General features: G+C 45.0%; 2 protein-coding genes and 1 long non-coding RNA gene across 15 annotated transcripts in view; 2 read left to right on the top strand and 1 right to left on the bottom strand.

Moving 5' to 3' along the window:
• The first annotated feature begins 16,160 nt into the window (after positions 1–16,160).
• Positions 16,161–84,668, top strand: SEC22A (SEC22 homolog A, vesicle trafficking protein). Of its 5 annotated transcripts, none has more exons than XM_035709868.2 (8): positions 16,161–16,289; positions 17,106–17,239; positions 24,014–24,214; positions 35,317–35,480; positions 36,601–36,795; positions 56,973–57,088; positions 71,474–71,539; positions 76,291–81,885. In XM_035709868.2, exons 2-8 carry the CDS (start codon positions 17,226–17,228, stop codon positions 76,519–76,521), a joined length of 987 nt encoding a protein of 328 aa, XP_035565761.1. In that variant the 5' UTR covers positions 16,161–16,289; positions 17,106–17,225; the 3' UTR covers positions 76,522–81,885. The 5 variants fall into 5 exon arrangements, with proteins under 5 accessions (XP_035565761.1, XP_025330857.1, XP_048961359.1 ...); XM_025475072.3 differs by lacking the exon at positions 76,291–81,885 and adding an exon at positions 82,372–84,668 and having other exon boundaries at positions 16,162–16,289; XM_035709869.2 differs by lacking the exon at positions 16,161–16,289 and adding an exon at positions 16,354–16,485.
• A 10,311-nt stretch (positions 84,669–94,979) lies between these two features.
• ADCY5 (adenylate cyclase 5) overlaps positions 94,980–143,636 on the bottom strand; it is a 145,743-nt gene continuing 97,086 nt past the window's right edge. The window contains exons 4-22 of one of the 9 annotated variants that reach the window (XM_035709871.2): positions 137,870–137,981; positions 136,127–136,254; positions 134,135–134,293; positions 133,168–133,309; positions 131,130–131,270; positions 126,784–126,806; positions 125,882–126,026; positions 124,682–124,779; positions 121,413–121,500; positions 108,843–108,959; positions 108,490–108,654; positions 105,457–105,632; positions 103,661–103,693; positions 102,712–102,844; positions 101,450–101,656; positions 99,210–99,473; positions 98,218–98,422; positions 97,152–97,276; positions 94,980–95,751 (exon numbers count right to left, since the gene is read on the bottom strand). In XM_035709871.2, coding sequence (XP_035565764.2) covers positions 95,623–95,751; positions 97,152–97,276; positions 98,218–98,422; positions 99,210–99,473; positions 101,450–101,656; positions 102,712–102,844; positions 103,661–103,693; positions 105,457–105,632; positions 108,490–108,654; positions 108,843–108,959; positions 121,413–121,500; positions 124,682–124,779; positions 125,882–126,026; positions 126,784–126,806; positions 131,130–131,270; positions 133,168–133,309; positions 134,135–134,293; positions 136,127–136,254; positions 137,870–137,981 — 2,590 coding nt within the window. In that variant the 3' untranslated portion in view covers positions 94,980–95,622. Of the gene's footprint in view, positions 95,752–97,151; positions 97,277–98,217; positions 98,423–99,209; positions 99,474–100,011; positions 100,166–101,449; positions 101,657–102,711; positions 102,845–103,660; positions 103,694–104,558; positions 104,686–105,456; positions 105,633–108,489; positions 108,655–108,842; positions 108,960–121,412; positions 121,501–124,681; positions 124,780–125,881; positions 126,027–126,783; positions 126,807–131,129; positions 131,271–133,167; positions 133,310–134,134; positions 134,294–136,126; positions 136,255–137,869; positions 137,982–143,636 lie in introns of those variants that run through there. The other 8 variants (XM_035709873.2, XM_025475052.3, XM_049105398.1 and 5 more) reach the window with 8 other exon arrangements.
• On the top strand, positions 98,412–102,712 carry LOC118353156 (uncharacterized). Its single transcript, XR_004811531.2, has 3 exons — positions 98,412–98,663; positions 98,894–101,181; positions 101,339–102,712. It is a non-coding gene; the product is annotated as an uncharacterized LOC118353156 (long non-coding RNA).

Here is a 143,636-nt window from a genome sequence, read left to right on the forward strand (position 1 = left end):
CTGCAGGGATGCAGAAATGCCCTCCACCACAAGGAGTGTTGTTACCATGTCTTACAGAGTGCTTGCTGGTGATTTGAAGCTCAGATTTGAAATGAAGCCACAGAACCAGTCCCAGGTCTGCCCTTTGGTGAGGCACTTTGGCTTCTCCAGTCTCTCTGGCCAGAGTGCGCCCAGGGGGGACGTGGCAGTTTTCCAGGGGCTGGGCGCCCTTATGGAGGCCAAAAGATGCTGCCTGGGACAATGGGAACACTGGTCTCTGAGCCGCTGGCCCCAGTGAAGAGCCCGGGTAAGTATTTCTCCCCAGTGGAAAAGAGAGGCCTCTAAGAGATCTAATACAGAAGAGCAAGGAGGACAGCAGGAGGAATTAGGGACTTCCAAAGCCGGAGGGAACAGCCAAGCTGTTTGGGTCAGAACAGAGACTCTTATAGACAAGACCCCCCGACTCCTGGCACAGAATGAAAAGAAGATTGGGAGAAATGATGAGGCACCTTTTACAGAGGCTTTTCCAGGAAAAAAAGACAAGGGGCAAGAAGATGCCTTTCCAAAAGCCAAGTCAGTGTCGACTTCTACAGAGTCAGGCCCGTTAGAAACTAGACTGTCTTCAAGGGCAGTGGGGGTGCTCCGGAGCTCAGGAACACCTGACAGTCATGGGTCTGATGCTGGAGAAGAACCTGGAGCTTAGGCGTGGACTTCACACACGGGAGGAAGGTTAGGACAAGAAGGAAGCATGTTCCTTGCAGAACCTGGAGACGGGCATGCCTGCGACACAAGGTTCCCTTTGTCCCAGAGCAAAGGAAAGTGATGAGCACCCCACCCTATGGCAATCAAGCAGGCTTTGAGGGGCAGAGCTGTCCCAGCAGTCGCAAGTCCTAAGTCACCAGTAATAAGACATGTCGCTATCATGTGCCCCTCCGCGTGTGGTGCACCGAGGAAGATACAACATGACTTCTGCGATATTCTTGCCAAACGTGCATAAGCTCAATCGAATCAAGAAAATACCAGTCAAACCCAAATTGAGGGACATTTTATAAGTTAGCAGTACTTTTCAAAAGTATTGGGTACATGAAAAATAAGAAAAGACCAAGGAAATGTCACAAATTGGGGGAGAATATGGAGTTATGATAACTAAATGCATTAGGAAGGGGGGGTTCTGGATCAAACCCCAAAGACATTTGCAGGAGAACTAGTAAAATTCTCGAAATCTGTAGTGTTTAGTTTTAACACCAATATTAATTTCTGGGTTTTGATTATTGTACTGTAATGATGTAAATTGCTAGTAGTAGGAGAATTATACAAGAACTCTGCAATATTTTTGCAACTTCTCTGTAAGTCTAACATTATTTCAAGCTTAGTAAAAAGAAAATTTTTTTTTTTTAAATCTGGGTCTGATACCTTTTGGCAGGGGGCAATTTTTGGTCATAAGTCATTATCTTCATTAGCTATGGGTCTGTCTAGGTTTTCTATTCCTTCTCTAGACATCTTTAAATTTTCTCCAGAGTTTTCCATTTCAACTATGCTTTCAGAATCATTGGCATAATATTCATTTATATTATTCTCCAATACGTTTTGAAATTTGTTGGGGTTATAGTTCTAGCCCCTTTTTCTTTTCTTTTCTTTTTTTAATTCAGAGGTTTTATTCTGTAAAGCACATATGCACATATTTCAAACACAGAAAATTAATCTGGGAGTGAATGCCACAACAGATCAGCTACTGACCATCATGCAGCAAGGTAAGTGAGGTGGGTCCACTGGCCCTCGTAACCCCACAGTGCCTGCAGGAGGGTTGAAAACCAGGATGCTGAATCCCTACATACTGCCAAAGAAAATGCAACCGAAACGCAGGCGCCTAGTAATGAGAAAAACTTACAAATAGAATCAAAACTGATTCAAGTCATACAGTGAAAGGACAAAAGGAAAACGGAAAGAGATCAATATGATTTGAAACAACCATTTAATAGTAAGTTGCTAACCTTTAATTGGACCTCCAGTCCAAGTTGCCTGAGGACGCGCCAGGAGTCCTGTGCAGGGTCACTCGGAATGGCACATGGGCCCCGGATGGGACGCGTTTCTTATCCTGAGGTCCCCCAGCAGGATGTGGTGGAGGACTGGGCCTTGTCTGCAAGTGCCCAGATATGAACAGGACTCTGGACTTCCTGAGATTCCACGGGAGTCTCTTCAGTTCCTAGACCTCTTCACCCATGTCCATGGCCACCATCCTTTATACACCTGCCTGACTCTGGGTTTCCATAAAGATCTTTGAGAATTACCTGGATAGCCCTTTTCATTAACGCTATTATGTACTTATGCTTTCCCTTACTGTTGTCCCCTTTGATCGGATTGGGACTGCAAGGGGCTTGTCTTTTTATTAGCCTTTCAAAGAATCTGTTTTGGTTTTGTTAGCCATTCTTTGTTTTCTATTTTCAGTAATTTCTAGTTTAATTTCACATTTTTTCCTTCTTTTTTGTGTGTTCACTCTATGATTTTCTTTTTTTTTAGATTTTATTTATTTATTCATGAGAGACACAGAGAGAGAGGCAGAGACATAGGCAGAAGGAGAAACAGGCTTGCCATGGGGAGCCGGATGCAGGAACTCAGATCCCAGGACCACACCCTGAGCCACCCAAGCATCCTCATTCTATGATTCTTTTTCTAACTTCTTGAACACTTTGCTCATGAGTTTCCCACCCTTCTTATTTATATTGTAAACAGTCATTAGGGCATAGTCATTGCTTCTAGTTCTATTTTTATCACTTATGTTTTCATCTGTAGTGTATTCATCATTGTACAATTTTAACAGTCATAACTTCTGTTCTAGTTTTTCCTTTAATTGATGGGTTATTCATAAATATGCCTTTTTTTCATAAATATGCCTTTTATTTCAAGATACACGGGATATATTTTTATATAATTTCAAAATGCAATTTATTTTTTTGTATATAGTTCAACAGGATTTGTATAATTTTTCACCATAACTTTTTATTATTAAGCATTTTATTTTACTAAAACATGGACATTCTTATAGTCTAAATAATATCATTGCCATTTGGCATAAGGTTCACAATACAATTTTAATAAAAACTGTCCATCTGCTCTTCACTCTTCCCACCAAAACAGTTATTGGTTGCCTGAAATGAGGAAAGTGTTTCAAAATAGAATGTGTCATTGACTGAATGATCTAAGGCTTCAGGTTTGACTCACCACCCCTGTACCTTTCCAATGATTTTGTATACTAATGAAGAGTATTGACGCACACCTTGAGCTTGATTTGTGATTCAGTTCACCATCTTCAAACAAATTACAGCCAATAAAAGTTTTTAAATTAACATCTCTCTGGCAGTTGCAGGTATCAATGACATTTGTGTGTGAATAGAGGTTACGGAGATTTGTGATTATGCCGAAGAATATAGGTCCAGAATCACTACTTATTATTGCTAGTGTTAAAGTATGACAAGTAATATTCTGGTGAATTTATATATTCCCACTATTTGAAACACTGAGGGAAGCTGGAATCTGGAGACAAGGTCAGGAAAGTCACTCTCTAAAATGGAATCTAATGGGATTTAATATACAAGGGAGGGGAGTTTTTATACCATATTCTGTTTTGTGGTTTTGTGTGTTTTCCTATGAACCCAAAATGCCCTAGGAATAATGGCCCTAACTTATCCACAGTAAAAAGAGAATCTAATATTAATTATCTATCATTGCGTGTATTAGGGGTGTCCACAGATGCAGAACCAATAGGATGTGTGTGTGCCCGCACACAGTGTGAGAGAGGGGTGGGGGGACAGAGAGAGAGAGAGAGAGAGAGAGAGAGAGAGAGATTTTAAGGACTTGGCTTACATGATTATAGAGACTGGCAAGTCCCAAACCTGCAGGGTGGGCCAGCAGACTGGAGACCGGGGGAAGAGTCAATGCTACAGTTCAGATCTGAAGGCCGTCTGCTGCTAGGACTCCTTTTTGCTTTGGAGAGGTCAGTCTTTTTCTATTCAAGCCTTGTACTATGTGGATGAGTCTCACTCACATTATGCAGGACAAGTTGCTTTTTCTCAAAGTCCACAGATTTAAATGAAATCTTGTCTAAAAAAAAAAAAAACATCTCAAAAACATTCAGAATAATGATTGACCAACCACCAAACACTGGCCCAGCCAAGTGGACAAATAATATTAACCATTGCAGTGCCCATGGAGGATGGGATTGTAATGGATAGCTGTTACTATTTTAGTCTTTAGAAGACAGGCTGCCCACAAGGAAAAGCAGCCTTTGATTAGCAACTGTATTTTTTCTTAGTTTTGTGGCCTTGACCGGTTTAGTTAACCTCTTGCAGCTTCAGATTCTTTCTATAACTAAATAATAAGGTTGTGAGAATTAAATGATATTATTCTGTGTAACATCCAAGGGTCCCTTTGTAGGTGCTCAAAGATTGCTCATATCCCTCTGCGTCTCCAGGAAGGAACATTCTCCAGCTGCTGCCTCGTCTAAGCCAAACTTCTTATGAGATGAGTCAACATTCTGGGCTCTGGCATCCTGATCACAAAGCCACATCGGATTATTAATTCTATTTTCCATGTATGCAGACATAAAATTCTTGTTAGAAAGGATTGTCCCATTGTTCATGAAGACAATGGCATTCTTTTCTTTAAAAAAATAGAATTATGTCGAGGCGTCTAGGTGGCTCAGTCAGTTAAGTGGCTGACCTTGATTTCAGCTCAGGTCATGATCTCAGGGTCCTGGGATTGAGCTCCGTCTTGGGAGGGGGGTTCCATGCTCAGTAGGGAGTCTGCTTGAGGATTCTCTCTCCCTCTGCCCCTCCCCCCTCTCTAAAATAAGTCTCTCATAAAAAAAATAGAATTATGTCCTCCATGCATGCAGTGTGTGCGCATGTGTGTGTAGTTATTTTCTTCATTAAAAACCTTGATACACAGTGTTACATTAGTTTCAGGTGTACAACATAACTATTCGACAAGCTTATCTTATGCTATGCTCACCACAAGTGTAGCCACCATCTGTCACCTTACAACACTATTACACCATTGACTGTATTCCCTATGCTGGACCACAATGTTATTCTTATTCATAAATCAACGTCTCAGTCAGAAATTGTTGGTAAGAAACTCACTCTAAGAAACTCATAAAAAAATTGGTTGTTGTTGTTTTTTTACTCAGGACTGAGGGGAACCTCACAGAGATTTAATTACAGGAAATCACCTATCCTCATTGGAAACCAGAAAATGAGTTACCTGCCTCCATCTCTAGCCTGGGAACACATAGGCTTGTTCATTTCTCTTGGTCTTCCTTACTATGTTCTAAATATTTGCTCCCCTGTAATTTAGGCTTTGTGTGGCACTTCATAGTTTTGCTGGCCTACCCTCCACATGGCCTTCAGCTCCATGCACATGGCATTTGACCAACTCACTATGTTTCTTAGATCAACTTTGGAGTCTGGCTGGTTGCTAACCAGCTCCTATGGTCAGATGGTTCCACTGGCTGTGCTAAGAAGGAATGGATTGTGTAACTGATAGACTGATCCTTTCAGGACTATAAGTCAGAAACTTAGGCTGGAAAGGTAAGTTGGGTACGCTGGGCAAAGTAACCTACAACTTAATTCTATATGGCTACCTCGATGGGTCCGTTGATGTACCTCAAAAAGCTGTGCCTGCCCTCTACTCCTGCAGCCCGAGCCTATAGTTTGCCTTTAACTCAAAGCTAGCTTCCAGATTTGCACAGTCTGATTTCTCCCCAAGTGAGAGAAGCCAAAGCTCCTACAGGCCTTTCTAACCCCTGGCTGCTATTTGTCCCACCAGGGGAGAACTTGGACCACATCATAATGTGGCTCTCAATAGACTACTATGATCTTTGGCATGGACTGGACATCTCTTCTTGTCTTCTCTTGCTTTTGTATCTCTGTCTGCAATCTCGGTGGCCTTCCTGGTTTTTGTCTCCTCTTCCCTCCACAGACCTGTGGATTTTGCCTGTATTCACATTCTCCTAGTGTCCAGCTGGATCTTCTCATTCCTGATGCTCGTGGCCCAGTACTTTACTCCACTCCAGTATGAACCAGCTTAGAATGCTGGCTTTCTGAACTTGCACAGCTGATGGGAAAACCCAGATGTGGCTGCATCCCTGTGACATGTGAAATGTCCTGAGAGGACAAGCCTATAATAGCCAGCCTGCCAGCACCCCTATAGACCCACCAACTGCAAGTGGCAGCAAAGCTTCACAGTGAGAAGAACCAGCATGTGAGTCAGCAGGCCTGGATTTGAATCCTAGACCTTCTATTCACCAACTGCGGGAACATGGCCAAGTTTTCTGAGGCTTAGTCCTATAAAATAATAATAATTGTAATAGTTAAGGCACACAGTTGCTAGAAAAACTAAATGAGATGAGTGCAAAGTAATTAACACATAATAAACAAATGGTAATAGTTCTTTTAAATCATTTTTATCAGTGTTAATAGCAACATTTCCTAGTCCCCAGGAAATGGTTAAAGAGGAGGTATTGTTAATACCACACAGTCAACTCCTCATTTCTGAAATAGGTTTTTCTCTTTACTCCATCTATCCTACAAGGTCATTGCTGTATGCGGGTGGAGAAGAAATGATGAGTGTATTTATAGCATTTAGGGAAACTGTATTTTGGATGTGGAGAACTCCCCCACCTAAAACCCTCTTCTATAATAAAAGTTTAAAATCCTTTCCTTGCAGCTTACCTTATTTTTTTCCCCCTTAAACCACAGCAGCAATGTCACATTGAGGTTTCTCTGTGCGAGCACCACCATACTAACACATATATCTTAACTGAATTTTGGTTAGAGGGAAAACTATTTATAAGTAATTTTTCCTATAGCCAAGAAGTAGACAGTAATTAACACATTATTTGTAAACAGGAACAAGAAATAATTTATAGCTAATGTGTGGTCGTTCCATTCTTTCATGAACTCACAAATTTATGTGTTGAATAAAACCTATGAATACTAACTGGCTCTTTATTCCAGTAAATGAGACTGGTGGGGAGTGAATTGGAAAAGGAAAGTGTGGGACAGATAATTGAAAAATAAGGTGGAATGATGGATTTGAGATGCATGTCTGCTTCTGAATCATTTTGTGACTCTAAATAAAGACAACATTTTCGGGCTCTGGTTCTCCACCTGGAAGATTATGATAATATAACTATCTGGAAAGTATGGCATGAGAGTCAATTTTTTAAAGAGGGAGAACATCAAAAAGATTTTTGGATTTTTGGATCCAAACAGACAAACATTAAAACCAAGAGTCTGGGAAACATTTTATCCTTGGTTAACAGATTTTGTAATATTTGAAGAAGCTATTTTACATCTACGGTTTCATTAAATTAATAGTTACTCATACATTGTTTTGCCAAAGAGACAAATGAATGGGCAGTTTACAAAAGTTGAAACACATTTGCCCAAGGAACATATAAAACAATTGCCATCCTCACTAATAATATCAACATCGCAAGCTTAGCTATGAAGTAACTTTTTTTCCCACTATTCAAATTGGGAAAAAAATCAAAGTTTGATGGTACAAATACAGCTTTGGTTGAAGGTATGGGGAAATGTGCACATTGGTGATGGTATAAGATACTAAAGGATTTTTGAGAGCAATCTGGTAATAGCTCTAAAAATTTTAAACCAGCATGCCTTTGGACCAGGAAATTCTACTTTGAAGGATCTATCCTATCTAAAGACAGAGATATACATATGACGGTGTTTGTGACAGCGATGTCTGTAATGACATGAAACGAGAACCTGATCATCCATTAATAGAAAGTGATTCAATAATTTACCGTACATCCATATTACCATCTGCCACTGTGAAAAGGAATGAAGCAAATCCACAGATACTGACAGATGGGGTATGAAGAGGGATTGTCCATGAAATGTTGTCATAAAGACAAGTTGCAGAACAATATATAGAATATGATATCATAAAAAAGAATATGATATCATTTAAAAAAGTTCATGTGGAAGATACCCACTAAAATAGTAAGAGGAAGATTATTTTAAAAAGATTAAATGATGACTTTCTCATTTTTTATTTATATTATGTCTCAGAAATGAAAATTTTAGATGTTTTTTGTAAATGGGTAGCTAGCTCTAAAGATATGATAGATTCAAGCTAAACTTTTTTTTTTTAAGATTTTATTTATTTATTCATGAGAGGCACAGAGACATAGGCAGAGGGAGAAGCAGAGAGAGACGTAGGCTCCACTGCAGGACCCTGAGATCATGACCTGAGCCAAAGTCAGGTGTTCAACCGCTGAGCCACCCAGGTGCTCCCAATCTAAACATTTTTTTTAAATTTTTATTTATTTATGATAGTCACACAACAGAGAGAGAGAGAGAGACAGAGACACAGGCAGAGGGAGAAGCAGGCTCCATGCACCGAGAGCCTGACGTGGGATTCGATCCCGGGTCTCCAGGATCGCGCCCTGGGCCAAAGGCAGGCACCAAACCTCTGTGCCACCCAGGGATCCCCTCTAACATTTTTTTTGGAAAGAATCCATCACAGGTGATGTGTACTTCTTACTGCATCACACCAGGGGACTGAGAAACAGCATCTTACAGCCAGTGAGGGATGTTCAGATTGACCCGTGGAGTAGAGTGGCAGCAACCTTTTGCCTTCATTGTACTGGTGGGTATACCTGTGTGGTGTGTTTTGGTGTCAAAAGAATATCCTTGGGGATCCTTGGGTGGCTCAGCGGTTTAATGCCTGCCTTCAGGCCAGGGTGTGATCCTGGAGACCAGGGATCGAGTCCCACGTTGGGCTCCCTGTAGGGAGCCTGCTTCTCCTTCTGTCTGTGTCTCTGCCTCTCTCTCTTGTGTCTCTCATGAATAAATAAATAAAGTCTTTAAAAAAAAAAAGAATATCCTCTGTCCATCCACCATTTACCTACTGACTTTACCACCAAGTTAATTTCTACCTAAATTAGTGTTTTCATTTGAGTTGAAAATAATGAGTTTATAACTCCACCATCCCTTCTGTTATATCTATTTTCATTATATTATTAAGCAAAGTTTTCTCTCATTAACTGGGACTACTTATTTCCTCTGAAATACAGCTCCTACTAGAAAAGTAGGAAATTTTTCACTTTATTTATTTATTTATTTATTTATTTATTTATTTATTTATTATTTTTTCACTTTAATTAGCATTTAAATATTTGTTGGGCACTGATAGTTCTTTTGTGAATTATCTTTTTTGTGCCTGTTTGCCATGGGTATGTTCCTAATTCTCTTATTGATATGCTGACTTTTCTTTTTTTGTCATATGTGGTATATATGTCACTTGGTTTGTTGTCTGGTTTTTCATTTATTTATTTTCATGTATAGACACTTTAATGTGGTCTAGTAAACTTTCTCTTTGTGGTTTCTTCGTTGCTTTTGTACATAGAAATGCTTCTTTTTTTTTAATTTTTATTTATTTATGATAGTCACAGAGAGAGAGAGAGAGAGAGGCAGAGACACAGGCAGAGGGAGAAGCAGGCTCCATGCACCGGGAGCCTGACGTGGGATTCGATCCCGGGTCTCCAGGATCGCGCCCTGGGCCAAAGGCAGGCGCTAAACCACTGCGCCACCCAGGGATCCCTAGAAATGCTTCTTTATCCCAAAGTCAAATCCATTTTTATTTTCTTACAGCTATTTTATAGTTGAACTTTCTTTTTATGATTATAGAATGTTTATTTTAAAAACATTGTATCTTTCTCTTTGTTCTTTTCATTTAAAAAATATATGTATTTATTATTCCTCTGTCTAAAATCTTTCTCTGCCTTCCTATTGCCTGTCTGATTAAAGTCAAACTTGGTAGTTTGGCATATCAGCTCTTTGGAATCTAATCTTTTTTTTCTGCTTCATTTCCATCCATATCCTAGCACTAAGAGACCACTTGCAGTTCCCTGAATTGTTAATACTTTTCCACAGATCTATGTCTTTCCATATATATATATATATATATATCCCACCACAGTTTGCCTGGTAAACTTTTCTTCTTCCTGTAAGTCTCCTCAAACATCACTTCCTTTTTTTTCTCTCCAGCTCAGTTTGTCACCCCTTTGTGATCTTCCCAGAGCCTTTGGTTAGATTTTTTTTTTTCATTAACTTTTAGCTTATTTCATTAGCATTGTCATTACCATTTTATGTCAGCCTTCTTCACTGTAAAGTTCCTGGTGTTTTCTTTATTTAAGAGGCAATTTGGGAAGACATTTTGAGAATATATAAATATCTTCATTAAACTTTGGACTACTAGTGTTGGCATTGGCATCTACTAATGGTTTTCTAACTCCATCATTCCTTTTGTATTTACTACTTGGCATCCTACCATAAGGAAAAGCTTTCTTTTCTTACTTTTTAATTAATTAATTTATTATTTAAATTATTGTGCATGGACTATGAATCCGTAGTTTGTTTAACTGATTACTTTTATTCCAGTCGATGGGCTATAAAACATTACAATCACTGTTTGATTTGATGTTCATATTGTCCCAGATTAATCTGTGGGAATTCCCTCAAGCTGGCTCCAATGTCCTGTCACTCTTTGGTACTTCTTCACTTTCTGATACAGGTTTGTCCAGATTCATATTCTTCTTTCTGTGCCCAGGCCGGAGATTAACTTTTCCCCCAAGATCTCTGGTTCCTTTTAGTGGAAATGGCATTATGTTCCCTTATTTTTAGGTAACTCCTTTATTTTCAAGTTACTCCCTTTTTTAAAGTAAGTCCCTTATTTTTAGATAACTCCCTTATTTTTAACTACCTTCCCTGTCATGAGAAACTGGCTTCCATGATCCTCAATGTATTTAGTCATTTGCTTAAGCCTAGAAAATACAGAAAATCATTTCAGAATTGCTAATTAGACTTCAATATATGTATGCTATTTGTTACTTTTGAGGTAAAATTTACATACAATGAAATGCAAAAATCTCAAGTGTACCATTTAATGAGTTCTGAAAAATGCACACACCTGTGCAACCCAAACCTCTATCAAGATATAGAACATTATCACCGACCCCAGAAAATTCCCTCATGCCCTTTTCTAGTCAACCCAACCACTAGAGGCAACCATTTTATGATTTTCTTTTTCATTACAGGTTAGTTGTATTTGTGTAGAACTTCATTTAAATGGAAAAATACAGAATGTACTTTTAGTGTCTGGTTTTTTTGCTTTACATAATCGTTTTTTAAAAATTATTTTTATGGCCCAACATATGGTCTGTCTTGGTGAAGATTGCATGTGCACTAGGAAAGAATGTGTATTCTGCTGTTGTTTGGTGGAATATTCTATAATTGTCAGTTGTGTCAAGTTGGTTGCCAGTTCGTGTGTTCTATTACCTTATTGACTTTTTGTCTACTCTTCCTATAACTTTTTAAAAAATATTTTATTTATTTTATTTATTTATTCATGAGAGACACAGAGAGAGAGAGAGTTAGAGACATAAGCAGAGGGAGAAGCAGGCTCCCTGGGAGGAGCCCAATGTGGGACTCGATCCTGGATTACAGGATCATGCCCTGAGCCAAAGGCAGATGTTCAACCACTGAGCCACCCAGGCGTCCCTTCCTATCACTTTCTAAGAGAAAGTGTTGAAATCTTCAACTATAATTGTGGATTTGTGTATTTCTCCTTTCAGTTCTATCCATTTTTGCTTTGTGGACTTTGAAACTGTTATTAGATACATTTCTATTAGAATGTATGCCTGTTTTGATGAAATCATTCTTTTGTCATTATGAAATATCCCTCTTTAGCCTTGATAATATTCCTTGTTCTGAAGTTCACTTTGTCTGATATTAATACAACTACTTCACCTTTTTTGATTAGTGATTGGGCTTTTCTTTGTTCATCTTTTCACTTTTAACTTATCTATGTCATTATATTTAAAGTGAATTTCTTGTAGATAGCATATAGTTGGGTCTTGACTAATTTTTCAAATCCAGTATGACAATTTGCCTTTTAAAGCAGAGTTTAGACCATTTGCATTTATTTTTTTTTAAAGATTTTATTTATTTATTCATGAGAGACAGAGAGAGAGAGAAAAAGGCAGAGACACAGGTAGAGGGAGAAGCAGGCTGCCCTGCAGGGAGCCCAATGTGGGACTCCATCCCATGACCCCGGGATCACGACCTGAGCCGAAGGCAGACGCTCAACCACTGAGCCACCCAGGCATCCCATAGACCATTTCCATTTAATGTGACTATCAATATGTGTTTTGTGTGAATTAGTCATACTGGATTTCTTGCTGTTTATCCTTATTTGGGCTGGCTTTCTTTCTTGGACCTATGGGTTTATATTTTTTATTAATCTTAGAAAACTTTTGGTTATTATTTTTTTGTATTTTTAAAAATCTCCTTTCCTGTCTTTCTGTATTTCTGTTTGCACATGTGTTAGATAACTATTGTCCTACAGGTTACAAGGCTCTGCTCATTTTATTTTTAACTTTATTTCTCCCTGCACTTTGGTGTAGTTCATTCTTTTTTTTTTTTTTTTTTTTTTTAAGATTTCATTTATTTATTTGAGAGAGAAAGAGCACAAGTGGAGGGCGGGCAGAGGGAGAAGGTCAACAAGACTTCCTGTTGAGTGAGGAGCCCTAAGGAGGACTTGATCTCAGCACCCTGAGATTATGACCTAAGCCAAAGTCAGACACTTAACCAACTGAGCTGCCCAGACGCCCATAGCTCATTTTTGTATTGTTTCCTCATTACAGATCTTTTCTTCTGCAGTGTCTAAGTTGCATTCAAACTCATCCAGTGAAATTTTCATTTGGGATATTATATTTTACTACTCTACAAGTTTTACCTAATTCTTTCTATAGTTTCTTTTTATAATACTTTAATTACATTTGTGTTTTTCTTTAAATTCTTGACCACATTTATAGTAGCTGCTTTAAAGTTCCTATCTGCTGGGGCACCTGGGAGGCTCAGTCAATTGAATGTCCAACTCTTGATTTCTACTCTGGTTGTGATCTTGGGGTCATGGGTTGAGACCCATGTTGAGGCCTGTGTGGAGCTCTACAGGGGTTCTGCCCTGGGTGGAGAGTCTACTTGGGGTTCTCTCTCTTCCTTTCTCTCTGTCCCTCTCTGCCATAAGCTCTCTCTTTGTAAAACAAATAAATAAATATTAAAAAAATAAAGTTCTGGAGATGCCTGGGTGGCTCAGCAGTTAAGCATCTACCTTCAGCTCAGGACATGATCCTGGAGTCCTGGGATCGAGTCCCACATTGGGCTCCCTGCATGAGGCCTGCTTCTCCCTCTGCCTATGTCTCTGCCTCTCTCTCTGTGTCTCTCATGAATAAATAAATAAAATCTTTTTTAAAAAATATAGTTCCCATCTATTAATTTTATTATCTTCACCATTTCTGGGTCTACTTCTATTGACTGATTTTTCTCCTGTTCATGGTTCACGTTTTCCTGCTTCTTTGCATATACAGTAATATTTTCATTGGATAATGGACATTGTGGGTAATTCCTGGTTTGGTGCCAGGATTTCGTCTTTATTTACAGATTGTTAAGCTTCATTCAAGCAAGAAGTTAATTATTTGCAGATAAGCTTTCTCAGCTTTGTTTAAGTGGATAGAATAGGCTTTATTTACTCTTGGGTTAGTTTAGCCTTATTTCTAAAATGTGGCCTTTCTGAGGTCTCCCTATTGAATCCTCCAGGTGTTTAGTAAGTTGTCTGCCTTCCAACTGGCCAGAATTTGAATGTTTCTAAACTTTATTCAAGCTCTAGTAGTTGTTCAGCTTATAGTTCCCCCAGTAGTTGTTATTTGACTAGCCTCACGAAATCTATCCGTAAGCCTACACCAGAGATTCATGGAGACCCCCATGCATGTTTCTGGAGTTCCTTTTCTGGTATCCTGCCCTGCAAATTTTACTTGTCTCCTAATTCCAATTTGTCTCTCCTCATTTAGTAAGAGTAATATCTCTTTGGCCTTCTTCTATCCTGTGCTTAGGTACATACCTCCAGAAAGAAACCTGGGGAAACCTTTGGGCTCATCTTATTTGTTTTCCTTTTTTCCAGTATGTCTACTGTCCAATGTCTGAAAACACTTCTTTCATAGATTTGGTCCAGTTTTCTAATGTTTGTGATAGGAAGATTAGTCCGGTGTCAGTAATTTATGGCAGGATCACTCCTAATATTTTTAAAATGTAAACTTTCTGTTGAAAATTTACTGGAAAATTGCATAAATCTTAAGTGTACAGCTTGATGAATTTTCATCAATTGAACACACTGGTGTAATCAACACCCAGATCAGGAACAACAGTATTAGAATTGCAGGAGCCCCCTGGTAGCCCTTTTTAAACATTAATACCACATAAACATAACTGATATCCCAACTTCTACTATTATTTATTATTTTTGTCTATTTTTGAATATTATGTAAGTAGAATCATATAATATATAATTTTTGTGTCTGACTTCTTTCATTCAATTTTAAGACTGTGAAATTTGTGTGTTACTGGTAAGTTGTTTGTTCTCTTTCCTGTGTACTATTCCACTATGTGAATATTCTAAAATTTACTCATCTTAACATTCTTAAACATGTCTTTTGGTGAACATATGAATATATTTCTGTTACATATATACCCGCAAGTGGAACTGCTGGGTTATCCCACTTCAATAAACATCAAATTTATATAGTCTAAACATTTCTTCTTAAGTCCGGCCTTACACCTTCAAATCTGTTTGACACCTCTGTTTACAAGCATCTCAAACTCATATCCAAAACCATTTGCTCCTCTTTTAATGTTCCCCGAATCAGTAAATGGCTTCTTAATCCATCTAGTTACTTAAGGAGTCATTCTTTCTTTCTTTCTTTTTTTTTTAAGATTTTATTTATTCATTCATGAAAGACATAGAGAGAGAGGCAGAGACATAGGCAGAGGGAGAAGCAGGCTCCCTGCAGGGGGCCCAATGTGGGACCCAATCCAGGGACTCCAGGATCACACCCTGAGCCAAAGGCAGATGCTCAACTGCTGAGCCATGCAGGCGTCCCTTAAGGAGTCATTCTTAATGCTCCTCTTTTCTTTACTCTTCCCAGAAAACCAATCCATTATTAAGTCCCTTGGATTCCACCTCTCATTCATACACGTCTTGAAATTATCCAACTCTCACTGTCTCTACTGCCATTATCCTAGTTCAAGCCACTGTCATCTCTGCTTTGACTAATGTAACCACCTCCCACCTGGCCTTTCAGCAACCCCACTTGCCCTCTTCCATACTATTTCCCACAAATAGCCTGAGTGAGCTTTTAAATATGTAAATCAGATCCCGTTTAACGTTCCCTATTAGCTGCCCATTAACCTTAGGATACATTCCAAAATACAGTCTAAAAGCCATTATGTGGCCAGTAAGAGCCTGCTCGGTCTGGCCTCTGTCTCATCTCAGCCGAAGCTTGCTCCCTACATCTCAACCACACTGACTTCCTTTCAGTTCCTAGAACACCCCAAGTTCTTTCATGCCCCAACAACCTAACGATTTTAATGTTCTCTTGGCTTGAACCATTCTTTAAGGCTCTTTCATATGCCTGATACTTAAAAGGCGCTTCTTCAAACACTCTTCCCTGATAGTCCAGAATTAATCCATCATCACACCTACTAATTTTCCTTCATAGTACTGATTGCAATTTATAATTATGTAATGCGTTTTGCTTTAACGTCTCTCGCTCCTGTTGCACTTTAGATTCCCTCCAGTGTTACGTTCATTCCTGTAACCCGGTGCCTGACACCGTGCTTTGCACGTGGTCCACAGTCATTAAGTGCTTATTTAATAATGTATGGCCCATGCAAAAGTTGGAAGGGGCTGCAGGGTCTGCATCTGGCATTTCTCTGCCGAGGTTAGGTGCTTCCTCTTGCGAGGTGATAGATGGGACAAATCCCTTTTTTTTTTCTTAGTTTCCCCCCTGCTCCTTGGATAAGTGTTTGCTGTAGGGCCGCGTGAGAGACAAACTGCCTCTAGATAGAGGCGGCAGCAGGACGGATGAGCTTTATTCCTGAGACAGCATTAGCCGTCAGCTGAGCGCTTTGCAACCTCTCGGCGCAGGTGCGTGAAGAGCTGTCAGTCTTTTCGGGAAGGGGGCGGGGCGACTCCGGGCCCCCAGGAGGGGGCGGGTCAGCGTGGCCTCCCCGCAGAAGCTGATTGGCCTAGGCGAGGGGCCGGGGGCGGGGCCTGGTCCCGTCGGGCGCCAGCCACGTCGGACGCGGGGCCGCCCCGCAGGAAGGCCCCTCCCCGGCCCCACAATGCACTGCGGGCCGCGTCACTCGGAGCGGCGGGTCCCGGCTCGACAGGTACGACCCGGGCGGTCCCGGCGCTCGGTCCTCCGCTCCGAGGGTCGCTGGGACCCCGGCAGGCGGCCCCTGGCTCTGCCTGCCTGCCGCCGCGGCCTTCGCGGCCACAGACCTTCCCCCCGGGCGGGGACCCAGCGCGTGCCGTGGGGGCGGGAGCCGGGTGGTTGGAGCCGCGGCGCTCGGGAGAGGTGGAGAGGTGCGATGCCGGGGGCTTCGTCCCCTGCGACGGGAGGGGGCTGTGGGTCCGCGCGAGCGGCGGCTGCCCCGGGGCTGACCCAGGCAGGGCGCTCCGGGAGGGAGAGTCGCTGTGGGCGCCCCGCGGCGGCGGGGGGCGGGGCGGGGGCCGAGGGGGCGGGGCTGTGGGCGGGGCAACCGGCGTGGCGCAGTCCGGGGGGCGGGGCGGTGGGCGGGGCAACGCGTGTTGTGGCCGAGAGGGGGCGTGGCGGTGGGCGGGGCGTGGCCGGTGGGCGTGGCCCCCAGTTGTTAGAAACACGGTAATCCCTCGAGGCTGCTTAGGTGGCCCAGAGAGCTCGACCTGGCGTTTACTACTTTTTAAAGGCTAGGGTGGGATTTGAACCAGCGGCTTACTTCGCGTCCTGTGGGGATTTAATTTGCATTGAGCCCAGAGATCGGCCGTCGTTGGCCCAAGAGAAACGCCTGCCCTGCCTGCCCCTGGCAACTTTGGGAGAGATGTGGCCTTACAAGGAGACCTGAGCGCTTGGCTGGGCAGGTGGAAGAGGGGCTCGGAAATAGGAGCCCCAGGGACTTGAATCTCTCTGCCCGCAAAAACAGCTTTGGACTTTTTCTCTGCCTTAGTTTCCTGGATCGTCCGCTTGGGGGCAAGTTGGAGAGCTTGAGAAGCAGCCCCTCCTATGCCTAGACAGCCAAGGCAGAGCCCAGGGCTAGAGCGTCAGCCACCAGACGCGAGATGTTGTGATGCCAGCTAACAGGTGGAGCATCCACTTTTCTAAACTCTGAATTTGCTCACGTGCTGAGAGATTATAAGGAGTTGGGCAGTACTGGAAACAGTACCTATGCTTTCCGGTGTTGAAGGTTGTAGTTGAGCACTTGAATCCAACGTAGGTGGCCATGCCCTAAATTAATGGGGCGCCTGGGCATTTCCTGTGTTGAAAACCGTGGTAACAGTTTAGTGATTTGTGTGTGTGTATGTGAATGAATTGATTTTTAAAAATCTACGCATATTTTATGTTGATGTTTATTTTTTAAAGATTTTATTTATTCACGAGAGATACAGAGAGAAGGGCAGAGACACAAGCAGAGGGAGAAGCAGGCTTCATGCAGGAAGCCCGACGTGGGATTCGATCCCGAGACTCGAGGATCAGGCCCCGGGCTGAAGGCAGGCGCTAAACCACTGAGCCCCCCCGGGCTGCCCTATAACGATGTTTAAAAGAAGCACAGGTCTTATCAAAGACTTGGCTCTGACTTTCCATATACTTGAGTAGGAAGCTTGGCTGTGTCGTGAGGCAGTGTTTGGTTGGGTTCACTGTTTGGTTAGAGTTCAGCCTGTATGGAAGTCTGTCACTTACAAACGTTGGACTTGCCTAAATTCTTTTCTTTTTAAATTTTTATTTATTTATGATAGTCACAGAGAGAGAGAGAGAGAGGCAGAGACACAGGCAGAGGGAGAAGCAGGCTCCATGCACCGGGAGCCCGACGTGGGATTCGATCCTGGGTCTCCAGGATCGCGCCCTGGGCCAAAGGCAGGCGCTAAACCGCTGCGCCACCCAGGGATTCCCTAAATTCTTTTCTGAGCTTGAATTTCCTCAAAGGTAAAACAAAACTGATAATACCCATCTCACAGGTTATCAGAAGGCCTAAATGAGGTAGTGTATAAAGTGCCTGGTAAATAGAGAGCAGTTAATTATTAAATAATAATAATATTCTACTTTTAGTCCTACAGGGTGATGTTTCAGGTTCTTTATGTATCCCTATCAGGTAGATACTATTAGTAGCTTTCAAACAATCCTATGAGATACACACTAGTAGTGACCACAATTTACAGGTGAGGCAACTTGAGTGTAGAAAGTCAAAACTTGCTCACGTTTACAGTTAACACATGGTGGAGCCAGTTTTTGAACCCAGACACCTGTTCCAGAGTCCATCATGTTAACTATTATGGAAAATATAAGGTGGTCTTAAGGAAAATATAAGGTGGTCTTTTATTATTCCAAAATTTGTGGCTAGATAGCTTCAATCACTGGGTTCTTGCCCCTTGTGGGTTTTAGGAGACTGACAACGATTTGGAGACACAGAAAACTTAGGTATAAGCACCAGTTTGGCTATATATTTGCAGTGTGACATTGAGAAAGGGACCTTCAATTTCCTCATCTGTCAAATAGAGGTATTATCTCACTCACTGTTTGTAAACTGTAAGGTGCTGCACAACTGTTAGGGATTGACACATTTGTGCCTGTGTTGGGGGCCCTGTTCCTCGTTGTGGGTATAATCTACTCTGGAGCCTGAGGCTAGATGTACTGTGTAGTACAGGCACCTGTAATAGGAGTACTGAAGGCTGCTGGTAAGGTGTGGGGGTGGGTAGGCAAAACTGTAAAATAAATTCTGATTGTCTTTGGTACGCTTTCCCCTTTTCCTCTTCAAGCTCTGTTTTTCAAGTGTCTTTATGTTAACCTGCGGCTGTACAGAGACCTTCCCTTTTCTCTCAATCTTGCTCCCTCCCTGTGTATTATAATTAATATAGCTTTACCCCCAGTAACCCCCACTCCCAAGTCCCACAGATCTCAGCTGGCATTTTCTTTTCTTTTCTTTTCTTTTTTTTTCTTCTCTTCTCTTCTCTTCTCTTCTCTTCTCTTCTCTTCTTTTTTCTTTTCTTTTCTTTTCTTTTCTTTTCTTTTCTTTTCTTTTCTTTCTTTTTTTCTTTTCTCTCCCTTCCCTTCCCTTCCCTTCCCTTCCCTTCCCTTCCCTTCCCTTCCCTTCCCTTCCCTTCCCTTCCCTTCTTTTTCTTTCCTTTTTTTTTTTAAGGGTCAGCTGGCACTTTCAATAAAATATGTACCAAGGTAGTGTTTCCCATGCAGAATACTTTGAGTAATAAGTAGATGAATATTTTCAACAATAATTTCCAAAAAATTTAACACACATTTGGATGAAACAACAACAGGGACTCCTGGGTGGCTCAGTGGTTGAGTGTCTGCCTTGGGCTCAGGGCTGGTCCTGGGGAGTCCCACATTGGGTGCCCTGCAGGGAGCCTGCTTCTCCCTTTACCTGTGTCTCTGCCTTTCTCTGTCTCTCATGAATAAATGAATAACATCTTTAAAAATAAAAAAAGAAACAACAAAAATCTCTAATTAGGAGACAAACCTCAAAATTGATTTCACAGCTATTGCTAAGGATAGTCAATATCAATTGAATAGTCAATAAGTCAATTGAAAGACCTACATTAGGTAAATAATAATACAAGTGAGGTGTAGATGTAAGAATTCTGCAAATGGGGGCACCTGGGTTGCTCAGTCAGTTTAAACAGCTGACTCTTGTTTTGGCTCAGGTCATGATCTCAGGGTTGTGAGATTGAGCTTTGTGTCGGGCTCTATGCTTAGTATGGAGTCTGAGATTCTCTTTCTCCCTCTCCCCTCTGCTCATGTGTGCATGCTGTCTCTCTCTTGCTCTCTCTCAAATAAATCTTAAAAAAAAAAAAAGGAATTCTGAAAATAGTACTTGGATAATTAAAGTTTGGGAAATAGCCAAAATAAGATATGAATGGTTAACCTGATATTAAATGTTTTTATCTCTTATGAAAGCATCTTGCTGGAAAGTAGATATAAAACATACTTTGTATGTTGGGTTTCGTTGATTTTTGAGAAAGTGCCTTCTTGGTGACCCATAGTCATTACCCCATGAGGTTCTGAAGAAGAGGTCAGCATCCTGTTATCCTAGGACTAAACAGTTGCTAACCACTGGCACAGTGGGAGTTTATTTTTCTCAGTTTCTACATCAGTGTTTTCCCAGACCTATCTAGATTCTAATTTGGGCTTTTTCCTTTAGCAGTTGCTGTTGAAGAATGGGTATACAGGTCAGTACTCAGATTCCCTTTGAGTTTTCTGCTGTCTAAAGACATACTTTTTTTTTTTTTTTTTTTTTAGTGTTAATGGTGAGAGAAAATGGATCATGGCCTAAAAATGTATCGGTGGCCCTGATAAAACTATTGCTCCTGAATCTTCCCATGCAGATGTTAACCTCTTGATTTCCTCAGTTCCCATCACTTCTTCATTGGTTTTCCCAACCACCACTGTGCCTTAGACCCTAAGGGTATTCTAACCTAGCTTGGCCCCTATGTGGAGGGATCCCTTTTTCTACTAGCATAGTCCAGATAAGATGGAGGGTTTTCTTTAAGGAACTGCATTAAGAATCCAAGGTAGAAAGAGAAAAGAGGGGAGGTAGTAGTTGATAGAGGAGAGACTGCTTATCCTAAAGTGGTTGAAATCCATCCACAAACCAGGCAAGCCTGACATTGTTCACGGGCAGTCATGACAGTTTCTTTTGCTAGTTTACTGGTTAGCATGTAAGGTCAAATGACTCTGGGAGGAAGAAGTTTAACTTTTTTTCCTCAGAGGAATCATATCTACTGATAGAAGCGATTTTCTGACAACCTTTTAAGAATTTTGACAGGGAGTCTCAGTGCTGTGTTGTGCTTTTGGTTTCAAGCCTACATGTATTGGGAATATCTGAAATGCAAGTTTGTCTAACAGTAGTTTTCCAGTTAAGTGGTGGGTGGCACAACTTGGGTTGTGTTTGCTCTTTTCATCTGAATTCCTTAATTCTGGATTGATGGTTCCTGACGGTAGGAACCAATGTCTGCTGTAGTCCTAGACTATAGAACCTATTCAATAAATGTTTGTTAAATGAATGGAACTTACAGGTTGGTGTTTGTTTCTTAGTATATGTTTTACAAAGTATGAATCATTATCTTTCTGTTTTGAATTCATTAAAAAGAAAAGAGTAATTGAAGACTCCATGAAAATTGGCACTCTATAATAAGTATTATTCCTAATATTTCTGTTGGGATCCTAGAAAGATCAGGCATAAAAGAATGCAGTCTACTTCTAAATACTAAGAATATGGGTGTTTGGAAACTATAGGTCACAACCTTGCCCTCATGCTAATTCCCAGAGTAATTGTGTTGCAGTAAACTTTAGGAAGAAAAAATTTTATATTTTAAATTTTATATTTTAAATTTATATTTAAATAATAAATGCCTAAGGATATGAAGTAAGACATTTTACTACTTCTTATCCTTAGGCTAAATCTCATAATTATGGTTTATTTTATTTATTTATTTATTCATGATAAACAGAGAGAGAGCGCGCATGCGCGAGAGGCAGAGACACAGGCAGAGGGAGAAGCAGGCTCCATGCAGGGAGCCCAATGCGGGACTGAATCCCAGGACCCCAGGATCACGCCCTGGGCTGAAGGCAGGCGCCAAACTGCTGAGCCACCCAGGGATCCCCATAATTATGGTTTAATAATGAAATGAAACATAGAACAATTTTTAAGAGGAGTTTGTAGTTTATGCATTATCTCTTGAAGGATCTCCTCTTTTTCTTTACTGCTTTTAGAAGAGAAAAGAAACTTATTTAATAGGGAAAAAATGATTTGAATATGTCATATTGGAATGTTAGTTAGAAGATCGCATTATGGTTAAGGCTAATTTGATTGATGTGGTTTTTTTTTCTGTTTAAGTGAATGGAGAAGAAAAATATTAAAGGGTAATGACATGTTAATACTTAGCTATTCCTCTCATTTCCTCATGAAAAGAGGAAAAGGGGGAGTAAATTTAACGCATTAACTTTGTTATATGGGTTAATTTTTTGTGTTAAGTCAGTTGCCATTGTAAATGGACAGTGAGGTTTCAATTTCACACGGCAACAAAAATGAGAAATTTTTTATGGTACTAATTTCCAGAGTCAGTACCAGTTGGTTTTCTGTGCCATATTTTGATACATAACTAAGTTTTTCATTTTTGGAATGAAGTAATATTGAGCTGAGAAGGACAAGTGAGGATTAATTTAGTTCTGAGATACAGTATCTTGAAAAAAGTCTATGAAATTGTTACCAAGTTTTTCAATTTTCACCATTTTCCCTACTTGTAGTGAAGCAGTATTTAGTGCGCTGTGCTCTGAAGGCCTCACAAGAAAGAGTTATCACTTAATTTCAGACTGAACATGTTTTAATTTAGTGTTTTTTAAAGTATGATCTGATCTGTAGGCACTAAGCATAGTAATTACCTGGGAATTTGTTAAAAATGGAAGATTCTCAAGCCCTACCTCAACGTCAGTGGATCAGAATTTGGGGATAGGGGGAGGTTCAGAAACCTGCATTTCTAACCAAGCTTCCAGTGGTTTTTATTCAAGCTAAAATTTGAGCAACATTGAATAGTTTTTAGCAAAGTTTCTGTTTACCTAATTTCTTTCAGACCCAGCCTATGAAGTCCTTTTTATCTATCTCCATGAAGCTTGATCATAATATAATAAAAGAGGCCATTATGTTTTATTTTCTGGTAAAGAAATTGAGAATGATATTAAAACCAGTATTCCTTTAGCTTTAAGATTTATTATGAATACAATTTTTTGTTATTTAAAGACTTATTTATTTATTTTAGGGAGAGAGAGTGTGCGTAAGTTGGAGAAGGAGCAGAGGGAGAGAATCCCAAGCAGACTCCCTGCTGAGTGGGGAGCCTAACATAGGTCTTGATCGCAAGATCCTGAGATTATGACCTGAACTGAAGAGTTGGATACTCAATCAACTGAGCCACCCAGGCACCTCAATAAAATTTTTTTCCAGATTATAAAAATAATATATACCCATTGTGGAATATTATGAAAATTTAGGAAATATAACAATCCTCCATAATACTATTTTCTGGGGATAAGCATTATTATAATTTTGGCATGTTTTCTTCTGGTATCTATTTCTCCATTTATCCCTCCCTTCTTCTTTTTGTCTTTATAGAAAACATTTGCGATTTTTATCCTGCGTTTTTTCCTAATTAATGTGTAAGCATTTTACCATATTACTGAACTCTTTTTCACAGACATCTGCATCATATTCCATCATAGGAGTATACTATAATTTATTTAATACTCTGTTATTGTTGAACGTTTAGATTGGTTTTGGTTATTTCTGTGAAAGAATGTCTTTCTGTTTAAAATTTTGTCTGAAACTATTTCCATTAAGGTAGGGCTATATATTTACATTATTATTGTGGTCAAAGGGCATAAGTACTTTTAAACTCTCTTGAATATTGCAAGATTATTTTGAGAAGATATTTATTCCAATATTTACTCCTGCAGATACCTTTAAGAATGCCAGAAAGAAGCAAGTATCATTTTTTTAATTTTTAGAAAAGATTTTATTTATTTGTTTTAGAGAGAGAGCCCATGTACTGGAGGAGGAGTGGTGGGGTAGAAGAGGGACAAGCACTCCAACTTGAGTGCAGAGCCTGACTTAGGACTGGATCTCATGACCCTGAGATCGTGAACTGAGCTGAAATCAAGAGTGGGTAGCTCAACTGACTGAGCCCCCAGGTGCCCCAACAAGTATTATTTTTTAAAAGCTAACTTGTTAAGGAAAATGTAGTATGTTAGTGCTTTAATTAGTGAACATTTAATTATTAGTGAATTGAACATTTTTACACCATTTATCAGGTTTGACTTTAATTTTTTATCTAACTCAAATTGTTCATCTTGTTTTAGGTCTTCTCTGCTGGTTGAAATGTCTATGATTTTATCTGCATCAGTCATTCGCGTCAGAGATGGACTCCCCCTTTCTGCCTCTACTGACTATGAACAAGGCACAGGCGTGCAGGAGTGCAGAAAGTATTTTAAAATGCTCTCAAAGAAACTTGCTCAGCTTCCTGATAGATGTACACTGAAAACTGGACATTATAACATTAAGTAAGACTTGAGTTTGCACCATTAGAATAATTTGCTCAGTGTTTGCCATTTGCATGAAATATAAAAGTGGTTGTAGTAAAAATTAGTGATTGGTTAGTTTAGGAAAAGTGTTCAAATCAAGAATCATGTGGTTCTCAATTTATACTAAACAGTAGTCGTCATATTATTGCCCTTTTTGCAGCTTCTCTGTGTTTATATCTGGCTTTAGAAATTTTTATACTTTTGCAGATCACAGATATTCTAGAAGTTGGTCAATGTGCTCTAAGGGAGAAAGAGTAGAAGCAGAGAGATCATTTAGGGAGACTCTTAAAGAAGTTCAGGTAGAGGTGATGTTTATAACTTGAATGAGAGTGATAATGATGAGAAGTGGTTATATTTGGGCTGTATTTTGGGAGTAGCACCAACAAATCTTCCTAATGGATTCTAGTGGGATGTGAGGGAAAAAGAATAATTGAGTCCCCCCTAGATTTTTGGCCTAGAGGATGCCCATAATTACTTGGCTAATGGGGCTGCAATGAGTAATATTGGAGGATGTGTGTTTCAAAAATCAAGAGTTTTGTTTGAACATATTAAGTCTAAGATGTCCATTAGACATTCAGGAAGATCTGTCAGGTAGGAAGCTGGGTGTATAAGTCTGAAGTTCAGTGAAGAAGGACAAGTATGGAGATTTAGATTTGGGGGTCAGCTTACAGTGTATAATTAAAACTGGGAATAGATAAGACCCCCTTGGAGAGCATCCACATGACACAGAGGACAATAAACTCTTGAGCAGTTTGATACAGAATTTGCATACAGAAGGATATCAGATAAGGACAAGGTCCATTATATCAAGGTCCTTGATATAATTAGCAGAGGGCTTAGTTGTTGAGATGACACATGAGTCATGTCCTGAAGAATTATTAAGATTTGGCCAAGACAGAGAAGAGGGCATTCTAGGTATAGAGAGGAGAGGCGGAATAAGTAAAGAATGACTTAGCCTTAGGGGTGTATTCACCTGTTTGGCCTGGTGTAGTGGATGGTGATTTAGGGATAGTTATGGGAAATGTGAGATAATTAGCGTGGGGCCAGATCCAGGATTTCCTTGCAAGTTCAGACTGAGGGATAGGAAGCTGTTACTGCAGGTTTGAGGGAAGTGACTTGATTAAAACAAAACAAAAAACCCCAAAAAACAAAAGCAATGCTGAGGCAGTGAAATGTAAGGTGAAATGGAAACTCTGAGAAGAGAGAGATTAACCTATAATTAGGGCCTGACCTAGTAAGATGTAAGTGCAAATGAAAAAGAGAATGCCAGTTACAAAGACACTTCAAAAAGAAATGATTAAGCCTCATAAGATGGAGTGCCAGAAAGGAAGAGATGGAATACCAAAGATGACTGAAGCTGTGGAGTTGGACAGAATGAGCTCTTTGGAAAGGGTTGCTTACTCTGAGGGTGAGGAAGAAGAGGAGGGTAACTAAGCACTACTTTTGAGTATTTTACTTGAGGTTTTGACTGGGTAGTCCAGTTAAGATGGGATAGAGATCTTGAAATCGCTCACATGAAGTTGAAAGTGTGAGGGTAGAAACGCCCACTGAGTTTCTGAGAGGCCCAGAATAGAACCTTAGAGAATGTCTATAATTACTTAGATCAATTAGGTAATGGTAAGATAATGAGCTTTTATCTTAAACTGGGTTTTCAAAGGATTTTACTGGAAAGTGTAGTGGTGGTTGATGGTTAAAATATATCTAAAATGATGTCTAATCTATTTCTGTTTTATGGAGAAAAACTTGAAACCTTTTAATATTCTATTTAATAGGCTCTTTTTAGTACCCTTGGTCATTATTCTGAGTTTCAATTGATATTGTATAGGACTATAGACCTATATCAGAGTGATGGAAGATTGTTTGAACATATATTAATTCTGACAAATATCCTAGACTTGAAGAACAACTTTTTTTGAAAATGTTTTTCCTCCTTTATTTTATTCTCTTTTTTTTTTTTTTTAATTTTTTTAATTTATTTATGATAGTCACAGAGAGAGAGAGAGAGGCAGAGACACAGGCAGAGGGAGAAGCAGGCTCATGCACCGGGAGCCCGATGTGGGATTCGATCCCGGGTCTCCAGGATCGCGCCCTGGGCCAAAGGCAGGTGCCAAACCGCTGCGCCACCCAGGGATCCCTATTTTATTCTCTTAAAAGCAGAGTATCATGTAGTAAAATTTTAACACCCCTTCCAATTCTGTTTGTTTTGAATTCTAGATTTTATGTTATTTCTTTGTATTCCTTCTTATTCCACAAAAGATGTGAGGTAGTTTACAAAATAATTCAAGAGCACAGAAGAGAGTATCACATAAAGGGATAAAGATAGGAGAATCATAAACTGAAATAACATTTCCTTCTGGAGATGGAAACTACTTAATCCAGTCATTTGTTGGAAAAGGACTGCAAATATTTCTCTGAGCTTTCTCATGGCCCAAAGGAGGATAATGAATCATTTACAGGATTCAGTGTCCATTGGATAAAAACATTGCTCTTCACGTTCCTGAGACCTGATGTACGTTAAGAGGGACAGCATTTGAATAGCATTTTTCCAGCAGCCATAACGATGAGCTATTTATGATCTTTCTTGTAAAATTCCTTAGTGTAAGCAAATGACACAATTCAAAAAGCAATTTTATGAGAGAGTTTAGGAGTGAGATGAATCAGCAGCAGTCTAATCTGGCCTGACCTAAGAATACAATTTAGAAATGTCTAAAGGAATAAATAGATTACATGGCCTTTAGAACCACACATAGAAAAGCCTCTATGCATGTTATTTTTGTAACCAAGTTTTTAAAAGGGATTGAACGAAGAAATTTTAGTTCTAGTTCCTGACAAGAACCTGGGTTTTATGTTTTCTGTCATTGATTAGAGGACTTGATTATTTTCTAGCTTATAGAGGTTTCCATGCTGTATGACATTACATTTAGACTAATTATAAAGTCACTGTAAAATTGAGAGTTTATATGTTACCTGAGTTACTTAAAGTTCCCTTGTGACACCTCTTTTTCTAACTGCCCATGAGCTTGCCAGATAAAACTCACAGATCTGCAGTTATAACATGGCACAGCCCAGAACTGGCACAGGCTGCCCATCTGCCTTGTCGCCTGGCTTATAGCCTTCTTTTGAATCACCTTCTTCTTGCTACTACTATTTCATTTCTCTCATGATCTCACTCCTTACACAGATTGCCTGTAGAACTTGACTTTTTTTTTAATCATTTATATTTTTCTTATTTTAAATTTATTTTTAAGTTTTTATAATTTTTCTATATAGTTAGATAACTTACAGAGATCATTATCTGTTCTAGCTTATAAATGATTCCTCGTCTTTTAGCATTGTGGCTTTCAAATACGTTTAAAAATTGAGGTTGTCTTTGCGGAATACCAGTGAGAACCAAAACAAAGTTAAGTATGTAATTATATGCTAAATCAAATGGTACCTCATGCTGGAGTCTAGGTGAATAGGTAGAGGAAGACCATAGAATTTGAGGAGAAGAATTAGGGTAACATTTTAAAATTAAGAAAATTCCAGGGCGCCTGGGTGGCTCAGTCAGTTAAGCATCTGCCTCTTGATTTCAGCTCAGGCCATGATCTCATGGGTTGTGGGATCAAGCCCCACATTGTTTGAGTCTCTTCCTCTGCCCCCCACTCATGCTGTCTCCAATAAGTGAATCTTTAAAAAATATTTTTAAAGGTAGAAAAATTTTAAGAAAATTCCTTTAATCCCTCCTCCCCACAGTGTGTTGGGAGAATAATGAGCATCAGATTGTAGTGGCTGAGTAGTGAGTTCAGCTAATGGAGCCCATTCTGTGGAGCTCAGGCTGGCACAATGCCTTGCACATAGGTTACTAACTGCTAAATGAGGGATGATTGTTTTGGGGGTATGGCAATGTTCAGAGTTGCTGTGGAGTTAAGTCTTCACTTTCTCCAAAATACTTCAGTTTGGCTTGTTGATTGGTGGCTGGTTGGGGGATGCATAATCTAGTTTTGTGATTTCTTCTCATTTTACAGTTGAATGCTTGAATGACATGGGTTTGAACTGCACGAATCCATTTATAAGCCAATACTTTTCATAAATACAGTACTGTAAATGTTATTTTTAAATAGCATTTTCCTTTCTCTAGCTTCATTGTATGAATACAGCATATAATATAACAAAATGTGTGTTAATTGTGTTTTGGTGGTAAGGCTTTCAGTCAACAGTAGGGTATTAGTAGTCAAGTTTTTGGGGAGTCTAAAGGTATGCTGATTTTTGACTGTGCAGGATATTGACATCCCTAACCCTAGCATTGTTCAAGGGTCACCTGTACATAGTGATGCTATAGTTCTCTCTGTGTAAAAGTTTAAAGAATTTATCTGTTTCATAAGTTGAAGGACACTTTCCTTAAATTGTCATAAATGTTTAATATATAAACTTATGTCAGAACTTAGGAAACACAGTGGCTAAAGCAATAATTATGAATCATATGAAATTAAGTTATGTCATATGAAATCTTAAAATTTTGAGATTGGTTTTGGAGATTTGGGAATCATAGTGGGACATTTTGAGATCTCTTTAAACATTGAGATACTGATCTTATGAAAATACAAACGTCTTTGGGAAGCCAGTCATACTCTATTGTGAATTTTAATGCAAGAAATAAAATTTCTTAATTTTCCCACTGAATTCTTCTGAAGTCTGATAATGCCTGTGAGCCTTACCGGTTCTCTCTTTACCTTAGTCTCTACTTTCTCCATATTAGTTCACAAACTGCTACCTCTAGCTGGGAATGCTATTTTAGGCTTACCTACTTTTTGTTTTTAGTTTCTGGCAGTGCTTTTCTTTCAGTTTTTGGTGTTATTTTCTGATTACAGGAATAACAACTTCAACAATGACCCGGTCATTAAGTGCCTGCAGTTGCCAGGCACTTTTCCTATATTCAGTTTTGTAACAGTTCTGTGATTGGTTAATAAATAGGGCTCTTTCCCATTGTCAGTGCAGAAACAACTCACACTAGCATAAGCAAAAAAAGGGTATTGTGAAGGAGAGGCAGGCTTCTAAAGTGGCTGGAACCAAGGAACACAGATGTTATCAGGAATCTTGCATTTCTCCACTTTCCTTTTGCAGATAGCTATTCTCCATATATTGGAAAACACTGTACAGGCAGCTGCAGGCTTACTTCATTTTGGCTGAGCAACCCCTCAGGTTAATTATTACTGTCTTAATTTATTAATAGTTTGCTATATACATTGTTATTTAGCATGCTACAAAATGCAGTTTTGTTTCCTAGTTTTGTATATTGGTGTTTTAAGTGCTTTCCCAGCACCATATCATAAGTGCCTGGCAAGCAGAGATTTTGTCTTTGAAGTCAGAGCCTATAGAGTAGAATGCTAGACATAATGCTAGGTGCTTTGTTATTGCTTGGGGAAGATCATTGCTTTCACTAATTGTTTAGTTGTTGTAGCAGGCCACAATTGTCCTAATGTTGTTAGTGTTTAATTGGTGTGTAAAATTTGACAGTTAATAAATAAAATCAGATACCAGAAAATGCTTAATGTTTAAGCATTTTTATTGGATCTTAGAAATCACTTGAGGTATGGCTTGCTTGGATACCTGATAGAATTAGCTTTTTAGGGAAGTGATTTGAAATGGGTAAATACCCCCTATCTGGAGTTTGAATTTCTGTCAGTCTTACCTGTTCAAGACATACTTAGTCCTGGAAGGCTCTGAAGAAGTTCCTAGTGTGTATGCTGGGGGAGGAACCAAAGATGTAATGAAGTTGGATAAATTCCTTGGCCTGAAGACAGAAGCTATAAAGACCAAATCCTATTGGTACCAAGGCCAAGAAGAAAAAGGGAAGTAAAAAAATTGGAGCAAAGTAGGAAGCAAACAATGGCATTGGGATCCCTGGGTGGCGCAGCGGTTTGGCGCCTGCCTTTGGCCCGGGGCACGATCCTGGAGACCCGGGATCGAATCCCACGTCGGGCTCCCAGTGCATGGAGCCTGCTTCTCCCTCTGCCTGTGTCTCTGCCTCTCTCTCTCTCTCTCTCTGTGACTATCATAAATAAATAAAAGTTAAAAAAAAAATTTTAAAAAAAATAAAAATTGTGCTCAAGGTGAGGAAAAGATGTGTGAGGTTAGTAATGTCTGTGATAAAAGGATAGTAGACCTATCTAACATAGTAATTCTACATGGTATCTGAGAACATCTTTGTCTCTAAAGTAGGAGGATGTGGGATCCCTGGGTGGCGCAGCGGTTTGGCGCCTGCCTTTGGCCCAGGGCGCGATCCTGGAGACCCGGGATCGAATCCCACGTCGGGCTCCCTGCATGGAGCCTGCTTCTCCCTCTGCCTATGTCTCTGCCTCTCTCTCTCTCTGTGTGACTGTCATGAATAAATAAATAAAATCTTAAAAAAAAATAAAAATAAAAAAATAAAGTAGGAGGATGTTGAAAACTCACTGACCTGAACCCTAAAGCCTTCTGGAAGAGGAGGTGAAGTTGTATTCCAGTCTGTAAAATTTAGTCAACTATTTATTGAACTTCTTCTTTATGTAGATACTTTGAATAGATAACTGCTGGGCTGTACAATTATATGTGCACAATATACTCAACAAATTAGTGTATAAATGAGTAAATGAATGATGTCATCTTTGTACTCATTCACTAATTTATTGAACTCATTTTGTGTACTAGACCCCAAATATTCTAGTTGCTAAGAATATAGCGGTGAGCTCTATAGAAATGATCTCTGCTCTTATAGAGCATAGATATTAGTGAAAAACATTACAACAAATAAACATAAATATATAATTACAAACTGGATTAGTTACATGAAGAAAAATAACAGCTACTATGGTATAACCCAAGGGGTGGGATCAATTTATTTTTTTTAACGATTATTTATTTGAGAGAGAGAGAGCACGCGTGTGCAAGCCTGAGTAGGGGGAGGAGCAAAGAGAGAGGGTTAGAGGGAATCTCAAGCAGACGCCCCACTGAGCATGGAGCTTGATGTGGGGCTCAATTCCACAATCCATGAGATCATGACTTGACCCAAAATCATGAATCTGATGCTCAGAGAACTGAGCCACCCAGGTGCCCCGTGCCGGGATCAATTTAGATTGTATGCTCTGGGAGGAACTTTTAAGTCCAAGAAGGATGAATAGGATTAACCAGGTCAGAATTGGAGCATGGTAGAGATAGGGTTGGGTTGGGAGCATTGCAGGTGAGGAAGACAATTTGTAAAGTTTCTCAGATTAGACGTTGGGAGGATTGGGAGTAGGTTGGTATCCTTTGGATCTGAAATAATACTTTATGTGGCTAGAACGCAGAGAAGGAGGGGTAGAGTGGCACAAGAAGTAGAGAAGTTGGCAGGGCTTCCTGAATATCCTGATACAAGTTCCTAAATCCTCAAGTTTCATTTATTACTCTTAGAGGAAAAAAAATAGAGATTGATTTATGGCTTGAAAAAGTGAAAAAAAAAAGTTGGTGAATTAAACACATAGTTGGTTTATGTATAACATAGGGAAGTTGGTGTTGTGTTGGAAAAGAAGGAAGGCTTTGGAGTTAGAACTAAGTTTGACCCCGCTCTGCTTCTAAAATGTTGATGTGGCCCTAGTAAGCTACTAAAAATCCCTGAGCCTCTGTTCCATCATCTGTAAAATGGAGATAGTCGTGCCCCTTTACTGTGAGAGTAAAATTAAATAGAATACGTAGCTAAAGCCCTTATTAGCAGGGGGCCTGGTTCAAACTAAAGGGTCAGTAAACTGTACCTGCTGCTGTTACTGTTACTCCTCCTCCTCCTAATGGACAGGCAAATGCATGCACAAACTGGCATATCTATAGTGACTTTAGGCAGTTTCATATGAGGAATTCTCAGAGGATGGGAATCTTTGAGTTTGTCCCCCATGATAATTGCAAAAGCCAGAAATCTTTTGATAAAGAAGGCTTGTATGTATTGTTGAAAAACTGCCTTTGCGTTTCAAAGAAAGACAATAGCATATGACTAAGTTCACTATGAAAAGCCATAATATTATAGAGCTCTTTTTGGCCTTTTCAGAGAGTATCACATAATTATAGTAAAATAAAGGCTTTGGAAAAAAGACTGTGAAAATGCTGACATTTAATCATAAAAACACAAGCTTCCTTTTATTTCACAAATAATTCTCTAGTTAACTAAGTGCAAGCAAGAGAAACTGTTTGGGATAAATTGTCGTGTTTGTGTCTGTGGTTAACTCCCCCCCCCCCCCCCCGTGGTTCACTTTATCATTAATATGGAAATACAGTAAAATTCTACTGTAACACAAAAAAATGAAGTCCAAAAGCTTCAGTCATATTTGTGGAGAATAATGAAACAACTCCTAGGGTAGCTCCTTGAGTGTTGGGAGTGTGTGGAAAGCAATCACCAATTGTGTTTTATCCCAGCTCAAGTTCCTGGGGTGGGGAGGTGTGGGGGGGGTGGGCAGGGCGGAGGTAGGGTATATTTGGATGCTAATGACATGTCAAAGAATTTTTATAATGATGGTGAAGATTTTTTGGAAAGAGAAAATGGCTTGAGAAAAACATACTTTGCCCTTGGTTTATTTATTCATTTCATAGAAAAATGCAATATGCATGGCTAAACTTTTTTGACTATGACTCATAAGAAGATATTTCAGTTTGTGAACATTACCTATAAAATAGGAAACCAAAAAGTTTTATACATTCCAATATTTTCTGTTATGTTCTATTTCAATTTTTAGGAAAATGCTTTATGTAGTTTACTACACTAATTTTATGACCTAATGGGTCACAAGTTGTAGTTTGAAAAACATTTCATCTAATGACTGTGTTAAATGAACTTCAGAAAGGAATTCTAGGTTATTTCAGAAGCTAAAAGTTTCAGAACTTACAGTGTTTCCACACCATTAATAATAATGAATAATAGGTACCAATCCCACACCATTTGGTCTTTTGAGAGAGAGAGAAAGATAGATAAATGCATGAACTCTCACTGAAGGATACATAAGAATTTAATAATAACATGAGTTGGGGTGCCTGGCAGGCTTGATCAGTGGAGTATGTGCTCTTGATCTGGGGGTTGTAGGTTCAAGATCCACATTGGGTGTGGAGATTGCTTAAAAAAAATCCTAAAAAAAAAAAAAAATAACATGAGTTGCTTGAGGAACAGAGAACTGGGTATCTTTGGGTGGAGGTAGTGGTAAGACACTTTTTAAGTACTGAATTTCTTTTTTCATTCTTTTAAAATTTTGAACCATGTGAATATATTCTATGCATTAAATTTAAAATACAAATTCTGCTTCTATATTATTAGAGAAAAAAAGAGGGGGGAGGGGGTCTCCAGTATGGATCAGGGTTTGTTCAGTAAAGATTGCTGTTAGAGATTAGCAGTGTCTTTCAAAGGAGCGGGAGATAATAACCTATATGATATGTTGGCTGTGACTGATCTAGAGGAGCTACATGGACAGTTCTATGAAACAATGTTTAGATGATTCACTAGGGTTAATTTGTGTAACATTCTCTGCTTATTGAGGGGGTTATACACTTTAGATTTCTTTTTCCAGTAGAACATGACCAATTTGAACATTTCAGCGCTTGAAGTTTAAAAAATTTTTAATTTCATATTTAGAAAGAATTTCAAACTTACAGAAAAGTTGTATAAATAAGAATGACAAACATAATACCTATCCCCAATTTCACCTTTTGTTAACATTTTACCCCATTTAGTTTAATATCATTATCTGCCTGTCTTATTTTTGTCTAAATCATTTGAGAGAAACTTAAAATACCATGCCCTTAATTCCTAATTACTTCGAAGTATATTTTCTAAGATTAAGGATACTCTCTTAACTGGTATAGTTATCAGCTCTAGTAATATTGACATCATATTTTAATCTACTTCCTGTTTCCATTTTTGTCAGTTGACCAGGGATGTCCTCTACGGCATTTTTCCCCCTTTGTGGCACAGGATCCAGACTAATGTTAGGTATTGCATTTAGTAATGTCTCTTTAGCTTCCTTTGATCAGAAACATTTACACAGCCTTTATTTCCTTTCTACAGCGTTGAGATTTTTAAAGACTATAGCTCCCCTGCCTTTTAAAATACAGTGTTGATCATTTCGATATTCTTTCATGATTAGATTCAGATTATGCATTCTTGGCTAGAATACTTTATAGCTGATATATCTTTCTGAGGCTATCACAACTGAAGGCACAGAAAATCCATCTACCCCTTATTAGTAACGTTAAGAGTACTCAGTCAAGATGTTGTCTAGTTTCTGCTGTATAATATTTTCTCCTTGCAACAAATAAGCAATCCATGGGAAGATATTTTAAAACCACACAGAATTTCCTGCTCCTCACCAAAAGTTCCACCTAGACTCACCTTTCATTGATTGTCCTTGCTTGACCCAGTCTTTACTATACCGGTTGCAAAATGCTGATTTTTCCAGTTCTAGCGTTATGTACACATTTACCAATTTGTACTCAGCATTCTACTATAAGCAAGAGTTCTCCTTTCTATCCCATTTATTTTATTTGTTCTTGTTAAAAACTCCTAAATTACTCTTACTTCCCAGTGGTTCATAATTCATTATTATATAAAGTATAGGATTTGATTCTGGAGTCAGTGGATGACTTTAAGAGGTCAATGACCAACCTGAAATTGTGAGCCAGATTTTGTGTTGTTTGGACAATTTTCTGAGGAGAGTGTCTGTAACTTTAATCAGAATCTCTAAAGAGTTCTGGATTCAAACAGGATTAAGTTCCACTAGGTTGAATAGTTAAATATTAAGCTATCTGTAACCCTTACATATTTGTATATTTTCCCCTGCTTTCTACCCCAAGTGATAAATAACTTAAGTGTTAGAATTGTACTGTATGTCCATCTGTAGGTACTATTCCATTTTTTTGTCTACTGTTTTTAACTGCAACTGAAAGTAGTATACTTTGGTTTCTTTAATTTCTTTTTTGCTAGAATATATAATAAAATGTTAATATCTTCATTGCCACTGTAGCAGCTGTTTATGGTATATAGAACCAGTCTTTGGAAGCAACGAATTACCTTGATTTAATTTGAAATTTTAAAACCAATGTTTTTTACACTGTAGTTTTATTAGCTCTCTGGGAGTGAGCTACATGATGTTGTGCACTGAAAATTACCCAAATGTTCTGGCCTTCTCTTTCCTGGATGAGCTTCAGAAGGAGTTCATTACTACTTACAACATGATGAAGACAAATACTGCTGTCAGACCATACTGTTTCATTGAATTTGGTAAGGGCCTGATTTTTTTCCGTTTTCATTATCCTGTCTCCATCCAGTCATAAGAGATTTTTTTGCATAATACTGGGGGCCAGGGGAAAAACTCAGAAGATTTTGCTACCTTGCATTTGATAGAACAATTTGACAAATGGTCTATAAATTATGGCAACTTCTTCGTTTAGGTGCCTATTAGAAAAAATTGTGTTTGAGCTGTGGAGGGGATTGTGATTATTGGCACAAAGAATTAATCCCAGAGGACTGTTTCTCAATGAGAAATTTAAAAGAGATTCAGAGTTCTGTGTGTTTATGTGATAATCTTTTATAGTCTGCTTAATGTAGGACGGAGGTTGGCAAACATTTGCTGGAAAGTACCAGATAGTACATATTTTAAGCTTTAAGGACCATATGGTCTCTGTCACAACTACTCAGCCCTGCCATTGTGGCTTGAAAGCAGCCATAGGCAATACATAAAGGAATGAGTATAGTTACATTCCAATAAAACCTTATTTACATAAACAATCAGCAGGCTCAATTTGGCCTTGGGCAGTAGTTTGCTTGACTCCTGGTGTAGGAGAAAAAAGTAAAACCAAGTTATAAATAATGAAAGTAAAATTGGAAGATATTTAGAAATGTCTTTTATTGATTTCATTAAATTTGTTCTTTAAAACATACATTCTAATGATGTAAGCAGTAAATAAGAAAAGACGTTTATAAGAACATGTAATTTATAATATAAATTCTTACGTAATTCAATTGGTAAATACTGACAGACTTAATATTTTATGAGATATGGTTCTCTATAAAAATTAAGACTGGTTTAAAATTAAAGCTGTTTTTCCTTTTTTTTTTGGTAAAAATGTAAAGTAATTATTTGAAGTGAATAATAGAAATAGTCCTACAGTTATGTAGTGTTAAATCTTTATTGTATTTGTAATTATTTCTAGAGTATAATTTCTAGAGTAAAACACTGATGACTCCATGATATATTACACAAATAATATTAGAATATTCTATGGCAAATTAAATAGTTTGAATAACAAACTGTCAGTCTGCAGATTTATTCCATAAATGTCACACTCTCAAATTAATTAACAAATGACTGCAAGGAAATTTATTTTTTTATTTTACATAGATAACTTCATTCAGAGGACAAAGCAGCGATATAATAATCCCAGGTCTCTTTCAACAAAGATAAATCTGTCTGACATGCAGATGGAAATCAAGCTGAGGCCCCCTTATCAAATTTCCATGTGTGAACTGGGGTCTGCCAATGGAGTCACATCTGCATTTTCTATTGACTATAAAGGTGCTGGTAAGATTTCTTCTGGTGAGTTATGGATCTCAATTATTTCATTAAAAAAAAAAACTTTTTTAAGAACTGAGTAATTAATTTCTTTATCCTAATATTTTAAAGCAAGTACATGAGATAATGTAGAAATTAAAGTAATTCTTTGTCCCAGTGTTTTATGTGGTAATCTACCAGATATGTGACTAATCAGAAAAATACTTTTAAATAGTAATCTCAGAGGAACTCTTTGCTAGGGAAACATTTAAGAATTTTTCGTGTTTCTTAAATATTTCTTTATAATTTTTTTCAAGAGATGAATAATACTTTAGTATATTACTAATATACTAATAATAGTATATTCATATACTACTAATAATATACTAATAATAGTTTATTAGTATATTACTAATAAATATATGTACATGTAAAGTGCTTTGCATTATGTCAAAATAGCTATAATCAAGGCCAGGTTTCTTGATTATCACAGAAAATGGGATCATCTACCCAACCCTTCCCTCCCAAACTAGAAACGCCACACTCAGCAGTTGTGACAGATTGAAAACCACGGCTTAAAAATGGAAACCTTATTGTTATAAAAAATAGCATATACCATTTTTGAAGTCCTTGTTTAAAAAAATTCCCTGTAGTACAACTTTTTTGTCTAAGTTCTGTGACTTTTCCAAGCTCTTCAGCCATACCAGGGTAGCACTTCAGAACTTTGAAATTAGCAACTCAGTGTCTTTTCTATCCTATTACTCTAATCGACTTCAGATATAATCAGTTTCCTTAGCTTTTTGTTCTATGATGTTTTGAAACCCCTCCCCATTCTGGAAGCTGCTTCTGTATGTGCTTTAGTTTGTTAGTATTCTTTAAGTGGGGCATTTAGGACTGAACACAACATTTCTTGGTTTAATTAATAGAAATTATGGAAGAAAGAAGGATACAAATTATAGTAAAATAATCCAGTCTGTTAGGAAACAAACACAAAAACAAGGTCAATACCAGTAACAAGCCCCAAGAGAGAGGAGGTAGATCAGTACTCAGAGTTGTTATAATATGTTTTCTAAAATATCCAATTTCTAAGAAAAAGTTACAAGACATGTAGAGGAAGAGGAAAGTATAATCTATATAATAGGGGGAAACAAAGCAGGCAATAGAAACTGCCTTTGAGAGTGATCAGATGTCAGATTTAACAAATAGTTTAAACCATTATAAGTGTTCAGAGAACTAAAGGAAACCATGATTAAGGTATGACAATGATATTGTATCAAATAGACAATATCAATAAAGACATAGAAATTATAAAGAAAAAGAACCAAATGGAACTTCAGGAAGTGAACAATACACCTGAAATAAAAAATTTACTAGTGGGGCTCAAAAGTAGATTTGAACTGACAAAAGAAAGATAGATCAATAGAGATTATGTAATCCAAAGAATAGAGTTAAAAAAAATGAAGGAAAATGAACAGAACCTCAAGAAAATGTGGTGCACCAACATATGCATGGTGGGAGAACCAGAAGGAGAAAAGAGAAAGCAGAAAAAGTATTTGAAGAAATAATGGCTGAAAAGTTTCCAAATTTACTCAAAAACATTACTCCTCCAGGAAGCTCAGTGAGTTCCAAATAACCATGTAAGCAATCCACAAATAGATGAGTCATATTAAACATGCTGAAAGACCAGACAATGAGAAAATCTTGAAGCCAGCAAGAGAAAAACAACTTGTCACTTACAAGATTAACAGCTGACTTATCAACAGAAACAGTAGAGATCAGAAGGCAGTGGGACAATATGTTCAAAATGATCAAAGGAAAAAAAGCAAAACAAAACTGTTGGTCAACAGCAATGACTATATCCAGCAAAGCTGTCTTTCAAAAATAAGGTGAAATAAGGACATTTGCAGATAAGCAGAAGCTGCGAGAATTGTTGCTGGTAGACTCACCTTACAAGAAATACTAAACGAAGTTTTTCAGGCTGAAAAGTGATCCAAACAGTAATTTGAATCTACACCAAAAAAATCAAAGAGCAACAGTAAAGATAATTATACAACAGTCATTTTTCTTCTCTCTTTTTTTTGATTGATGTAAAAAGCAATTGTATAAAACTGATGTATTATTGAACCTATAACATGAATTATAGTGTATATTTTCCATAACAGCACAGAGGAGGTGGGTGGAAGCAAAATTGCATTGTGCTAATGGAAATGATTCCAGGTGGTAATTTGAATTCACAGGAATGAATGAAGAAAGCCAGAGTGATAAGAATTCATATTAATAAAACTTAGAAAAATATAATTACTGTGCTTCTCTTAGCTTCTTTAAGAGATGTAAAATTAAGTAAAGCAATGATTATAACAATGTATTTTGGGGTTTGTAATGTTTATAAATGTAATATGTATACAACAATACCACAAAAAGAGAAGAAAGGGAATAGAGCTACATCGGAATAATGTTTCTATAGCTCATTGGAATTAAGTTAGTATAAATATGAAGCTATTTCTGATTAGATGTTTATGGTAAGTCCTAGAGTAGCCACTAAGCAAATCACTCAAAGTAGTGAATGAAGTTCATTAAGGAAATTAAAATGCTGCAGCATAAAACATTCACATAATGCAATGATAGCAGTAAAGAAGTAGAGCAAAAAAGGACACAAGACATATAGAAATAAAGTAAAATGGCATATGTAAATCTGCTATGTCAATTAATAAGATTGGATTTAAAAATGTGAATGAAACATTCTAGTCAAAAGTTGGAGATTATAAAAGTGGATTAAGAAACTAAAAGGTAGAAATAGATTGAAAGCAAAAGGAATTTAAAACCCATATAATGCAAATAGTAACCAAAAGAGAGGTGGAGTGGGTTTTTGATGTTGGACAAAATGGGTTTTAAGACAAAAATTGCTACTAGAGACAAGACATTTTATAATGATAAAAAGCCAATCCCTTAAAGTATAACAATTTTAAACATAGATGCATTTAACAACAAAGCTCCCAAATGCATGAAGCAAAATCTGCCAGAAATGAAGGAGAAATAGACAATAATGGTTGAAGACTTAATATCCAACTTTCAATAATGGATAGAACTAGGCAGAAGATAAATAGGAAACAAGATTTGAACAACGCCATAAACCAACTAGATCTAACAACTACAGAACACTCTGTTCAACATCAGGAAATGTATTCTTTTTACAAAAAATTTTATTTATTAGAGAGACAGAGTACAAGTGGGTCGGAGAGGGAGAAGCACTCTTTGCTGAGCAAGGAGTTTGACATGGGGCTTGATTCCAGGACCTCACGATCACGACTTGAGCTGAAGGCAGATGCTTAACCAGCTGAGCCACCCAGGCACCCCCTAGAAAATATATTCTTAAGTGCAGATGAAATATTCTCTTCCAGGATAGACTTTATGCTATGCTGTTAAAAACAAAAAACAAAAAACATAAATTTAACAGGCTAAGAATAATACAAAGTAAGTTCTATAACTACACTGGAATGAAATTAGAAATTAATAACAAAAGAATTTGAGAAACTCATAAATACGTGGAAATTAAACAATACACTCTTAAATAACGAATGGGTCAAAGAAGAAATCAAAAGGGGGAATTTATACATGGAGATGAGCAAAGATGGAGATACAATATAACAAAATGTGAGATGCAGCTAAAGTTGTATTTAGAGGAAATTTTATAGCTATAAATACCTATATTTTTAAAAAAGGAACATCTCAGGGACGCCTGGGTGGCTCAGCAATTGGGCATCTGCCTTTGGCCCAGGGCATGATCCCAAAATCTGGGATCGAGTCCTGCATTGGGGTCCTTGCATGGAGCCTGCTTCCCTTGGCCTGTGTCTCTGCCTCTCTGTGTGTTTCTCATGAATAAATAAAATCTTAAAAAAAAAAAAGAAAAGAAACATCTCAGATGAATACTTTAACCATCTGTCTAAAGGTACTAGAAAAAGAAAAGCAAATTAAACCTAAAATAAAGAGGAGGAAGGAAATAAAGATTAGGGCAGAAATGAAAATGAAATAAAAAATAGAAGAATAGAGAAAAATCAATAAAACCAAAAACTAGCTCTTTGAAAAGATTAACAAAATTAACAAACCTTTAGCTAGATTGACCAAGGGAAAAAGAATTTATTAGAATCAGAAATGAAAAGACATTTCTGCTGATCTTACAAAATAAAGGATTTTAAAAGAACACTGTGAACAGTTGTATGCCAATGAATTAGACAACTTTGATGAAATGGGCATATACTTAGAAATACACAAACTACTGAAACCGAGTCAAGAAGAAATAAATAATCTGAATAAACTGTATCCAAGAATAGGGATTAAATTACTAATAAACTGACAGATGCCTAGCTGGCTGAATGGGTGGAGTGTGTGACTCCTGATCTGGTTGTTGGGGTAGAGATTACTTAAAAATAAAATCTTAAGAAGGAGAAGGAAAAGAAAAAAGCAAACTACTGACAAAATCCTAGATTGAAGTGGCCTCACTAGAGAATTTTACCAAACAGTTTAAGAATTAACCAATTCTTTAGAAACTCTTCCAATAAATAGAAGAGGGGGAATGCTTTTCAACCCATTCTTTGAGGCCAGTATTCTCCCATTTCAAAACTAGATAACAACATCACAATAAATTTACAGATTAATAGTATCTCATGAATATGGACAACAGTCCTCAACAAAATGCTAGCAAACCAAATCTTAGCCACATAAAAATTACTATATACCATGACCAAGTGAGATTAATCCAGGAGTGCAAGGTTGGTTTAACATCTGAAAATCAGTGTCATATACAGTATCAATAGAATAGAAACCAAAATCCCCTGATCATCTCGATAGGTGAAAAAAAAGCATGTAACAAAGTCCAACAGTCTTTCATTATAGTACTCAACAAACTAGGAATTGAAAGAAACTTCTTCATCCTGATAAAAGGTATCTACAAAAAACCCACAGCTAAATTCATATGTAATGGTGAAAGACTGATGCTTTCTTCTAAGATTAGAAACAAGTCAAGGATGTCTGCTCTCACTAGTTTTTTTTTTTTTTTTTTTAAGATTTAATTTTTTTTTCTTTTAGATTTATTTGTTTATTTGAGAGAGAGAGCAAGAGCAAGTATCAGGGAGGGGCAGAAGGAGAGAGAAACTCAGACTCCATGCTGAGTGTGGAGCCTGAAACTGGGCTTGATCTCACAACTCTGAAATCAAACCCAAGCTGAAACCAAGAGTCAGATGCTTAACTGACTGTGGTACCCAAGCCCCCCTCGCTAGTTTTTTTTTTTTTTTTTTTTTTGCTAGTTCTATTCAACATGATACTGGAGGTTCTAGACAGGGCAGTTAAGCAAGGAAGAGGGGGGGAAAAGCATCTGATTGGAAAGGGAGAAATAAAATAATTCTTCATATATAAGATGATTTTGAATATAGAAAATCCTAAAGAATCTATTAAAAAACTATTAAAACCAATGACTTTAGCAAGGTTGCAGGATACAAGATCAATATACAAAAATGAGTTCTATTCTATATACCAATATTCAACAATCTGAAAATGAAATTAAGAAAATCCTAGCAACTATTGGCTGAAACAAGACAGATTGTACTTTGTATTGTTTGCAATTTAAAAGAAAGAAAATTCCTTATAATAAGGTAAAGTGTAAAGTTAAGAAGAATATAAAGCCAAGGGCAGAACACTGAAGAATGCCACTATTTAAAGGATAGGTGAAGGAAGAAAGTTTACCAAATAAACTTAGGAATAGGAATACCAAAGGAAAAAAATACAACAGGAGAAAACTGTTTCATGAAAATGAAGGGATAAGAAATTGTTGGGCAGTGCGGGTGGCTCAGTGGTTTAGCGCCGCCTTCAGCCCAGGGTGTGATCCTGGAGACCCGGGATCAAGTCCCACGTCGGGCTCCCTGCATGGAGCCTGCTTCTGTCTCTGCCTGTGTCTCTGCCTCTTTCTCTCTGTGTCTGTCATAAATAAATAAAATCTTAAAAAAAAAAAAAAAAGTCCAATACTTAACTGAATGAGCCATCCAGACACCCCAAGGTTAAAAATTTTGTTTTTCAAAGACACTGTCAATAAATTGAAAAGATAATCCACAGACAAATCATATATTTCCTAAAGGATTTATGTCCAGAAAAATAAGTAACACAACAGTAACAATAAAAAGAAAATCCAATTTTAAAATGAGAAAAGGATTTGAATAGATATTTCTACAAAGAAAATGTGCAACCTTCTAACACATGAAAAGATGTTCCACATTATTAGTCATAGTGAAATTCAAAATTAAAAAGCAAAATGATAAGCCACTAGGATGGCTGTAGTTTTAAAAAATAGTAACAAGTGTCAGTAAGGATATGGATAAATTGGAACTCTCCTATATTGCTAGTCGGGATGCAGAATGGAGAGCTGCTTTGGAAAATACTTTGGAAGTTCCTCAAAAAGGTAAATACAGGAAATGTGTACATGAATATTTATAGCACTATTATGCACAGTAGCCAAAAAGTTGAAATAACCCAAACATCTATCAAGTGATGAATGAATAAACAGATTATGGTGTATACATGCAATAGAATATTAAGGAGTTAAAAATGAATGAAGTATTGATACCTAATAACAGCATGGGTGAACTTTAAAAACATTATGCTAAGTAAAAGAAGCCAGATTCAAAAGGCTAGCTATTTTATTTATTTATTTTTAAAGATTTTATTTATTTATTCATGAGAGAGAGAGAGGCAGAGACACAGACAGAGGGAGAAGCAGGCTCCATGCAGGGAGACCGATGTGGGACTCCATCTAAGGTCTCCAGGAACAGGCCCTGGGCTGAAGGCGGCGCTAAACTGCTGAGCCACCTGGGCTGCCCAAAAGGCCATATATTTATAGTCTCATTTATACTAAATGTCCATAGAGACAAAAAGTAGCTTAATAATTTTTTTTTTTAGCTTAATGATTAACAGGAGTTGGAGAGGTACAGGGAAATAGGCAATGACTACTAATGGTTAGGAGAAATCTATTTGAGGTGATGGAGATTGTGGAACTAGATAATGATTACACAGTTTGTTTTTTTGGTTTTTTTTAATAATTTATTTTTTATTGGTGTTCAATTTGCCATGATTACACAATTTGTAAATATGCTAAAACCTTCTGAGTTATATACTTTTATTTCATTTTGAAAGAGCTGTGCCCATGCGAGTGGGGGGAGCAGAAGAAGGAGAGAGAGAATCTTAAGCAGGCCCCATGCTCAGCACAGAGCCATGTGGTGGGTTGATCTCATGACTCTGATATCATGGCCTGAGTCAAAAAAAATTTTTTTTTTTAAGATTTTATTTATTTATGAGAGACACACACAGAGAGCCTCTCTCTGGCAGGCTCCATACAGGGAGCCCGATGTGGGACTCGATCCCAGGTCTCCAGGATCACGTCCTGGGCCAAAGGCGGCGCTAAACCACTGAGCCACCAGGGCTGCCCTCATGGCCTGAGTCAAAATCAAGAGTTAGACACTTAACCGATTCAGCTGCCCAGGCGCCCCTGAATTATGCACTTCTAAAGGTAAATTATTGTATTCTGATTACATTTCAATTTTTAAAGTCAATAGTAAATGATTGAGTTACTACTTTGAAGACTTCTACTTTCAGTAGTGATGGAGTAGGCAGTTCAGACCAATAGTCCCACAAAATACATGTAGGAAAGTTAAATGGAATGTATATATTATATAGAATAGGTCTTAAAAAAAGAATATGTAGCTCTAATATGATACAGAATTTAAATTAAAATGTAATCTTCCTGAAGTCTTTGGATATCCAACAAGATTACTAAGAATTACTGGGAGACAGAAGAGAGTGGAGACCTAGGGAGATGAGCTTAGTGTTTGGAGCTACTTTTTCTTTTTTTTTTTTTTTTTTCTTTTTTAAGATTTTTAAAATTTATTCATGATAGAGGCAGAGACATAGGCAGAGGGAAAAACAGGCTCCCTGTGGGGCCCACAGGGAGCCTGGTTCGGGGCTTGATCCCAGGACCCCAGGATAATGACCTGAGCCAAAGGCAGATGCTCAACCACTGAGCCGCCCCGGTGCCCTGGAGCTACTTCTTTTGGGGCTTTTATAAATTCTGGAGGGAACAGCTGACAGCCACTCAAGATTAGGAGACAGAGATTAGAAAACAGGGTCCACTAAACTGATGGACCTCATGAACAACCACCCAGCTTTGGACTTTGGATGTTGGCACTCTAGGAATATAGGTAAAAGGAATGTGAAGTAAAATCTTTTATGAGGACTGGAGCTTAGTTTTGAATAATATTGGTCTCTGAAATTGGATTGAGTGGATCCCAGTGCTATGCTCCAAAGATCCTGGTGGAAGCAAGCAAATATCTTTCTTAGAGAAAACAGTCACATAAGTTTCAAATTATATCTACAGCAATACTTTGAAAATAGAATATTTGGTAAACAATAAAGTAACCAGGCATATATCACCAGGCAGTTGGATATACTAGACTACATGGACACAAACCATTACACACACGCATACGTGGCCTTATAGGAGTCATGGAAGCCAGAAGACCACTTAATGATGTCTTCTAAAGGATAAAAGAAACTGCAAATGTGGAATTCTGTGCGTAACAAAAATATACTGAAAGAATGAAATGGCAAGACTGGCTGTCCTTGCAATGTTCCTGATCTTAGCAGGGAAAATATTCAGTCTTTCACAGTTAAAAATGATGTTAACTTAGGGTTTATGTAAATGCCTTTTTATCTAGTTGAGAAAATTCCCTTATGTTCCTGGTTTGATGAGTGGTTGTACCAGAAATTAATGATGTATTGTGTCAAATGCTTTGTCTGCATTTATTTATTGAAATGATCATGATTTTCTTTTTGAAGTCTTTATGTGTAAATTACATTGATTGCTTTTTCTTTTTTTTAAGATTTTATTTATTTATTTTTGAGAGACACACATACAGAGAAAGGCAGAGACACAAGCAGAGGGAAGCAGGCTCCATGCACGGAGCCTGACGTGGGACTCTATTCCGGGTCTCCAGGATCACGCCCTGGGCTGAAGATGGCGCTAAACCGCTGAGCCACCAGGGCTTTTCAAATGCTAAACCAACCTTGGGTTTCTGTGATAAACCCCACTTTGCTAAAATTTTATTTAGATATTTTATATATGTTTTCATGTAGGAATTGGTTTATAGTTTTCCTTTTTTTGTAATGTTTTTGTCTGGTTTTGTTATCAGGATAACATTGGCTTCAGAATAAATTGGGAGGTATTTCCTCTGAATCTTCCAATTTTTTAAGAAATGTTTCTGTAGAATGTTTGTTTCCTTTTTTGGTCAGTTTGGTGAAGTCTTTTTTAGCCTCTGGTTTTCTTTGTGGAAATTTTTTTAACTACAATTTCTTTGGTGGATGTAGAGTTGTTCAAGTTACCTGTTTCTTCTTGAGTGAGTTTAAGTAGTTTGTGTCTTTGAAGGAATCTGTTCTTTTCACCTAAGTTAATGAATTTGGGGGAATAAGTTAATATTCTCGTAACCCTTTAATAATCCGTAGAATTGTAATGATACAACCATTCTCATTTCTGATATTGGAAATTTTTGTCTTTTGAATTTTTCTTCTGATCAATAAAAATGCTAAGCTCTAATAAAAATGATTTTCTTAAAGAACCAGCTTTTGGTTTCATTGACTTTTTATTGTTTTTGTTTCCTTTCATTGATTTATGATCTGGTCTTTATTACTTAATCTTCTGCTTACTTGGGGTTTAATTTGCCCTTTTTCTAGGTTCTTACAGCAGAAGTTGAGGTTATTTTTTTAAAAATTGGTTATATTTTATTTGAGATCTTTTCTAATCGGCATTTAGTAGTATATATTTCCTTCTAAATATTGCTTTAGCTACATTCATAAATTTTGATACATTGTATTTTCACTTTCATATTGTTTAAATGTTTTTTAAATTTCCCTTTTGATTTTTTTTTTATCACCCGTTGGTTATTTAGAAATGTGGTACAGAGTTTTAAATAGAGATTTTTCCGGATAGCTTTCATTTCTTGATTTCTAACTTCATATGGTCAGATACCAAATTTTGTTGATTCCAATCCTTTTAAATTTATTGAGACTTGTTTTTCTCTCCCAGAATATATTCTGCTTTAGCCGTTTTTCTGTGTTCTGTGTTGAAAAGTGTGTATTCTATTATTGTAGTGTGAAGTTCTCTACATGTCATTTAGATCGGGTTGGTTGATAATGTTCATATCTTTCATATCCTTCCTGATTTTCTGTCTACACTCAATTGTTGGTGTTTAAATCTGTGACTGTATTTGTGAATTTATATCTTTCTCCTCTTTGGTCTGCCAGTTTTTATTTTATATATTTTAAAGCTTGTTAAATATTTAGGATTGTTTTTTCTCTTGGTGCATGGATCTAGCAATATTCTTAGTTCAGCAGTCTATTAATATAGCCACTCTAACTTCTTCTTTAAGTAGTATTGCGATGGTTTATCTTTTTCTATCTTTTTTCTTTTAACTTCTCTGTGTCTTTCTATTTATAGTGGTTGCTTTTGGGTATTAATTTAGTTGAGTCTGTTGAGAAACAAAATCCAATTTGACTGTATCTGTCTTTTTATTTAGGTGTTTAGACTGCTTATATTTAATGTGATTATTGATATGGTTGGGTTTTTTTTTAAGATTTTATTTTTAAGCAATCTCTGTACTCATGGGGCTCAAACCTATAACCCCAAGATCAAGAGTCACATGCTCTATTGACTGAGCCAGCAAGGCACCCCAATGTGGTTAGTTTAAACCTACTACCTTGGCTGTTTGTTTTCTTTTTATCCTATTTTTAGTCACCTTTCTCTCTTTTTCTGTCTTCCTTTAAATTATTATTATTATTATTATTATTATTTATTCATTCATGATAGTCATAGAGAGAGGAGAGAGAGGCAGACACAGGCAGAGGGAGAAGCGGGCCCCTTGCCGGGAGCCCGACATGGGACTCAATCCTGGGACTCCGGGATCGCACCCTGGGCCAAAGGCAGGCGCTAAACTGCTGAGCCACCCAGGGACCCTCCCTTTAAATTATTTTTTGATCCATTTTCTGTTCTTTGTTGACTTATCACACCTCTTCATTTCATTTATTTGTTTTTATAGTTGCTTTAGGGTTTATAGTATATACCTGATATTTCATGGAAGGGCCAGTAGTTTTTGCCATGGCCAACAAGCAAGCCAGGTCTTGAAATGAAAACAGTTTTGTTTTGTTTTGCGTAAGGGCCATGTCATTGCTTCAAAGCCCAGGAGCCTCTTTTATGATTCTTCTTTCCAAATGTGCTTCAGACTCAAAAAATATCTCTATCTTCCACAGATATTTTGAACACCATTAGATCCGTGAGGCCTAAGGGCTGGATGGCAAAGTGTCCATTATGTAATGCAGTCTCAGTCTTTCTGTTGCTTTGGCCCTCCTTAGCTATTGTTACTCAGTAAACATGTTGCAGCTACATATCCACCTTTTGTAATGTTGCTTTTGGAATCTAAAGGCATACTCAGCAGATCTTTTCTTAGTGATCTGGGTTGCAAGGTGCAACCTGATGTTTACATTCAACATACTCTAGACTTTTAACCACCAGAAACTTGACTGAGGTGGTAGGCTCCTATAGTTTTTTTTTTTTTTTGTTTGTTTTTTAATTATTTTCCATACTCTGGCATACATGTATCATCCCAGGGTATCTAATCCAAGGCATATACTATCTGTTCTTCAGATCCTGTCAGCATGAGGATATCAACAAAGTGGATCAATATAATGTTCCATGAGGTGTTAAGATATTGGGTCCTTGTAGGCTAAGAGTCAGCAGACTTTTTCTCTAAATGGCCAGATAGCAAATATATTAGCTTTTATAGGCCAAATGGTCTCTGTTGCAACTACTACACTTTGCTGGTATCGTATAAAAATAACCATAGACAATGTGTAAAAGAATAGATAAGACTGTATTGTAATAAAGCTTTACTTACAAAAACAAGTGGTGGACTGGATTTGACCTGTGGGTCATAGTTTGCCCAACCCTGCTATAGACTAATCTCCAGCTTAGAGTTGATATAACCTCGTGGCAATATACTAAATGGACTGCTCTCATTCGCTCTCTCTTCTTCTTCTTCTTCTTCTTTTTTTTTTTTTTGTTTTTTTTTTGACAGCATGTGAGCGAGTGCTGTGGGGAGGGGCAGAGGGAGAGAGAATTCCAAGCTCAGTGGGGTTCAGTCTCACAACCCAGAGATCATGACCTGAGCCAAAGTCAAGAGTCAGGTGCTTAACTGACTAAGCCACTCAGGTACCCCTATGTACTGCTCTCTTTATCAGGTAAAAGCAAAATGCTTCTGATTTTCTCTGTTTATTAGGGTAGAAAAGAAAGTGTTAGCAAATTAGTATCTACATGTCATGGAATTAATTGATTGTTCCATATGGAGATTGTGTTTGGAAAAACACGTGAAATTGGAAGCCACAGTAATCTGTTATCCTCTACGATACTTTCATTTTGGAGCCTTAAACTGGAGAGTTAAATGGGTGTGTAGTAGGAATCAGTATCTGTGCATATTTTAATAAGCCTTGGATGGTGAAACTTATTTCTACATTTACCATAACGATTAATATTTTGATGATGTTTCAGTAGGGGAAGCTCCATGGCTTCCATTGGCCTGTCCTTCTCTAATAGTTGTAGTTTGATAGGTCTGACAGTCAGTGTTGCTGCCAAAATATCTGTCCATTAATGTATACAGTCTAGATCTAGAAAATTAACCTTTAATTTGAGGCAGGGGTCTATCCAACTTGATGTATCAAGAGATGAATTCTGTTAGAAAGTACGTGTATTGTTTGACTTCCATAAATCCCCACTCTGACCTGTAGTCTGTACTGTAATGGTATCCTGGATCACCAGACAGCAGACACTGGGAAAATGGGGGAAAATCTGGGATTGTTTTAAGAAAGATAAAGGGACACCTGGGTGGCTTAGCAGTTGAGCATCTGCCTTCGGCTCAGGGTGTGATCCCGGAGTCCCAGGATTGAGTGCCGCATGGGGCTCCCTGCATGGAGCCTGCTTCTCTTCCCTCTTCCTATGTCTCTGCCTGTCTCTCTGTGTGTCTCTCATGAAAGATTTTATTTATTCATGAGAGACACACAGAGAGACGCAGACATAAGCAGAGGGAGAAGCAGGCTTCTGTGGGGAGCCTGATGTGGGACTTGATCCAACGACTCTGGAATCATGCCCTGAGCCGAAGGCAGATGCTCGACCACTGACCACTCAGGAGTCCCTAAATTTTTCTTTAAATGCAGACCAAGCCTGCATAATATTTTCTGTAGTCTCTGTTGGTTTTCCTTTTTTTTTTTTCCTGAATAAGGTTATTATTATTTTTTTTAATTTATGATAGTCACACAAAGAGAGAGAGAGAGACAGAGGCAGAGACACAGGCAGAGGGAGAAGCAGGCTCCATGCACCGGGAGCCCGATGTGGGATGATTCGATCGCCCTGGGCCAAAGGCAGGCGCCAAACCACTGTGCCACCCAGGGATCCCTAAAGTTACTTTATTTTGGAATCTGGCTAATAGTTATTTGATAGACATTACTTTTCAGGCCCTTTTTTCTGTTACTTTTGGTTTCTTTTCTCTTTCTGACCTTGTGACCCCTTTCCCCACAGTCTAGCATGAATTTTTTCTATAATTTTTGGAAGTCTACAGATGTTCTGCTATCCATCATAGGGTGAATATGTTAAGCTAAACACTGTGTCTTACTTTTACCCTTTTTGTTTTCTTTTTAAAACATTTTATCATGGGGAAATTTTAAATAGCTACAAAGTAAACACAATAGTATAATGAACTCTTATGTACCTGTCACCCAACTATAGTAACTATGTCAACATTTTGCCATTCTTGTTTCATCTGTATCCCCACCCACTATCCACTCACCTACTTGATAATTACCTCTGTGGTTCTTTCTTTAAGGAAAAAAAAATTATTTATTTGAAAGAGACAGAGCATGAACAGGGAGGAGAGGGAGAAGAGGGAGAGGATTCCCAGGTCCTGCTCAATCCTAGGACCCTGGGATCATGACCTGAGCTGAAGGCAGATGTTTAACCCCCTGGACTACCCAGGTACCCTTGTGCTCTTTCTTCTTTAAGGGAAATTTGCACATGTTAAAATGCATGAATCTTTGCTGTGTGGTTTAGACACATGGATACATTTGTATAAACCATTCTGTTTTGAAGTGTAGATTTTATTCAGGTATGGCAAGGCCAACAGATCAGGAGACAGCTGCCACTGAAAAAGTAGTTATACTCAGATCCCAAGAGAAGGGTTCACACTACACCATCCAGGGCCATGTGGGGAAGTACTGGTATTGGTCAGGAGGTAAAGAAGTGAGAGCCAGATGTGAGCAAGAGCCTTTCTTGTGCTTTTGCCAGGAAGGAACTGGAGAGACAGGGTAAGCACGTTTGGCTGGGTTGGGTACTTCTAGCAGTCTCTGGATATAGGGCTGTTCTTAGTTGTGTGATACCTGACCCTGGGGTGATTCAGGCTGGGGGATAATGGCCCTGAGTTTGGGAGCCCCATAGAGAAGGTAAAGTATGGGATTTGGATTAGGGGATTTGCTTCTGAAAAACACTCTTGCAAGTGAGTGGTTTGGTATCTCTAGGAATTTGATAGCCTTGGGAAGGGCCACCCTCTAGGGTCAGAGCAAGGCCCCAAGATATCAAAGTATCAAAACACAGGATTATAAGAAAAAAACTAATACATACCTGTATCACAATATACAATATATCCATCTCCCCAGGAATTTCTTTTGTATCTCTTCCCAATCTCCATACCGCCTCTAGACAACCACTGTTCTGAATTTTTGCTCTCTAGTTATTTTTAATTTTGTTTGTTCTGGAACTTTATATAAACAAGATTATATAGTGTGACTCTTGTGTTTGGCTTCTTTTAGTACAGTGTCATGTCATAGGTCTCTGTAATTTGATCCTTTTTATTGCTGGGTAGTAGTCATTGTATGAACATGCCACAGTCTGTCCATTCTCCTGCTGATGGATATTAGCTTGTTTCCAGTTTGGGGTTATAAGGTTACTACAAGCATTTGTCTTTTGTTGACATGTTTTCATTTCTCTTGAGTAAATATTAGCAGTTGAATTTGCCAAATCAAAAGTAAGGTACATGTTTGAGTCTTTTAGAAACTACCAGTTTTCTAAAGTAGTTGTACCATTTTACATTTCCACAAGCAATGTGTGAGAGTTTCTTCTATGTTCTCATCAACATTTAGTGTTGCTGATCTTTTTAATTTTATATTCTGCTTTTATTTTTTAAAAAAGTTTCACAAAACTCTAAATACATTTTTCTGTTTTCTTTGACACCTTTATTTTTAGGATAAACACTAGGTTATACAGTCTTTTTTCCACCTGTGTAATTTTATAGACAGTTTCTCAGTTGACTGAGAATGGTACTCTATTTGGCAGTTGCCCCACAAGGCAAATAAAATTCCTAATCTCTGTCTCTCTCAAATACACACACACCTCAGTAAGTAAAATACAAGACAGAATGTGATACGTGTTCCAAAAGAGATAAATAAAATGTACCATTTTTAGGCCCCATGGCCTTAAAGGACATACAAGCTTTTGACAGGTGATGATCTAAGAAAGGGCCTGTGTTTAAAAAAAAAAAAAAAAAGTAGGTTTTTAGTATCATACAATTAGTCTCATTCAGTCATAATTTAGTAACAAATTATGTTCATTTAGATGGAACTGACCAGAAATTTATATGTTCCAAAATCTGTTTCTCCAGATATTTGGGGCATCATTGAATGTCTGTACCTCCAGAATTTTGTTTTTGCTCAAAGCATTGGTACTGTGGTATTATGATATGCTTTGAAGGTTAGAATGGTACCCTCATTTTACATCTTCGTAATGACTGTTCTCGTATTCTCTTTCGCCATTTGCCTTTCTCTTGACTCTTCTATTTCCTCTTCATTGAATTTTTTCATTCCACCTGTAAATGTATTCAAGTCTTCCTCCTCCACCACATGACAGGGGAAAAATAATTATTTCTCTTGGTCCTAGTCTGTCAGGCTGTCATCCTGGTTTTCTTTAACTGTGGTAGTGTTATTGCACTGCTTCTCTCTCTTACCGTCAACAGTTCTTAGCCTCTTGCAGGTTGAATTTTGCCTTCAGGCACTCTTCTGAAACTGTTTTATAACAAGTCAGCAACCATCCCTTAGCAATATATATATTATATATTATATATATTATATATATATAATCTTTTTTTTTTTTTCAAGTTCAGACTGTCTTTGGCCTGTGCACAGGCATTGTTACCCATATCTTTTTTATGGATGGTCTCCCCTTCCTAGGCTTCTGAGGCTCTTCCTCTTCTTATTCTCCTAAATCTGTCTTCCTGAATCCTGGTCCTCCCTTTAAAGGTAGTGTTTGCCAATGATTTGCAAAAATTCTTTCCCTAGTTATCCCATCCCAACCCTTCCTTTCAGATGCAAACCTTTCTGTCTCTCCAGCTCTCACTCTTCCATTCTTTGATTGCTTATTAAACATACCTCATTATCACTACAAGTTTGATATCTTTAAAATGTCTCCATTTTTTTTTTTTTTTTAATCAAACCTGAGTTTCTTCCAGTGGCTTTGCTGGCAGCACCCTTATCTTTCCAGTCATCCACACTTAAAACCTTGACATTTTCTTTAATTTTTTTTCATTTTTGTTTCCTAGTTAATTGCCAGGTCTGCTAGTTTTAACCCCTGTAATATCACTCATCTCTTCATTCCTGCTGTCACTATCCTAATTCAGGCCCTCATATCAGCCAGTCTTTTGCAATGACTCCCTAATGAATTCTCTAAGGTAGATTTGTAGAAAGAGCATGGGCTTCGCACTCTTGTTAGATCAAGTGCTAATTGTGAAGATGGCACTTACTAGCTGTCTGATTTATAGCAGATTATTTAACCTCCATTTACAGATGAAAAAATTCAGACACTGAGAAGTTAGTCATTCCTGCCTTATGAAGTACCACATTTTGAGGGATAAATGGGACAAAGTGTACCTATGAAGAAAGCACTGAGAAAATATTGTCTTCCTGCTTTTAATCTCTTTAAAACCTTAATATTCCTTAAGCATAGCTTTAATCATATTGGTCTCTTGCTTTTCAGTGTTTCTCCACTAACTTGTTCATAATTTTTAGCCTAGTATTTCCAACTGTTTGTTAATTTGCTTCAACTCCCATTCCTGACCTTATTTCTTCCTATTCTTCATAAACATCCTTTTAAGCCAAACAAAACCAATATTAATGTCCAGTGGGAAAGTGGTTAAGAATATGAGTTCTAGTGTCAGGCTACCTGGGTTTAAATCCTAGTTCATTTACTTTGGACAAATTACTTAGTTTCTCTATACCTTAGTTTCATTTGAAAAGACAGGGTAATTATAGTGCCTACTGCACTGGGTTCTTGGAAGGGTGAAACGAGATCATGTATATAAGCCCTTGTGCCTGGTACATCGAGAACAGCCCTATTAGTAGGATTAGCGGAGGTAGTAGTAGTAGTAGTTGTTGTTTATGCTCTTAATATTTGCATCTCATTTCTACCTCCAGGCTCACATTCTTTTCTCTGCATGAAATGTATGAAATGTAGTTTTTCCAATTTTTAACTATCTAAATTTTAACCCATCTTTAAATATCTTCCCTGGTTTTCTTACCACTCCTGTATCACCACCTTCCCCCTAATTACCTTTCTTCTTTCTTCTTCAGAATTCCTTAACTATTTTAGTTTAGAATGCTTATCTGTCTGTTTCCCTTCAAAAGACTAGAAGTATCTTGAGAGCAGATTGTGCAAATAATAATTCTTTGTATTTTCTGAAGCACAATATTTTACACAGAATCATGCTAAAAAGTATTTGCTAAGTGAGTATATTAATTCCCTATAAGCAATAACCCTTTGGTTCCAAGAGGTTTACTCTTACTTCTTAGGAGCTTTTGTAAACTTCATTAATCATTGGCTCATAAAAAGTTTAATTTTGTCATGACCCATTATTGGGCTCAAGGAGAGTAATTAAAGAAAAGGCATTGTAGCAAAAGACAGTTATAGCAAAAACAAAACAACAACTGACCAGATGACACTACTTGGAATTCAGTAACTTTTTTTCTTCCTAAAAAAAAAATTGCCTCTCATTTATTATTTTTCCAAATCCACTCTATACCTACTAGTACCTACCATGGTGCCACATTGAAGTGTGAAGTGAGCATTTGTGGATAACAATGAATCTAAAATATGTTTTACTAAAATAGAAAAGAGATATCGCATAATACATTAAAATGTGATTTAAATATCTTGTTCAGTTGCTAACATGAGAAATTGTCCTTAGGGAGTGTCACCCTCATGTTGTATGCAGATGGAGTTTTCTCTTGGTAACCATTCCCCCAGGTCCTAGGGAAGAAGATAGGGTGGGAGTGGGTGAATCTTTACTTGAGAATTTCTTTCCCACAGTGATTTGGCACAGCTCCATCCTGTTCTTCAGCATAATACATGCCTTGTCTTTGTTAAAAGAGGCTTGTCATTTGCTCTCATGCTTTTAAAAATATTTTGGGTCATTTTGAAATAATTTTAATAGTAAATAGTAAGTGGTATACTATAATTAATTATAAAGAGAGCGTTCCAAGGCCAAGAGATAAATATTAGAAACTTAATATTTAATATAGTCATTTATTTCTTAAATAGGCATTGGTCAACACCTTAAAATGGTAATATTTTTCCATTCAGAATGGCCATACTTGTCCATAAACAGCTAAGATTTTTTTCTTTAGTTATAATACAGAATATTATTTGGGCTTTTTCATAAGGTAAACTTGTATACTTTAGAAGTATGATTTATGTAATCTGTTCATTTGTCAGGTAGTTTTATCCTTGAGGCCCATATTAAGGATTCCTTTTTTATTAGAGGCCAGTTTTTCCCTACTACTGAGAGGGTGTGGGGAGGGATGGACAGGGGATACAAAACACGACTAATTATAGACTAGTTGGATAGATTGTGAAGGTTTTTTTCTACTGATTAAAAATTTGGTATTAATGCTTTACAAAGATATTTAAATTTTTGTTTTCATATTAAAACCTCAAAGAAATTGAGAGACCAAGTAATCAGCTTGGGCAAAGAAGAAATTTAAGAAAATATTATCCCATCTTAGCATTTTCTTCTGAACTTGAAGAACAAATACTTTTTTATGATATGTAGGGTTTTGTGTTTCTGTAACTATTTAGGGAAGCTTTTCTGCTGTAATGGCTGAATATAAGTTGCAGAGATTTAAGCCTTTCCTTATATTAATGTTCTACCTCATTAACTTCATTGTTAGGGCTTTTACACTTCAGCGATTTAAATAAAATGATCTAACTGTGGTTCTGTTGCCCCCTCTTTCCCTCTGTCTCTTTTTGAGGTCTAGATGATTATTTCATTTTGTATTTTCATTTAGACTCAGTTGTTAATTCTGTTAAGCCCAAGATGATGATAAAGTGAAACTACTGCATAACTAAATATCTTACCCTACTGAAGCCCACAGATAACAGAATCCATTCGTGAAGATGAAGTGGTCACTTCTTCAGCTAGTGTTTTATCATTTGTAGTGTTCTTCAGGTGGTCTTCAGAGATCAGGAACTTCATAGCCATACGACTATTCTATTGTAAAGTTCAGATTGGTGATTATATAGAAGCTTTCACATATATCCCATGGTATTTATAGCCCTGGAACCCAAATAAGGGAATTTTGCTTAAAAAAAAAAAAAAAAAAGCAAGCTATGTTTGTCCTTAAAAGTGTTATCTAAGCATTTTTCAGAAAAAGTAGGAATTATGCAATGATTTTTCAGGCAAAGTCACCTTTGCTTATATTTGCAACTCCTTGCAAATGGTAGACCTATTTAAGCAGTAAGTTTTTTTTCTACATGACTTACTGCCAGATGTGAGCACTCCTTAGCACTCTATACCCCAAGTGCAAGTGAGATGTCTTTGTTAAAAATGTAGAGAAAAAGCAGTTAATTGAGCTTGAGTTCAGGGCAGTGAAGCTGACATGTCATCGTTTTGCATTTTAAAAAATTGTTCCTAATATATTAATAAATAGCTTTATGAAGATTAATCCGTGTTTGACCCATTTAAATTAAGCAGTGAATTTCATTTTACATAATTTTAGGTATTGACGTAAGATAGTGATACTCATTTCTAACCATTTCTTTTATTTTCCAGCTCACCTGCGACTGGAACCAGCAACTCTGTCAGGGATTGTGGCTTTTATCCTCAGTCTTTTATGTGGAGCTCTGAATTTAATTCGAGGTTTTCATGCCATAGAAAGTGTTTTGCAGGTACTGTGCTGTTTTTGCAATTTCAAGTGACAATGCCTGTTGATTCTACTTGTTACTCAATTGATTTGAATTGATTTGGGTATAGTACAATTTACGGTGTGTGCTCAGACTACCCTAGTCTCCTCTTCCTCTAAGAACAGTGATTTCTAGTTGGCTTCTTTGACTCAATTAGCACGTATTTATTTACTGTTTGCTCTGCAGGAGGCTCTGTTTATAGGTACTCTGGGGACACCAAGATATTTCTGACATGAGCACAGCATAGAGCCCAGATTGAATTGGGAGGGGGCAAAGCAGCACATGAATAATTGCCAAGTACGTAGAGTTTGAAAGAGGAATAGTCAGTGTAAGGATAGGAGAAAGAGGCTTTGTGGAGGAGGGGTGAGCTGGATCTAAAAGGATCCTAATGGACAGAAAGGAATGGAAGAAAGAAGGCATTTAAAGGCAGGTTTTTGTCCCAGTTCTGTGTATTTCCACTTTGTTATCTGTTCTTTTTCCTTTTTGTTGGTGACTACCTGAAACCATTATTGTTTTCAGATATTGCCAACTACTTTGTTTTCCAGTAGAATTTTTTCCAGAGACCGTGGCTGTCAGAATATACTAACTTTTTCTCTTTCTTTCTTAAAGTTAAGCACATTTCAGACTGGATAGTTTTCTTTACCTTTGTTTGTACTCACTTTCTCTGAAGACTTTTTTTTTTTCCTGATACTTCCACATGTAAATTAGTTCTCTGTTTTTGGTCAGCATTAAGCTCAGAATACCATTCATAAAAACCCACTTAGCATACCTTGTATTCTTTTTTAAAATTGCTTGTTAGTTTGGGGAACACTTAGTACCATTCTGAGTACCCTCTGAATGTCCTCAGCTGTTTGAAGCCAATAGCAGAGGAAATCACAGGTTCCAGGCAGTTAAGCTGTCCCTTTGAGTAGGTAGGCAGAGCTTCTCAGGACTTTTCAGTTTCGTTTTTCAAACCTCTTAAACCCCCAGTTAAAGCCCCTCTTCCCTTTGAGACCTAGGACAGCTGGCTACTGTCCTTTGGTGTTCCTGTCCCTATTCCCTAGCCAGGTCAGCTTTATTCCAGCAGGAGTTCAGTTTTGAGCCAGTTAGACAACCTGCCAAAAAGAAAAAGCAATTTGGAGAAAGCTGATTGGAAAAGTTAATAAATAGGATAGCCTCTTCCTTTTTTTTTTTTTTTTTTTTTTAACTTGATGTAGTGGAAAGATCAGTAGTATAGGTGTGTGAAGAGATGGTTTTTGTGGAGGAAAGAGAGAGAGGGTTGGCTCCATCTCAGCTCCTGATTAGCTCTGTGACCTTGAATAGCTCACTTTACTCTCTAGTCCTCAATATCATTACTTATAAAATGAAGAAGGCTGAATTTGATGAGTATTTTCCAAGTATGGGGCATATTTACCACTAGTTGTACAGTGGATGACTTTAAGTGGTAGAGGAAGAAACATTTTTAATTTAAGGGTTGTATATTTAGTGTATGTTAATGTGTAGTATCTGTATTTGGTAAGATTAATGATAGAGATATAAAATTTTCCTTTTAAAATTAATTTTGACAAAAAGTCAACTTTATGTAATTTATTAAGTAAGTAATGGTATAATTAGTATTTGGAGTTGGCAAAAATTGTGAAGATGGTTTTTTGTGGTTAAAAAAATTCTCAGGTTGTTTGAAGTTAGCAAATTAATAAATAAGGGGAGGGAGCATATCTGAGTAGAGAGAAGTTTTTGTGTTGCAGAGACTTACCATCCCTGACTCAGAAGACTGTCCACATGTGGAACCGGGAGCTTAGACCCCCATTACTTTTAAGTTAAAAGTCAGACAAGGCTGTTGTATCTCACAAAAGCTATTAAAGAAAATGATTTCTTTCAGGCACTCAGATATCTTATCCCTCATCTTCCTGGATTGATCTTTGCTTCCCCCTCCTCTGATTCACAACTTCAAAATAAGGAAAATAGGGATGCCTGGGTGGCTCAGCGGTTGAGCATTTGCCTTTGCCCTGGGGCCTGATCCTGGAGACCCAGGATCGAGTCCCACGTCAGGCTCCCTGCATGGAGCCTGCTTCTCCCTCTGCCTGTGTCTCTGCCTCTCTCTCATCTCTCATGAATAAATAAATAATCTTAAAAAAAAATAAGGAAAGTAGTATAAACTATATCTTTTCATGCTTTTGAGCTGCTACAACTGGCTGATGCCTGCCTCGATTCCTGAGTGTTTCATGTTTTCCCTCTGAGCAGTAATGTCTTTGCTTCTGCCTCATCGAAGTTGTTGTTTAGGTTTCAGAAGAATAATAATCGAATTAAACTGATTACTACTTACATGTAACTAACTGATGGCTCTGAGATTTCTCAGCCTATTGCTACTTTAAAAAGACATCACAGAGCAATGTAACTCATGAACACAGATGGAAAACTCAACAAGATATTAGCAAATTGAATCCAATGATGTATAAAAAGAATTATATATCACAGACAAGGGGGATTTTATTCCACATATGCAAGGCTGGTGCAACACTGGACAAGTAGTTAATGTAATCCATTACATCAACAGGCTAAAGAAGAAAAATCATATGAACATATCTGTGGATGGAGAAAAAGCATTTGACAAAGTCTAATACCTATTCACGAACCCATCACAAACTAGGAATAAAGGGGAGCTCCCTCAGTTTGATAAAGAACATCGACAGAAACCCTATAGCTAATACCAAACTTGATGAGAAACTAGATGCTTTCTCCCTAAGAACAGGAACAAGACAAAGATTTGCCTCTAACCGTTCCTAGTCAACATTGTACTGGGAAACCTAGTTAATGCAGTTAAGACAAGAAAACAGAAGGCATACAGATTGGGGGGAAAAGGAACACTACTGTCTTTATTCATAGATATTCTGATTATGTAGAAAATCCTCAAAATTGACAGATTCCTAGAACTCATAAATGATTATAGCATGGTCACAGGATCCAGAGTAAATATATAAAAGTTACTTAATATCAGCAAGGAACAATTGAAATTTGAAATTTAAAAAGCAATACTATTTATATTAGCATCTCCAAAAATGAGGCACTAAATAAATCTAACACAATACATATAAGATCTGTATGAGAAAAACTATAAAACTCTGATAAGAGAAAGATTTAAATAAATGGATAGACATTCAGTATTGTTAAGATGTCACTTCTTCCCAATTTGATCTGTAGATTCAACACAACCCCAGTCAAAATCCCAGAAAGTTATTTAGTAGATATAGACTAAGTGATCCTGTAGGGAAAGGCAAAAGACTCAGAATAGCCAACACAATACTGAGGAGAAGGAAATCGAAGGACTGGTACTACCCAACTTCAAGACTTGTCAACCTGTAATAATTAAGACAGTGTGACTGGCAAAACAATAGACAGATCAATAGAACAGACTGGAGAGCCCAGAAATACACCCACAAGTATAGTCAATCTTTGACAAAGGAACAAAAGCAATTCAGTGGAGGAAGAATAATCTTTTCAACAAATGGTGCTAAAATAGCTAGACATCCACATGCAAATAATAAATCTAGACACAGATTTTATACCTTTAATAAAAAAAACCTAGCTCAAAATGGATCACAGACTTGAATGTAAGATATAAAACTTAAAAAACATAACAGGAGAAAACTAAGATGATCTTGGGTTTGGTGATGACTTTTTAGATACATCAAAAATATCCGTGAAAGGTTTTTTTTTTTTTTTCATTTTTTAAAAAGATTTTATTTATTCATGAGAGACACACACACAGAGAGAGAGAGGCAGAGACACAGGCTGAGGGAGAAGCAGGCTCCATGCAGGGAGCCCAATGTGGGACTCGATTCCGGGACTCCAGGATCACACCCTGGGCTGAAGGCGATGCTGAACTGCTGAGCCACTAGGGCTTCCCTGATCCGTGAAAGTTTAAAAACTTTTGTTCTGGGAAGGGCATTAAGAGAATGAAAAGCCACAGATTAAGAGAAAATATTTGCAGAACGGGTCTGACAAAGGGCTTATGTCCAAAGCATACAAAGAACTAAAACTCAGGAGCACAAATAATACAATTAAAAATTAGGCAAAAGAATGGAACAGACACCGCACCACGGTAGATATACAGGTGGCAGATGAGCACATGAAAAGATATCCAGGGGATCCCTGGGTGGCTCAGCGGTTTAGCACCTGCCTTTGGCCCAGGGCGTGATCCTGGAGTCCCGGGATCGAGCCCCACATCGGGCTCTCTGCATGGAGCCTGCTTCTCCCTCTGCCTGTGTCTCTGCGCCTCTCTCTCTTTCTCTCTCTCTCTCTGTGTCTCTCATGAATAAATAAAATCTTAAAAAAAAAAGATATCCAACATCATATGTCACTAAGGAATTGCAAATTAAAACAACAATAAGATACCACTAAACTCCTATTAGAATGGCAAAATCCAAAACACTGACAAAACCAAATGTTTAGTGAGGATATGTAAATACGAACTCTTCATTCAATGCTGGTGGGAGTGCAGAATGGCTCAGTTGCTTTAGAAGACAATTTGGCTGTCTGTATGATCCAACAGTCAGGCTTCTAGGTATATTTGCTTAAACGAGTAGGAAACTTATGTCCACACAAAAACCTGCACATGAATGTTTATATCTGCTTTACTCGTAATTTCAAAAAACTAGAAGCAACTGGGATGTCCTTCAAAGGATAAAAGAATAAACAAACTGGCAAGCTGTACAATGGAGTATTTTCAGTAATAAAAAGAAATCTCTCAAGCCACAAAAAGACATGGCAAAACCTTAAGTGCACATTACTTAATGAGAGAAGCCTGAGAAAACTGCATACTTACATGATTCTAATTATATGACATCCTGGGGAAGGCAAAACTATAGAGACAGTAAGTAAAAGGATGAGAAGTTGCCAGTACTATGGAGGGAGGTAGAAAGGGATGAAATCCCATGCTCCATGGGATTTAGGGCAGTGAAACTATTCAGTATGTTACTGTAATGGTGGTTACGTTATTCTACGTTTGTCAAAACCCAGAGAATGTACAATACAAAGAGCGAACCCTAATGTAAACTGTGGGCTTCAGTTAATGATGTGTCACTGTTGGCTGATCCGTTGTAACAAATGTACCACATTAATGTAAAATGTTAATGAGGAAACTGTGAACAGGGAAGAGCCAGGTATGTAGGAATTCAGCAGTACACTCTCTGCTTAATTTTCCATAAACCTGTTCTAAGGATAAAAGTCTATTAATTGAAACACACACATTCATACCACCCATCAACATTAAAACAAAGACCGGGAAGGGAGGAGCCTTCTCCAGCCTTTGGTTTTCATTAGGTGTGGCTCCACTTAGCAGTTAAAGTATAGCTCCTTGTACCCAGCCAGCTTCTAGGAAATGGTGGATTGGCTTTCTCTTCTCATGGAACAGCTGAGCTTTCCCCTTCACGCGGGCCAGGAGGGGATGTCAGTGTCCCAGCCTGGGTGGAACCTGGGAATGTGATTCATGTTTTGATGTCAGGTGTATACTTTTGTGCCCTTTGAGAATAGTGGCCATTTTGAGAAAGCCAGTGGAGACCCTCTGACCCTGCAACCACTAGTCCCTCTCAGCTCATCCCCAAGTACCCCCACCAAAGATGATTGGAGAAAATAATATCTTTTAATTTACATTTATTTGTATAAAGAAACTCTTGAACAATAAGAAACTAAAAAATGCAGTAGGAACTGGACAGATGGGCAGCAGGGTAGGAATGAGACTCTTCACAGTATATGTCTTATATTATTTTTACTCTTTGAACCATATGACTATATTATTCAGATTTTAAGTAATAAAAATGAGTATTTAGTAACACCTGTGATTTAAGCATAAAAAAAAAAAAAAGACAACTTCTGTTAACCCAACCTAATAGGTAGATTTTCAATAACATTTTAGTTGAGTAAAGGTAAATATTTTTGTTGGGGTTAAAGGGAGCCTGAGCACTTTCCCTGGTTTTTGTAGCTTCTTACTTACTGCCTCTGTCTTAGAGACCAGTTTCCCCTAGAAGCTTCAAGGTTTTTTGATTGTTTTAAACAGTTCCTTAAAACTGTGGTGCTGGAGTATGAAGGAAACATGGAGTACCTTACAAGTAGGGAAGAAATTAGAAGGCTTTTTTTTTTTTTTTAATTAGTAGATCATTATAATTTGGGGACTCAGTAGATGCTTGTATCTTTGAGATGTATCTTTCTAATGGTTGACATGGAATTCTTTCTTTTTCACTGCTGTCCTAGATTTATTCCAACAGTGTTTCCTTATCACCTGATCCAAGGACCTGTAAACTGGTCGAAATGGGATTTTTAGCTGTCTGGAAACTATGGACACTTAGTTACTTGGTTCCTTTAAGATTGTTTTAAATCTTTGTTCTATCATAGCCACCTGACCTATTCCACATACATTCATCAGTAATTGAGGTTTCTAAAATGGGGACACTTAAAGACAGGAACAAGGAATCAGTACAAAGTTGGGAGGAATATAGTCCACAGTTAGTTTGTCACTTGTAGATAGGCTGAAAATATTTTCCAGCAAATTCTGATCTTCTAAATGAGAATCACCTAAATGAGAATCACTGCTTTTGGAAATTCATTGGACCAAAAGTAGAGGTTCCTATTGCAGTTATTGGGGATTTTTATATCAACATAGAGGAAAATGTTCTGATAAGTCATGCTTGGAAATATTTTTCCATGTTTTTTTTCTAAGAATAATGAATTAGGAGCACTGTGTGGTGTTGGAAATATCTACCTTCTAAGGATTCTGTGTCTTCCTTTTTTTTTTTTTTCTTTTAAACATTTTATTTATTCATGAGAGACATAGGGAGGGAAAGAGAGAGAGAGGCAGAGACACAGGCAGAGGGAGAACCAGGCTCCATGCAGGGAGCCCAATGTGGGACTTGATCCCAGGACTCCAGGATCACACCCTGGGCTGAAGGTGGCACTAAACCACTGAGCCACCCGGGCTGCCCAGGATTCTGTGTCTTAAAGGATGGAAAGGACAGTAGGTAAACAGAAGGAGAGAATGGAATGTCAAACTGCAGAGGATACTGTGATCAATTTAGAGTTTTAAGCAGGATAGGATTAGGGGTACAAACTAGATTAGTTTCAACAAGTACATTCTTTCAGCCCAGGTTAACCTAAAATATATATACAGAATTGGGGACCTGAGGTCTCTTGCTTTTACTTTTCCCTCATTGGCGTCTATTTCATTATTGTTGATGACTTGTACTGGAAAAAGATCCTTTTTATTCTCACTAAAGCCATTGAATTTAAGACATACTTTCAGCCTTCTCTGTGGTTCATCATTGTATTTTGTGTTAGAAATAACCTCTAGAGTCACTGTAGATAATTTTTGGTCAGGAAAAATAGATCTTTTTGAGATGGTGTGCTGTGTAAACGCGAGTGCAAATTCCAGGGCATGGGACTTAAAGTTACCTGTTTTAAAGTTAACTGTGGTGGAGTTACTCGGATCATGGTGGTTATAGAGGAGGCAGAAAGGCAGTGTGCAGAGGAAGTGCCCTCAGCATTTCTTTAATACTTGATTGAAGAGCCAAGGATTGATTTGTGGATCATATTTTTAGATCTAGCTGAAAATACATATATTTCCTGAGTGTGAGCAGTGCATTGATATTAAAGTTTACCTTTTTAAGGCCATGAATTTTAACTCCTTTCTGAATGCTAAAAATGATTGCCACATTTATCTTCTAGTATGTAAGTTGGTGCCTGAGGCACATTTAAACTTGAGAACCCACATGAATCAACATTCCTGTATATTGTTAACACTGTTTGAAGATGCAGTACAAGTTTGTTTCTTCTAAATTAACAAAACTGCCTCTTAGAGTAATAACAAGGAATTCATTAAAAGATATAGCACTGAAATGTTTTCTTTGGAATTTAAGTTCAAACTAGGGGAGCTGTAGGATGAGTGCAGTTTTATTTTAAGCTGGTAATTTGATTTAGGGTTCACAGTAATATGTAAATTAGATTATTTTCACTCATTTCCTAATTTTGTTCTGAGTTTAGAGATGTTAATAAGTTTATTATGAACTGACACCTCATGAATATAGAAGCTTTTATCACATTAGGTTTATATTGCCTGTATTCCTTAAATGGTCAACCTTGAGACAATGATTACTAATTAAACTGGTGCCAATCTAGAAGTAATTTGCATGTGGTGCATTAGGAAAAAATTGAGGAATCTGATACAGCAGTAGAAATGCTAGTCTAGATTCAGGATACCTGGGTCCCATCTGCCAGTAACTGACTTAGTGACCTTGGATGGGTTGTTTTATGTTTTTGGATTTCATTTTCCTATTCTTCAAGAGACAGGTTTTAGACTACATAGGCTCAAGGACCACTTCAGTAGTAACAGTCTAAGACTCTGATTTTGAAATTGTAATGGCTACTACAAAGCAGAAGTAATCAACTTGCTTTTATTCCTTGAGTTCTTTATTTCCCATAGATTTATTTCTACCTATTAAAGCTCAACAGAAGTTTTTGATTTATTTAGTGGCATAATATCTATGCTAAGATGCAGTGCTTGCTTGCTTTCAAAAGAAATAAAAGTATTTTTCCTGATACTATGCTCATTGTTAAAGAGTTGAGGGAAAAAGTATAAGGAAAATAAAAATCATCTCCAAATTTTCTCTTTATTTGTGTGTGTGTGTATATATACACACACATATACATACAAATACATACATATACTTTCATATCCATTATATAAGTTTATGCCCTTTCTTCCACTTAAGATTAAAAAGTAAATATTTCCCAATGATTACAGTCATTTTTATGGTATCATCCAAAAATATTGTGTGGCTTTTATATAAAGCCTGTGCTTATCTCTTCATCTTCACCTTTAAGAAAATGTTCTTTCCCTCTGTTAGTTTTCAAAGCAATATATTGGTATCCTAGTATTACCCTAAGGGTAAAAGTAACATATTTAAAATTTTTATTTGAACTCCTTAGTCTACCCCCTCCTTCCCTGCTCTGCCCCCTGCCTTCATCCCTCTGTTCTTGCCCTCCCACTCCAAACCTCTGTCCCACCTTCCCTCAACCACTAGCTGTTCCCTCAACTGCATTTCATCTCTTCCAATCTATTGGCTCTTTTCTCCAAGCTCATAAACATGCCGTAGTGTGCCGATCTTTAAAAAAAAAAACAAAAAACCTTCTTGATGTATGTTCCTTTCTCATTTTTTGAAAGAATATACTGTTTGTTGTTCCCACTCCTTCACCCCTATTCTCTTCATCTCTTTTGATCTCTTTTCTGCCCTTCATTCTTCCAAATCCTGACCATTAAGCTCACTGGTATTCAATTGCCAAATGCTGCAGCCACTCTTGAGGTCTCATCTTATGTGACCTCTCTGCCTCACCTCACATACTATTCAGTTTTTCCTATTAAAAGTGACTGTTTAATTTCAGAAATAAAATTTATTTTAGAGAACTTAGGAGCAAATCAATTACTATTAATAGTTTATGTTACATTATTCTTCTTGACAGTTTTTTTTTTTAATTTTATTTATTTATGATAGGCACACAGTGAGAGAGAGAGAGAGAGGCAGAGACATAGGCAGAGGGAGAAGCAGACTCCATGCACCAGGAGCCCGATGTGGGATTCGATCCCGGGTCTCCAGGATCGCGCCCTGGGCCAAAGGCAGGCGCTAAACCGCTGCGCCACCCAGGGATCCCCTTGACAGTTTTTTTAAAAGATTTTTTTATTTATGAGAGAGAGAGAGAGAGGGAGAGAGAGAGCAGGGCAGAGACACAGGCAGAGGGAGAAGCAGGCTCCACGCAGGGAGCCCAATGTGGGACTTAATCTTGGGTCTCCAGGATCATACCCTGGGCTGAAGGCAGTGCTAAACCGCTGAGCCACCCACACTGCCCAACAATTTCTTATCCCTTCATTTTCATGAAACAGTTTTCTCCTGTTGTATTTTTTTTTCCTTTGATATTCCTATTCCTAAGTTTATTTGGTAAACTTTCTTCCTTCACCTGTCTTTTAAATAATGGCATTCTTCAGTGTTCTGCCCTTGGCTTTATATTCTTAACTTTACACTTTACCTTCTCTTTGGATATTTTCATGATGGCCTTTTTTAAAAAAGTTAATCTGTACACATACCCACACATCCTCCTGCATATGCACATGCCTACAGTTTCAAAGCCTGTAATTCCAAAGCCTCTTGTCACAGTAAGTCATTCTTTTCCCATTTCTCTTCCCTAAAGTCAACCACTGGGTTATCCTGCTAGGGAGATAATGTGCATATGCTAGTACATATTTACTTATGCAGTTGTTCTTTTCAAAGTATTTCTATATAAATGGCAACATACTCTATACTTATTTGCATCTTTCCCACCTAACAATATGTAGATCATTTTATATAAGTATATGGAGATCTATTACATTCATTTTAGTGGTTGCATAGCATTAAATTTTTGTATTCCCCTTCCACTGCATTTTATTTTGGAAGAATTCAAACTTACAGAAAGATTTTAAAGACAATACAATTAGCATCCATCTGTATACCTACCTACCCTTCTTTCTTTTTTCTTTTTTTTCCCTGAATAATGTGGAAGTAAAATTGTAGGTATCATCACAATTTATTTCAGAATTATTTAGTATGTATGCCTTGAAGGACCAGGAATTCTCCTACGTAATCATCATACCTTTATTACACCAAAGATTTTAAGAGCAATGCAGTATTATCTAATCTAAAAATTCATATTCAAATTTCTACAACTGACTAAATATCCTTTATAGTTTCTTTTCCTCTCTCCAATCTGGAGCCAATCAAGAATTAAGATTTACATTTGATTGTCCTAGACATTTAACAACTCTTTAAATAGATGACTAAAGTAAGATCTCTAGATTCAACTCTTTCCTGAAGCTGATTTAAATATCTATGAAATATGATTATTTAGATGTCAAACTGGCCCCTCTAAAATAACGTGTCCAGGGATCCCTGGGTGGCGCAGCGGTTTGGCGCCTGCCTTTGGCCCAGGGTGCGATCCTAGAGACTCGGGATCGAATCCCACGTCGGGCTCCTGGTGCTTGGAGCCTGCTTCTCCCTCTGCCTGTGTGTGTCTCTGCCTCTCTCTCTCTCTCTCTCTCTCTGTGACTATCATAAAAAAAAAAAATTTAAAATAACGTGTCCAGAATGAACTCAGTTTTTCTGCTCTCAAACCTACTTTTCCTTCTGTATTCCCAATTTAGTGAATGGTATCTTTCAAATGTTGCCTTAACAAGAAGACTTGAAGTCATCCTAAGCTCTTGCCTCTTTTTGATTGTATGTGCTACTCTCTTTGCCTGGAATTCTCTCCCCAGCTTGTCTCCCTTTCTATTAGTTCATTCTTCAAGACCCAGATTAAGCTTTACTTCCTTGAACAAACCATTTCTGACCCTTTTTTTTTTTACCCCAGGCAGAATTAGATGTATCTCTACTAGTCTCCTTTTGTACCCTGTATACACACCTATCCCATCAGTTAACACTTTGGGTGGGAATTGTTGGTTAATGTATCTGCCTCCTTAATTAGAAAGTAAGCTCCTTGAGTTCATATGGATTTACTTCTATCCTAAGTCTAGTAATAAAATACCTTGCCCATAAATGTTTAAAGAATATTTATTGAATGAAAGAATATATTTATAGGTAGTCTTTGGCAAGTACAAATATTTTTTTTAAGCTCAACTCGACATGCATTTGCTGAATTCCTACTACGTTCAGTTCATTCAGGTTGTAAGTTTGATTTTCTGCCTTGAAGAAAGGTTAGAGTGGGATTGGGGGAGTGGGCAAAATGGGTGAAGGGAGCCAAGAGGTACAAACTTATAAATATGGGAATGTAACATCAACATGGTGACTGTAGTCAGTAATATTGTGTTGTATGTTGAAAGTAACTAAGGGGCAGCCCCAGTGGCGCAGCGGTTTGGCGCCGCCTGCAGCCTGGGGTGTGATCCTGGAGACCTGGGATCAAGTCCCACATCCGGCTCCCTGCATGGAGCCTGCTTCTCTCTCTGCCTGTGTCTCTGCCTCTCTCTGTGTGTCTATGAATAAATAAATAAAATATTTTTTTTAAAAAAGTAACTAAGAGTAAATTTTAAAGTTATCACAAGAAAAAAAATTGTAACTTTGTATGGTGATACATGACAACTAGATTTATTGTGGTGATCATTTTGCAATATATACAAATATAGAACTGTTATGGCATACACTTGAAACTAATATAATGTTTTATGTCAATTATACCTCAATTTAAAAAAATAAAGGTTAGGGTCTACTTGAGAAGATAAGGGTTTAAACAATACTAGAAGATAATCTAATTATCTGATAAATGATGCAGACAGTGACCTCAGGGAAAGAGAGGTTGGTAAATGTTTTTGAGTACTTACTGTGTGCCAGTTACAGTTCTGTGTGTTTGCAAATGTTATTTAATCTCTACAACTTTTTTTTTTTTAAGTGGAAATTGAAGTTAAATAGTCCAAGACCATACAGATAGTAAGGAAAGATTTGAACCCAGGTCTGACTGACTCCAGGAACTTGCTCTTAAATGTTCCAAAGGCAATTAAGAGAGTTACAAAGTGATATTGTAAATTAAGGGAAAAAATAATATCCCAGTAGGGTAATTAATGGTATATCCCCACAATGGAACGTTAAATAATCGCTACAAATCATGCGTTTGAGGAATATTCGGTATCTTGAGAAAGTGTTTGATATAATGTGTAGTATTAAAAACTAGTATATAAAAGTATAATTCCATTTTTTAATGTGCATATATTTTTGTACAGAAAATATCAGAAGGAAATACATGAAATGGTTAGTGGGAATCCTCCCAGAGTTATGGTATTATAGACTATATGAATTTCTTTTTTGTGACAGTCTGTTTTCCAAATTCTGTATAATCAACATAAGCTTTTATAATCAGAAAAAATGATCACTTAAAAAATGAAGGATTAAGAAAAAACAAGCAGGACTTAAAGTCTTAGAATTATTAAAGTTAGGAAGGTTTCATGTTGACCTTCTGTGCCTCTGAGGTAGAACAAGCCTACACATTCCAGACAGATTAATGGTTCCTATTTTAAGATTATCCTGCTAGGTTAAGCCATTCTCCCTCTGCTTTACGATCAGTTCTCTTGCCTAATAGCAAATGGAAAAGGAATTTTCTCTATATATTATGAGAGACACTCCCATGTCCTGTGAACATTTTCATTGTGTAAATATATTTTTTCTAAAATAAGGGCCAAATGTAATGCTCCTGCTTGGGCTATATGTTTTACTTCATAAAAACACTGAAAGAAATTAAATATAGATATGTAAGAGGAATCAAGAGAGAATAGAAAAACTTGGGTTTTCTATTAGTTTTCCATTAGTTTTCATTGGAAAAAAACATTCTGTATATGATGTATCTGTTTTTCCTCTGGGTGGCTATTTTTCTCGCACAGTGTGTGACTGTACTCATTGGGATTTAGCACACTCTAGTGGACAGTAACTTCAGTTTTTTTTTTTTTTTAAATCCTGTCAAATTACTTTATTGGAAGATTCAATGATAGGCTTCCCTGATAGTAAGGTTTGTCAATGCTTATTTGAGTCAGGTAGTGATCCTAGTAAGCAGGACTGACTTTATAGGCCACTGGAGTGTTGTGCTTTTTTTTTTTTCAGTGGAGAGAGTTGTTTTGTTTGTTTGTTTGTTTTTTGTTTTGTTTTGTTTTGTTTTGTTTTACCTTATGTGGAAACTTTCCCATTGGCTTTCATCTTTTCTTGGGTTGACTAAGAAAAGAGGCAGAGCTAAAACAAAACAAAAGCATTTATATGGGATCTCTGAATTGCAACTGGGAGAGCACAGTTTGGGTAGCAACCCAAATTGTGTCCCTTTAGGGCACAAAATTTAAGGTTTTAAAGAAGACCAAAAAAATGTTTGTATGTGTTGCTTACAAAGAATTTTGTTTGGCGTTGGCAGTAGAAAACTAGTCTTGCCTGAATATAATTGTTGCTGAGGCTGCCCCTTAGCAAAGACTCTTACCATAGGTAATTGCAGGTGTTTGGGCAGAGTCCTTGGAATATTTGTAGTTTGGCCCAGTTTAGAGTTCATGGTTTCATCAGTGAGGATGTGCATAAAGGCCCATCTCCTTCATGGCCCCTGGCACCATTTTAAAACCCTTTGACATAAGTGATTTCATTTCATTTCACCTTTCATACATGGGTAAAATGAAATTGATGGGCCAAAACATAGAGGAACACTGGTAGTCTTTCTGTACCTCACACTCCCTGGACTTTTAGGACTCTTGAGAATTCTTACATACCATTTGTGCATAAACATTATTGTATCCTATCCTGATGGATTCTTTTTGGAAATGAGCTTCCACCAGAAAAAAAGTAACTTTTAATTTTGTTTTTGCAGAGTGATGGTGAAGATTTTAATTACGTTGTTGCATTTTTCCTTGGAACAGCAGCCTGCCTTTACCAGGTAGGTTCTCCCCATTTTTTTAAAAAAACATTTTCCTATTATTGTTTGTTTCAGGTATTAATTCTAATAATTGGTTGTGGAGTTTAAATAAATAAAAATAATGTCTGAGTTCTTTGCTTCTCTTTTGAGCCTTTTTTAGCTTTATGATCTACATCTCCATTTTTTTAAAAGATTTTATTTGTTTATTTGAGACACAGCATGAGCAGGGGGAGAAGCAGAGAGAGAGGGAGAAGCAGACTTACTGCTGAGCAGGGAGCCCGATGTGGGGTTTGATCCCAGGACCTGGAATCATGACCTGAGCTGAAGGCAGATGCTTAACTGACTGAGCCTCCTAGGTGCCCCTACATCTCCATTTTGAATGGACTTAAAGCCCAGTGAACTTAATTAATGTTTACACTCTTCTGTGCCAGGTTTCAGTGGTAGTATGTCAGCTGCCTGTGGCAGTAAAGGCTACTTCTAGATTTTTTGGTGATTGATTATTGAGCCCAAGAGCTCTTCTTATACTTCAGCATGAGGATTTTATACTTTTGGGAAAGTATGAAAGAAGTGTAAAAGAAGAGCAGAAGCAGAATTTTCGGGTATTTATTAGTGAGGACTAGGACTAGGATGGATTGCCAGAATAGAGAAATTGGAAGAAACGAAATTAGTTGAAGGTGATTCCCTTACTTAAGGCAGAAGGCAATTAAAGAAGAAACTCTGGTAATGGCAGTAGGGATGGGGGGTGAGGGAAGGACACTTTGGAGGAAGCCCGCAAGGACTTGAAGACAGGTTAGATACGAGACTTACAGAGCCAGGAGGTTTTGCACCTGGTGATAGGGAACTAGGTCCTGGCATTCCTGAGAAGTAAGAGGAATGTCTTTGCTGAAATGTGGTAAAGCAAGCAGACCTTTTGATGTAACGTTTATTAGTGACACATTTCTCTGGCTTGCATAGAAAGAATGTTAGAAAGATTCAGGACTGCAAACATAAGGCTATCTAAAACTCAGAAGTCTCTGGTGAAATACTTTGAATATATGCATTTGACTTTATATAAAGATGGATGAGACATTTTAGTTTCAAGTGGCCCTATTTTTTTAATCCTCTAATTTTTCTTAAGCATTTGTATTTAGAAATTTTCTATCCAGTTTGACAGATTTAATTATAATGAATGACATTTCATGCAGGAAATGTGAACACTTGTATTTGTTAATGTCACAAGTACTTTAATTTTATGAAGTGTTTTTGTGTAGATTTTATTTTAAACTATAATCTCTATAGCCCTATCACACAGAAGACATTATCTCATTTTTGGAAATGAGAATTCTGAGGCAGTTTGAGAAATCACATAGCTAGTAAGCAGTAGAGTCAGGATTTGACTTTGGGTTTTTTTATTTTAAATATCATATTCATCCCACTATATTATGCTGTTTGTAAGCAAAATTACTATATTTGTATAATTTTTTATAATGCTTTGAAATTACAGTTTTATAACTTAACATGCATTATTTCATATTCTAAAACAATGAGGTAAATGTTAACATTAAAATAATTTCATGAGTAATTCTTATAAAATGTACTTTTGGCTGTTTTGCTTTAATAAAATTATTTTAATATATTTACATTTTTTAAAATTATTTTTTATCAAAGGCCTTAATGAAATAATTTTAAATACTACTAATAATAGCAAAATGAAATGAGCTCTTAATTGTGCTGATCAGCTCTTTATATTCCTTGTGTCCATTAAACCCTCACAGAAAGTACCACACTAATCTTGTTATTGTTGCCATTTTTCACTGAGGCCTAGCCAGTTCTTATAGTCAGTGACTCGGGCCCCATCTGCATCAGGCACACCTCTATTATATTTCCCAGGACAGCTAATAGTTTTGAGAGGAGCACTGTCACTCACGTGTTCTTTTACTTGAGAGAAGTTAATTGGATTCATGCTTTAAAAAAGAAAAGCAAAAAGCCAATTTTCTCACTGACGGGCATGAAACTGTTTGCTTTCCAAATATGCTTGAGCCAGAGTGATAATAATGCCAGTTTTTTCCACGGTAAAACATACCATGTTTTATCCTGTAACATGTTCCATCTTTAGGGTATTTTTTTCATTCCCTTTAGATCAGACCTCAAAGGCTTCGACTCCATGGTTTTGTTGCCTTTTTCTCCAGGTTCTGGGTACTTATGGACACACACAGCTCAGTCAGATAGGAGTAATCTTGCTGTGGAACATTGGAAGAGGAAATCAAAGGATCTGGAAACTAGAGACTGTTCTTTTTTCCCCGCAGTGCTTATTTTGAAAACTTTCCGACAAGTTGAAAGACTAGTATACTTAGAGACACTAATTATTAACATTTTGCAATTCTTTCTATATTACACTCTCGTTTTGTATGTGCATGCATATAGTGTGTCTGTTAGTTGTTTATAAAATAAGTTGCAGACAAATATGTGAGTGTGAAGTTGTTTTTCTTATTAAACTTTTTATTTTGAGATAATTGTAGTTGTTGTAAGAGAGATACATAACCTTTACCTGGGTTTCCCCCAGTAGTACCATCTTGCACAACTATAATACGTTATCTCAGCCAGGATGTTGATGTCAATGCTGGCAAGACAGAGAAAAGTTTTATTACCACAAGCAGCCTTTGTTTGCCTCTTTATAGCCACATCCACTTCCCTTCTGCCCCTTAATCTCTGGCAGCCACTAATGTGTTCTCCATTTCTGTAATTTCCTAATTTTAGGTCATGCTATGTAAATGGAACCATATAGTATGAACCTTTTGTGATTGGCATTATTTTATTCAGTATATAATTCTCTGGAGATTTATCCAGGTTCTTGCATTTATCAACGATTTTTTGTTGCTTTTTGTTGGTGAATGGTATTCCAGGGTATGGATGTACCATATTTTGTTTAATCATTCACCCATTGAAGGACATCTGGGTTGTTTCCAGTTTGGGGCTATTTTAAATGAAGCTGCTATAAACATTCATGTACAGGTATCTGTGTGAACATGTCTTCATTTCTCTGAGATAAATTCTCAGGAGGGTAATTGCTAGGTCTTGTAGTAGTGGTGTCGTTAGTTTTATTGAGATAGACACAGTTCTCCAGAGTAGAATTCCATTTTACGTTTACATTTTTACATTTTACATCACTCATATCAGCATTGTAGGAGTGATCCAGTTTCTCCCACATCCTCTCCAGCATTTGTTATCACTTTTTTATTTTAGCCATTCTGTTAGGTGTGTAGTGATCCCTCACATTGGTTAATTTGCATTTCTCTAATGGCTAATGATGTTGAATATTGTTTCATGTACTTATTTGTTATCTGTGTGTCCTCTTAGATGAAATGTCTTTTCATGTTTTTTGCCTATTTTGTAATTGGATCATTTGTTTTTTTCTGTCAAGTTTGAGAGTTCTAGACATCAGTCCTATGACAGAAATATAATTTGCAAGTATCTTATCCCAGTCTGTAGCTTGTCTTTTCATCCTTTTAACCAGGTCTTTTGCAGAGCGAAAGTTTTTAATTTTGATAAAGTTCATTTTATCAGTTTTTTTTCTTTTATGGAAAATGTTTGCAGTATCTAGTCTAAGAACTTTTTTTTTAATTGAAGTATAGTTTCAGGTGTACAACACAGTGATTCCACAAGTTTATACCTTTTGCTATGCTCACCACAGTGTAGCAACCATCTGTCACCATATGCTATTATGATTCCATTGATTCAAGTCTAAGAACTCTTTCCCTACCCCTACCCCAAGATTTTCTTTTTTGTTTTCTTCTAAAAGTTTTAGTTTTATGTTTCACATTTAAGTTCGTGACCCATTTTTAATTAAATTTTGTATAAGATTATATGAAATTTGAGACTTAGATGATTAGATTGAGGGGTTTGTGTTTTTTGTTTTTGTTTTTTGGACTTTTGTTTTGCACATAGCTGGCTGGCCTACCAGGTCCTTTATGCAGTTGAATTTATAAGGTGACACCAAGGTAAGACAAGTAAAGTTCCAGTTTGAGGGCCTCCATCTCCCTCCCCTGATTCCTGATCCACTGGCTGCCAAAGCCGGAAGGGGTTTGGGATAGGGTGCTTGGTCATGGGATAAGCTGCTATGGTTGGACCAGCAGATGGGCAGAAGGGAAGGTTTCACTTCTTCACAATCTGAATGACATCCTTGTCCTCCAACGTATGGTCTTTACCCACTTTTTGAGGATTATCTTTCACAGATAGACCCCAGACCAGAGCATATTTAAATTCTTTGATAAGATTTTTGTGAATCTTCATGCAGAAATCCTCCACTGTAGTCCTGGAATAAGCCAGCACAACTGGAGATGTATAGTCTGGCAGTTGGCCTTTGGGTTTGGTGTAAATCCTTACTAGTTTCAGATAGTCCCAGATCTTTTTCAATAGGTCATCAAAATTCTGGTGGTGATGGGCCGAAATGGGTACACAGTAGGGCACCTTATAGATGATATACAATTCCTCAATGGAGATCTGATCAATCTTATTCAGCACATAGATACAAGGGGTATAAACTCTGTTTCCTTCCACCACATGGATGAGGTCGTCTGCTGTGGCATCACTATACAGTCACATCAGCATTGTGAATTTTGGATTCAGCCAGAATGCTCTTCACAGTCTCAGCATCCATCTCGCTCTGAGGGCAAATGGCTGTGAGATTAATGCCTCCTTTGTCCTTCTTCTTAAAGCCATTGTTGGGGGGTTTTCTGTTCAAGCAAATGTCAAAGCCTTCCAGCTCATTTTCAATTATCTTTTTATGTCCCAAGGGTTTCAAGACATCCAGAACAATCAGGATCCAAGTTACATGTTCGGGCCACTGCAATGACTTGACGGCCTCTACCTCTCCCATCCTTGGCACCCTCAATGATACCTGGAAGATCCAGGAGCTGGATCTTGACACCTTTGTATCTGATAACACCAGGCACAGTAGTCAGAGTAGTGAACTCATAGGCTACCACCCCAGAATATACCCCTGCCAGGTTACTAAGCAGTGTTGACTTCCCCACTGATGGAAAACCCACAAACCCAATTCGAGCATCACCTGTCTTGGCCACATCAAAACCTTCTCCTGGCCCACCACCACCACCACCTTTTGGGGTAATGAGATCTCTACGAAGCTTAACAAGGCTCTCTTACGAGCCTTCAGCAGCCCTAGGTGGTGTGCTGTGGCCTTGTTCTTTTGAGTCCAAGCCATCTCAGCTTCGATCTCTGCGATCTTCGCTAAGGTGCTACTTAGGTGCTGCTTATGATGGCGAGTCACTGGGAGGTCGCTAGGGAGTGTAGTGGCCTCCGCACAAATTACCACCTCTCTGTTTTTTGAACTTTGTTGTTGTTTTTGGCTTATGGATGAATGGTCAATTGCTCCATTTTTTTAAAAAAGGTTTTTTTTTTCCTCCACTGAATTACTTTTGCATCTTTGTCAAACATCAGTTGTACATATTTGTATGAGCCTATTTCTGAGTTTTGTATTCTTTTATTGATGTATGTGTCCGTCTCTCTGCCAGTACCACATGGTATTGATTACCATGACTATATAATCTATATTAAGTTCCATTTTTCTAATAGTTACACAGTTATTTGGATTATCTTTCTCATTATACATGACTTATGATAGTTCGTATTTAATGATGAAGTGGTCTATTTCATTATCAAGTTTATGTGTGTAGAGTTGGTTGAGTATCCCTTAACTATCCTTTTGATGTCTGTATGATCTGTAGTACTGTAGTAATATTCTGTTTCTTTCTTTTTTTAAAAAAATTATTTATTTATTCATGAGAGACAGAGAGAGAGGCAGAGACATAAGCAGAGGGAGAAGCAAGCTCCCTGCAGGGAGCCGGATGTGGGACTTGATCCTAGGACCCCAGGGTCATGACCTGGGCCGAAGGCAGATGCTCAACCACTGAGCCACCCGGGTGTCCCTAATACTCTGTTTCATTCCTCATATTGTATCTTCTCTTTTTCTTTGTCAGACTTACTTATTAATTCGAACTTTTCAAAGAACCTGCTCTTTGTTTTGTTGGGGTTTTTTTGTATATTCAATTCTGTTGATTTCTACTCTTTATTATTTCCTTCTTCATGCTTGCTTTGGGTTTCTTTGGCTCTTCTTTTCTAGGCTTTTGCGATGGGAGCTTTGATAATTGAGAATTTTCTCTTTTGTAATATATATTTTTAGTGTTAAATATTTCTCTTTTTGAACACCATTATCTGTGTCCCATAAATTTTGATATGTTACATTTTTTTTCATTAAAATTTTTATTTTTTTCTTTTTCAAGTTTTTATTAAATTTTATCTAGTTAACATAGGTGTAATATTGGTTTCAGGTGTAGAATCTAGTGATTCATTACTGAAATACAACACCCAGTGTTCATCACAAGTGCCCTCCTTAGTCCCCATCACCTATTTCACCCATCCCTCTGCCCGCCTCCTTTCCAGCAACCCTGTTTGTTCTCTGTGGTTAAGAGTCTGTTTCCAGGTTTGCCTCATTCCCCCCTTCCCATTTCATCTGTTTTGTTTCTTAAATTCCACATATAAATGAGATCTATGAGGTATTTGCCTTTCTTTGACTGGCTTAGTTCACTTAGCATAATAATTTCTGGCTCTATTCATGTCATTGCAAATTGCAAATGGTAAGATTTCATTCTTTTTTATGGCTGAGTAATATTCCATTATATAAATGGAGCATTACATACACATATAATGGGATATATAATGGAATATATATGTGTGTGTATGTCTATATATGTTTATATATATGTATGTATGTTTATACATATATGTTTATACATATATATGTTTATGTATAAAATAAAATATATATAGAATAGAATATATAAAATAGAATATATATATATATAAAATATATAAAAATAGAATATCTACACACACGCACATACCCATACACTCCACATCTTCTTTATCTATTCATCAGTCAATGGGTATTTGGGCTTTTTACAAGAGGATTTTTATTTTCATTTAATTCAATGTATTTTAAAACTTTTTTTCCTTGTGGCTTCCTCTTTGACCTATGGATTATGGATTATGGATTATTTGGAATTAATGTTTTGTTTCCAAGAGTTTGGAGATTTTCCAGTTTTCTTTCCATTATTGATTTCTAGTTTGATTCTACTGTGGTTGAAAACACTCTGTGTGATTTCAGTTCTTTTAAATTTGTTGAGATTTATTCTGTGGCTCAAAATATGGTCTGTCTTGTTATATGTTCCATGAGCAGTTAAACAGAATGTGTATTCTACTGCAGCTGAGTAAGTGCTCTGTAAATGTCAACTAGATCCAATGGTTGATGGTGTTCAGTGTTTCTGTATCCTAGTTGACTTTCTATTTAGTCTTATCGGTTGAGAGAGGAGTACTGGAATTTTCTTTTTTTTTTTTTTTAAGACTTATTTATTTATTTATTTATGATAGAGACAGAGAGTGGGGGGGGGGCGCAGAGACACAGGAGGAGGGAGAAGCAGGCTCCATGCCGGGAGCCTGACATGGGACTCGATCCCGGGACTCCAAGATCGCTCCTTGGGCCAAAGGCTAAACCACTGAGCCACCCAGGGATCCCCATGAGCCACCCACTTCCCCTGGAGTTTTCAAGTGTAATTGTGGATTGGTATATTTCTCATTTTAATATATCAGTTTTTGCTTTGCATATTTTGTAGCTCTGTTGTTTGGCTCATACACATTTGGCATTATTGCCTTCGTGGTGGGTTGATCTATGTAACACTATATAATATGCGGTTTATAGTCTCTTTAGCCCTCTCTCTTTTTGGAAATATTTTTATATTTATATGATACTAATATAGTAATTTCTGTTTTCTTCTGATTAATGTTTGCATAATATATCCTCTGTCTTTTTACTTCCACTTTGCCTATATTATTTGAAGTGAGTTTCTGATAGAAGATTAACAACTTTATTTGTTGTATTTACACCATTACTTTTATTTATTTATTTATTTAGATTTTTATTTATTTACTCATGAGAGACAGAGAAAGGCAGAGAGAGGCAGAGACACAGGCAGAGGGAAAAGCAGGCCTCATTGCAGGGAGTCCGACATGGGACTTGATCCCAGGCCCCCAGGATCACACCCTGAGCTGAAAGCGGTGCTAAACCACTGAGCCACCCGGGCTGCCCTACACCATTACTTTTAATGTAATCATTGATGTATTAGGGCCTACGTTTGCCATCTTATTTTTTGTTTTCTGGTTTTCATTTTTATGTTTTCTTTTTCCTAAATCTTCCTGTGGGTTACTTGAACATTTTGTAGAACTCCATTTTGATTTATTTGTGGTGTTTTTAAGTTTATTTCTTTGTGTAGTTTTCTTTTTTGAGAGAGAAAATGAGTTTGTATACACGTGTGCAAGAGATTGGAAGGGGCAGAGGGCGAGGGAGAGAGAATCTTAGGCAGCCTCCATGCTCAGTATGGACTCCATCTCACAACTGTGAGATTATGACATGAGCTGAAATCAAGAGTAGGACACCTAACTGACTGAGCCACCCAGGTACCCCCTTGGTATAGTTTTAACTGATTTCTCTAGGTATTGCATTATACAGTTTTTTGGTGTTGTTCTTTTACTAGTTCAAGTGAAACATAGAAACTATATCTCCTTTTATGTCCCTTTGCCCTCCTCTGTTTATAATTGTCTTAAATATTTCCTCTACAAATATTTAGAGCCACATCAGACAGTGTTATGATTTTTTACTTCAGTCATCAAATATAATTTAGAAATCTCATGAGAAGGAGAACCTATTATATTATGCTGTTGACTGTTCTTTTTGCTTTCCCAGTGTTCCAGGGTTTCTTCTTTTATTGTTTCCTCTCTGCTTAGAGATCTTCCTTTAGCCATTCTTTTAGGGTGCATCTGTAAGTGTCAAATTCTCTCTTTCACCTGAGAATGTCTTTATTTGCCCTCCCACAAGATAACTTACTAATTCAAAGAGAAAAATAGTAACTTCACCATGGAGAAATGTGTCAGACACCACTTTACTGAGAGATCAAAGTTAACATCACCAATTATAAGATGCACATCACCTCTGTAGTATTCTTGCCCAAACTGCATGTCCTCACTTTAGTCTTGAGACAGTATCAGGCAAGCCAAAATTAAAGGACATTCTACAAAATAACTGATTGATACTCTTTAGACTGTCAAAGTCATGAAAAACAATGACTTGAGGAGCTATAGCAGATTTGAAGAGATAAGACAGCTAAATGCAGTAGGGAATCCTGGATTGGATTCTGGACCAGAAAACAACCTTAATAAGACAGCTGGCAAAATTCCAATAAAGTCTATAGATCAGTCTACAGTATCATATCAATGTTAATTTTGTGGTTTGATGAGTATCTTGAAATTATGCAAGGGGATATTCTTAGAGGGAGCAGGGTGAAGGGTGTACAAGAACTCTACTATTTTTACAACTCTTCTCTAGGTCTAAAATTATTTCAAAAGGAAAAATTATTTTTCCAGCTTTTTTACACAATGAAAATCACTCAAAACAAGTACTTACACTTCATTTTGTTTGGATAGCAGCCTTCTTTTTTAAGTAGGCAGAGTCCTAATTTTATAAGAACTAAACAGATTTAACAGAACATTTCCACATTCTTTCTGCATTGTTGCAGATACCTTAACGTCCTTCCTATAGTGAAGCCTGGATAGAATTTCACACAAGACCTGTGCTTCTTTCTTAAGACTTTGTAATCACATATAAATCCTATATTTAACAGATTGTGAATTCTAGATATCTTCTAGGACACTGTTCATTCATTCAGCAGATTTTTATTTGTGTGCCAGGCAGTGTTATGGGCACTGCAGATAAATGAATGAACAAGACAGAAATCTCACATCTCATGAAACATAGATCCTTTTGGAAGAATATATAACAAATTAAGCAAGCATATTTTTAAAGTGTGTTTATAGTTATATTATGGAGAATAGTAAAGCAGGAAAAGGTGAATGCCAGGATTTGGGGCTTGTGGGGGATATTTTCTATACTATATTTTTTAAAATAGCACTTACTACATCATCCTCTGTCCTCTTGTTCCATCTTTTAAGATATAACTGTTTGGTATTTTATATACATACAATACATATATATAATCTTTTATATATTATATACATATATAATCGTATATTTCTATATTTTAATTATTAATACATATTTTATATTTTATTATAATCTTTTATATATTATATGTATTATATACATATATATGTGTGTATATCTTTCTCTCTCTACTGGAATGTAAGTTCCATGTGAGCAAGGGCTTTATTTGGTTACTTGAAGTTAAAGAACAATGTCTAACTCTTAGCTGGCCCTCAATAAACATCTGTTGAATAAATTCTACCTCAAATGCTCACTCAAATATTCTATCTTGCTTAGTTCTTTGCACTTAGGGGAATTAGTAGATATTTGTGGATTTCATTAGCATGCAGATTCAAGTTATATAAGAGTCCATTTTGCTGTGGTTTGTTTTTTGTACTTTTCTAGGGTAAGAATGGTAGATGGAATCCCCTCAGACCCTGAGAATGCTTCATAGTTGCTTGTCACCTTGAGGAATGTGTTCAGCTTGGTTGCAAGGGAGTCATCCAGTTGTAACTCCATTTTAAATATGATACAAAATGTATCTTTTGACAAATGAAAAACATAAAAGGAAAAATCTGTTTTCCTTTCAAGCTGTAGAGCTTTCATAGCTGAATGTCTTAAAGAGGTTACATTATCTTATCTGTAGATAAAAAATCCCCTTATTCCACACTTATATTCTACTCTGTGGCCTGTTAAAATTTTATAGTAGAAGCATCTATTTCTTTTCTTGTAACCCTAATCATCTTTCATTTTATATTTTGAACAGTGTTATTTACTTGTCTACTACACCAGCTGGCGGAATGTCAAATCTTTTTTGACTTTTGGTTTAATCTGTCTATGCAACATGTATCTCTATGAACTGCGCAACCTGTGGCAGCTTTTCTTTCACGTGACTGTGGGAGCGTTTGTTACGCTACAGATCTGGCTAAGGCAGGCCCAGGGCAAGGCTCCTGATTATGATGTCTGACACCATCCTTCAGACATACTGCCCTGGCTTCCAAGGAAAAAGGAGGGAGCCTATCTTAACTGCCACTGTGATGAAGAAACTATTCACCACAATCAAGAAGCTCTGCTTTCTTTCTCTCCAACTATCCTTTTTGTTTTAAGTCAGCATGGCATGCCTGGGAGCATGCAGTACCTGCTAGGCAAACTCCTCATGTTAGCCATGAGATTATTATTATTCAGAAGAGGAGGAGACTTCTCTCTACAGGGCCACAACAGTGGAAGAACAGTCAGAAGCTACTGGAAGACTTGGCCAGCAGTCCTGAATCCTTCTGAAGAGTTCAATCAAAAAATATGTGTGGTACATGCTCTGAGGACCAAGCAGGAACTCTACAACCTGGGTTTGCCTTTGTGAGGCATGAGTATAGCCCAAATAAAAAGATGCTGTGAAGTTTATTTTTAAAACAACTTGCTAAATATCAGATTATTTGCACATTTATGGTACTAAGTTTATAAAGTCCAGGATGGTGTAGAATTGGTTCTTTTTCCTTTTATATGTTTGTTTGAATATTACTCTGGAGTCGCTTGATGTAGGAGAAGGCTTTTATGAGCTCATCTCTAGATCATCACAAGTATTGAAAACAAGTAACATGTTTTCTTTCTAGTCCCTGTTTGTAGTTTCTTTTGAAATCACTTTTTAAACATGATTTGTTAAATTATAGCCATCGTTTCCCAAACTTCAATCACCTGAATATTTACATTTACTATTGTTTCTTAGTATTTATCTTTTAAATCTTAAAATAGTTCAAAAACAAACAAATCTCTACTCCAAGAGGAAAACCAGCATCAATTTACCGTGAATAACTACAAAATAAAACAAAAAATGTTATCCAGTTCTAACTAGATACTAATGCCTCCCAAGGCTCTGAACCCAAGAAGTCTGCTCTTTGTTCCAGTGAGAGAGATGTTACCCCGCACCAAAATGGGGCTCTCTCTGTGGAATTATCAGAAGAATAAAAGAAAATTGTAAAGGGAATGACATTCTCACTGTGATTCTGCATTATTTAGTTCTGTGTTGTATACCACCTAAAATCCTCTGGTGTGCCACCAATGGTATGGGTCCTGCTCCGTGGAAATACTGAACTGTATTAGCTCCCAGCAATTCTTTTATTGTTTTATGGCTTTGAGGAGTTCAGCCCCTAGTATCTTAGAGAACTTGTTTGCTTTTTGATAATATTACAAAGGTTCGAACAGTTATGAATTGATATAGGAAGCACAGTTTGATTCCATTAGCAAAATCGACAACTCTCCTGGTTTTGGAAGGCACCTTCATTAATGATTTTCCTTTGTTTTCAAAGAAGAGATTCCAAGCAAAGAGTACATAAGGCACTGAAATTTGATATCCAGAAAACAGTGGACCTGTTCCATATAATTCCTATTACTGAGAGTATTAATTAAGCAGAATGGTCCAGAGGGGTAAAATCCTTGAACTACCATGTTTGCCTGAACCCCATATATGTAGGATGTCTGCAACTGTAAAATCTTGCCTAACTAGAACCTTTTTTGCTGCACTCCCCTTTTAGGAGAGTGAGGCCAAGGGAAGACAATAAGTGTGTAATATCAGGGATTTATTTAAAACAGGAAACTCTAGTTCATTTCAGTTTTCTGCCTCTAACAAAACTGACAGAAATTATATATATTCTGAGAGCTACCCCAAGATATACTACATGATCCTAAATCATCAAAATAAAATTGATTTGTGTTTGGCATTTTGTACTTACAGAGCCAGGAAAGAGCCAGGAAAGTGAAGTGGTTCAGTTTAGAAAGATTTTTCTGAACTAATGGTTAAAACAAGAAGAGTTCTCTTGTGATTTTGCTATATGTTGATACTTTATAGCTCTCTCACCTGTTTGGTTCAGTTTGGTTCTCCCTATTGTTCAGTTATTGTGTTTGGTATTTGGATCATTCAGCAAGGACACTTTAAAATTCATCAACTGTCTTTAAAGGCTTAATTTATTTTCTGTTTTTGTTGTTTTTTCACCAGCTATTTTGGATAATGGGATGTTTACATCTTAATGTAAAAAATGAAAATAGGCATAAATCATGTTTTATGTATAGAAATGCTTTCTTTCATTATTTGGTGTCTGCATCACTGAGTGTTTATATTGACTTCTCTGCCTCTATCATGTTGTTGCCAAAGAAACTATGAATTTGGAATGAAAAGTTTTTGCCACAAGTATAAAGCTCTTAAGCTCATTAGGCTTCTAACGTGTATGATAGTATAATATCTGCCATATATACTGTACTTTTAAGAACAAGTCTGCATTTACCTAATCATAATGAGTTTTGCAGTGTTGGAAGAGAATTAGTTGCCCTCTTGTTATGAAGGAGGAAACTGAGCTAATCAGATGTTAATGACTTACCTAGGGTCACAGAGCTAAGCATAGACAATTTCTAATCCTTTAGCCTTAGGGTTCTTCCCCACCAGAATGGGGACTGATGAAGATAACTAAGGTTGTACTCAGGGAATAGGTCTGTTCTTGGTGTAAAAATCGGGGAATTGGGGACTTAATGAGCTCTCCGGCCTGCTAGTGTCGAATTTAGGTATTTATTAAGGTAATTCTGAAATGCTGGTTTTTTATGAAGGCGTGCCATGAAGGCATAGATGCTTTCTTTTGTATCCTAAAAGTAATCACACTATATGCTTGCTTTTTCGGTCTGTATTTGCAATGTATTTATACCTGACATCTTTCCCAAAAGAACTTGAAGCACCATACCCAAATAAGACCTGTACAATGGTAATAAAATATGAACCGAAAGGGAGAAAACAAAATCAGTGAAAATGAAAGGAAAAGTGAACATGTTGCTATTATCAAGTGTGTAATTTGACTCTTGAACTTCCTGGAAGTCATGGCTAGAAGAAAGGGAAACAAGTTTCACGTCACTCTAGCTCTGTCTGGTAAGTCAGAGGACACCAGTGCCTCAGGGGAGACTTCTTCTGGAGGGATTTTGGTAAAAATGTTTGCACTTAAATCTTAAAATGAATGGATCCTCACTCCTCTAGACATTTGCATATTAAGATTGTGCCTTGAATCCTCATCTTGTACCAGCTTTCAGAGTCTTTCATTTAAGGATTTTTAGTGTGGTTAATAGAGGATTTTGTTCCCATAAGGAAAATTTCTTATCCTAAGCCCTAATTAGGTATGTGTTAAAGCTTGAGAATCCACTTGAGACAAATGCCTGGAGACATGGAGAATCTTTGCCTAATTTTGTAATTTTATAATTTATATAAAGTGAATGTGCTGTCCCTGAGACAAACAAACACATTTATTTTGTATTAAGTGTGGTCTTTTTCACAGAGGAATCTAGTCTGGAGAAATGGCTGGCCCCTTTTCTGTTAGGCCATGTCTGGAATCTCATTAGACTTGATTTGTGAAGGCTCCACAGAGCAGATTTGTCATATGAGCCTTAACCTCCATGTCACAGAAGTGCTTCCTGCTGAGATTAACTGCCCACCAAAAGAGTTGCTTGGCCTTTATTCCAAAAGATTTGATAAGTAACCTGGGGACCCCACTCTGAGCTATTGGATTTCCAAGAGACACAACAAAGTGTGCATATGTGTATGTGTGTGGTTTTCAGTTTAAGAAACTTTTTGTTCATTTTAAAAGTTAGAGCTATCATGGAGTATGTAGTAAAAGAACAAATAAATTGCAGTTTGACCTTGAACAGCACAGGGTTTAGGGGCACCAACCCCTCCCTCCCTGTGTAGTCAAAAATCCATTCATAACTACTTAACTACTAATAGCCTACAACTTACTGGAAGCTTTACTGATAACATAAGCAGTCAACACATTTTATATGTTATATGTATTATATACTTTATTCTTTTATAATAAGAGAAAATTTTAAGAAAATCTTAAGGGAAATACATTTTATAGTACTGTAATTATTTAAAAATCCATATGTAAGTGACCCTGCACACCTCAAACCTGTGTTCAAGGATCACCTGTGTCAAAAGCAACCCAATTGATCAAATTGAACACTTAGCCTTACCACAGATTATAGGTAACTCCTCAGGGCTGCCAGCTTTGTTTCTTTTGTGTTTTCCTGCTTTATCATCTCTAAGGAAATGCTGTAGTAAAATCAGACCCGATTTTTAGTTTTAATTGGCTTTAGTAATATGCTACCTTAAAGTTAATAAAAGAAACCTCTCCAACTCCAGGGGTTGTGAATGAGTTTGTGGGTAAAGGCTGAACGGGCTGAGAGCTAACTCTAATAGTCCTATTGATGAGGGCTAGCAGTGTCCGATCATCAGCGTTCTAGGACTGCTGTTCAGTGCTGGCGTATTGCAGCCTCCTGTTTGAGCAATGAACTTTTCAAAGAAAAACGGTGTCTGGCTGCCACTGTTGAAACGTCCTCCTTGAGTGGCCAGGCTTTCTAGATTGCTTTATTTCACAGATGAAGTCACAGCATGAAGCGCCATGTGGTTGCAAGCCCTGTGGCTGGTACCCTCCTTGCTTGTGAACAGTGAGTTCTCTTGATGTCATGTACGGGTTTTTCTCCTGCGTCGGCAGTGCCGGTATATAACAAATAGCCTTAGCACAATTGGACACTGTAGGAAACTCAAGGAGAGAAAGAATAGGCTTAGTTCTCAGTTCCTGTACTTAATACCCTAGCCTTATGAATCGCTCCCCCTATTTCCTTGGTAACAAACAGTATTTTCAGCCCCACCTCACCCACGGGTGCTATTTGCCCTTTTCTCCTGCACAGCACAGCCATGCAGGTGTCCCTGAACAGGAGCATGTTCAGTGTCCCTCTGAGGGGAGGGAACAGGACTCAGAAGCTCTGTTTCCCATTTGGTCCTGGCAGGCCCTCCCCAGCTCTGCCCTGATGGCTTGCCTATTTGTGCCAGAGGCTGGGCTGTCGAGGACCTTGCCTAAAGGTGAACAAATAATATTTGGCCTTCTATTTTGAATTCCTCCGGTGCCTGGGACTAATGGTGGCACCTGGAGCGCCGTTGGAGGGCCAGGGCTCGGTCCTCCTACATGGTTCATCCTTAGGGCAGCCTGGGGGATGGGGTGGAGCTGTCTCACCTTCACCCGAGGAAACAGACGTTCACACCTGACGTTCAGGCTTATATGATTCAAAAGTTGGTGTTCATATTTCTGTGCTGCAGAACCTCAGGAAGAATATTCTCTGTGTATGGGTGTGAGTGACGGCCCCTGGGCTGCTCTTGTTGTATCAGCAGTGCGCACAGAGCCGACACAGACGCCTGTCACGGCGAGTGGCACCGTGTCGAGGAGCACGTCAGCCTCCCAGAAGGCCTTTCTTTCTGTAGGCTCTCTCCTATAGACGAAGCACCTGAGGTCTGAAGGGGTAAGGGACTTGACCTCAGTCACAGTCTAGCTCATGTGGTGGTGCCAAGACTTCAGTCCGGATCAGTCTTATTCAGAACTGGTGCTCATAACCACCATGTACCGTGAAGCTAGACAACATGGAAATACGTTGAAGTATGTAAGGAATATGTATTGGAACGTATATATATGAGTAATCTACGTTACTTTTTAAATTAGAGATTGGTCAATGCCAACTGCTGCAGTGTGGATATTCTAGACTGAGTAAAACGGCTTCCTAAAATTCCTGCATCTGTAATGCCACATGGGGACATACGGCCGCAGGGGATATGGTGAGACTTCAATGAGCCTTCAATTTTAGGGCGAGGACCTATACAGTCTGGTCTTTGTGGTAAGACTACTCCATGAATTCATGACTCTCGATGTGGAATGTTAAAGCTTCACTGGTGATTCATTTGTTACAAACATTTTTTCTTTTTTAATTTTTTAAAAAGATTATATTTATTGAGAGAGAGACAGGGATCCCTGGGTGGCACAGCGGTTTGGTGCCTGCCTTTGGCCCAGGGCACGATCCTGGAGACCCAGGATCGAATCCCACGTCGGGCTCCCGGTGCATGGAGCCTGCTTCTCTCTCTGCCTGTGTCTCAGCCTCTCTCCTCTCTCTGTGTGACCATCATAAATAAATAAAAAAATTAAAAAAAAAAAAAAAAGAGAGAGAGACAGATAGCAAGAGAGAGCAGAGCAGGGAGGAGAGGGAGAAGCAGGCTCCCAGCTGAGCCCAGGACTCTGGGATCATTGACCTGAGCCAAAGGTAGTCGCTTAACCAACTGAGTCACCCAGGTGCCCCTCTTTTTTATTTTTATTTTTTTCCTTAAGATTTATTTATTCTAGAGCACACAAGCAGGGAAAGGGAGAGGGGGAGAGAGAACCCAAGGAGACTCCCCACTGAGCGCAGAGCCCAACCTGGGGCTCGACCCCAAGACCCCAAGACCATGATCTGAGCTGAAACCAAGAGTCAGATGCTTAACTGAGCCACGCCAGTGCCCCTCAAGCATTTACTTTTTCTAATTGAAGGACAGAATTGATTGGTTCTTTGATATAAAGTAATTTTATGGAAATTTCTTCAAGTGGTCTCCATATCTGAAAACATTAAACAAAAAATAGAACATAACTTTGCAATTTTGAATAGTGATTATGAATTTGGAGTCAGACTCCCTAGCTCTCCCTTGTACTGGTATCATGACCTCAGCAAGCCACATAGTCTCTCTACCTCCATTTCCTCATCTGTAAAGTGGGGAAATAATAGTACCTTGGGCAAGGTGTTACTATGAGTATTTGAGTCAATAAATCTAGAGTACTTAGAGCTTGGCACAGTGAGTACTAGGACAGCATCGTCCATAGCATTATGGTCTGTCTTGGTGTTACTATTACTTTCAAGGTAATGAGTCTTTTACATTGCAAATGGCCCTAAATGACATTGTACAACGTTTTTCAGAGATCACCAGCAAAGTAAGCATCTTATTGGAATGTCTAGCAGACGTGTGGCCTGCCCTGGCAAGCTTTTGGTTACAGACTTCTGGGCAGGGCAGTGGGGATGCATTCAATGAGAAGAGAAGGGAACAGAGCGACTCATGCTCACCAAGCACCTGGTGTACATCAGGTGCTTTCTTTACAGGTTATGTGAGCTTAACAAAATCCATCTGAGGTAAGTGAGCAGGATTAAGTTGTCCAGTGCCATGCAGCCTGGAAGTGGTAGACTGTGCTCTCCAGGACCTCTCACAGTCTCCCAGGTGCTGGAGCACCATCAAGAGGGGGAAGGTGCCTCTGGGAATCTCATCTTGTCCAATGTGGTCCTTGCACTGTGGCCCCAACATTGTTTGCTTTGAACCCTCTGATCTGACCTAACGGGTGCCCTTGAATGGTGGCCGCCCCAATGCCCATCACTCCATAAGGGCCTTCATGAGTGTGCGTGTGTGTGGTTTATGCTTTGATGGGAAGCAAGGGAAGGCAGAATGAAACCAGCAACCTCCAACCCACGATATAGATACTTCTATGGTATCTATAGCATATGTAGATGCTGGGCATGTGAAGCCCAAGGCACTCTTAAAAAGTGCAGATGCAACATAGATTTTAAAAGATTAGTCCGATGCAAAATGCAGCCCTCAAAAAAAAAAAAAAAAAAAAAAAAAAAACCCTGCATGAGCCAGGAGGTGCCACTCTAGCTAACTGACAAAGTCAATGCACAGAAGCAAATTTTGCAAAACTGGAAAATAGAGATGCTGACAAACCAGAGATTCTAGGCAGGTCTAAATTAGAAATTATGCTGAGGGGGAGAAAAAGTGAAGAGGCCCCTCATGGACTCCAGTGAGAACTCTTCAGTTCACGGGCCTCATAGACCAGCGATATGAAAGGGGCCCTGAGGATGAAGATGCATTCAGCAAGTAAGGGGATGGCTCCTCTGTGGTAAGGTTTAGGGCTGGCCAGCCAGTTGGGACAGGGGCCTGCTTTACCCTCAGCCCTAGACAATCCCCTCCCTCCCCTTAGTGTCTTTCACCTTCATCCCATCCTCCGGACCTTCTGCTGGGTCTGTGAACCTAGACTGATCACCTGGTGCTCTGCACTGCATGCATCCGGGCCCTTGGTAGGAAAGGACTCTGGCCACACTGCTTGCTGCGCACCGCTGCTGCTGCTACCGCTGGCATGGTGTCTGGAGGAGGTCAGAGCACAGGGTTTTGCAACTTTGGTTTCAAGGTGATCTTCCCACGGATCCCCCTTGGTGTGATGCTTTTCATTTCATTTGTCTGCCTTTGGCTTTAAGATCTTCGAATCCTAATTCTGTCGTGTATGTTTGTGCCGTACTTGTGGTCTAGCACTTGGATATAGGACAGGCTCACACAAATATGTAGAATCTGAGAATGCTGGAGGAGAGAGGAAGCTTAGACATCAGCCATTCCTATGGCCTGACTGGGCTTTGTTCTTGAGAAGCAGTGATCCTGCAGGTGGGAAGGACAGAGAGGCAAGAGGAGGACAGCAAATACCGTTTTTTCATTCCGAGACAGAGACGGGGTGGGGGGGACCTCAAAAGGGCTTTTTTGAGAATCCGAAAGGCTAAGAGAAGCTATAGTACTATAGTCAATGGACTTCATCTGTTGTCAACCTTGAGAAGTGGCAGGTCCTCTGTCCCTGCAGGATCATCAGTGCCCAGCCAGGTAGGCACAATGGACAGAAGAGCCTCTGGGCCGGAGCCATACCTTTTGCCCTGGAGGATCAGAGCTGCCTAGGAGATGGCACCAGTCCTCTCTCCCCCTGCCTCCCAAGCCTGGGGACAAGCACAGGTGAGAAAATGTATGGGCGAGCTCTTTGTACACCTTGGATTAAGTTCATCCGAAGGCAGAGGGTGGGGGCATGGTCTTGTCTGGGCTGCTGTGTCCTCTTCTTCCCCCACCTCCGCAGATAACACCAGCCCTTCCAACTCGCCCCCTGATCCCTGTACTAAGTCACGGTGCTTGTCGCGGTCAGCATGGCCCAGGCTTGATAGCCCCTTCCTTCCGGATACAACCTGGATAGCATTTGTTGTCTTCACAGTGAGGAATTATTTTGATTTGGACATTCAAAAGCTGTGTGTTTTCAGCGTGTATCCCTGCCTCTGCCCTCTCGTGCAGGTGGCTGCGTGCTCCTGAGCATTGTACTCCCGGTGCCCAAGAATGCCACCCCGCCCTGCAGTGATATGGGCTCAGCATCTTTTCCAAGCCCTAGAGGCTCACTCTCCGCTAATTAGCAACTCCCCGCCAGGTTGCAGCATTATGGAAAACACCCACATCTTACCACGCAAAAGTCACAGCCTCCGGGCATCATTTGACCATATGGCATTTAGGTGATACTTGCTTTTGGAAAAGTTCTGTAAATGTATTTGTATTTTTTTAAAGTCTTAAAGTAACATGACTACTTGGTGACTATGTAGCTTCAGCTTCCTCAGTGCACCAGGCTTCACTGTGCCTTCCCGAACATTGCTAACCCTCCTCTGCAGTCAGATCATCACGATGTTGGCTGAAGTCTGATCTTGTTTGTTTTTTAAAATTATTTATTCATGAGAGACACAGAGAGAGAGAGGCAGAGACACAGGCCGAGGGAGAAGCAGGCTCCATGCAGGGAGCCCGATGTGGGACTCGATTCCAGGACTCCAGGATCACACCCTGGACTGAAGGCAGGCGCTAAACCACTGAGCCACCTGGGCTGCCCTGATCTTGGTTTATTATTATTATTATTATTATTATTATTATTATTTTATATTTATTTTTCTGATCTTGGTTTTAATGGTCTTTGCTGTCAGTGGGCGTTAAAGCAGTGTTTGGAACTCACTACAACCTACCATTGGGGTCTTTGCTAATAAGTTTTGCTAATTAACATTCCAGGTACAGATATGCTTTTGTTAAGGAAAAAAAAAAGTATAAATCTCTAAGGGAGACACAAATGTGTTCTCTGCAATTAGCTCAATAGAAATGGGGATGGGGGGCAGCCCCTTCACCGTGCACAATGGGAGCATTGCTGATGCTGTCCCGCTTCCTTGGAGCAGAGGGCCTGCCTAGGACCAGGGCTGCCACTCCTGTGCCCCCATGTGGCACATTGTTGCAATGAACCCAGTGAAGTCTGGTGGTGGTGAACTTAACAGGGAGCACAAGCAGGGGGAGCGGCAGGCAGAGGGAGGGAGAAGCAGGCTCCCTCCTGAGCAGGGCTGGATCCCAGAACCCAACCCAGTTGGTTCAGCAGATGCTGAACCAGCTGAGCCCCCCAGGCGCCCCACTGCGGGAGTGAGGTCTTTCACTGGCTCCTTCATGTTCACTTGACCAAGCCCCTGGGTTTATTTCCTGATCCCAACCATAGCCCTGCATCTGATGGCTGTGGCAGGTGGGAACTGCCTTCCTACCACCTGGAGGTAAGAGTCCTCCTGGGGCACACAGGTAGTTACCTGCATGTGCTGAGCCGACGGGCCTGCTTTGAATCTCCTCTTAGTTACCAGTTAGGCGAGGTTAGGCAGGTAACTCCACCTCTGTCCGTTCGTCAGTGACGTGTGGTGGCCAGGAGGATCAAGTGGTGCTTATCTTGTCTGGCACACAGTGTCCAGCAAACGGCGGGCATGGGTATTAGCTCTCCAGGTCAAACCAGCATCCCTCCCGCCTGCATCTCCTCCCCTCCCTGCCACTCGGGTCCTTTCCATGATCTGTGTTCTTGTTATTTTCAACTTTCTTTCCCTCATCACGGTTCACCTGTTTTAAAACATCCTCTTCTCAACCTTGGATCTTTTCTGGTACCATCCTCAGTCCCTTGTCCCCTTGACTCCTCAGTCCAGGGAACTACCCTCTCGCCAAGGCTACCAGTGTCCTCTCGCCTGCCTGCCTCAATGACTGGTCCTTAGCGGACGTTCTCTCCGTAGCACTGTGCCGTTCCCCACTCGGGGTAGGTCTCTGCCCTCTGGGGCTCCCTCCCCGGTGCCCCACCAAGGGCTGAGTGCACCGTTCTTCGGGCTGGAACCAGGCCCATTGTTGGCCCAAGCCGCAAATCAGACCAGGACACGTTACCAGTGAAAGTGTTTAATAGTTAAATTATTTAAATAGACGTTTTAATTTCCATGGGAAATCATAATCGTATCTGTTTTTGCAAGAGCAGGAATAAAAAGAGTGCACACCCTTGGAGGGAATGAAGAGCTAGTACTGCACGGTGTCACCAGTCACTGCTGGGATAGGGGGGCTGGGCCCCCAAGAGGCCGAGGAGACCGTCACCGACGGGGGGACCAGCAGAGGAACTCAGCACACACGTTACTCAGGTTAGAAGCAAAATCAAAACCCGGCACCACCGGTGGGTACCATGGGGGGGGGGGCTTGAGAACACCACCATGGAGAGAGCCCCCCCACACACACACCTGCACACCCGCAAAGAGATGCAAGGGGGGGCGATGCAGAACTCAAAGGATGGAGCAGCAAAAGCATGGACAGACTTGGGCTGGCAGTTTAGGTCTGCAAGCTTTGCTTCTCAGAGCCGTGCTCACACTGGGGCGAGAGATGGTGTGTGGAAGGGGCAGGCCGGTGCTCATGTCCTGTGAGGGGTGGTGCGGGCGGGCATCAAGGGAACGTCTCGCAGCTGCCGCCCCACCCCCTTCAAGCTCGGCTGGGAGGTGACATTTCTGCCCTGAGAAGCAACAAAAAGATCTGGGCACAGGACCCAAGGACTTTTGATCTAGATTTTTTTGACTAGATCTCTAGGATAATAGTTCATTCTCCACTTTCATGCCCATTTCCATTTTATACCCTTATAGGGTATAAAAGTGATTTATATATATATATAAATTTAACTGCCCCCTCCCCCAAAAAACAAGAACCAGACAAAACAAAATCTCTGCTAGCTTTGTCTTTTGGACGTTGAAGCTGGGCTCTACCCTTTCCTCTGGTCTGCGGAGGGAGAGCCAGCTGAGAGAGGCAGCAGGCGAGGCTCCCCACTGCCGCTGCCCCAGCTGAGCGCCTGTGGCCATCCTGAGCTCTCAGCTGCCTCTGCAGGCAGCAAGTGGCTGACATCCCAGGGAGAAGAGACCGTGGTCTGCTGCAGGTTGGGGCCGTTTCCCTTAGTTCCAGCCGGGCCGAGAGGGGAACGTACCCATTTGCATTTAACTTTAGGGAAGTGACGTGTTAGGGAGGGAGGTCATGTGTACGTGCATCTTCCCACTTACTCTGAACGCAGGGCACCCCAAACGGACATACGCTCACTGCTCTGGTTGGACCTGGGAAAACCCAAAACTGCCGAATCCGAGGTGAGGGAACGGGCATCCTGCATGTGACCAGTTCCACAGCGTAAACACACACACACACACCAGTACATACGCTGACATACGTACAGTACAAATGCTGTGCACAGCTGTTTTCTAGTATAATTTACAAAATATAGAATTTGGTATATTTGTTAGATCTCCAAGGATTTCAATAATACAAAATAAAAAATACAAAAAGACAAATCGGGGTCCCTGCCCTCCCACCCCAGCGGCATCTTCGTTTGCTTGCGGGTCTCTTACACGCATACAACTAGCATAGTCTAAAGAAGGGCACAGAAAGTTGTTTTATTTAATAAATATTCTTTTTCTCAGAACCACCCCTCCTTGCCTCGAGTCCTCTCGCCTCCCCCTCGCACTTCGTTCCGTTCCCCTCGACGAGGCGTCGTCTACGTGTGCGGGTGCAGGAGGAGGACTGCGAGAAGGCCGCAGCCCCTCCACAGCCAGCACTCCCGCCAGAAGCCCCTCCGTGGGGCAGGGGCCGTGGCCTCTGGCGGAAGCTGAAATGCTCACACAGGAAAGCGGGGCCCTGGGTCCCCCAGGCCGAGGCCTCCCCGTCAGCCCTGTCGCCGCACGCCTGGCTACCACACGCCGCCAGAGCTCCAGCAGCTCCTTTCTACCCGTGCAGTAGCAGCACCCGTTAGAAAACTCGAGACTCAGATCACGCCTGGCGGAGTCTTCCACGGAGGAAACATCTTTGGTCAGCTTGGTGCTCGCAGGACGCTGGCACCCCAGGGCCTGGGGCCTGCCCACAAAGGCAGAAGCTGCTTCTGGAGTCAAAGTGGAAAATCTCACCGGCGCGGCCACACAGGCTAGAGCGCAGGCTTCCACCTGCCCACCGGCACACAAAGAAGCTATTTCCGTTTCTCAGGAGGCCAGGCGGCCTGGCATCACCAGTTGGCAGCTGCTAACTGAGCGGGGGCCCACCGTTGAGGAAGTAGGTCATCATCTCGCCTTTGCCCTTGACCTTGACCACACCCCTGCACTCCAGCTGGTACGTGTTGGCAGCCAACACCTGGTACATGTCCGTGGTGACCTGAGGAGGCAATGGAGAGGTTCAGATCCCTGAACTGCCTGTCGTCGTCCACAATGACAGGTGCACCCTGTAGCAATCTCACGCTGCTGCCATCGATCCTGAGCATGTGACCAGCGTGCTCACCCAAGTCTCACTCCACGGCAGCTAGATTAAATGGGATAAGCAGTGGCCCTCAAACTCAGAGGGAAGTCCTATTATCTCAGGCTCACAAAACCTGAGTCCCTTCCCTAGGGTTTCACAGCTAGCCAATGGCAGAGCCCGCATCCAGGTCTGTGTCCTACTGCCCATCTGCTTCAGCTTTTGGAACAAAGAGGGGGACTGAGCAGTGGCCTCGGTAATCACCGCACTACTGCTGGGTGAAGGAGAAAGCAGCTATACAAGCGCGAATCTCACAAGGGGAGCTCCCTGAGCACATCCCACAGTACCGCTGAGGCTCCTGGCCCTTCCTGGCTGTCAGGCGGGGGGAGAAGGCCCGGGAATCTCTGGGTGGGCTACTGGAAGGTGACCCTGCTGCAGTACCATGCGTATTCCAGGAATGGGAAAGCCCTCTGCAAAGCTGAGGTGGAGGCCACTGTGTGGTTGCACAGAGTCCTTCACTTGGCTGTGGGTGGGGTCAGAAGCTCTGCAAATGCACGTGCCTCTCTCCCCATCTCCCGTCTTGTCCCTTCTCCCCTTGGCACAGGGATGCAGGTGGGAGAAAGCAGTTTGCTCAGGTCACTCCAACAGCACCTACATGCCAGCCAGGCGGGGCTGATCTGGCCAGAGCTATGCTTGGGCCGACTCTTTGTTCATAGGTCCCACGGGAGAGGGAATCTAAGGGACATTTGAGCAGCGTCAGTGTGAGCAAAGAAAGGGGCATGCAAGAGAGCACAGTTCAAAAGTGGGGACACTGAGGCCAGGGAAGCTAAGTGACCTGCCCACAGCCTTGTGGGGCACTGGGGGCTGGAGGGTACAGCAAGGGAGCCCAGTCCAGGGCCTCACTCTTGTCAGACTGGAGCAGAGGGAATCAAGGAAGGCCTGGGACTCAAGTGCCAGCTTGCAAAGGATAGAGAAGAGAAAAGAAATCTCTGGGCCTCTGGCCAGGCCCCTTGGCTGTTGGTGGCACCATCCCAGGGACCAGTGGCCTTGCCTGGTTCCCCTGAAATAGGCCCTGAGTGCCGTGGGCTCCATGTGGCAGGACCTTGCCCCCCCCCCCCCCCCCCATAATCTTTGTGCCCTGCTGCGTTAGCCGGGACCCCTCAATTCCTTCTGCGGCCAGTAGAGGGCTCTGCGCGGGCTGGAGCTCTGTCCAAGGTGCTGAGGGCTGGAAACACACTTGGGGTTCCAGGGACCAGCGGGCGGCCTGCCCCCAAGACCATGCGGCACAGCCTCAGGCCCGCCAGGTGGGCCCCAGCCCTCACCTGGATGCGGTCCGGCACGCCGGTGCTGTCCATGCGGCTGGCCACGTTCACCGTATTGCCCCAGATGTCGTACTGAGGCTTGCGAGCCCCGATCACCCCGGCCACCACGGGGCCGATGTTGAGCCCTGCAGGGGACAGAAGTCGGCACGTTCTCTTCGGGGCTCAGACCAGCGCTCGCCCTCACTCTCATCCCTCCCGCGATGCCCAGCGGGTTCCTCTTGGCCTGAAGACAGCCAGGAGCCTCTAAGGGCCTGACGTCAGGCTTGGCCCCGCAGCTCCCGCCCCGCCAAGCCAGACCACAGAGGCCTGTTCACGCAGCACCGCTCCTGTACGCGTGCCACCCAGGTGGCCGCTGCCAGTCCATCAGCAGGACCACCCTCTTCGAGCACCCGGGGACTTGCCACATCATCCGGTTGCCTTTCCATAATCCTCCTTCTCAGGGGCATTTCAGTTTTCACTGCCAGTTCAGGCTCCGCGTACCAGAGCCCCCCCTTCTCTTCCTCCTCACCTCTGCTGCTGCTTTCAGGGGCACTACCATGGTGGCTCCTCCTAACCCACGGTCTCTTCCGTGTCCAAGCGGGCCTCCCCCGGGCGTCTGAGCTAGGGCGGGCCGGGATGTCGCCAGGGCCCAGCTCCAGAAGCAAGGCTGCTGCCCTCCACGTGGGCTCCCTGTCTCACTCCTGGCAATTTGCTCTAATCTCCCTGACGTCCTCCCAGTCTTACCCACACCAACCCCGATCACCCTGCCACCCAGCATCCACTGTGCTGGTTCCCCCACCTCAAGCGTCCTCCCTCCTCCCCAGGCAAGAACCTTCCCCAGCACACCTGGCTTAGCTGACGTGGTCTAGACAGTTCCTGCCACGTCTCCAAGCCCCTGGGCACTCCTCCCTCGTCGCCCCAGAAACTCTCACCCGGGGCTGCATCAAGCCTCACCGTTGCATGAGAGGGAGGACTACAAACATAGACCCTTCCCTCCACAGCCCTCCTCCTCGGTCCTGCCAGGCCACATGCGGCTTTTTACCCCACCTGCTGACCCCAGGCTGGACTGGCCGGAAGCCAAGCTCACCGATCTTCATCTGGAAGTTGTTGAAGGAGTGCTCATTGATGTACTTCATTTGGTCCATGAGCTTCATGGCAAAGTCAGCCAGGGCTTTGATGTGGGTCTTGCCCACCTTGTCGTATGTAGAGTCATTGAGGCCTGAGGCGGCCATGTAGGTGCTGCCAATGGTCTTGATCTTCTCCAGCTGCCTGAACCGATCCTCGCTGATGATCTGGATGGAAGGAGGCCAAACCTGGGTCACCGCCAAGGCTGGGGCACTGAGGTCTGCAGGGAAGGGCAGCAGCATGGCCCCTCATACCCCCTCGGTTCACACAGGGGGCCCGTCTCCATGCCAACGTGTGAGCCTGACAAAGCAGACCTCCCAGGGACACGCCCTCATCTTTGTCCAGAGAGACACCCTTCTTCTACCTCCAGGCCCAGCCAGAAGCCTGCCCAGACCCACTTCAGCCAAGGTGAGTTACCTGCTGCCCCAGGAGCCGCAGGGGCTGTTTCCACACAGCCTGGCCCCAGCCCCATCCTCCTCCCCAGGACCTACAATCCCTCTGGGGTTGATCCCCTCATGCTCATCACTCGGTGAGCTCCCAGGGTCAAAATGCCCTCCTGGGCACAGCAGACCCGGTGCCGGGCACACACCAGGTACTTGCTGAGGGTGCTTGTTTGTGTTTCTGCCCTTGCTGTCAAGGACTTTGCATCATTGTCCTTCTTCCTCCCTTGGCCTTGGAGGTCCTCCTTCCTTGGACTCTTTCGAAAGCCAGGCCCCGACCCAGCGCATGCCCAGCCCCAGGTGGCAAGAGAGAAACAGCAGCGAATGGGGAGGACTGGCGGGATAGCCGGCCAGGGTCTCAGAAGCCCCCTCTGTCACCTACCGGCCGCGACCTTGGCCGAGCCACGTCTGTGGACCTGTTTCGTCCTTTGTAGGAGGCCAGGGGCCTGTCCTCGGGTGCCCTGGCGTCCCTCCTGCTCCAGGGACCCACGCGCCCCCCACTCCCCAGCCGCACCTCATCAAAGTCAGCGATGATCTCATTGAGCAGCCGCAGGCACTCGACACCCTCATTGTTGGCCTCAAGCTCCACGTAGAACTCGGAGAAGTTGGCGATGGAGGCGAACATGACAGCCACGCACTCGCACGACTGGTAGTAGAGCTCGTCGTTGCGTCGCTCGCGGGCCAGGAAGTGGGCAGCCACGTCCTTGGGCAGGATGTTGTGCAGCAGCCGCCGGTTGTAGGCCTGCAGCTCCTCCATCTCCTCCTTCTCCTCCGTGGCCTAGGACACGGCACCGGTCGGAGGGAGGGGTGTACAGGCCGCCGCCCCGGGCCCCCCCACTCCTCCCCACCTCCCACTCTCTGCGAGGAGCAGTGACAGCAGGAAAGCGACAGGCGTGTTCGCACCCACTGGGCCTGGCCGCCCCTCAGAACACGACACGCGGGAGGGTGCTGGACTCAGGGCCTGGAGGAGAGGCCGAGCGCAGCCTGTCTGCGCAGAGCTAGGCCGACACGGCGGCTCCGGGGCTGGTCCCAGACCGCACCGCCAGTGGCCCTCCGGCGACCAAGCGCTCCCCCGCTGTCCCTTTCCCTCTTCCTATCAGGGAGCGCCGTTTGAGGAGGGTCCCTCCTGCAGACTGACCCAAAGCCCTGCCGCTCCCCCTGGTTCCCCCAAGGGCGGGCATGCCCCAGGGCCAGGAGGTGCAGATGCCCCAAAGGGCCACCTGGGGCGGGATGGGGACGTCACCACTGATTTTTGTTCTCCCCCACTTTCTTGGGTCTGGGAAATCAGGGTTTGTGGTCACTCACCCTCCAGGTTAAAGGGACAGTGCAGAGCTCTGGAATCAAGTGGCCAAGAGTGGCTCAGGCTGAAGCGCGGAGGTGCAGGAGCCACCTGACCAGAGTTCATGGGACACAGGAGGTACAGAGGGCAGTCTGCTGGCTTCCTCCCCCTGAGGGCAAGCCAAGTGGCCCCTTTAACGGAGAGTGACCATGTTGGCAAACAGGCGGGTAAGGACCACTGCGGGGCCGCTGCAAAGGTCTCGCCAGCCCTCTGGGACCCGCCCTAACTCAACGTGGAGGCCTGTCTGTCCGGCTGCAACAGGACCTCCACCAGGGCCGGGGCTACTTCCCGGCTCTCCCGGTGGGTGGCAGCTGCTTTAGGGAAACTGCCAGTACCCCCGCCCGAGGCCACGGGACCTGGGTCTAGCAGGAACAAAAGTCAGGGACCCCAAGGCTCAGAGGCCCAGCCTAGCCTTGCACCCGAGCTGACGGCACCACAGTCCATCGCTCCTACGGTCACTGGAAACATGGCTTCGAGAATGGGGGTCGCGCCTACGGAAGTTCCTGGGCCCTGGGACGCCAGGTGGGCCCAGCAGGCATGTGCTATCTTCCAACCCACATGACCTCTGCTTCCGGGAGGCTCCCTCGGGCCACCCCCTCTTCATCACCTGGGGCCACCGCCCCGAGCTCTGAGATGGGTGTGCCGGAGGGAACGGGCTGAGTGGGAATCCCCCACTGGAGGGCTACTCCCTGGACGAGCCCCGGCTGGTCCATCTGCCCCTGGAGATGCACGGGCTGCCCACGGTCCTGCTGCCTGCTGAGACCACAGCCCGGGACCCAGGAGCCCGCCAGCTCCTCTGATCAGCCCAGCAGGTGGCCGTGGAGGCTGGGGTTGGACAGTGGGAGCAGGGCTACTGCTGGGAACACAGGCGAAGACCTGCCCAGAACTCTGAGCACGCTGCCCTGAGACATGATGCTGGGCCGCTCCCCACGCAGCCAGCTGCTTCTAGGACTGGGCTCAGGCCGGGCAGGAGGGCCCAGGGGTCCAAAGCCCCCTGCTGATCCTAATGAGGTCACTGCCCTGGGGGACGGACAAGAGTCGGCTCTCGCGACAGCGGAGACCCAGCGGTCTGGCCAGGAGCAGGCCCGATCCTTCATGCAGGTGCTTCAGGGAAGCTAAGGACCTCAGGCCCCCCGCCTCCCTGTCGGTAAGTCACGCACCCACTACGACCAGCGACCCACACTGGCTGCTGGGTTGACTGGGGTGGGGTGGGGGGCAGCGGATTATCACTCACCCATCCCAAGGGCCTGTGTTCAGGTTTTTGCTTACTGATACATATTTGATGTTGTTCCCCCTCCCAAAAGCCCTGGAGGACGGGACAGGGAGGGACAGGTAAGCATCACAAGCCCGCGGCTGGGGCTCAGGGGAGAGAGACCGACGCACCTGGCAGGTAGGGATGTGCTCACCCTTCCTACCTGTGTGCAGGGGCCTCTGTTGCCTGGGCACCGGGTGGGGGTGGTGAGGGAGCCCCCGGCTGTTCTGCTCAGCCCCGGCCGGCAGCCTCTCACTGACCCTGTGCATTCAGGGGCTGGACAGAGACCTGGCGTGGGGGGGACAGGTCCCCAAGACAGGCTGAGTGGCAGCCTCAGCCTTCCCTTGCTTCTGCCCGTTTCTCGAGGTCTCTGCAACACAACTTAGTTGCCCATCAGCAACCGTCTTGGGGGCCGGGGACTCCCTGGGGCTTCCGTGGGAGGTGGGGGGGTGTGCGGGGGGTATGCACATGCGCATGGAGAAGTGGGGGGATGTCAGCCCCGGGTCCCGCGGAGCCTGGTCAGCCCTTAGGAGAGAGCTGGAGCCGCGGGGGAGCCTCCCCAAAGGAGAGGGCGTGAGAGAGCCAAGAGGAGGCAGGGAGGCAGCAATGGGAGCTCAGGAGGTGGGCCTCTCGCACGCCGCCCCCCCCCCCCCCCCCCCCCGGCATTCCGGCGCACAGAGCTTCGTCGAGCCCCCGTGGGGGACCGCAGTGGGCAGCGGGGCTGCTGGATGCCCCCACCCGTAACCAAACTTGGGGCCTCCCGCGCCAGCCTGAAGACTTAATAATCTCAGCGTTAACAGGCAGCTGAGGATGGAGGCGGCCCGCGTGGGTTGCGGGTGAGCTGGAGGCCGAGGCTGCCCCCGGGGAGACGGCCTGCTCGCCATGCGTGCCCTCGGGCACCCTCTGGACCTTCTGAGCCCCCGGTAGGTAACAAGCACCCCACTGCCCCTGCCCCGGCCACCTCTCCCCAGGGCCGGGCGAGCCACCGTCTGGGTTTCCATCCTCCCCTGGAAGATTCACGCCGAGTTGTGGCCCCATAAGCCCCGCTCCGAGGCCTGCTGGGCCAGCTCCTGCACTGCAGCCTCGTGACACGGTGACACGGGCAGTGCGCACCCCGCCCTCCTCCCCTCCTGCCCCCCGCCCCGGCTCTGGATGTGCCCACTAGCGCCTGGCCAGTGTCTGTGACTTCACAGCGGGTCCCTGGGGCCCATCAAAGTCCCAGCACTGTCAGGGGGGGTTGGACTGGAATAAGCTCTGGGGTTTTGCCTCTTGGCTCCAGGGAGCAGGGAGCGGACCTGCTGGGACACGGGGCGCCGGCTGGTGGGGATGAGGCCTGAGCGGGACACCCCAGCAGTGCCCAGCCCGCCCAGGGGGTGAACGTGCTCACGTGCTCACGCCTCCCCAGCCCCGCCCCGGGCCGCCCACCTGCAGTTTCCAGAGGAAGTCCAGGCGGGCGGTGGACTCCACTTGCTGGGCATGCAGGTACAGGGCCAGCACGAAGACGGAGATGATGATGGGCGTCACCACCTTCAGCGCCACCTTGGTCGCGTGCTCAGGGCTGCAGGGGGCGGCAGATGCCCTGGTACTGCAGGCAGGTCCCAGCGCCCTGGGCCTTTCTCTTCCTCCCGCTACGCCCCCTCTCCTCAGCCTCCTGCTCATTCTGCCCGAGGCAGTGCCTCTCCCGTCGCAGCGCCCGCTCGCACCCGGTGCCCTCCTCTCCCCGTGTCACTGGGAACCTTCCCTCTGGTCTCATAGGGGGATCGGTGAGGCCCTTGTAAAAGGCTGTGTCCATCCCAGGTCTCTCCCAGTAGACATGACGGGGGCCCTGCGCCCAGCAGGGAGCTTACTCCAGGTGCTCTCTCCCCCTCCCTCTGCTCCTCCCCTCACCCCCCTACCAGTTCTCTCTAAGCAGCAATAAAAGGTCGCTGTCCCAAACCCTGCTCCCAGTCCCCAGGAAAGAGCCTGGACCTTGAGGGCTGCACAGCCTCGCTGCCCGGCAGCAGCCCAGCGCCGAGCTTACCCTGCGAAGCCCCCAGGCCTCGCCCGGCTCCTTCTCCCAGAGGGAGGGCGGCTGGGTGAGGGGGTCCCCGCCTCCCCTTCTCCTGTGCCCCAGCGCCCACCTGCTCCCGGGGAGAGCCTGAGGCCAGACGCTTTCAGATGACGCCCGTACAACGGCCCGCGGGCCCTGCAGGCCCAGCTGCTGAGCCTGCAGGGCATTGTGCAGCAGTGGGGACCACCCAGGGGGAGAAGGGCCTCCACCAGTTAGACCCCTTGGGACCCTTGGGGTGTTTTGCCCCCTGCCCCCCCGCCCCCCAGGCTGCTGGCCGCCAAGGCCCAGAGTGCTGATTCGGACAACTCGGGGGCACGCACTCACCACTGCGAGGTCCCGTTGTTGTTGTTGAAGTCTCTGTGGACAGGAACGGGGAGGGCTGTTTGGGGCTGCCCTCTGCATGCGCCCCCACCCGCCCAGCTCTGCTGCCCCCACTCCTGGACCCCTGCAGCACCCCCAGCACCCCTTGGGATCCACCAATACCTTCAGGATGGGAGGCTTGCAGAAAGACCAGCCCCCCCCCCGGCCACCAAGACTGCAAATCAGGGCAAGGGGGTCCCCCTTCCCTGAGACCGGGGGGCCCCCCAGCACCCCTGCCCCGGGGCAGAAGCCAGCCCGCCTCCTGCCCTAGCACCGTGCTGCCTCCGGAGGCAGCGAGACACGACCCCCGTGCTGCCCAGTGCGGTGGCCGCAGCCACGTGTGGCTCCTGAGCCTTCGCACGTGACTGGTGCAAGTTAAAACGTCCCGTGGTGTCTAACAGATACCAGGTTTTGAAGTAATCAGTGTGGGGGAAAAATGTAATGTGTTTCATTAATGATTTTATATTGACTGCAAATTAATATTATGAATGTGTTGGTTAAACAAAAATATTAAAAATGCATGTTTTGCCTTTCTAATATAGCCACTAGAAAATTTTTGAATTACACGCGTGCCTCGCATTATGTATCTCCTGAGCAGCGCCCCAGAGCCAGCCAGGGCCTCCCAAATGAGAAATGACCTGGGGGGGGGTGGATAGGCTGGCAGTGGGGGGAAGGAGCCCCTCCCAGTCCTCCCTGTCCTCCCAGCACAGCAGCCTGCACAGCCCCTGGGGCCACGGCCTCCCCGCTGTCTGCCCACAGCCCCCCTGGGCCACCAGGAAGGGCGCCCTTGAATCCTAGATCCTTCCCTACGCCCTCCTTTGCTCAGGTGACACCCTCTTCACCAGAAAGTGGCGTTTCTGACCCTGGAGTGATCGCCTGTCTCATCCATGACTGTACCGTGCTCTCTGGCTCGGCGCTTGGAACACGCAGGCCCTCAGTGAATGCTTTTGGATGAATGGATACAAGGATGAATGGATCTCTTCCTATAACTTGGAGAAAGCACAGTTTGCTGCATTTTTCTCAAAGGACACAGACCTGTCACTCGCATTTTTTGCACTTCCTGATGTGTGTGTGTGTGTGTGTGTGCGCACGCGCGTAGCGGGGTGACGGGAAGAGAAGGGTACTGACACTCGGCTACCTTACAGACAGTTTTACTACTATGGACATTATTCCTGTTTTACTGGGAGTTAGATAGCCTGGGGTACAGCCCCAAGCCTGCTGCCTGGAAGTGGGACCCAGTGGCTCACCCTCATAACCAGGAACCTCTGAGCAGTGCACAGACTACCCAACCGTCCGTGGCAGCCCTGCCTACTTTGCTGGGCTGCTAAGAGGATGAAAAGGGACAATGTATGTCCCAGAAACCACAAAGGTTTTTTTTCCTACTCCACAGACCTTGCTATCCAGCTCTGTTGAATCTTGACTCCTCTCTGGGCCTAAGGTGCCACAGACAGATGGAGCTAAATGAAAACAGCTCATCAGAGGCTGCCCTGAACAAATGAGGAACAATTCACTGAGGCCTGAGGGCAGGAAGGACAGCAGGACCGAGTCACCCTGAGGCCAGCCCCCCGGCCCCGTACTGGAGAAGGGACGGCGGAGAAGGCCACACTGCAGTGCTTTGCCAGGGCGGTCAGCTGGGGAGCCACAGAGCAGCCCCCTCGCAAGCCCCCTGCGGCCCACGCTCCCAGCCACCCACTGCCCTGGCCTCCCTGCAGGGCTCCACACCCGGTGGGGGAACCGAGGCGGGGGGGGGGGGCACCTACATGGCGTTGGCGGTGACCAGCAGGTCAGCGTTGTCAAACAGTGTGACCCGGGGCACCTCGACGACGAGCACGTATATGAGCTCAATGGCCAGCATGAGCACCAGCTTCCCGATGCAGCTGATCTGCAGGAACACGGAGCAGGCCAGCAGGCTGAGCAGCACGCTGTAGGTGAAGTACTGCGGACAGAGGGCAGCGGCCTTCAGCGCCCCGGCCTGGCCTCCCCAAACCCTGGCCTCCCCGAGCCCCAGCCTCCCCGAGCCCTAGCCCTGGCCCCGGCCTCAGCCCCAGCCTCCCCCGGCCCTGGCCTCCCCCAGCCCCAGCTCCAGCCTCCCTGGCCTCCCTGAGCCCCAGTCTCCCCGAGTCCCGGCCTCCCTCAGCCCCAACCTCAGCCTCCCCCAGCCTCCTCTAGCTCCAGCCTCCTGAGCCCCAGCTCCAGCCTCAGCCTCCCCAAGCCCCAGCCCCAGCCTCCCCCAGCCCCAGCCTCCCCCAGCCCCAGCCTCAGCCTCCCCAGCCTCCCCCAGCTCCAGCCTCAGCCTCCCCAGCTCCAGCTCCAGCCTCCCCCAGCTCTAGCCTCCCCCAGCCCCAACCTCAGCCTCCCCGAGCCCTAGCTCCAGCCTCCCCCAGCTCCAGCCTCCCCAAATCCTGGCATCCCCCAGCTCTAGCCTCCCCCAGCTCCAGCCTCCCCGAGCCCCAGCCGAGCCGCAGGTGAGGCCTGGTCTGAGGATACTCCTGCTCACGCAGACTTGGGATGTGACGTGAAGATGCCTGGGCAGCTACGGGGGAGGGGGATGCGGCTCTGGGCCGGAGCTCGCGGGCGCGGGCAGGAGAGCCCGATGGTTAGAGCAGGGCTCCAGGCCAGGAAGGCTTGAGGTTCACCCTGATTTATTACGGACCGTCTGTGCGACTTGGGCCGTTGGGCCAACCTAAGCCTCCGCGTCCCCATCCGCAGAACCCCCGGGCCCCGGGCTCTGCTACGGTGGGGTGCAGCCACGGCACGGCTGGCGCCACAAGAGCTCTGGGGACAGAGGCGCCCCAGCCCCTGACCTGCAACCTTAAATCCAAAGCTCTGAAACCTGACGGTGTTTCACGGCTGCTGCGGTGGCAAGGCCTCAACTGCCCTTATTCGGTGGCAAACCTGCCCCAGCTGCCATCCTGCCGCTTATCGTCTTTAACCTGCCTCTTGAGACTCCGCGTGCACTTTGCTGCCCGAACGTTACCAGGTGCAGCCCGGACTAGGCCGTGGGTGTGAAACACCCTCTGAACGCTGAGAAACTCGGCAGTTCACAATGTACCCGACCTGGAAGGCTCGGACGGGGGATTGGGGCCCTACACGACTTGCCCGGGGAAGTCCCTGCTGGTCGCCAAGCCTCAATCTCAGCCTCAGACAACAGGGGGGCCTTTCGGCTCCGCCCGACGCCAAGCCCGGGCGTGTCAGCAGCAGTTTGGCTCCTCCTTTCACATCTAGCAGCCTCACTCCGGAGTCGGCACCGGGCCTCCCCGTTGGCTTCCTCTGCCTCGGGCTGGAGGCCAAACGGCGCCGGAGGATGCTCCCAGGTTGGACCCTCGGGCGCCCTAGACATGCAGGAGCCCAGCGAGGGACCGCACAGGGGCCCCAGGAATGGGGGCAGCCTCCCGCCGCCCGGCGGACAGGGGCAGAGGACGTGGGCAGCGCCACGCAGCTCCTGCAGCCCCAGGGTCCCAGCCCGCCCAGGGGCTCAGCCACACGGGGGCGGCCCAGGCTTACAGCTGCTGTCCCCAAGGGCCCTGGCATCTGGGCGCTCCCAGGGCTCCGCAGCGGCACCCAAGCCGGTGGGACCGCGACGGGGAGATGCCCCTCCCAAGCCAGACCCAGCAGCCACTGCCAGCGCCCCCCATCCCCCTGCTTCTTCCTGAAGCCGCCCCCATCCCCCTGCTTCTTCCTGAAGCCGCCCCCAAGGGGCGAGTCCGGGAGCAAACAGCAAACCGGCTCCTGCAGCCTCCGGCTCTGCGCGAGGGACAGGCACGAGCGGCCGGGAAGGCTCATCCCCGACGTGGGCAGAGGCCCCCAAGACACTTCTCCCTTGCCCCTCCTACGGGGCCAAGGATCGGGCTCCCTCCCGGGGGTTCGGGGAGCCAGGCCAGCACCATGACGCCCCGGGGGCCTCACTGTGGTTCTGGACCTTTCCGAGAGTCCTGGGAGCTGGGTGAAGGTTGGGGCCACCTCCCCGGGAAAGAGCAACAGCAGCCATCATCTCGCAGGTTCTGTGTGAGCCCCACGGGCAGCTGGGTGGGGGGGCATACAGGGCATGGGGGTGTGGGGGGCAGCTGGGACATGGGGGGTAGGGGGCAGCTGGAGCGGGGGGTTGGGGGCCAGCTGGGGGTGGGGGGCAGATGGGGTGGGGGTTTGGGGGGCAGCTGGGGCGTGGGGGCTGGGGGGCAGCTGGGGCATGGGGGTGGGAGACAGCTGAGGGGTGGGGGGCAGCTGGGGCATGGGGGGCAGCCGCACACGGAGCGGACACCTAGACTGGAGGCCCGGCCCGTGCTCTGATCACTGGAAAAGCGCTCCCCGAGGAGGAGGTGGATGAAGCACCCCACAAACCATAGGCACTCAATGCATGCCGCTCCCTGAGGGTTCTCGGCCCCAGTTTTTAACCCCAATAACCCATGGGTCCGACGAAAACATTCCAGCCAACGATGAGGGTGACGGCAGGCCTGGCCCCCATCCCCCCGGCCCACCTCTGCCTCGGAGGCAGACCTGTGCCCTCTTTAAGACCAGATCCCGGCCCCAGACGGCCCAGGGGAAAGCCCTGGTGTGTGCCTCTTACTCACTGCAGGACCTTGGGGGGCTCCCCACCCCGTGCCTCACTTTCCCCATATGGAAAGGCCTCCACCCGCCGGCGCTGCAGGGCCGCTGTGCCATTGGGCGCCGGCACCCGGCCTGGGGACCGTCCACGCGGCCGGCAGGGTGGCTCCTCCGTGGAGAAGGCGCCCGGCCCGCGGAGCGATAGTCCGGGGGCGGGTGGGGGGTCCCCGCGTGCCCCCCGCGCCCAGTACCTCGGGGAAGTTGCAGCTGGGCCAGGGGCTGCCGCAGAAGCCCTGCTCGTCGCCCAGGCTGAGGTTGGCCGCCGACGCCGCCACGTGGCACGCGTTGACCCGGCTGGTGCTGATGTTGTGCTCGTCCGCCAGGCAGCCCAACAGGTCCTCGGAGTTACACATGAACTGGGGGCGGGAGGGGGGCTCAGCGTGGGGCCCGGCCCGGGGGGGGTGCAGCCTGACACTGCGGGGGCGCCCAGCGGCTGGCCCTGCCCTGGGGGCTTCTCGAGTGTTCCGGGGCCCCCCAGCCCTGGGAGCCAGGAACTAGAACCTGCGTGAGGGGCCTCAGCAGCCCGGTGCGGCCGCAGACCTACCATGTTGACGAAAGCCGACAGGAACACCAGGGTGATGGTGAACACCCCGACCAGGGTGCTGTTGGTCTTGGAGCGCACGATCTTCCTCGAGAGGCTCTGGAGCGGGGCCGGGAAGAGCTGCCCCAGGGCAACAGGGAGGGAGGGAGACAACAGAAGGCGGTGGCGCCTCTGCAAACTGCCCCGGAGGAGCGGCCGGCAGCTGCCCTCCCCTCCTCCTCGGTCCCTGGGCCGCAACCCCCTGAGCGCCCTGAACACCCCCACCCGGTGTGCCGCGCACCTGCCCCCAGGACGACGGCCGGGAATGGGCCTGCTGCGGAGCTCACGGCTGGGAGAGGCAGGAGGGGAGCAGAGATGCTCTCTTGACCCCCCCCAGAGCAGAGGGGAAAGCTGGGGGACGCGCCACCTGACTGCTGAGCCGGTCGGGACTACGGTCTGGGTTGGGGGGACAGTAGGCGGCGGCTGGGGAGGCCTGCAGGGCCCCGAACTCGCCCAGGGAGGCTCAGAAGGCTTCTGCGCGGGAGAGAGCTGGGAGTCTGGGGACTGGGAGGACCTGGGGCCTGGAGGGAGGGGACGGGCTCAAGAGAAGGGGGCAGAGGAGCTGTGAGCAGCAGGGTGGGGCCCTGCACACACGAGCTCAGTGACCCTTTCTTCAGGACTCTCGTGGATCCGTTCCTCACCTACGCCTTCCTACACTTGCTTCCACTAGACAAACTGCACGTCCACTCAAAGACCCACTGCAGTCCTAGCAATGAAACGACCCCGTCACCACAGCTGCCACAGTTGGCTTTGTCCACCATGTCCTCCGCACCTCCAAAGCAGCCTAGATTTAAAACGATGTTGGCAGACACAGAGAAACTAAGGGGTGCATTTGGGCTTCCTCTGCCCTCAATGCCTCCCGGTGAAGCTGGTCGGCTGCCAAAATGCCAGGTGTTGGATGGAAACCCTTAAGGGCAAAGGATGGTGGTAGAAAAAGCACTGGGTCGGGAGCCTGGAAGGATCTAGACAGGGCTTTTCCTGCACGACCCTCAGCAAGTCACATTCCTTCTCTGAAGGCTTCCCATCTGTAGGCCTCTCAGGGCCCTGAGCATCTGTGTACATTTTGGCCGAGTATGTCAGACTACAAGGCTTTTCCATCCTCCCGTGCTGACAGGATGGTCACACAAACAAAACAGGCAAGAGGACACAGTGTGACCGCTATGAGACTGCTCATTCCCACTGCAGGAGGCTTGTGTGCTCCAGGGTTTCCTGCTAGCAAGTACCGGGACCTTGGTCTACTGTTCCCCTGCTGTGACCCACACTCACTCTGTGCAGAGCATCCACGTGGGCCTGTCACATCTGCCCCATGGGCTCTGTGAAGCCGACACTTACATGTTAATGTCACTGCTGCTTGCTGTGCTAGGAGTAATAGAATCCTTTGTCTCTGACCCAGAGTCTCATGTCTCCTGCTGGCATCCATGACAGAGTAAGGCTCGCCTACCAGCTTGCAGGTAGGGTGAAACCAAATCTCAGACCCTTTATAGTTCTTGCCACCAAGGAAGTGCCCTGCTGACCCCTCGGTGCTGGCTTTGAGCTGGGTGGGCCTGTTGGGAAGCAGTATATTTTTTCTACCCAAATCCCCTTCCGCCCTTCCAACAAGGCCACCTCCTATTCAGCAGAGGAAAGAGGGGACCATAGGAAAGGACAAACTACAGTTGATAGAGGCCTGACAGCCTTCACGCCATATGCTGGCCAGTGAAGACCTCAGATTCCAGTGGGGTGCCCCCCAGCACGGGTATGTTCGTGTATCATCAAGTCTGTGGCATTATTCCAGAAAAACGCTTCCTTTTAGAGTCACAAAGAAGACAATCTGATTAAACCACTTACATAGTAGAAGGAAACCTATGTGCGATTTGGAGAGCACAAGCTTCAATGAAAATCCTGCTTAGTAGACATGGAAAATAGAATATTCCACTCAATGGAACAGAGTGAGAGTCTAGAATTAATCCCTTACATTTATGATCAATTGATTTTGACAAAGTTGCCAAGGTAATTCAATGGGGGAAAGAACAGTCTTTCAACAAATGTTGCTGAGGCACCTGGATATTCACACGCAAAAGAATGATACGGGGCCTCCACTTCACACCACACACAAAAATTAACTTGAAATGGATCAGAGACATAAATGTAAGAGCTGAAACTATAAAACTTGTAGAAGAAAATATGGAAGCCAATCTTTGTGACTTTGGGTTGAGCAATAGTTTTTTAGATATAACGCCAAAAGCACAAGCAAAAAAAAAAAAAAATTAGTTGGAGGTCATAAAAATCAAAAAAATTTTGTGTTTCAAATAACACCATCAAGAAAGTAAAAAAAGGTGAGGATATAGAAAAATTGGGACCTCTATGCATTGCCGGTGGGCACGAAAAATGATGCAGCTGATCTGGAAAACAATGTGACAGTTGCTCAAAAAAATAAACATTGAATTACCATATGATCCAGCAATTCCCCCTTTGGATATACACCCAAAAGAATAGAAAGCAGAGGCTTGTACAGATATTACAGGCTCATGTCCATAGTAGTAGTATTCACAACAGTCAAAAGGTGGGAGACCCAAATGTCTATCTACGGATAAACGAGGTGGGGCATAGCCATCCAGTGGAGTTCAGCCTCAAGGAATGAAATTCTGACCCGAATCTACAACACGGATGACACCTTAAAGGCAGTGTGCTGAGCGAAAGACAGTCACAAAGGGATAAGGGCCATAGGATTCCACTTTTTTTTTTATTTTTATTTTTTTATTTTATTTTTTTGATTCCACTTTTTAAAAAAAGATTTATTTATTTATTTGAGAGTGCAAGTGAGCAAGCACGAGTGGGAGGGGCGGAGGGAGAGGGAGAGAGAATCTCAAGCCGACTCTGCACTGAGCACAGAGCCCCACGGACCCCTAAGATCACGACTTGAGTGGAAACCAAGACTCGGGTGCTCAAGCGACTGTGCTGTGCGGACACACTCCGATATAGGATTCCACTTTTACAAGATACCTCGCATAGCCGGACTCAGAGAGATGGAAAAGGCAACGGTGGTCGCCAGGGGTGAGGACAGAATGGGAAGTTACTGTTTAATGGGTATAAAGTTTCTGTTTGGAACAGTGAAATTCTGGAGATGGATGGTGGTGACGGCCGCACAACGGTGTGAATGCATTTAATGCTGCTGAACTGTACGTTTAAAAAAGGTTACAATGGAAAATTTTGTATTATGTACATTTAAAAAAAGATAGTGAAGCCCAGAGAATGGGAGAAGATTGTTGCAAACCGTATATCTAATATGGGTTTTGTAACCAGAATGCAGTAATCTCGTCTTATCCATCTTACTTCAAGGCGCCACCGCCCACTCCCGCTCCAAGTGGATGCCGGAAATTGCAGGCAGTCCTGAAATGTGTGTGTGTGTATATATATATGCACACACTATGCTTTTTCCTATACATACACACTTATGATGAAGTTGAATTTATAAATTAGGCACAGTAAGAGATTAATAGCAATAATAATAAAATTGGGCAATTATAGTGTGATAAAAGTTACGTGAATGTGGTTTCGCTCTCAAAATATCTTATTGGATTCACCTTTCTGCTGGTGATGCGAGATGATAAAATGCCTACGTGATGGGGCAAGGTGACGGGATGACGTTGGCACTGTGACACAGGGTGAGGCTACCACTGACCTTCTGACAGCCCATCAGAAGGAGGACCATCTGCTTCCAGGCCAGAGCTGACCACAGGCACGAAACCACAGAAAGTGGAACTACAGATAAGGTTTTACCTTACACGAAGAGCTCTCACAACTCAACAATAAGACAAATAACCCAATCTAAAGATGGGACAATGAGGGCGGCCCAGATGGCTCAGCGGATTAGCGCCGCCTGCAGCCCAGGGTGTGATCCTGGAGACCCGGGATCGAGTCCCACGTCGGGCTTCCCACAGGGAGCCTGCTTCTCCCTCTGCCTGTGTCTCTGCCTCTCTCTGCCTCTCTCTCTCTCTCAATGTGTCTCATGAAGAAATAAATAATATCTTTATTTAAAAAAAAAGATGGGACAATGATTTGAATAGACATTTCTCCAAAGAATCCATAGAAATGGCCAATAAGCCCATGGAAAGATGTTTGTCATTAGTCATCAGGGAAATGCAATTCCAAAACATGAGATACCACTTCACACTCACTAGGATGGCTGTAATCAAGGAGTCAGATAATAACGAGTGCGGGTGAGGATGGAGAGAAATCAGAACCCTCGTAACACTGCTGGTGGGAATGCAAAATAGCGCAGCTGCTTTGGAAAACAGGTTGGCAGTTCCTTAAAACGGTACACACAGTTATCATCTGACCCAAGACTGTACTCACAGGTATTTACCCAAGAGAACTGAAAACGTAAGTGCATGTAACAGCTTGTTACAAACGATCCCAGCAGCACTATTCCTAATAGCCTGAAAGTGGAAACTTCCTCTGATGACTGGATAAACAAAATGGGATGCATCCACACGATGGAACATGTGGCCAAAAAAAAAGGAATGAAATGTTGTCACTCGGTACCACGTGGACGAACCCTGAGGGTATGATGCTAAGTGACAGAAACCAGTCTCAAAAGGCCATGTATTGTGGGATTTCAGGCAAATTCAGGCAGACAGGAAGGAGAGTTTGAGGCTGCCAGGGGCTGTGGGGAGCAGGGAAGTTACGGTGACAGCTAAGAGGTCAGCAGGTCCTCGGGATGACGACAGCGTGCGGGAATTAGTGGTAATGGTTACATAACTTCATGAAGGTACTAAAAACCCTTACAATTTCGTCCACCTTTACAAAGGTGAATGTTCTATACGTGAATTGCATCTCAATAAAGCACGTATCAAAAAACCCTGCTCAAGCTCTTACTCGCTGTCTGACCCTGGGGAAGGCATCCAGGGCTCCGATACCTTGGGAGATACCAAGGTGGCTATGAAGACTCGATGAAGGGAAGCATTTTAAAGTGCTTTGTAAGCTGTGAAATTCAACAGAAATTTTAGTTAATATTTGCATTTTTAAAGAGCTACGTTGCCAACAGGAATGAAAATCCTTACTTCCTACAAAAGGCATCTATTTGCTTCACAGCTGGGGAAAGTGTTCTGGCTCTGGCCCGAGGAGCTTCGTCTGAAAAGGTACAGCAGATGGTTCCTAATTTTTGCTTGAAATTTTTCCATTCCATCCTATCTCCCTGACCCATGCTACTCAGATCGTTTCGATCCTGATCACCCTGTCCATCAACTGAAGGGTTTATCATTTTGCACCCACCAGTAAAATTTAGGCAAAGATTAGTAAATGCTAATAGAAGGTGGCTGGGGACCAGGATACACGCGTGGGCCTCCCGGTGACATGAGACCTGGAGCCCCACAGGGGCCGCCTAAAGTTCAGGAGAACAACTGCAGGCTATTTTTAAAATTCAATCCAGGGGCGCCTGAGTGAGTGGCTCAGTTGGTTAACAGTCTGCCTTCAGCTCAGGTCATGATTCCAGGGTCTTGGGATGAAGCCCCACATCTGGCTCCCTGCTCAGAGGAGCCTGCTTCTCCCTCTCCCTGTTCTGCTCCTCCTGCCTGTGCTCTCTCTCTCACTCACTCTCTCAAATAAATAAATAAATCTTAAAAATAAAATACAATTCAATCCAGAATGTAGTTTTAACATCTAATGGATGACTGACTCTTTTTTTTCGGGGGGGGGGAGTGTTTATATATGTATATATTTTTTAAATTTATTCTTTATTAGTTTCAGAGGTAAAATTTAGTGATTCATCAGTTGCATATAACATCCAGTGTCATTCCATCAAGTGCCCTCCTTACTGCCCATCAACCAGTTACGCCATCCACCCACACCCTTCCCCTCCAGCAACCCTCAGTTTGTTTCCTACAGTTGCACGTCTCTTATGTTATGCCTCCCTCTCAATTTTCATTTTATTTTTCCTTCCCTTCCCCTATATTCATCTGTTTTGTTTCTTAAATTCCACACATGAATGAAATCATATGGTATTTGTCTTTTCTCTGACTTGTTTCGCTTAGCATAATACCCTCTAGCTCTATCCACATCATTGCAAATGGCGAGATTTCATTCTTTCTGATGGCTGAGTAATATCCCCATATATATATATATATATATATATATATATATATATATATAAAATATATAAACCACATCTTCTTCATCCATTCATCAGTCGATGGACATCTGAGCTCTTTCCATATCTTGGCTATTGTGGACATTGCTGCTATAAACATTGGGGTGCATGTGCCCTTCTGAATCCCTGTACTTGTAGCCTTTGGATAAACACCTAGCAGTGCAATTGCTGGGCCGTAGGGTAGCTCTATTTTTAACCTAATGCACTAGCTTGCCACGAGACGATTTCTCTTGTCATCCTTTAAAAAGACCTGCTCTTGACTTTAAAACCTCAGGCAGGAACCCAGGAATTGCTGTTTTGAAATCTCCAGAAGCTCTGACATCCTGCTCTGGAATCAGTTTATAGGGTATCTCATCTCCTTAATCAAAAAGTTCATCTGCATGTTTTCCCTAAATCCCGTCTTTACCAATCCCAGCGTGGATGGTAAAACCCTTCACCTGGGATGGATCTTCTCACAGGGACGCTCCACAGCTACAAACAGATCCTGGAGACCATTTTTTTACAGCAGGATAATTGTGCCCGTGCAAACCAATTATTCCAGGGCTGCTCACTCACAATTACAGCTCAGAAAAAGAATTGATTTTTAAAAAATAAATTCCAAACCAGTGCATTCCCAGTCTCATTAATTCAAATCAATGCAACATGAAAAACAGGAGTGGGGACATAATTAATAAATCACGACTGAGGTGAAGGACAGTTCTGATCCTGGCCTCTCTGAGAGCCTCCAGGCAAATCAATGATCAGCCTGGGGCCCTGGTTCCCTGTCTGTGATGTGGGGTCAGGGTGTTGCTGAGATGAAAAAAAAAAAAGCGTTGAAATCTGATGAGAGAGGGATCGCCGGAGTGGCTCAGTCGGTTAAGTGTCTGCCTTCGGCTCAGGTCATTACCCCGGGGTCCTGGGATCAAGCCCTGCATCGGGCTCCCCGCTCAACGGGGAGTCTGCTTCTCCCGCTCCCTGTGTCTCCTGCCCCGCTTGTGCCCTCTCTCTCTCTCATGCTCTTTCTCTATAATAAGTAAAATCTTAAAAAAAAAAAAAAATCTGATGAGAAAAAAATCTAAAGAAAAGAGTCTTTTTGACAAGAAACTAATTTTAAAAGGCTACTGCTTTTCAAAAATTTTTTAAAGATAGGAAAACCTGAGAGGCCAACCAAGGCAGGCAGAACTGACCAAGCTCCACACCACTGCCCTCCCTGGGGTCAAATGGACATATTAACAAAGGCAGTGTCTTTGAGAAGGAGGATCATGGGCTCTGGAGTCAAGAACCACTGGGGTCTTTTTTTTTTTTTTTTTTTAAAGATTCTATTTATTTATCCATGAGAGACCGAGAGAGAGAGGCAGAGACACAGGCAGAGGGAGAAGCAGGCTCCCTGCAGGGAGTCCGACGCGGGACTCGATCCTGGGTCTCCAGGATCAGGCCCCGGGCCAAAGGCAGGTGCCAAACCCCTGAGCCACTCACTGGGGTTTCAGCCCCAACTATAGCACTTCCCAGCTCCGAGGCTTCGGGAAAGCTGCCTAACCTCCCCTGCAAGACGGATGGGATAACCTGTAATAACCTCACCTTAGAGGCGGAGGAAGCACAGCTCAATGGCACAGCCGGGGCCCGACCCTCGACTGCCGGACTCGAGACCCCGCAGGGACCTGAGCTGTGCCCCCCGGAACGGAGAGTCGTCTGTCCCCAAAGGAACACGAGTCGGGCCCCAACACACCGTCTCCCTGACAGCGTGAACCCCACATGCAGGCGGAAGGTGAGTGTGGGGGCTCTGGGCTCATCACAGGAGAGAAGACACCGACGGCGGACTGCTGTGTAGTAAGACCCCGCTTCCGAACCTGGGGAGCAGTGAGGCCGGGGCGGTGGAAAGGAGAGTCGGCAAAGTGGGGGGGCTTGGCGAAGCCGTGGAGGCTGCAGGGAGGGACAGGAGGCTTCTGGGGACGTCTCGGGGCGCGCAGAGCCTAGAAGCGGCTCTGGTGGCAGCTCCCAGGAGCCCAGGCAGCCGGAAGCCCGTGGGAGGCGAGCTGAGAGGGAGCCAGCCGCCGGGAGGATGGAGGTTTAGACGCACGCATGTATGTACCTGTGCACACGCTCCCGCACACGCGCGCACACACACACACACGCCAAGAACTGTGCACCAGGTACGTCCTCTGTGCCTGTCTGCTCCCAGCCCCCGAGATGCAGTAAAGGGTCCAGGCCAGGATGTGGGGAAAGGAGGGAGCCAACCTCCTCTACCCGTTTGGGTGGTGGGAGCGAAAACGCTGGCACTGTCAGAAGTAGGCCCGGCTGCCTCACGGCCGGAGGGCAGAAGCCACAGGGAGGCTGAAGGACCGTCAGGGGCGCCTGCAGGGGGGAGGCGCTGTACTCCGGGGACGCGAGCGAGCTCACCATCCCCGGGGGTAATCAACGGAGGCTGGCCAGCCTCGCTCGGTTATCATAAGGGATTCCAACCTCACCGCTTCGCCATTTCCAATGTGAGACTGAGTCTGTGGACCCTACGTGATGGCCAGGAGGGGTTCAGTGTGGGTTTTTCTTTTCTTTTCTTTTTTTTCTTTTCTTTTCTTTTTTTTTCTTTTCTTTCTTTCTTTCTTTCTTTCTTTCTTTCTTTCTTTCTTTCTTTCTTTCTTCTTTCTCTTTCTTTTTTCTCTTTCTTTCTTTCCTTTCTGTTTTCTTCTTTCTTTTTCTTTCCTTCTTTTTCTTTCTTTCTTCTTTCTCTTTCTCTTCCTTCTTCCCTTTCTTTCCTTCTTTTTTTTTTTTTTAAAGATTTTATGTATTTATTCATGAGAGACACATAGAGAGAGGCAGAGACACAGGCAGAGGGAGAAGCAGGCTCCATGCAGGGAGCCCGAGGCGGGACTCGATCCCAGGATCCCGGGGTCATGACCTCAGCTGAAGGCAGTTGCTCAACCCCTGAGCCCCCCAGGGTCCCCTCAGCATGGGTTTCCCTAAGACAAGCAGCTCTGGGGCCCCAGGCAGCATGGGTGCTGAGGGAAGGGAGGAGGGACGTGCAGCTGCACGTCATTTGGACTGGTCATTCGGAACCACTCGAGGGATGATCCTGAGGGCAAAGCATCCCAGAGACAGCAAGGCCCTGAAGCAGTGAGGCCCGGAGACCGGGGCGCCATCTCGGGGGGTGTGTGTGACCTGGGCCTCACTGTGTCACAAGAAGCTCAAACAGGCCGCGACGCCACGGCCATCGGAGCACTCAGTAGCAAGCTTTCGAGAACCTTCCCAAGGCGGGGACCCAGGCCGCTCGCTGTTCCCTGACACTCAGCTAAGACGACTAAGCTGATTCTGACAAATCCAGGCGACACTGTCTTCACATTTGTCTCTTCAAACAGGGTAAAATATGGACACTTGAGCAGGTTGGTCCAGTTGTCTGGGGCACATGGGGAAGCAAACGGAGTGTGAGGAAGACCCGAGCCTCAGAGCCGCCGGGCCCGGCCGCGGGTCACTCCGGAGCTGCCGTAGCTCCTCTGAGAGCCACCGGCCGTGGCTGCTGGAAAACCGTGGAAGGAAGAGAGGTCTGGGCGCCGGCGAAGGGCAAATGTCTTCAAAGGGAAAGCAGGACGACAAGAAAATTTCAGTGGCGTCAGCCCGTGGCAATACCTTTGAAAAGGTGATAAAATCAATTTGCAGGGCCGGGACAGGCCGCTGCGGGGACGGGGAGGCCCGGCCCTTCCGCATCTCAGCGTGCAGACGGCTCACCCGCAACACGACGGGGGAGGGAGAGTTCGCACTAGGAACGGCTCCTGGGGGGTCCAGTCCCAGAAAGCGGAGAGCTGCAGAGAAGCCGGCGCGCCAGAGCGGGGGAGGCCGCCGCCAGGAGCTCAGGGCGGGCGTCCGAGGCTCCTGGGCTCCCGGCCCCGACGGCAGCTGCCCCACGTGCGTGCAAAGCCGGCCAGGCCAGGACGGTTCCCCTAGTGCAACTGTATATGGAAGCTCCGCCCTGCAGGACGGGAGCGGCCGCGCCCAGGGGACCGTGGCCTCCTCAGAACCGTCAGAAAAATCGCTGGGCTGGATAAAGGGATTGAGAATAAGCTGCGTGTGACACTGATGACAAAATAGAGTCAATGAAACACGAGCAGGATGATTTCCATAAATAATCTTCAACGGCAGCAAAGAGGAATTCACTGGATCAAAGTATGAACTCAAGGGCAGCCCCGGTGGCCCAGGGCATGATCCTGGAGACCCGGGATCGAGTCCCGCGTCGGGTTCCCTGCATGGAGCCTGCTTCTCCCTCTGCCTGGGTCTCTGCCTCGCTCCCTCTGTGTCTCTCATGAATTAATAAATAAAATCTTTTTTTTTTTTTTAAAGTATGAACTCAAAATGGCCAGTTCAGGTGGGGAAATGAAACTTCCTCCCTCTCCTCCTCCTCCCCTACCACCAGATACGTGTGCCCATCGGGGAACGCAAACCAGAGGAAGTCGGGGTCGCTCAGGTTTGCTGAGGCAGCTCACAGGAAAGAGAGAAATCCAGGTTCTCGTGTTAGACTTGTAGACTCCGTATGGCTTTGATCCTAACTGGAATAAGCTAGTCAAGTACCTCAAACAATGACTTTGCCTCAATTTAGGACTTAAAAAGAGAAAAGATTCTTCTGGAAGTTCACGAAAGAATGTTTACTTTTAGCTATGGTGTATCTTTTTTTTTTTTTTTCCTGGTTGTCGTGACCTCTTTTATTGCGGTAAAACACATGTACTGTAAAGTTACCATTTTTTACCATTTGTAAGTGTCCAACTTAGGGGCATGAATTATATGCATAATGTTAAGCAACCGTCACCACTCCATTCCCAAAATGCTCTAGTTCCAAAACCTTTCCACCACTCCTGTACGCTCCGTGCCCACGAAGCCAGAACTCTCCACTCCTTCCCCTGCCAACTCCAGAACCACTTAGTCTACTTTTTGTCTCTATACATTTGCTTATTCCAGATACTCTGTAAGTGGAATCATACGATCTATGTCCTTCTGGTCTGGCCCTTTTCACTAAGCATGCTCCCAAGGCTCATCCATGTTGTAGGCATGTGTCAGAACATCATTGCCCTCTGTGGGTAGGTAATATTCCAGCATTATCTATACCATATACTATTCTTGTTTCTTTATCTGTTGACAGATATTTGGGTTGTTTGCACCTGTCATGAGTGTACCATGTGCTTTTATAGCCATAAGATGAAGAAAGTAGAACTGCCCCCTGTGGGGGAAGAAAGCAGGCTGGGGGAGTGGCATGACAAGGGCAAGACCAGAAGGCAGGCTGCGACTGAACACAGAGCCTTGAGGACGGAGCTGGTGGAGAGGCCGGGAACCAGGGTTAAATCCCATGGTGCAGCAAAGTAACAGGCCACGCACGTAGCTCCACTTGCCAAATGCCCCTGGTCCCCCCATGGATGTCCCCTTCTGCACCGGCCCTCCAGAGGATTCCCAGGAGGGCCTCCCTGTTCTGACAGTTTGTCCACCAAGACCTCGGCCATTAGGTAATTAAACAATAACAGTCTCATGAAATACCTTACTTGGAGGCTGGAAAGAGAAAGGGGACTCTGGAGGTGACAAAGGTCCAGTCCCTCTGGAAGGAGAACATGGTGCCCACTGCACTATATGTAGGGAATGATGGTGGAGCCTGTCCCCCACCCTTGCTGGGACTTGGCTCCAAGTGAGCATCAGGGACGAACAGAGAAATGGTTACAGCAGAAGCTGGAGGGGCTTGTACCTGCCTGGGGACAGAGTGCTCTCTGGGACCAGGGCTGGTCTGTCAGGGAAGCCTTAAACCACCACAGAAGGAAATGAGGGAAAGGCTTGGTGGACAAGGCAAAGAGGAACCTGAGTGACTTCCGTCACAGACCAGAATGGCTTGTGGCCTGGTCCCCACAGCACACCTAAGAGGAGGTATGGGAGAAAAACACAGAACAGGGTCTCATGCCCCATGTGGCCCTGACTGAAGCCCTGAACTACTCTGAGCCACTCTCCTCATCTATATGACGGGTGCTCAAAAGCCATCATCCCTATGGTCCCCTCCTGGGCCCATTCCAGGAGCATGGGGACATTGAAGGGGTTGCCGAGCGAGGTCTCTTCCATTCTCACGCTTTCAGCACATGTTTCCTGACCACTGCTCCCCGTTCGGCTTTATGCTAGGTGCCCTTCCTTCATCCCACCTGACACCAAGGGGGCAGAGACAGGAGGCAGTGACACTACCTTCTCGTCGCCAAGATTCGCAAAGGCAGACTACAATAGCCCATACCAGCAAGCCTCCGCTGGCAAAGCCCATCCTGCAGTCTCACTTGCTGCTCACGCCAATCAAGGGTGATGCCCCAGCCTCACGGCACCCCGATCCCATGTGGGATTCCTGGGCTCCCGGAGGAGCGCCTACCGTTGGGCTGGGAGGGGAAGAGAAGAAGGTGACCGCGGGCTCAGGTGCGAGCGAGACTCACCTTCACGCAGGAATAGATCACGGACACAAATACCACCAACGTCAGCAGCAGGAAACAGGTCAAGTAGAAACTCAACATGAACACGGAGCTGGAAAAAGAGAGGAGCTGGGGGATTCTGGGGCTCTGAAAGCCTCTGGAAGGAAAGAGAAGTTGCTCCATTTCCCCTGAGCCCACTGCCCAGTCTGTTCGAGCCCCTGACGCACTGACAAGGGCTTACACAGCCTTATGGATGGATTTGGGGACCTCCCCCCACCCGCCCGCCCACATGATGGTCTGGCTCCCGTCCTTGCCTCCTCCCTGTACCTCCCTGTGGGGAGTGGAGCCCGCAGAGCCCCGAATGGAGAAGCAAGGGTCACCAGCTTGAGTTTTTGCCTCGTTCCCAGCTACCCAGAGACGCACTCCTTTAGCTGGGAGGAGCTACTGTAAAAGCCACCTGGTTATTCCCTCCCCGGAGTTACTCGCGGCTAGGTAAGTGACTGTGAGGGCTGAAAACGGGACAGAAGGCCATCATTTTTAAAATGCATTTGTCGGGCAGCCCGGGCAGCTCAGCGGTTTAGCGCCGCTTTCAGCCCAGGGCCTGATCCTAGAGACCCGGGATCGAGTCCTGCGTCGGGCTCCCTGCGTGGAGCCTGCTTCTCCCTCTGCCTGCGTCTCTGCCTCTCTCTCCCTCTCTGTGTCTCTCATGAATAAATAAATTTTAAAAATCTTTAAAAAATAAAAATAAAATAAAATGCATTTGTCAGCAGCCCAACCAGACACTGAGGAACAGCAGTGATGTATCCCTTTGGAGGGCACAGTCCCTAAACCCCGTCCCCTGCCAGGCCTCACGACGAGTCCTCCTCAGCCTGCCGATCCAACAAGAAAATGCAAGGCACTCCCCTGTCCCTGCTTGGGGAGGAGATCACAGGTGATCTTCATGTTCAGCTCGTTCAGCTCGGGCCAGAATCCTCAGACATCAGAGCGGCCGGTGGCTTTCCACCCAAACGGCCCACTGGCCCTCCTGGGGCGGGGGCTGGCTAAGGCACGCCCCATCCTACGGGAGGCCTTGCCCCTTTCAGGGAGCCAGAGTGGCCTGGGGGTGCCAGGGTCGTTAGCAGGTTAGAGGCCAGCGGAGGACTTGAGGAGGCAGGTGAATACCTCCAGAGAGGCTTCAGAGCGCGGCTTTGTTCCAGGCTCCCCGCAAGCCAGCGCTTCGGGGCCTTAAACCAATAGAACAAGGGTAGAGAACTCTCTTCAGAGGGAAAGAGACCTTTAAAGCAGCCTTTAATGCTTCTGTAGAGAGAGGACTGCTGGAGGCGGCCTCCCGCCAATGCCCTTAGCAGCTCGGAGCCGTGGCCAGGGGGAAGGGAGCCGCCGCACGCAGAGCAGGGACCGAGGAAAAGCCGGCCCAGGAGCCACGAGCCACAGGCCACGCTGCAGGAACGGAGAGCGGCGCACCGGTGGGGTTATCTGCACCCAAGCTACTGGACTGCCAAGAGCAGCGATGGGACAGAAAAAATGGGTCGCTCATCTAGACCTGGAGCCCCACTTAAATTTAAAAAAACAGGGTCCCGTGTCACCCACAGCCCCACCAGCTCTGCACCCCCTCGGTGTGGGAGGCAACGGGCGTTAGCTGCACAAGCAGAGTGGAGCCGGGCGCTGGGCCCTGCGGTGTCCTGCCGGAGTCACAGTGGGCACAACCGGGATGGCCATCGCCGCAACGGCGCGTTGTTAAAAAATCAAAGGCTCTGAGTGTTACGATGTACAGGCATCACATACCTCCCGACAACAGGCACTAAGAAGGACACATCCCTTCTGCGGGATTCCTGGCAAAACTGTGCAACCTCAGTCTCATTAAGAGGAAAACATCAGATAAACCCAATGGAGACATTCTCCAAATTGACTGGCCAGTACTCATCCGAAGTGCCAAGGCCACAAGAGACAAGGAAAGGCTGAGGGAATGTCACAGACGAGACGGGACCACGGAGAAAGAACAGCTAAATGCAATGTGGGATCCTAGACTGGCTCCTGGGACACAGGAAGGCCACTGGGGGCAACACTGATGGAATGAGATGGCGGTAAGTTGGTTCATGGCACCGCTCCTGTGTTGATCTCCTGGTTTCCACCCACGTGCCGCAGTTACGTAAGTGGCCAACGCTACGGAGAACTGGGTGGAAGATGCACAAAAACCCTCTGTAGTACTTCTGCCCCTTTTCTGTAAGTCTACAATTATCTCAGGATGAAAAGTAGAAGGTGTTGGGGTCAGGGTGCTCTTCTAGATTCAGCGGGACTTAGGAGACATAACCAAACGCAGCCAATGGATCTTGAGTGGATCCTGGCTACGAAGTGACATCTGGAGACAATTTTAGAAACGTGACCACGGACTTGGTGTTACAGGATTGCAGAGACCGGGTATTAATTTTGTTCGGGGTATAAGGCATTGTGGTTTAGAAGGAAAACGCCCCCCACGTGGGTATATCGATATTGAGAGTTTTCAGGGGGAAAAACGTCCTTTTGTCTAAGATTTAAGTAGTCAGAAAAATAAAGATGAAACTGTTGTAAAACATCAGCGATAGTTACATCTAGGAGATGGTGATTATATTAATTGCTTTTCTGTGTGTTTGAAATACTGCATGATAAAAAGTAACAAATGCAAAAAAAAAGTAACAAATGCATATATACGTGCACATGCACACATACAAATGAATACACACACACACACACACATAACAAAATAACACAAGCAATCATCTTTCTTGTCTAGGTGTGACTCATTTCCGAAAACCCACTCTCCACTTCAGAATGGTCCCCTCGGAAGCCACAGGCCTCTCCCAGGGACACGGCCGGTCCCTGGAAGCGTTGAGAAAAGCCTTCAGAACCAGAAATCCATTCTTTGAAATACCCAGAGTTGGGGAAAACCTTTATCTTTTGAAGATGTGTTGATGATTTTGCAAGAGCCAAAGGTCACACGGAAGCAAACGTGGTGAACCCTGGGGCTGATCTAAGGGCCACAGCGGTGTGGGTTGCAATGGGGAGAGACGGTCAAGAGCTGAGGAGCCGCTCGGGCAGCGAGGCAGTGGCCGCAGAGGTTTCCCATCCTGGAGGGAGCACATCACCTCCCGGGCACCGCGGAGTCAACCACAGTAAGTCACACTTGCGGCTTCCCGGTCCCACCGAGGACACGTGGGGACACCTCTCCTTGATTGAGCAAGTCGGACTCCCACCTCTGCTCTCCTACACGCCCTCCGCTCCCACCCCTAGAGCCCCGCAGCCAGAGGGACGGTACTCACTGGGGTACGATGGTGATCTGGACAAAGCAGATGAAGAGGAAGACAAGCGAGGCACATGCCACGTAGGCACCGAATCGGTCATCCACCTGCTTGGAGTACTGAGAGGAGGGCGCAGGGTGAGGGGGGGGGGAGGCGCCCGGCCCCATCTGCTCCAGCCCTGCTCTACCCCAGACACACGGGGCCAGCCCACTCCCAAGACCTGTGACACCCAGAGCAACCAGCGCTAGCCTCGGTGCTCAGGAAACCAGCCCAAAGCACCACAACGTGGTACCTGCGGGGAGGGCAGCTGAATTGTGTCAAACCAGAAACTTTCTGCAGGTCGGGTCACCAGGAGAGTCGTTCACAACGATCCTGGCTCAATCACCCAGCACCACCTACACGCTAGGACCCGGGCATGGTCTACGCCGTCCTTGCAAGGCCGCGGGAACAGGGCCTACGCAGCCGCTGCTTCGAGGCCGACAGGACACGCACCCCAAATCACAGAGCTCATCTCCGAGGACCAGGCACCCAACAGGCTGTGCCCCCAGAGGTCTCGCTGGCACCAAGTCACCAGAGGGGGTGCTCCGCAGCTCAGTGCCATTTACCGCTGGAACGGTGCTGGCCTGGCTGGTCCGTCTCTCACACAGGGCGCCAGTTCACGTGAGCCCACGTTAACCCAACCCCGGGGAACCACGGTGTGGGGGGCGGGGGCCTCACACCCTGCACTGTGGTCCGGCCCCGGCTCTGTCACTACTTCCCTGGTGGCCTACAGCAAGTCGCCCAACCTCTCAGTCACAACTTGAGATGGGACAGAGAGGCCCGACTGCCCCTGCCGAGACAGTGCGTGTCCACCGGTGAGGATGTTGACAAGAGTAACAAAAATAATACAACTAGCAACTGCCATTCACGGATACGGTGTTCGGGGTTTTATATCCGTGGATGGTTTAACCCTCCCTATGACCCTGTGGACACGGTAGGTTAAACAGCCCCGTTGTCCGGATAAGGACACAGAGGCGCGGGGGACATTAGGACTCCTCCCTTCCGACCATGGACGTCTCCCTAAAGTCTCCATCTCCTGGGCAGTGCGGCATCGAGCAGGCGACCCTGACCAGGGAGGGCCGTTTCTGGGGTGACGGGGACAGGCGGGGAGCCGACTGGTGCCCTGCCCTCCTCCCGGGGCTGGCTGTGCCCAGGGCCTCCCTCCCGCCCAGGGTGCTGTACCTTCTTTTCTAAGTCAGGCTCCCTGAAGGTCAGGAGGAACTTGCGGACGTGCTCCGACCGCAGCCTGTCGATGCTCCTGGCGTCAATGGCGCGGCCCAGAAATTCATCCACTTCATCCTCAGGGTTCGCACTTTCCTGGGCGTTCCTGGGGAGCAAGAGAGGCTGCCACCAGGGGGACGCCGCTAGAGCACCCACCTGGCCCCTGCACCGGGCTGGGCAGAAAGGGCCTAATAAGAGGGGTAAGGGGTGGCCCTGGGACTGGGACCCGGACGGCCAGGAGCCCACGTCCCCCGCTCTCAGCTGCGCACGTGCACGGAAAACCGGCCCTGTCTGACCCGCTGGCTGAAGGGCCTCCTGACAATAGCTCTTCTGACTCTACCGATGGATCGTTACAGTAGAACAGCGAAGCCTTAAGGTCGAAGGCTTAATTGCTTTCCCCACAGGTAACAGCCTCTGCTCCTCGCTCTCCAGCTGTACCATCGTCCCGAAAGGAAGGCCAGGACCGCTGTCGCAGAGGCCACCCCAGTGCTTTCACCCGGCTCGGGGCACCCTCCGGGAAGCAGGTTTCACCATCAGGGTGCTGGTCTCAAAGCCCCATTCCTCAAGGCAACGCCCAGTGTTCAGTGGGGTCAGCCCCCAAGAACTGGGAAGTAGAGGAGAAAGAGGACAGTCCCTTGGGGCCCTGGGATGCGGCCGGGGGCCAGCGACCAACGACGTGCAAGGTCTGCACTTTCCTGAGAGCTGCAGGCACGTGGGCGCAATGTGTTTGCGGGGGAGGACAGATGGGTGGCACCGAGACCCAGCCTCTCGGCCCGGGGCCCACGCAGCGCGGAGCTCTGGGGCAGATGTGGGGCTCCCCCTCAGGCCGAGGCAGCAGGGATAAAGAAGTGCACGTTACTCACTTGTCCTTGGGGTCTTCGAAGCCCTGAAAGAGAGGGATGGAGAGAAGGGCAGAAGTATGAGAACGGAGGGGACGGAGAAGCGACGCTTCCAGGGAGGCAGGCCCCAAGGAGCGGGCGCTGCGGGAGGCCTGTCGCTCAGGACTTCTCCCCTCCTTCCTTCTGCGGCGCGGCCGGGCTCTTCCTACGGGACACGCTCTGTGCTAGACGCGGGGCCACACTGCCATTTCCTGTCGCCACTGGCAAAACCCATGTGTCTAAGCTCCTCCTGTCCCCACACCCAATTCCCCAATACCCCCCTTTCCTCCTGGACCCTGGGCTTGGTAGGTCCCTCTCAGTCCTGCCTTGAAATACCTTGAAATGAGAAACCACAAGGTGCTCAATCCTCACATGTGTGCACACCTGCCCCCCGCCCCCCCCAAACACACACCCTGAGCACATGAAATCTCCCGGCAGTCCACGAGTTTTGAGCTTGAGAGAAGTTAAGCTCCGGTGACCTGCCACAGGTCTCCTGGCACCTGAGAACAAGGCCAGAGTTGGGTGGGGACCCAGGAGGTGAGAAAGCTGCTCGCCACGGGTTTGACGACTGCTCGCACACCCAGGGCTGAGCGTGAAGGTCCCGTGTTGGTCGGCAAACCCAAAGCCTATTTACAGCTAATCTATGAAGCCTACAAAACGGGTCTCAGGGTGGGTCCCCTGGAAGGGGAAGGGGGTGGCGACAGCCCCGGGACAGTTCCAGGTAAGGCTCAGGTTGCCAGGGCAAGGACAGAAGGTGACTTGCGATCGCCTGTGGCCCCGTGCGGAGGACGCTGCTGCTGGGCAATCGTGGAGGTCAGCAAATGCCAGGAGAACCTGAATCCCCAGCGAACACACCCCTCTCGATGCTCCCTGCAGACGTGGCGTGAAAATGCAACGAAGCAGGATTTACGCTGGTCTTTATGAGCCAGAGCTGCCAGGTGCTGAGACAGCAGTGTCCACGCCGCACCAGGTGTGGGCTTCCAGGGGCCTCGGCAGCCTCCAGGGGCACATCCAAGTGGATGTGGACTCTGAGCTACTCCCAGGCTGCCTGGCGGTTGTCTCCCTGGACAAGTGGACCCTTCTTCCTGTCCCCTGAGAATCATCAGGCCCTCTGTCCAGGCTGCGAGACCTGGCCCACGACACCTTCCCAGCCCCAGGCTGGAGAGGTTGGTGTTACTCAGGTGAGTGCTCCGCGTGGGGGCAGGCCCATGCTGGGTGCTCCCCGGATCCCTGGGGGCACGAGCTTAAGGGGGCAGCAGGGAGCCCGGCCGGGCCAGCCCTCCGCAGACCACGGTGCGGCGCCGGCGCTGGATTCTGTCACAGGGGCAGCGATGATCTTACTCTGGGACTGAGGACAACCGAGCCGTATTATGCTTATGCTGGTCTCTGCAGCTCGGAATTAGACCTGACACGTTTGCGACAAACCTGTTTCTGACTTTCTCCTGTGCCCCTTTGGTCGCCTGCTGGGGCTGGTTGGGCAAAGGTTCTGCTCAGGGTGCCGTGATAGTGTGCGGAGCTCAGCATTGGTTTGGGGTGTTGGCAGATAAACCATGGCAAATGGTCATTAGGAACATGGGCCAGGGCCACTGCGGGGGTGCTCAGTCGGTTAAGCGTCTGCCTTCGGCTCAGGTCGCGATCCCAGGGGCCTGGAATCGAGCCCCGCGTTGGGCTCCCTGCTCAGCGAACACTGTTTCTCCTTCTCCCTCTGCCCCTCCCCCTGTTCATGATCTCAAATAAATAAATAAATAAATAAATAAATAAATAAATAAATAAAATCTTAAAAAAAAAAAAAAAAAAAGGACAGTCCAGCAAACCAGGTTCAAGTTCCCCGACCCGCTTACTAGTTCTAGGACAAATGTCCTCAGCCCAGCGAGGAGGATCCTCGGACAGGCTCCTGCTACCTGTACCACGGCACTTCTGGGAAACAGCTCAGCTGAGCGGGTTCTGTTTGGTTCCCAACTCCTGTCCCTCGGACCTAAAAGCAGGAGCAGAGCCCATGGCCGCTCCGTGCATCCACGTGAGGTGCTGGCTCCGCTTTGCACGCCCGCCCTGGCCAGCTTCCTGTCCTCCCTGAGCACCGGCTCAGCCTGCTGCTGCTGCACGGAACGCAGAGCCCCCCTGGTTAGATGAGCAGAGGCCCCTGTCTGCCCTTCCTGTCAGCCTTCTTAGTAATCGGTACCCTTAGGGACCTTATGACAGACGTGCCTAAGCACAAAACCAGAGCAGCTCGTCGCTACATTTTAAAAACAGAGTCAAAGTTGGAAAAAGATGTAAAGAAGTAAAACCACTGCCTCCAAGTCAGGAACTTTCTTGGTGCTCCCAGCCACCGCCTAATCTCCTCTCCCACCCCCATCGTCAGTGGAAGTCAGGGTAGAAGCTCTTCTTTTGTGCATCTTTCTCAAAGATTTCAGGCAAGTTTAGCCCCAGATGCCAATGCTCCGCCTGGCAGCTGCAGAACCACCCCGTCCGCAGCCTAGGCACTCTGGGGGCGCCGTCCTTGACGCTGGCTCCTGGTCACTCTGCTCAGCCAGGATGAGGGACGGGGACTCTCTTCTCCCAAAGGCTGCTGCAGAAGTGTCCCCAACCCTGCTTTTCCACATGCCTTCCCGGCCCTTCCTGCTGGCGAGGCAGCCAACACCACGGAGAAGCCCTGTAGCCAGTCTCCCCCCGAGACAGCCCTTCTGCTAATTCCTGGTCCTAACAATGATTAATGCATCTGCTAAGACCAGTGCTTACACTCCAAACTGTCTCCTTTGAGACTCTGAAATAACTAAAGACTCCACTTAAACCAAGTATCACCAAAGAAAAAAAGCTTTCCGGCAATTTTAAATAAGGAGAGCCCATCAGGAAGGTACCTCCCCTGCCTGCTTGTGGCTCTTCTTCCTCTCCTCACTCCCATAGTCTCCTGCTCTCCTCCGTCGTCTCCCTCCTGTCTTCTTCCCTCTTCCCTCCCACTTGGGTGAGCGCCTTCCTCTTTGCACCCTGGTCCCCCTCTCTCTGCGCGGACCCCCACTCAGTCCTGGTCACATGCATACAGAGTCCACGGGAGATTATGAAAGCGCTGGGGTGAGAACAGAAAGGGTCCCCCCGGCGTTTTGCTTTGGGGAGGGCACCCAAAGGAGGGGGACTGGTGGCCGGAGACCTGTGGAAGTCCAAGTGCAAAGCCCTGAAGGAAGACTCCCCCCGCCCGCTCCCTCATAAGCTCGGTGTCCTAGGAGTTGCTTCTTTACTGTCAAAAATTAAAATAGAGGTCTTGACTCCATTCCTTGTTGGATCCTATATGGTTTCCTTAGACCTTTGTCATCTGTTATCTGCCAGCTAGCAAGGAGCAGAGTGGCCGGGTCCCCAGCCTGTCCCTGGCTCAGTCTGCTGACTCGGCTGGATTTTCACAAATTTATCTGTAGTCCCTGCTGCTGTAGCTAAAGCCTGGTCCAACCCACAGACCCCAAATTGGGGATCCTAGTGCCAGCATCTTATTCCTGTACTCTGGGTCTGAGGGACAAAGTGGCCTCAAACACACACACACACACACACACACACACACACACACACTCAGAGCTCCCCATACCCTCCGGCCTCACCCATTCCCCTCTCAGGGTGGGCGACTCCTGCCTGGGAACCAGGCTGCCCTGGAGCTGAGGAGTGTGCTTGGATTTAACAAACCAAGCTCCAAGATTTAAAAAAAGAAAAGAAAGGAAACATTGCTGCTGCTCTACCCTGACCTCCATCACCCCTCTTCCTCTTCCTCCCACCCTATGAATTCATTCTATCATTGACAGAACCCGGGCAGTGCACCCTGGATTAGGCCGCCCCTGGTGCACACAGGGATGGCTGGGGATGTCTGTCCCCCAAGGCAGACAGGTCCCTTGAGATGGAGGCAGCCCCCCTACTATGGCCATTGCTCCTCCAGCCTGCATGCTCCACTGGAAACCCGCACTCAGCAGGGGCGCTTCTCAGCAGAGGGCAAAGGGGACCGTCAGCTGGCACTTGCCAAAAAGTACTGACACGGTTTCTGAGCCAAATGATGTGTTTCAGCTGCCTGGGAGAGGCAGAAGGTGCCGGAAGGGCGTCCAATGAGCTGGTGCCCGACCCGACAGTGCCGAGGGATTACTGGAGGTTTGGGCTGGACTCGGGGTCTGCCTGCAGCCTCTAGGACTCGTGGAGAGGGCGCAGGGTCAGAAGTCAGGCTCTCCGGCTCCTCGTCCTAAGTTGCTTCGGTGGCTCTCCAGAGTCTGTCGGGCAACCCAAGGGGCCTGGCCCGGCCCTCACAGCCACGGAAGACCCCAGCCCTGGACAGTACTGCCTGCAACGCTGCCCCACCTGCTACTTACCATGCGCTTCATCTCCTTGGACACCTGGTTGCCTCCTAGGTGGTTGTAGAAGGGACGTTCGGCCCCCCAGTGGGGCGGGTTGTGCCCAATGGAGTTGGTTCTCTGGCGATTCATCTTGGCGATCATGGCCTTTTCTTCTTTCTGGGAGAAAAACCAGATGCATCAGCCTATGGGCAGAGCCTACCAGAGGAGCCCAGGTGGGGGGGCTTCTCATTCCTCCCAGGGGCCTGGCCGTGCAGGGGTGGGTTGAGGCAGGTACCCTTCTCTTCTGTGCACAGCCTGGAGCCTAGAGCTCACTGCAGAGAGCATCCTAAATCCCTTCACTCTCCCCAACGCTAGTCCTGGCTGGCCTAGGCGGGAGGCTGGTCTTTGGCAACTGTCATCGGCACAGAATCCTCAGGGGTGGGCAGGGATGTCCAAGGTGCCTCGGGGTAAAGGCGGGAAAGGAAACCAGGGATTGCAATCTCCACTCAACTTATCCCAGACAGACTTGTTCTTCCAGAGAGAGCCATAGGGTAGGCCCTGCTGCCCTGAAGGTTCTAGAAACTTGGGTCCCTTGAGATGCAAAGAACAACATACATTATACAAATACACAAAGCAGGGCCTCCCTCAGCTGGCTTCCTGCGTGCCAACCATAATATCTGTCTGTCCATCCATCTAACGGGCTCCAGGTGGAAGGCTGGAGAGGCCCTGGGGAGACCTGAGCTGGCCTTCCTCTCAGCTCTCTCTCTGAGCCTGGGATGGAGCCTGTTGGATCAGGGCCGCAGGGGGGAGGGGACGCAGCTTGCTTCAGCTGACACTGCTCTAGGTGGGGGGAGAGGGTATGAGGTGTCACTCTCTGTCTGTTTTGTCCTTGCTGGACCACCTTTCAAGTTGGAAGAACACGACCCAGAGAACGTAGGGTAAAAGGTGAGCACTTGGCCTGGGTGGGGCAGGAAGGGGGTGCTGAAGACCTTGCTACGTTGGCAGAGGAGAGAGCGTGGGAGGGGGGCCTGGAAGGAGGTCAGGTCACCCATACTCTTGTAAAAGAGCAAGCAAGTGTTCAAAAATGTGTCAAATAAGCCACTAGGTGCTCTTGCCGGAGCGCCTAAATCCTCCACCATCCCTGTTTGTGGTCCGTGGGGGCCCGACACAGCTCGTGTGCTGCTGTGTCACATGGGGTGCCCCGTGACGTCCTTGCCAGGGTGGACACCCGCCCCAAGGAGCCCCCAAATCTACCTTTGCTGTCACCCAAGACTTTCTCCGGACTTTTCTCTCTCTGCTTAATTTTATCTTCGGTCTAACTTCTCAGGAAAGAAAGAGGGAAGCTTTTCTCTAGCAAAGGTCGCTGACCAACAGGTCAACGCAACGGAAAGCTTCGTCAGTAAAAGGCATTTTAATCTAGGGAGAAATAGAAAATGTTCTCTTCATTCGCTTTAAAAATTAAGAACATGGAACATGACACTATTAAAAATAGAACGCCAAAGCCTGCTAATAATTCAGTTTTATATTTGGGCGAGTGTGGGCTGGGACAAAGGGAGGGAGGAGAAAGGGAAAGGACGGAGGTCCTCCGGAGACCCGAACGTCTGTAGGGACTGGCAGAGACAGGTGAGAGACGGAGAGACAGAGACAGGCCCGATGTCCGCCTGGTTCAGGCAACAGACCAGGAGCGGGGCGGACGTGAAACAAATGCACAGACAGTGGCCGGGGACAGATCTCCTGGCTGTTCCATTCCCATGCCCTGGCCTGCCGCTGTGCCGCTGCTAACTGATTTCAGGCCTGTTGCATTTCTGCAACGGTGGGAAAATGAAAGGATCCCCGTCTGCCGTCAGCCTTTGCAAGCCCTCCGGGGTGCAAGCACTCGATGTGCTTCCCGGGATGCAGGAGCCGCAGCGGCACGAGGGATCCACCACTTGACTCAAGGAGACACGGAGACGAGAAGGAAGCGGATGCCAAGAAACATTCCTTCCCGGGAAGACTAAGGCCCTGCCGAGGCCCCCCACCACCCCGGGCTATCCGGCCCCCCCCGGGCCCTTGGGCCCCCCCCACCCCGCCGGACCCGCTTCTGGGTGCAGCGCAGGATGAGGAAGGTCTCGATACTGTGCTCCTTGAGGTAGGCGTTGCGCTCGCCCCCGCAGCCTGGCTCCACCTCGTAGTCACCGTTCAGGTAGCTGAGTGTGGCCTTGGTGATGTGGATGCGCCTGCAGGGGGAGGGACGCAGGGAGAGGAGAGCAGAGGACAAGACTTGACAACCCCAGTCCCCTGCAGAGCCACACCTCGAGCCCCGAACTCTGGCTCAACTGCCAACCCCAACCGAGGCCCAGACCTAGGTCTCAACGGGCCGTATCCCCCCACTGCCACCAGGGCGCCTCGGGTGGGCCCCTCCCGAGCTCACCGCCACCCTGGCCGCACCGCAGCACATCAGGCTCTCATCATCACGAGCCCGTCAGGAGGACACAGCCTCAGTCTTCCCAACTTTGCGAACCCGCTCAGCCCAGCTGTGGCTCGGGCTCCGGCTGATGCAGGACTGAGTTCAGATCCCCTAGCCTGGCACGGTGCCCCTTTACTACAGGCACTGCTTCCCCACCCGTCCCTACGAGGCCAAGTGCTCTACTTCCATTCCTTGGAAATACTGTGCTTCCCTCGCCCTGGTCCCTCGGCCAGGCCCTCTCCCCACCTCCACCACCTCCCTCACCTGTGCGGATCCTGCCCCGTCATCCAGGCCAGCTCAGGTCCCACCTTCCTTTGGGTCCTGGCTGCCTGGGAAATACCCATGGCTCCTCCCTCCCCCAGAACTCGACCCCACCTTATCCCACCACAAGCCGCCCTTTTTTGTGCAAGAACCTTCTAGGTGAAGTCTGGGGAAAAGGTTGAGAGGATGCTCCCTACAGCTTGCCACGGTGTGGGGCAAGTGGTTGGCCAAGGAGAGGACTTTCTACTCAAATTCGGCCGCCCCGGAGCTGCAAGTCTGCCCGTCGTGCCCACCCCAGCCCCACGCCCCGCAGCAGAGTGGGGCCCTCACTCACCCAGCCTTGCCTCCAGCTTCCATATGGTTGGCCAGCGTGACGTCATTAGACCAGACGTCGAACTGCCACTTCCTGAGACCAAGGACACCGCAGTGTACTCGCCCGCTGTGAATTCCCACGCGCATGTTCACGTTCACCCCTGTCACCTCCCGGACCAACCTGGGGATGGAGCAGGGGTAAGGCTGGGAGAGGGTCGGGGCCAGGTGCACAGAGTAGGGGCGAAGCTGGGAGGTGTGGGGTCGGGGTGTGACACAGGTGCAGGTGTCAAAGCGGCATTTCTCTCTGGTCTAGCCCCCAGGGCACCCACCCACCGAGGGGTGCCCGGGGCTGAGCCTTGGGGCGCTGCTTCCCGGCGTGGCCACAAGAGGGCACAGCGCCTCGCCCTACAAGCCCGGCCCTACAAGCCCGGCCCCACGGTGCCCGCCAAGGCACCCAGGGCGCTGTGTTCTCAAGGTGCAAACGCGAACCATGCCCACTCGAGCCAAAAGGGGGAAGTTCCAGCCGCTCCAAACCCCACTCATCTAACGTTCAGATTTGTCCACGCTGCTGCTTCTCGGACACAATTTGCAGAATAGCAAAAGGTGGTTAACGGAGTTTCAAGGGCGGACATCTGTCCTGCTCAGGAGAGGAGGGGAGCCTGAGCAGGTGCAGGGGACCAGAGAGGTTCCATGTGCTAGAAGGTGGCACCAGTACCCCCGCCCCGCCCCGGCCACGAACCACACCCAGGGGTGAGGGGCTCTCCAGGGGATGGGCGGGCCCTCTGGGTTGGAGAGTGTGATGGGCGCTATATCCTGCATGTGTCTGAGGTGCGGGGTCTGCAGGAGAGGGTGCAGGTGCTCCAGGGGGAGGCACACAGTGTACTCTTCAGGGACCTGGATGCTCCAATACCCCGGGGTAGGCCCGCTCAGCCAGCGGCAGGAGCAGCCGTGGACGCTGGCCCTCCTCCCACCCCCGACGCAGGGCAGAGGCGCGTCATTCCTGGCTTCTCTCGTCCTGGCCACCTCTGCTGGAGCTGTGCCTTCCGTGCACGGTGCCTCGGGGCCCTTGCTTCGGGTAGTTACAAGCCGATCTACCTTTCTGGCTTAACCCCCGGGCCACCTGCTGCAGGAGGCCTCTGCTGGTCCTCCCGATGGAAACGAATGCCCCCTCCGGGGCCCTCCCATGCAGCCTGCCTCTGTCACCTGCTGGGGTCTGCTCCGCTGGTACCACAGCAGCGGGAGTCCCGGCCTCTCCCTCAACAGACTCCGTGCTCCCAGGCGAGGGAAGGAAGCACTAGCTCGCCCAGGCATGCAGGGCCATCAGCGACAACCACCAAACCGAAGGGACCCGGCCACCGTCCTGGACGGCTACTCTGACCTCTGACCTTGTCCACCGTGGCTTTTCCTGTGCCCCTGCCCGGGATACTTCTGAAGCTCAAAGCCACCGAGCCTAAGCTTGGATTTTCCATATATATATATATTTTTTTTTTTTTTTAATTTTCCGTATCTTTTAATGGAAGATGGGGCCCCCTCTCTGGACAGCAGTGACCAAGAATTGGCCAAAGATCTTTTTTACTATTGTTTCTGGCAAAGATGGATTTTCTTAAATGGGGACACCCGTGTTTTCCATCCACCCGCCGTGTTATATCACCCTGGTGGGGGGCAGATGTTTAACCTCTGTGAGTCCAACTTTCTCACCTGGGAAGAAATGGGGCCAGAGGGCTCTACACCTGCCTGGGTGGTTGTGGGACTAAGAGACTAGGGAGCAATGCATAGGGCGCAGTTCGCAGGCCAGCTGGTCCTCCTCTCCTGCAGAGGTGGGGCCACGCCTCCTGCTGCCCTGGAGTCTGCAAAGCTTTCCCTTCCTACAGGACATGTTCCTTGGGGATAAACTTCCCAGGCTGCTGTGGGCAGAAGTTGCCCAGGATAAGGCTCAAAGCCAAGAGATGCAAATCAACCCTCCAACGTCCGTTACCCAGGCTGTGGGACGGTCCCCCCACAGACGGGCACTTACGAGATGGCCTCAATCATGTCCATGCCCATCTCCACGCAGCAGTGGGCGTGGTCGGCCCTCGCTTCAGGCAGCCCAGAGACACAGTAATAACAATCCCCCAGGATCTTAATACGTAAACAGTGATTCTCCTGGAAAGCAAATTAATTTTAAAAATTAAAAATAGTAGGAAAGAGAAGTGGGAGGGAAAGAAACGGGAAGCAAACAGATTCACCCCATGCCTGGAATAACTTGCCTTTTAGGGCAGTGAGCACAGACCCAGTGCCGGCAGATGCATGGCCCCAGCCCCAGGACAGGCTTATCAAGAGCTGGGGGGGATGGAGGACAGGCTGAGCAGCCCTCAGGCATTCCAGCCTCCCCAGGCTCAGGGACTCACTTTTACGGTCACTGCTGAGACCCAAGAAGAATGCAGCTGGTCCGATGTGGGAGCACATAGGGCAAACTCGTCAGTTTGAGGAAGGCCCCCAAGTTGAGAGTCAGTGTCCCTGGTTCCACTCCCAGGCCCTAGAGAATGCTCAGACTCTTGGCCTAAGGTTCTACCAACAGTTTTCTGATTCTCCTTCTTTTACAGAAGACCAAAGCAGGAATGAGACTTAGCCAAAGCTTGTCTGACCCTCAGACTGTCTGAGACTTTGACCAAACAGAGTGATGCTAACCAGCAAGCCTGTGAGCGCTAAGACCCCCCACAGAGCTGAGGCACTCTGCTGCTCCTGAGTACAATAAGGTCAAGACTGATCCAGGACAATAAGGTCAAGACTGATCCAGGACTAGGACTGGGATGGGGTGTCATTAGTCACCAGTCCTCAGCTCTCCAAGGCTGGCCCCCAGAAGTTACTTCAGGAAGTGGGACACTGGGATGCATGTGTCTGTGTGGCCTTGGATCCTCATTTAAGGCCCATCCCATGCCTGAGGTCCCAGCACATACCCAACTCCCCTCATTCCTGTTCAGTGATAAAAAAGCATCAGGCTGGCATGAGACCCACCATCTCCTGCTCTTAGAGGCCCTGGCACCACCTCCGACCAGCGCCAGCCTCTCCTCAATGATCTGATGTCCTGTAGGGCGAAAGGGAACGTGGCCGCAGGTCGTTGGACATTGCCGGTAAGTGGCCCCTGACACATAATGATTCTACAAAGACCCAGAGCATCACTCGAAGACACAAAAGCTGGGAAAGGATAACAGTGTAAACGGGGACCTAACGAGTGAACACGTCATTTACTACTCCAGGCCCTGGGCTGCTACTTCCAATTTGTCCAAACGGTGCAGAGTCCTCTTTCTGGAAGCCTCTGGGGGCTGACACACAGCTGTCCGCAGGCCAGTTGGGTTTCAGACTCATTCTCTCACCACTCTGGCCGACCTCATCAAGAAAATGGCTCTATGGGCACATAATTTGTCCCACCGAACAGAAATTCCTCAGGGGCCTGGGCAGTGTCACCTGCAAGCCTTACCAACCCCTTCCTGAGATGGGGAGCTGGCTCACTTGCTCCCTGTGACCAATGACAGTATAAAAACACGTCCGACTGCGTGCAGTGTGAGGACACGTAGCCACAGCCCGTGCAGCCCCTCTGCCCCTCCCTAGTTCTCAGCAGTGGGCTCCGCACAACAGGGCACATGAAGGCACAGTGCCTGTCGCTGGGGCCCGGCGGGTCCTTGGCCACGGCAGTCTCCCTCGGGCAGCGCAGATGGGCCTACCCTTCTGGCTCTGGCGCGGGCCCTGGGTGCTGAGGACAGTAGGGAGGGTGACTCACCGCAGCCAGCTTGTCGAAGCGGGCGAAGAGCTCATTGAGCGTCATGACCAGCTCCTGGGCAGTGCACTGGGATGCCAAGCTGGTGAAGCCCTCGATGTCAGCAAACAGGATGCTGGAGAGACAGGTGGAGGAAGACCCCCATGAGGGAGGAAGGTCAGGGGGACAGCCGGGGCCACCCTGGGCCTTAGGAGGGCTGCTGGCCAGCAAGAGTCCTGGGGAGGCCGGGGGCGGGGGGCTCCAAATGGCTGCTGGGGAGGCATAAAGAGGCCTGGCAGTGGAGAACCGAGGAGGCTGGCTTCTCCGGGCTGGCTGGGAGACGAGATACAGTCCTGCCTTCTGTGCTCTAATTATGCCTTCATTCCTGCCCAGGTCGGGGGGTGGGGGTGGTGTGTGCAGAGGCATATGAGGCCTGGGAGTGAGTCTGCCTCAGGTACCAGAGGCAGGGGCCTGCCTCCCCGTACCCTCCTAGTTGTCACCTCTTGGGCCTGCCCTGTTTGACTCCTGAGCAGCCCCGTCAAGGTAGCTGGGATCCTTAATTCATGTGCTTTGAAAATGCTTCGGGCCTCGATGGCAACCATACTAAGGTCTCACTTCCCAGTCCCACAGATAAGATTTCGGACCCAAGCCCTCCGTCCCTAGGGAATCCTCTAGAAGGGACAGACTAAGGAGGCTCAGGGAGGAAAATGAGGGGAAGACATAGCCAGCAAGCACGTCTGGAAGCCTCCAGCTCGTCCCTGCCAGCAGCTCCAGCCTCATCCCCAGGTGCGTCGTCAAATGTAGCAGCCAGTCCCTGCTCTGCGCACCGTGGATCTCCTATCCGTCTCCGCGGCTTGTGTTCCCGAGATTGAAAATGTCTTCCTCTTCTTTCACAACACGCTGCTAGAGGTGAGGCCCCAGGGCTGGAGTGTTGGAAGGGCCCCTGGAGTTTTGTTTTGTTTTTTTTTTTTCTTTAAATGGACACAAAAATGTAATAACTCTCATGTACTGAGATGCTCCCAGTGGCCTGGCTCAGAGCTGGGAGCTTCCAAAGTGTCTTCTCACTGAGTCCTCCAGGCAGCCCTGCAGTGAAGGCTTGGTGTCTCCTCGCGGACGAGGCAGCTGAGCCTGGGGAAAGAAGCTGCAGACAGCAGCCTGGTGGGCTCCTTCCCCCGGGCCTGTGTTCTTCCCACCATGCCACAAGGCTCCTGAGGCTCTAGATCGTCTTCCTTTTTAAAATTAAGAACGTAGAACTAAACACATCTTGTCACTGTATTTGGAAAATGTGTATTAGGGCATTAAGCCTGTCTTCCTATTCTCATGTTTGACATCTGGGGTTAGTAAGGCCTGGGGAGCCTATTGGTCCGTCCCAGGCTAGCTGGGTCTTGGAGAGAGCCAACAGCTTTCCTTAGGGTGCAGAGCCCCGCACCCCAACCAGGCTCTCACACCCCGGCCACTACTCTCCTGCCCCGATCACCCCAGGGACAGGTACCAGACCCAGTCCCTACACTCCAGGGCCCACTGAAATTATGTAAACTAGCCCATCCCAAGCCTGCTTTCTCTGCCTCACCTATTCCTTCCTGCAGAAACCCCATTGAAGGCTCTGGTCCTCGACCTCCTCTCACTCTGCCTCCGGAGCCACCACAGTGCTTCCCCACTGGTGGAGGTGGGGGGGGGGGGGTGCTGGTTTCCCACGGTGTGGCGTACTCCCTCCTCCCAGGGTGAGTAACAACCGATCTTTTCAATGGCAGTCGTCTCCTCATCTATTTGCCTTTGCATGTCTGGATAATAACAAAGCCTGCATCTGGAAACAGCTGGACTGTTCTGAGCACTTCATGGGTATTAACACACTTCAACATCACGACCACCCTGTGAGGTCAGCATCCTCCTCTTCTTACAGGTGAGAAAACGGAGGCACAGAGGGGATGAGTCACATGCCTAAGGCCACACAGGCAACCTGGCTTCACAGCCCAGGAGTTGATCCTATAAATATTAAGCTGTTGGCCCCACAGCCATCTTAAATGAATAAGAGCATCATTCAGGGGTCTGGCGTTATATGTGGGGCAGAGGGAGGCAGAGGGGCATGTATGGGCCGCCACACGTGGCGGTCCAGGACTCGAGGACTCCACCGAGGGGGGGCACGCGCACCAGCTGCTTGCCAGCTCACACGAGGGAAGGTGCAAACAGATGAGCCGAAGGAGGGGAAAGAAGAGAAGCTGAGGGGGAGGAGGAGGAAGAGGAGTGGAGAGGAGAGAAGCTGCCCTGGCAGGGCACAGGAGAGGGCAGCTATGCGGGCAGGGGCTCAGAAGGTGCACGGGAGTCGGGGGGCTCCACCAGCCTTTGGTGCCTGGGGTCTGACGGGCTCAGCAGCCTGCCTGCCAGGTAAGAGGAGCAGGTGAGGGCAGGCTGCCCTGCTCCCAATGCTGATCGCAGCTCCCTAACGAGGTGCAGCCCTCTCCCCACCCACCTGCGCTTCTCTGCCTGCCAGTCTTTCAGGCAACTGGCCCACTCCACTCAGGAACAAGAGGAAGGTCTCCCCCGGTCTAGGTAAAAGCACCGTCACATGGCTGTTCTGGAAATTCTTCTCTAACTCTCAGGAAACCAAAGCCAGCTCAGGCTGGGGTCAAGATCCACTGCTCCAGACTCAGGAAACCTTCATCGGCCAGGGTCAGTATCTCCAAAGCAAAGCCAGCAGGTGCCAGGCCCAGCGGCTATTCTATGCCAAGTCCAAAGCTGCAAGCGGAGGCCTGGCTTAGGCGGCTGATGAGACCCCAAAGTTCCTGAACCCCGCACTTGGACCACCGGGTCAGGCAGCCCAGGGCAGCAGGCTGAGGAGAAGCAGGGGAGGAAGGAGAGAATGGGCCACCCCTAGAAACGCGAGTGTGGTCCAGGGGCTCAGGGGGTGAGTCTGGGACTCCATCGACAGGGGCGCACTCAGCAGCTGTGGCATCACTGAGCTGCGACCTCCCACACCTGCTGAGCTGACCCAGCCAGGTGGGAGGGACAGGCCTGCCACCATGCTCCTCCTCCACGGGGGACCTCACTGGCCCTTAGAACACTTTCTTCCACAGCTGCTTACACCCCCGCTAGGCCAGCGGCTCTTAGTCCTGGGGTCTGTTGGAAACACCTGGAGCTTTTACAAGGTGGCCCCAGAGCCCCCCCGCCACGCCCAGACATTCTGGCTTAATTAGCCTGAGGTGGGGCTCTGCTATTGATTGCGTTTGCTCGGTTTTATTTTAAGCTTCCCTGGTGATTCTAATGTGCAGCCAGGGCTGAGAACCACCGCACTCGCTTAAATGTCACCTCAAGGAGACTTCCATCGCCCTATATGAACCTCTAACCTTTCCCACGTCTGTCTGCCCTCCCTGCCGTATTCTGCTCTGCTGCTCGGTTCACTCTCGGCTATAGTATTGCTGTTGTTGCTGTTACTGTTACGTTCCTGTTTATCTCTTCCCGCTAGATCAAGAAGTCCTTGAGGGAGGGATTTTTTGGCCTATTCCGTTCCCTGCTGCATCAGCCACCAGCACAATGTCTGACACACACACAGTAGATGTTCAAGAAAATGTGCCACTGGACGACTGACCAAGGACAGGTCCCATCCCTGTGCCCCCTGCCCCATCTCTCCCCCCACCCCGACCCGCACGCACCCGAGCACGATACCCGGCCCACGGGAGCCACGTCTGTTAGCTTCCTGGGGCTGTCATAGCAAAGTGCTACACGCTGGGCGGCTTAAAGCAACAGAAATGACTTCTCTCACTGTTCTGGAGGCTCGGGGTCCGAAATCCAGGTGTCAGCAGGGCCTTCCTCCCTCCAAGACTCTAGGTGGGACCCTTCCTTGTCCACCCTTGGCATTCCGGGGCTTGCGGCTTTGTTACTCCAGTCTGGACCTCTGACCTCACCCTGTGTATTTGGGTCTTTATACAACATTTTCCTCTTCTCATAAGGACACCACTTAGACCGGATTAGGGGCCCACCATACTCTAGCATCTCAACCTGATTTCATCTGCAAAGACCCTATCTCCACAGTCACGAGGACCAGGGTCAGGACTTCGACAGATCTTTTAGGGTGACGCAGTTCAACCCGTAATGGTGCCTGATGTATATTTGTTGAATGGAAGAGAATATTCACACTTTCAAAGCAAGCAAGAGGCAAGACCGCTCACTCCAGCAGCTCTTCCTTCGACCCTATGGGGCCTCTTGGGGTTCCAAGCTAGTCACCTGAGACAGGAGCCTGTGGAGCCCAGGGCCTGGGGCCAGCAGTATTCAAGGGACAAATGCAAGAATGGTTACAGAAGCCATGAGCAGCTTCCTGGTTCACACTGGTGTGTGAGGGGCCAGAGTCTCCCTCCAACCTGCTGGGATCGACTCTTCGTGACCTGTCTTGGGGTTTTCAACAGCTGCTGAGGAGTCAGGGAGGGCAGGCTGCTGGCTGATGAGTTGCTAGTGAGACGGAGCGACCCGCCAGCCAGAGAGGAGAGGCTCAGAGCAAGCTTCCAAGTTGTGCAGAGGTTTGGACGGGGTCTCTGAGGTCCCAACTCCAAAACCCCGCAGCCTCTCCTACACATTTATGGAAATTCTGCACCTCCGCATTCCCCCTACCTCCTGTCAGAGGCGAAGTCACACTCCTCTGCTGCCTCGGGGGAGGAATTTGCTCAGTGGCTGTCACTCTGGAAGCTCTCCTGTTTTTGAGGTTTACCCAATTGCAGACTGTCTGTTCCACTGGCCAGAGTTTCCTGAACTGCTCTTTGGGAACCTGAAGGCCATTTTACAGCCACACGGGGCCCAGGATGCAGTAAGGTCCTCGCTCATTGATCGGCTCCCACTTGAGAGCTCATCTTGGCAAGGCCATCAGGCCCTCGTGGTGGGTGCGGGTGCGCGGAGGCCAGCCCCCCCCCGGGCGGCGCGCTGCTCCCTAATTGCCTGCCATCCATCACTCACGTCGCCCGCCTTCTACTCCGGAGGCAAGAGCGGCAGGCACTTCAGCCCAATTATCCCAATAGGCCTTTCAGCCTTCTGCTGCCTCGGCTCAGCTTCCCCGCGTGCATTTTTGGGTAAGCACACATTTCCTCGCTGTTGCTCCCTCTTGTACCAACAGATGCTGTGACCTCACGGAGATGCTGGGGTCTGACCCTGCTCCTGAACAGAAGCCACACATCCAGCAGCACCTGGGATGCCCAGACGCCGAGTTCTCCTCCTGGTCTGGGCGGCAGGCAGTGCCTCCATTCTCCGCACTGCAACAGAGGGGACTCAAGAAAGGCTGAGAGGCCAACCGCCTGTCAAGGAGGGCCCAGGAGGGCAGGGGGCCTGGGGAAACAGAGTCATGGGGAAGGGGCAGGAAGGGAATGTGGCAAGGTCTCAGCCCAACTCCCAGGATGTCGGGCCCAGTGGGAGCTAAAGGTCTTAGGGGAGCAGGGCAGGAAGTGCCCTGGAGGATGCAGCAGCAGAGCCTGGAGAGGCCCAGCCATAGGCCAGGGGTCTACCCCCTGCAGTGTGCCCCCCTCCTCCCCGCATCATTTGCTCCAAGCCATACCCCTAGTAAGATACAGGAGGAGCGGTGGGTCACTGACACACGCTAGGTGAACAGCACAGTCGGGGTGGTCGTATCAACGACTGGCTGAGAATGGACACCAGATGACGGGCATTTTCCAAGGGGGGTGCGACGTAGTCAGAGTAGGACGTATGGACAAGGAGTGGCCCAAGAGCCTTCTGAGGGACAGGCAGGGAGAGGAAAGGGGGGAAGGTCAATGAGAGGATGCTGAACACACTGGACATGTATACAGACTCCACCCTG

This window comes from Canis lupus, chromosome 33, assembly GCF_003254725.2.
Source record: "Canis lupus dingo isolate Sandy chromosome 33, ASM325472v2, whole genome shotgun sequence".
Classification (NCBI taxonomy): Eukaryota; Metazoa; Chordata; class Mammalia; order Carnivora; family Canidae; genus Canis; species Canis lupus.

What these genes read in the sequence shown, in the direction of transcription:
- SEC22A (XM_035709868.2), top strand. An exon ending in TGCTGGTAAGATTTCTTCTG is followed by an intron (nt 36,796 to 56,972) that starts GTGAGTTATGGA and finishes TTTATTTTCCAG; the next exon opens with CTCACCTGCGACTGGAACCA. An exon ending in CCATAGAAAGTGTTTTGCAG is followed by an intron (nt 57,089 to 71,473) that starts GTACTGTGCTGT and finishes TTGTTTTTGCAG; the next exon opens with AGTGATGGTGAAGATTTTAA.